The sequence below is a fragment of the Myodes glareolus genome, chromosome 6, assembly GCF_982192425.1.
Source record: "Myodes glareolus chromosome 6, mMyoGla1.1, whole genome shotgun sequence".
NCBI lineage: Eukaryota > Metazoa > Chordata > Mammalia > Rodentia > Cricetidae > Myodes > Myodes glareolus.
The window spans coordinates 57,607,627-57,750,704 of NC_142031.1; the positions used below are offsets into that span (position 1 = coordinate 57,607,627).

The 143,078-nt window shown below is 47.7% G+C and overlaps 2 protein-coding genes and 1 long non-coding RNA gene across 10 annotated transcripts; 1 reads left to right on the plus strand and 2 right to left on the minus strand.

Annotated features, from left to right (window-relative positions):
- The first annotated feature begins 14,821 nt into the window (after positions 1-14,821).
- On the plus strand, positions 14,822-52,655 carry Atp6v1c2 (ATPase H+ transporting V1 subunit C2). 8 transcript variants are annotated; one of them, XM_087907232.1, is made up of 15 exons: positions 14,822-14,901; positions 16,548-16,689; positions 18,872-18,939; positions 31,570-31,655; positions 32,457-32,486; positions 37,484-37,578; positions 40,410-40,501; positions 43,016-43,114; positions 43,641-43,709; positions 46,316-46,408; positions 46,510-46,603; positions 49,122-49,259; positions 50,056-50,153; positions 52,113-52,245; positions 52,422-52,655. In XM_087907232.1, the coding sequence occupies exons 2-15, from the start codon at positions 16,561-16,563 to the stop codon at positions 52,509-52,511; spliced, it is 1,314 nt and encodes a 437-aa protein (XP_087763358.1). In that variant the 5' UTR covers positions 14,822-14,901; positions 16,548-16,560; the 3' UTR covers positions 52,512-52,655. The 8 variants fall into 8 exon arrangements, 7 of the variants coding, with proteins under 7 accessions (XP_087763358.1, XP_085546966.2, XP_085546968.1 ...); XR_015002325.2 differs by lacking the exon at positions 14,822-14,901 and adding an exon at positions 15,311-15,456 and having other exon boundaries at positions 50,056-50,182; XM_085690840.2 differs by lacking the exon at positions 14,822-14,901 and adding an exon at positions 15,312-15,456.
- A 341-nt stretch (positions 52,656-52,996) lies between these two features.
- Positions 52,997-70,132, minus strand: Pdia6 (protein disulfide isomerase family A member 6). Its single transcript, XM_048439759.3, has 13 exons — positions 70,009-70,132; positions 66,349-66,490; positions 62,523-62,580; positions 61,967-62,093; positions 59,626-59,732; positions 58,394-58,524; positions 58,032-58,146; positions 57,256-57,396; positions 56,583-56,667; positions 56,409-56,481; positions 55,986-56,144; positions 54,197-54,293; positions 52,997-53,441 (listed from the first exon to the last, which is right to left on the minus strand). Exons 1-13 carry the CDS (start codon positions 70,040-70,042, stop codon positions 53,373-53,375), a joined length of 1,338 nt encoding a protein of 445 aa, XP_048295716.3. The 5' UTR covers positions 70,043-70,132; the 3' UTR covers positions 52,997-53,372.
- Positions 70,133-136,575: 66,443 nt separating this feature from the next.
- On the minus strand, positions 136,576-138,986 carry LOC146894264 (uncharacterized). Its single transcript, XR_015002326.2, has 3 exons — positions 138,685-138,986; positions 137,689-137,763; positions 136,576-136,639 (listed from the first exon to the last, which is right to left on the minus strand). It is a non-coding gene; the product is annotated as an uncharacterized LOC146894264 (long non-coding RNA).
- Positions 138,987-143,078: the final 4,092 nt, after the last annotated feature.

The window sequence follows — 143,078 nt, forward strand, 5'->3', positions numbered from 1 at the left end:
GAGGGAGATGAGAAGGCAAGTGGGTAGGAGAAAAAAGATATTGTTATTATTGGCCCTATGAATGGGGCTAGCCGTGGAAAGGATCATTAACTGTCAGAAAAGAATGTGACAGAGAAATGCTTTGGTTCTAAAGGTGAGGCACGGATGAATAAGTGAGACATGAGAGCAGATATGCCTTTTAAAACCAGATTTTATTTGGTTGGTGTTCTTTTGAGCCAGGAGAGTTGGTACCAATGGTAGCGTTCCAGGAGCTAGTGCCGGTGTTGGCATTGTCTGGAGGGCCCCTTATAAGTTGGTCTTGGCCCAGACAGCAGGAGTGACCAGTAAAATGTGCTTGAAAATGGGTGGGGTTAAAATAGACTCTGGAGACTTAGTTTTTTACCAGACCAGATTTCTTGATAAAGCAGTAGAACTTTTTCAGGAACCTGCAGGTATCTATCTGGAAGACAACTGGAACAGGAATATTTTAGAAGACAATTAAAGGGAATTGGGAACTCTGTTTCTTTTAAGATACGTTTGAAACCTGTTAATCCTGGACTTTGAAGCCTATGAAAGAGGCACACCTGTCTGTATTTTTAGCAGGAAAGTTAACAAATGAAGTAATGATTTACCTGTACCTTAAGTCATCAAATGCTATTAGATCTAAGAGGGATAAATGAGCAGAAATGAGACTGTGTTTTTAGCTACACAGGCCGTCCCAGTCTCTCTGTGGTCTTTGGAGAACACCAGCCTTACAAAGCAGTACTTGCCATTAGCTGCTGAGTCCAAGAAGCTCAAAGATTTTACTGTGGGGGGGAAGGATTTAGTCTACCTGTCTTGGTAGGATGAGATGATTGACCCCCCCCCCAGTGTAGTGTCCAGGAAGCTGATGAGGTGGAAGGCCACTTTTTGCTGTGTGAATGACTTTGCCATACCTAAAGGCAAGCCTCCAAGTGGAAGGTCTTTTATAACCATGTATTTTCTTGAAGGAGCTATAGGATGCTACAGGAGCTGGCATGTCTCTGTGTTAGAAGCTCTTTTGTTAAATGCCATACTCTCAGATCTGTAAAGGTACTTGAGAATTGGGTACCATTACCTGTTAGTTATATTTAAATTAGACATATATGTTAAATTTGGACATGTTATTTTACCCAATTAGTTATAGTTTACCAATGCTAATAAATGTAAGAAGATTAAAAGGAATATTTTAGTAAGTTAAAGAATTTTGGAGGTGGAATGTCTCCTTGGTAGGTCCAAAATGGATTTGTTGTAGAACATCTCAGCATGACCAGATTAATGCCAGAAATGGAGACAAACAATAAACAGCTAGAGTAGTGGGGAGGGGGAGCGCGGAAGGGGAGTGGGAGTGGGAGCACAGCATCCAGAAACCATGGGCTTATGGGGCCTTGTTTGTTTTACAGTAAGGTGTTAGATAGTCCCAATTTAAAAGGATTTTTATAAAAGGCAGCTCAAGGGCATTTGGAGATCAGGCCTTGAGTTGCAAGTGACCATTTTTACAAGTCTATGCCAAGTCTCAGGTCTCAAAGCCTCCCACAGTGTGTCCACTATGATAAGACTCTTGAGTCAAAAAACAGAGGGGTGTGAGAATTTTGTGGAGGACATCTCTGTCCACCTAAACCCCATGACGGTGGCGAGAACACCCAGCAAGTTAGGAATCTGGCATGAACAGGGCTTCAACAGACTGCTTGACAAAAGAATGGACCCAAGGCCCTATGGGCATGTACTTGAAAAAGGGGAACTCACCCAGACAAAGCCAAATCTTAGCCTGGTGGAGAGCATGGGCGAGAAGAGCGTTTTCCAACATGTAGCCCTGGGCCAGTGGAAAAAACAGCCCATCTTGGTGGAACCTCCAGATATAAAGGGTTTTTTCATCTATAAGCCTCTCCACCGATGCAGTAATCCATCAGACCAACTCAAACTGAATTAGAAAAAGCCCAGGCTTAATGGATGCCAGCACTCCCAGGAGGACCTCTGGGAAAACACAGAGGGGAAGAAGAACCAGAGAGATCACATGTTTGTTTTCTGGGGGACAGTTTAAATAGCCTGTGGGAGTGCTCTTGACCCTTTCTGGGGAGGGGGTCTCCATTTGGTGGGCTTTCTTCAAGGTGGAGTTTAGACTAAAGCAACTCCCAGGGGAGAGGGCTTGAAATGGAACTTTTCACTCAAACATTCCAAAGTGAATGTCAAGGCCTGGGGTGACGCTTCCAACCAAACAGGTGGAGATGGAGAAGAGGCATAGTGTACATGAAGAGTGGAGGGGGTATGGAAGGGTGAGAATACAATGGGCAGGAGAAATTCCGTGTAACTTATTTATGAGCTATATCAAAGACTGGACATGATTTCAAATCAAAAGCTTAAAGGAGATGAGTGAATACAGAGTTATGATCCCCTAGCCGCAGGCAGCTTGCCCGATAGCAGTGTCAACCCATGAAACAAAGCAAATTAAGGTAACATGCTTGGGAAAACCTACAAAGGAAGGGTGAACTTGGGTCCTACTTGGTCTGGGATGATTAGTGGTCCTTTGGTGGCCTCAAGGTGGAAAGGGAGGCCAACAGTGGGTAAGGGTGCTTACTCTGCACACATGAGGACTTGAACTTGAATCCCCAGCACCCATGTGGGAAACCAAGCAAGGCTATGTATACTGGTAACCCTGGGGGAATGGAGATAGGCAGATCTCAAGAACTCCCTGGCCAGCCAGCCTCACTGACACAGTGACCTTGTGGTTCAGTGAGAGACCATATCACGGTCATAATCTGAGAATGGCATAGAAAAGCGGCCAATGTCGTGCTCTGCTTTCTGCATGAGTATGTAACACTCACAGGTACTGTATACATGCATCATGCACACACAACACACAGAGAAGAGAAAAGACAAAGCTGTGGGTTGGAGAGTGGGGAACAGGATAGAAAATGGTGAGAGCCTACAAGTTCTGTACAATAAATGTACAGCTGACAGATCTAGAAGACAAATCCACGGGAATGTATACTCCATATGGAGAAACCGACTTGCAGAACTTCGGGAACACCTGCCCTTTGGATAGTCATTGTCAGTTCTGTAGAAATCTTGTGAAATCATGGCATTTCTCCCTTCCATAGTGGGATTCATCCCAGAATACCCCAACAGTGTATAAATCATTCTGTAAACTTGACGTTTCCTGTATGTCAACTGCATACCTTTTCTCACACCGTGGAGCCCTGGTGTGAAAGCATTAACTTACCCAAATCTTTGTTCTCATAGTCAAATCTACATAAAGCTAGTCTTCTGCAACTATCTTGATTGACAGGACTCATAGACAAGAAAGGAGCGCTAAGCAGGAGGCACTGAGCAGAGAGACGGTATGTCTGTTCTTAGTGATAAACAGGTCTGGGTGGCCCTGAATTCTCTAGTAGCAGACTCAGAAAGGTGTAATCTACTGTCCTTTTTTGCTCTAACCTAACAAGTTATTAATATTCTGAATTTCCCCTTAACCTTGGTTTCACTTAACATGAGCATAGCCCAGGAAATTAACTGTGTATGCCTTTACCCCTAGAGATTCAGGAAAAAGGCTTGAGTCACTAAACCAGCCCCAGAGAAAGAAATTCCTTCTCAACTGGGTTCTGGCAGACACCCAGCTAGAGCTGGAAGCAAAGTCTCCAAAGAGATTCCTTTTAATTCAGCCCGCTAGGCACTAATGCAAATCAAGCACCTTGCCTTTTTCCCCAACTAGGTTATTATGGTTACCAAGGCTGTGTTCCCTACCACAGGGAAAGGACCGGAAGTGTGCAGAAAGCGCAACAGTGCTCCTGCTTTTTTCTACAATTATTAATCATAAACTTCTAGCTTAACTAGTTACACTTTTAAAATGTCATCAGTGCATGAAAACTTAGAATTTTGTATTGATTCTTAATTAACCCTCCCGGTATCTGCTGGGGAGCTTCCCAGCCACAGCCCCTCTGAGAGGCAGCGTGCCTCCTTGCCAGGCCCACCCAGCTTCTGTGATTCTGTGAAATGCATGCTTGCTACCTGTGTGTGGGTATATAACCTGGAACCGTGTGGGATGGGAGCACAGCGAGCAACGGCGAAGGGGAAACGTCAAGAAAGCACTGGAGAGAGTATAGGAAGAATAAATGAAACATAGTAAGAAGATTTATGTGAGCTAATTTATTTACCCTCAGATATCCCTAGCCAGTTTCGCCTACTATAGTGATCCTTCTGAACCCTGAGAGGTTTAGTGGGCTTAACCCCAGCATAAACCTCGATAAGAACATAGGTAATTTCTTAGCTCTACTTGTTGAGAATAAGGAGGTGACATTTAGCTGTAACAGGAGTGCTCCAGCAGCTCCGACATGGCTTACCATTGCCCACAAAAATGGTCCTTAACCTCACTCACTTTGGTTTTCTTTCTTTTTTTAATTTTTCTTTTTTTTTCCTGATTGATGCTTTTGAGACAGGGTATGGCTTCCTCTACCTCAGAACTCAGACCTTGAAGCCAGGGACCTTTTGTCTTCACTATGGTTCTTCAGGGTCTAGTTAATCTTCCAAGTGAGCGGCTGGATTGGTGAATGACGGGCATGCATTATGTGTACACCAGGGCCTACTCAGGATCCCCAAAAGAAGAGAGGAAAGAAAGGAAGGTGCAAATGAGAACCAAGAGGAGGCAAAGGATCCAGGAGGGATGGAGCTCCTCAAGGTAGTGTGTGCTAAGAACTCGCCTTCCTCCACTGCTGAGTGTGAACACGCATTTTATTTTCCTTAGTTCCTGGGCAAATGTCGGGCACAGCTTACTGGTTACTTCTGCATTCTGTGACCGAAGTACCCAACAGAAAGAACTTAATCAGGGAGGACTTGTTTGGATTCATGGTTTCAGAGATGGAGCAGAGAAACCTGCATCCTGGCAGTTTCACTGATTCCCTGGGTGCCTTCAAGGTTCTCAGGTTGGCAATAAGATCAACCATCACTGGTCCTTTTGTCAGCCTGCATCCAAACATGACTTTTTATAGCATTCCACTGTGATCACCCCCAAGGCTGTATATCTGTCTTGTAATGCAAAACTCTATTTTCAGTTCATCTCAAACAATTCCCATAATCTTTACAGTTCCATTACTCAAAAGCCCAAGTCTGGGGCTGCCTCAGCTAAGAAAGGCACTTGCTACGCAGCCTGACAACCAGAGTTTGGTTCCCCAGAACTCATGCGGTAGAGAGGAGAGCCTCTGACGTCCATACACATGGTACACTCACCACCCAACCTGACAACCAGAGGTTGATGTACTCTCACCTCCACGTACATGGTACACTAATGCCCACATTCCTACAAACACATAAATAAAATAGAAAAACAAGCAGCAACAAAACCAACTAAATGAAGTCCAATGTCTCTTCTGAGACTCAAGGCAGCATTGACTATAAACTCCTGTACAAAAAAACAAAAAAACAAAAACACAACCCAAAATTTACATACTCCCAACATACAATAGGGCAATGTAAATGTTCCCATCCCAAACAAGAAGAATGGGGACAAAGGAAGAAATACTTTGATTAAAGAAAGACCAAAACTTGAAAAACAAATGCTAACTCCTATAGCTCCATGTCTCGCCCTACTAGGCCACATGGTGTCATGATGTGACTTCTGATTCTAGCCATGTGGTCTCGCCACTTACAGAGCATATGCCCTTCCCTTCAGGCAGGATCAACTCATTTCCTGTGGTTTTATTGTCCTGTGTCCCTGGAATTCCCAGCATTTCCAAGTCTCCATTTCAGCTTAGGCTTCACATCCACATGTCCTCTTGGGAACTGCTCTTAGGATCCTGAATGTCACATGCTGCCTGGCCTTCAGGCCTTCCTTTGAAATAGAGGTAGAATTCTCCGTGACCTCATAACTCATGAATTTTGCATGTTCGCAAAACAAGCATTATATGGATGATAGAATTGTCTGCCAGAATTTCAATGGACCTCACTAGAGTTTCCTCTGAGCCCTGAGTGGCTAACCATTGGGAAAAGCTCCCAAAGGCAGTTCAGTGTGAACAGCACCCCCAAATCTCCCAGCTCAGAATCTTCTGTTTCATACCCATGAACCTGCAGTAGGTTGGGGTCTAAAGTGGCAATTCTTAAGGTACCCTCAAAGTGTTTTTCCTTTTGTCTCAATGCAACTTCACTGATTTCATTTTGTTTCTTTCACAACCCTGCTCCCTTGTCTATAACTTCATCCTTTTTTTAGTCAAACTGCTAGGTTTTAAAAATACTTATTTGTTTAGTTTGAGTGTGTGCGTGTGCACGCGCATGTGTGTATGGGTGAGAATGTCTCACTGTGCGTGTGTGGAGCTCAGAGGCAATAAGTTCTCTCCTTCCATCATGTGGGTCCTGAGAATTGCTCAAGTTTTTAGGCTTGGCAGCGAGCGCCTTTACCCAGTGATCCATCCTGCCAGCCTCATACTGCAGTTTTAAAGACCTTTCTGTTCTTGGACTGGAGAGAGATTTTAGTAGGCATCCACCAATGTCCAGTAGCTCACAACTGCCAGTAACTCCAGCTCTAGGTGATTTGACGCCCTCTTCTGGCTTCTGGAAGCCTCAAACTCACTCCGTAGGCAAGGATGACCTTCAACTAACGACCCCTCCCCCTGTTTCCACCTTCTGAGTGCTGAGGTTATAGTCACGCACCACACCACACCCTTGTTTTATACAGTGCTACCAGTGTGCTAGGCTGAGATACATTCCCAGCGGCTGTACTTTAAAATTCAGCCCCACAAAGCCTCCAGACACAGATAAAATGTAGCTAAAATTTTTGTTAGAATGTAACGTGAGTGGGCTCTGGGCTGTTCCTAATGCAGCAATCATTTCCACATGAACCTTCACAAGCTTCCTTTATGTCTGTGCTTCTGTCTTCTGAGATACCAGCCATTTCGATGCTTACAGTATTTCAGGACTTCTCCAGTCTGCATCTCCTAACCTTTTCAAGTCCCCACTTCAAACGGTTCCAAAGGCTCAAGAACCACATGGGTAGGTTTAGTCACAGCGGCCACCGGACACTGGCTACTGATTTTCTTATGCGTGCATGACTGTCACTGGAGTGCTGAGAGCAATGTGAAGGGAGGAGGGGCCTGTTTCTGTGTTTTTGTTTTTTCCTTTGGTCAACAGTTTCAGACACTTCAGTCCATCATGGTGGGGAAGGCGTGGCAATAGAACTGCTCACATCATGGCAGCAAGATAAGAGAAAAGGGAGAGACAGGAAGGGGCCTGAGCAGGATTATCTCCCCCAAGGGAGTGCCGAGCAGGGATCTACATCCTCTAACTAGGCCCCACTTCCTACTTTTATCCCAACAATGCCATTGGATTATGAATCCATGCAAAATTAATCCATTCATTAGGCCTACTTGTCTTTAGACACTTCACCATAGATACCTAGTGTTTGGTTAAAAGCATCACTTCAGCTCCCTAACATCCCTTTATACAAAGAGTCTGGAATGTTTAGTTGGGGGCTTCACCCCAGGCCCCTGGCATTCATTTTTTGGAATGTTGGGCGGAAAACTCCATTCTAAGCTCCCTCCCCGGGGAGTTACCTCAGTCCAAACTCCACCTCCAAGAAAGCACACCAAATGGTGACCTTTCCCTAGGGAAAAGTCAAGACCACTCTCACAGGCTGTTTAAACTGCCTCCCCCCCCCCCCCCCAGTGAACATGTGGTCTCTCAGTTTTCCGTGATCTTTTGGTTCTCTGTTCCCCTTTCTGTGTTTTCCGGGGGGGGGGGGGGTCGGGCAAGAGGTGGGGAGGCACCAGGAATGTTGTCATTAAACCTGGGCATCTTCTAATTCGGTCTAATTTGGCCTGATTGGGATTATTTGCATTGGCAGAGAGATTTGTTGGCCAGGAAGAATATTTAACACCTAGCAGTGTGCTTCACTAGTGTCCTAGGCTTCCCAAATCCAATCAAGCTGACAGTTAAGAATAAAGACGAGGGGGGATGGAGAGATGACTCAGAGGTTAAGAGCACTGCCTGCTCTTCCAGAGGACCTGAGTTTAATTCCCAGCAACCACATGGTGGCTCACAACCATCTGTAATGGGGTCTGGTGCCCTCTTCTGGTCTGCAGGCATACACGCAGACAGAATATTGTATATATAATAAATAAATAAATATTTTAAAAAAAGAATAAAGACGAGGGTCTGGAGAGATGGCACAATGCTTAAAATCGCATAGTGATCCAATGTGGAAAGGTGTGTGTGTGTGTGTGTGTGTGTGTGTGTGTGTGTGTGTGGTAGCACACATGTCTTTGATCCCAGCGCTTGGGAAGCAAGAAGCAGGCAGATCTCTGAGTTTGAGGTCAGCCTGGTCTACATATTGACAGCTGAGGCTCTATAGAGAGACCCTGTCTCAAAGCATGCGCTGCTCTTGCAGATGTCCTGAGTTCAGTTTCCAGCACCCATGTTGGTTTGCTTACAACCACGTGATATTGCAGCTTCAGGAGGATCTGATGCCCTCTTTTGGCCTCCACAGGTATCTGCATTTATGTATACATATCCATACCCAGACATGTATATATACACTTAAGTAAAATAAAGTCTTTTTAAAAAGAAGTACTAGGTGCTGGAGAGAGGGGCTCAGCAGTTGAGAGCACTGGCTGCTCTTTCATAGGACCCAGGTTCAATTCCCAGCACCTACATGGTGGCTCAACCTGTCTGTAACTCCAGTTCCAGGGGATCTGACACCCTTACACAGACATACATGCAATCAAAACACTAATGAACATAAAATAATAATTAAAAAATATAAGTACTAGCCAGACAATGGTGGCACATGCCTTTAATCCCAGCACTTGTGGGGCAGAGGCAGGCGGATCTCTGTGAGTTCCAAGACAGTCAGGACTGTTACACAGAGAAACCCTATCTCGAAAAACATAACAAGAAGTACTGATAATAGGTGCTTATTATCTTCCACATTTGAGAACCCATTTCAAAAGTCCGCTAAAGTCGCTGGGTGCTGGTAGCACATGCCTTTAATTCAGTACTTGGGAGGTAGACGCAGGTGGATCTCAGTGAGTTCAAGGCCAGCCTAGTCTACAAAAGTGAGCTTCAGGCCAGCTAGGACTGTTACATAGAGAAACCTGTCTCAAAAAAACAAAGTCTAATAAAGTCAAGAGAATTAGTGAGTGTGTGTAAAAACTGGCACATAACTGCAGACAAAGTAAGTAAGTAGTTCTTTGGACAGGGCCTCAGAGGGGCGTTTTAGCTCTTTCTGTGTGTGTGTGTGTGTGAGAGAGGTGGTTTTTCAAGATGGTTTCTCTGTTTAGTCCTGGCTGTCCTGAAACTCACTTTGTAGACCAGGCTGACCTTGAACTCACAGAGATCTGCCTGCCTCTGTCTCCCAAGTGCTGGGATTAAAGGTGTGCTCCACCACCGCCCTGAATATTTTAGCTTTTGTAGAATAACAGGGACTTGGAGGTTGAAAGATGAATGCCAGGCCCCAGGTGACCCGCCATCTGTGCTCAGGCCGGAGAGAGCCCTTAATCTCCTTGAGCCTGCTTCCTCATCTGTGAAACGAGGATCACGGCATGTCTTGATTATTTATACTTCATTTGTATGCAGGTAGCACTTCTTACCTGGCGTTCAGCATTCATACCTTCGAGAGCTGGGGCTGCTCACGATTCCGTCGCCACGCCTGCGCTGCTCTGTTGTAGTTAGAAATGCTGAATTATTTTTGCACGTCTCAAACGTGAGGGAGGGAAACATGTTAGATGGGGATCTGAGGGAAGGAACCCATTGACAATTGGGGAAAAGAAGTCACAAGACTCTCCAACAAAAAGTGATGTTGAACCTGGGGATATGGCTCCGTGGTAGCGCTATGCCCAACAAAATGAGTCCCCAAGTTCAGTCCCCAGTACTGGAGGAAAAGATGAAGTGACACCAGGCATGGTGGCTCCCACCTTTAATTGTAACACCTGAGGGGCAGAGGAAGGAGGCAGCCTGGTGAATATAGTGAGTTCAAAGCCAACTGGAGCTACAAACGAAACAGCAACAACAAATGGCCTCGGTATGTAATGCCTTTCCTAAAACATAAAGAGGTTTTGGCTGAAAGAGAAGCTCTAGACCAAAGGTGAGTCCTTGTGCTTTCACACAACCAGTGTGTCACACGAAGCATGGAGGGCACTGCTGGGTTTATAAGAAGAGTGAGCAGTGAGGGGACTGTGACTCAGGTGTTCCTGTCAGAAATGTGCATCTCTCTTACAGTTCCCACGAGAGGCAGAAAATGTGGGCGTCGCCAAACTCCTTTTCCAAGTGGGAAATCTGAACCGCAGTGTGGGTAAGCAGTTTATCCGATTGTCTGATTCCAGATTTTTTTTTTTACCAGATCTGTTTCCAGATTTTTTTTTACCAGATCCACTCTTGTGGGACAGTCCCACGCCCATTTTCTCCACCAAAGAGTGGACAAGAAAAATCCTTCTGAGGTTCTCAGTAAAACCTAGAAAAGCCCACAAGCCCACCGAGACACAGTTCTGTCTCTGTGTGTTTGTAAAGAACATCCTCAGATCTCAGATGCATGCCTGTATGAGGAAATAAAGAAGTCCCCAGGCCTGCCATCTGGGAGTGGCCAGAGAACAACAGACTAAATAGGCCAGCCTTGTCCTTCTGGTTCCCAAACCTGAAGGGACTGTTTGATCTTGCGCAGACTTTAGCTGGCTCAATGCATGATCCTTGCCAACATTTCAGGAGTAGCTCACGAAATCCAAATTCATAGCAGACTGGAGATGAACAAGGTGGGCAACTCTGTGAACACATTGAAATGACTTGGGAATAGGTAGGAAGCCACCGTGTCCACAAATCCCCGTGCATCCTGAGCATGTTGTTAAAGCAGTGGCCATGAACTTTCAGTGCTTTAGTAGTAGAGATCAGATACTCTGGGGATGTATGGGGAAGGGGAGAAGAAAGGGACCATGGCAGGCACAGAAGAGAAACACTTTGCTTGTAGAGCGGAAAGCCTATGCTTTTAACCTCTTTGTGTAACAAGGAAGCGAGACCCAGGGCCCTTAGCTGGCTTCTTATTTCTCTGTTAAAGTGATAGGGAAACTAATGGATATAGATGTGGTTGCCCTTGAAAACTCCAAGTCGAGCCTCTTGGGCAACACTCACACCCTCACCACCACACACACCGATAGATATATAAGTTCTCTGACAACTCAAAGCCTCAAGATTCTCCCCCCGAAACAAACACACCCATATATATAAGTTCTCTGACAAGTCTTCCTTATTTGCTTTGAAATCTGACTCAAGTTCTGATGATAAGTGCTGCTGACACTGATTGTCCTTCACTGAGAAGATACATACGTTAATTTTTAAGTCTTTAGAAAAAAATCTATCAACAAGGCTCATGCAATAGCTCAGTCTGAGAACTGCCTGTCTTGCAAGCCTGAGGACCTGAGCTTAATTCCCAGAACATACATTTTTTTTAAAAAATGTCTATTGCAGTATCACACTTTTGTAACCTCAGCACTGGGCAGTTGGAGATGGAAGGATCCTGAGGGCTCCCTGACCCCTGAATCAGGGATGAGTCTGCTCAGAAACCAAAGGGATGGCACCCGAAGATGACATCAAAGGTTGATCTCTGGCCTCTGTAAATACCTGCATATACATGAGAACACCTGTTCTACACATACACACACACACACACACACACACACACACACAGAGAGAGAGAGAGAGAGAGAGAGAGAGAGAGAGAGAGAGAGAATAATCAATAACAGGATGCTAGACTTTATGCACAACATATAAACTTAATCATACAAAAGTCTACATTTGTATATATGAATATGTATTAAAACTAACAATTTACATGTCAACAGTGATGATTTTTAGACACAGGACTATAGAGTAGTTTTAACTTCTTTATTTTTTTAAACATTTTTGGAGACAGGGTCAGGTTACATAGCCCAGGTGTACCTGAATTTGCTATCCTGTTGCGTAAACCTTGCTATTAATGCTATTATAAGCAGGTACTACCTTGTCCAACTTCCAAATTCTTCATAATAAGCACTGAAGTGTCTTTGTAAGCAGAAGAAAGGTTACATAGAAAAAGTCAAGTTATCTTTGAAAGCAGCAGGTATTTCCACCGTAAATGTAGATGTTGAACAAGAAATTGACAATAGGGCTGGAGAGTTGGGCCCGTGGTGTGGAGCACCTGTGATGTAGAGCACTGGTCTCTTCCAGAAGACCCAGGTTCAATTCCCAGCACCTCGTGGTGGCTAACTACCATCTGTAGTACCCTAAACCCAAGGACGCTGCACGTGAGTGGTGCAGACACGGCTGCGAGTAAAACATCCATACGTGTAAAATAAAAGCAAATACATCTTAGAAAGAAATTGACTGGGTAGTGGTGGTGCACACCTTTAATACCAGCATTTGGGAGGCTGAGGCAGGTGGATCCCAGTGAATTAGAGACCAGCATGGTCTACAAAGCAAGTTCCAGGACAGCCAGGACTGTTAATCAGAGGAAACCCTATCTCAAAAAACAAAAAGCAAAAAGAGAAAAAAGAAAAAAAGAGGAAGGAGGGAGGGAATAAAGAAAGAAAAAAGAAAGAAAGAAAGAAAGAAAGAAAGAAAGAAAGGAAGGAAGGAAGGAAGAGAAAGGGAGAGCGAGAGAGAGAAACAGTAAAAGACTAGGAGTTCGGATTTTGAGTGGAAATGTGTGGAAGAACACAGAACTCAACAGTTCTTCACTGTTTTCTCCATCAGTGTTCCCAGAGTTATTTGACTTTAAATCGTATTTATACATGTATGCATAGATGTGTATCTAAGGTAGGGCCTCACTGTGAAGTCCAGGATGACCTAGATCTCAAAGTACTCCTGTCTCAGCCTCCCGAGCACTAGGGTCACAGGCGTGTACTACCACAGACAGTTTGAATGACTTACTGGTTTATTTATTTTGAAGTGCTGGGAATTAAAACCAGGGCCTCAGACATACCATGAAAATGTTCTGCCACTCCGTAACCTCCCAGTCGTGTCTTGACTCTTAAATAGCAACACAAACTTGAAGAAATCAGATTTATAGAAAGAATGGTGTCATAAGCAAAGTCAAAGACACTTCTAAGCATAGTCTTGGGAAAGCCAACACTGGAAGGGATGACATGGTCCTATGGTCTGGCTGGCAGGCAAGTGTGAGATATACTCCAGATCAGCAGCCAGAGTTCTGTTTGCAGCTCTCCCATTAACGGAGCCACTCATCGAACTCCTTTGACTGTCTCCCTTCCCTTGACTTTCAATGTGATCTGGGCCTGGGTCTATCATATTGGTTTCTCTGGAAAAATAAATGGAATGATTCAAAGTCCAAGACTGAGACCACCAGTGTTCAAGCAGGCTGCTCCTTTCCTGGTCTAGGCCCTTAGCCTCCATGTGCACACGGCGTTTCCTCATCCCTCGGTTTCAGGTGTCCTCCCTCGGGACATGTTGCAAGGACTGACTAATGCCCAGCAGTGTCTCAACACAGTGATGTGCACTGCAGGTGCTGGGAGCTCCAGGGTCACAATGCATCACAGTGAGATCAGTCACCTTGACCTTAAACCACACTTGTTGCCACCTGGACTTCCCACCACCACACGTCACAGCAAGTCTCAGACCACGTCAAGTTCTCTCCATTCACGTGAGTGGATTAATACAGCTGGTCTGATAGTGTGGAGAGAAGAGCCCTTTCTTAAGGCAGTAGCAAACACCTTCAACAACCCTCTTAGATCATCTCTCCCAGAAACCCCTGAAATCATTGCCTGCAGGACTGCTCAGCTCCCTCTTTTTGGCCCTAGAAATGAATTCTTAGGGACGTGTCTTGTTTTTGTTTTTATTTTTTTAAAGATTTATTTATTTATTATGCATACAGGCCAGAAGAGGGCACCAGATCTCATTACAGATGGTTGCAAGCCACCATGTGGTTGCTGGGAATTGAATTCAGGACCTCTGGAAGAGCAGCCAATGCTCTTAACATCTGAGCTATCTCTCCAGCCTCCTGTTTTTATTTTATTTTATTTTATTTTGAGACAGGGTTTTTACTGTATATCCCTGACTGGTCTGGAACACACTAGGTAGGTTAACCTAGCCTCAAACTCACAGAGGTCTGCTTGCCTCTTCCTCCCCAGTGCTGGGATTAAAGGTGTGCATCACTATGTCTGACTCCTGCTTTTACATTCATGGGTTAATTTTTGGGGTTTCCTTTCTAGTTTCAAATATTTTTGTAGATTTATTTATTCATTCATATTCATTCTCTCTCTCTCTCTCTCTCTCTCTCTCTCTCTCTCTCTCTCTCTGTCTCTGTCTCTGTGGTATGCACTCTCCCAAGGTATTCCTGTAGAGATCAAAGGACAACTTTTGGGAGTCAGTTCTCTCCTTCCACTATGTGGATTCTGGCGTCAAACTCAGGTCATCAGGTTTGGTGGCAAGCGTTTCCATCTGTGGAGCCATCTCATGACTCCACTTTCTGATTTCAGAGAGAATATATACTTAAGCCTTGTAGACCCCACCACCTACCTACCTACCTACCTATCTAATTTCGCTGGGAACTAAAATGAACTTTGGGCTGGGTTAGTAAGAGCTCATTAGTCACACTGAAATCCTATGCAACTTTCCCCCCATATTCTTTTTTTTTTTTTTTTTTTTTTTTCCTGTCCTAGGGATGGAACCCAGGGCCTTGCACCTGTTAGGCAAGCAGTCCACTTGAGTTCGATCCCTCAGCACAATTCCAACAGCGTTAGATCCCCCTCTGTGTGGGTGATATGAGATGGGTGTTGCCTGAGCAACTTGGAGCAGGCAGGCGCCCACGCTGACGGTAGAGGAGCCACTCCTCCCTACAGGTGTGTGTGCGTTTGTGTGTTGAAAAACATCTGTGAACCTGTTGCGCTGCTTTCCGTGGGTTAGCCTGGACTCTCGTGCATGAACCTTGAAGAAACCCTGGAGCAGGTGATTTCCGTGAATACCTAGCCAGGCTGCGGTGGGGTGGGAGTGGGGGGTGGAGGCTGCAGCCCAGGGGACCTTCTGGGAATCCCTTCCTGTTGCCGCCTCGCTAAGGTGTCGCTATTAGCGCCATCGGGTAAGGCTCTCAGCTACCCCACAACTCCAGACTGAGCCCTCGTGCGGAAGAGACGTTGGACACCTTACACACACACACACACACACACACACACACACACACACACACACACACACACACGTCGACTAGCGCTCTTCTGTACCCTGTCTGTACACATATCCTGTCCGGAGCTTGCTCTGCGGGTCGCGGGTCCCCAGCAGCGCCACAACAACAGGGACACCTAGGGAGGCGGGCAGCCCGTATGCAAATGTCCGAGGGGCCTAGGATTGCCCCTCCCGCTGGGATAAAAGGCGGGGCGGGGCGCGCACCGGACTATTGAAGCCGCTGCCTCCCGGGAGCCGGCCGTGCGCTCCGGCCGAGCCTCCCGCCCTGCGTACCCGTCCCCGCGTGTCGTCTACAGTCCAGACAATCTCCCGCTGCTCCTGGTAAGGACGCGTGGTTGAGTAGTAACAAGAGTAAGGAGTGGGGAGTGAACTGCTGAGACAACCAGGGGCGACACCGACATACCACCCTCATCGGGTCTGCACCTCCTTGCGTCCTCGCGGCCCGGGTGTGCACCTTCTTTATGGGAACGTGGGAAGCCGGCGCCCACGCCTCACTGTCCCCGGCTTAGCAGGTGGCATCTCCCCAGGAGCTGCGCATTAGACAGTTTGTCCCCAGGCGATGTACAGTCAGGTCGGAAAGAACAGCATTTGGTTTGTGCAAGGTTAGCAGGGACGCAGGGACGCGCAGGGTCTCAGGTCGGTATGAGGTGGAGGTAGAGAGAAAAGGGCTCTGCGGGGGCTCACGCTATCCCGTGGTGATTCTCCAGTTTTCTGTAGACGTCACAGGACCGGATGCACCAGGGAGGTGACAGGAGAGGAGAACCCGCCAAGGGGGAAGGTGTGGATGTACACACGTTTGAATGAGCAGAGCAAATCGAGGCCCCTGCACCCCTATGCAACGTTGAAACTGCTGGTTGTGCCGGCCCAGCAAGCTACCTGGCCCCACAGAGAGCCTTCTTTCTCTGCAGAAAAAAAAAAAAAAAAAAGACTAGTAACCCTTTGAAAAGCTCCTTTGAAGTTAGTTGTTTCTACAGCTAATTCCAATCAAAACCAGCTGAGATCTGGGGCTTGACCTGATGTTATACTGTGAAAAATCCCTTGTCTCCCATCTCCATCCACCCTTTCTGGATTCCATAAAATACAGCATGTAAAGATGGAAAGTGTCTTCATGCACCGGAGCCGGGGAGTGTAAGGAAGCAGTCTGGGATCAATCAGAGCACCTATGGTGGGTGGGCCATGAGACTTCCCTGTGGGGTGCAGACAGAATGCATAGGGGGCAGATAGGTGTCCTCAAAACTGCTGAAAATGCAAAAGAAGGTCAAAGCCCAGGCATGACAAACAGAAAGGCGGCAGGGCCCAGAGAGGATTAATTCTGAGGTAAGGAAGGGTGAAGTAGACACCTGACACATCTCCGCTCCTGTTTCTGTTTGTGTGCATTTTGTCTTGGTGCCCGCTGGTAACCGGATAACCAGAAGACTTAGAAACATGTCCGAGTTTTGGCTCATTTCGGCTCCTGGTGATAAGGAAAACTTACAAGCTCTGGAGAGGATGAACAATGTAACCTCAAAGTCCAACCTGTCCCATAACACCAAGTTCGCCATCCCCGACTTCAAGGTAAGAGCCTCAGAGGAGGGAGGGGTTATGAATTGGAGGAGGGCAGGGATTTCTGAGCAAGAAGGCAAATTCCTCAGAAACCAAGGAGAGCAGAAGTTAAGTAAGGCAAATGTAGGAATGGTAAAGATAAATAAAAATAAACTTGAGCCAGAGGATGAACAGAGGTGAGGGCAGGGGTGTCAATGGGACTTTCTGCCACAGCCCCAGATGGATTGTGGCCCCTTGGGACTTGAAGCCACAGGTAAGCATGAATAGGGCAGGCCACGGTGGATAGAGTGTGGATGGGAAGTGGAAGGGATCCTTGGGAGTGGCTCCTGCAGTGTTCCTGTATTGTCTGCGGTATCTAAACAGACCCACGGCATAGCTAAAGGTGTGGTTTGGGAGCCCTGCAGCTCTGATGGTTTTCATGATTTAGAGGGAGTTCAGGAAGTCCAGGACCTCTGATTCTGCTGGAGGGGAGAAAGAGGATGCAGTGAGGCTTCAAATGGGGGATCCTGAGAGGGCTCTTGTGGTGGATGGGGAGGTTAGGATGAAACAAATGTTAAAAGATGAACGAGACAGGAGCAATCTTTTTTAAAAAATATTTTGTTTGTATGAGTGTTTTTGTTTGCATCTGTGTTTGTTCACCATGTATGTGCCTGGTGCCTAGGAAGGACAGAAGAGGCCATTAGAGACCTTGTAACTAAGCCACGTGGGTGCTGGGAACGGAACCTGGGTCCTTGGAAGAGCAGCCAGCGCTCTTAACTACTGAGTCATCTCTCTAGCTTCCAGGAATGATCATTTTCAAAAAGTTTAGGTCAGGCCAGGCCAGGCGTGGAGGCTCACATCCATAATCCCTGCACTCTGGAGGCAAAGTAGAGGATAAATTCTAGGCCAGCCTGCTCTACAAAAGAAGTTCCAAGGCTAAATTGTCAGACCCTTTCTCAGAGAGTGGGGGCTGGGAGGAAAGGGAGGGAGGAGGCTTGGGCTACAGTCAGTAGAGTACCTGAGTTCAAGTCCCAACAGCCATGTAAAAAGCTGGGCGTGGGGCTGGAGAGATGGCTCAGAGGTTAAGAGCATTCATTGCCTGCTCTTCCAAAGGTCCTGAGTTCAATTCCCAGCAACCACATGGTGGCTCATAACCATCTGTAATGGGGTCTGGTGCCCTCTTCTGGCCTGCAGGCATACACACAGACAGAATATTGTATACATAATAAATAAAGAAATATTAAAAAAAAAAGCTGGGCGTGCCCACCTGTCATCCTGTACTGAGGAGCAGACCCTTCCTTCCCATGTCTCTGAAAAGACCCTTCAGGAGGTCTGTGGACGCCACATTCATTGTTATACTAAGAAACAGACCCTGAGTCTGAAAAGGCCTGCTACAAACTGAGCTGAGGTCGGGTCATTGGTAGTCCTTCCTGGGAGAGAGAGAGAGATGATGTCGGCTCATTCTGTTGTCATCCTGTCCCAGAAAATGCAATTTTAAAAAATAAGGAAGCAATTTTGGATCCCCAGCATCTATAACAAGTTTTACTGACATGCACTTGTCATCCAGAACTGAGCAAGCAGCGACAGGGTCCCTGTAATCTCAGCCCCAGACAAACAGAGATGGGGCACCTGTAATCCCAGCACTGGGCAAGCAGAGATGGGAGTCCCTGTAATCTCAGCCCCAGACAAGCCAAGATGAGGTCCCTGGTCACCCAGTCTAGCTGAACTGGTGAGCTCCATGTTTCAGTGACTCTGTCTCAAATAACAAGATAGAAAGAAATTGAAGAAAACACCCTATGTTGACTTCTGACCTCTGCATGTATAAGCATCTGCACACATGTGTATACATAGGACATACACACTGACATGTACATACTACATAGATAATAATTAAATTAAAAAGAGGTTTTTGTTGTTTTTTGAGACAGGGTTTCTCCATGTAACAGCTTTGACTGTCCTGGAACTCATTCTGTAGACCAGGGTGGCCTCAAACTCACAGAGATTCACCTGCTCTGCCTCCCATGTGCTAGGATTAAAGGTGTGCACCACCACCGCCCAGCTAAAGAGATAGTTCTTAATCTAAGTGTTTCCCAAAGTGTTTTCACATAGTTTAGTCTGGCTGTTGGCTAAAGATGTCCAACTCAAAGGAAACGAGTCCCTATGTGACTCCTGGCCAGAAAGAACATGAGCTTAATTCCTTTATGGTCTTTTCTAGGTGGGGACCTTGGATTCCCTTGTTGGTCTCTCTGATGAGTTGGGGAAACTTGATACCTTTGCTGAAAGGTAAAACATTTCTTATTTACTATATACAAGTAAGAATTTGACATTGTTGTCAGAGCACACAGCGCTCTTGCTTTGGCCAAACCAAAGTATGGCCTGTCTAAATCTGGTCTCAGAAGCCAGAGGAAAAAACCAGTGGTTTCACCTGGGGATGTTGTGTCAATAGTGCTGGGTCCTTTGGGTCCCTCTTTGGTAGTTTTTTTTTTGAAACAGCTCCTCCTTTCTTCCCTCTTTCCCTTCATCCCTTCCTCCCTCCCTCCCTCTTTCCTCCTCTCCTCTCCTCTCCTCTCCTCTCCTTCCTTTTGTTCTGAGTCTCAGTAAGTTGCCTAGGTTGGCTTTGAACTGTGTAGCAGCCCTGGCTGCCTTTAAACTTCTTCAGCATGCTATGTGCTAGTCAAGGCACCATGTTTGTCTTCAGTTTGTTTTTTAGTAATCTATCTACAAAAGAAAAAATTCAAAACAAAAACAAGGCTACAGAAGGAAAGTTAGCTTTTCTTTGGATCTGTTTGCCTCCTCCCTGACCCCTCATCACCTCATTTCCTCTCTCTTGAAGCTTTGTTATCATAACTTTAGCAGGTGAAGCTTCCAGAGGTAGCCTATGAAAGTACAAGTCAATATGTGTATAGCCTTGTTAGATGCAGGGACACATTGTGCCTGTTGCTTGAGTCCATGAGTTCAAAACCAGCCTACTCAACATAGCAATATCTTTTCTTGTTGGTGTTTGGTTTGGTTTTTCTAAGACAGGGTTTCTCTATAACAGCCTGGGCTGCCTGGAAACCCTTTGCAGACCAGGCTGGCCTTCAATTCACAGGCACTGGCCTGCCTCTGCTTTCCTAGTGTTGGAATTAAAGACATGGGCCACTATGCCCTACTCAACACAGTAAGATTTCTTACCTATTATTTCAGCCCTTGGGAGGCAGGGTCAAAAGGATCCAGAGCTCAGGGTCACCTTCTGCATAACAAACTTGAGATCACCCGGGCTACTTGAGGCTGTCTCACAAATAAAACCGTATATCCTTAGAATAATTTTAGGTAAATAAAATGCATTCTATATGTATGATAACATACATAGTATATCCTGCTCCCCCCCCCACACTTTGCATATTAGTATACCTCAGCGAAAGTTTCATGTTAGCTCACAACTGCCTGTTCGTTTGGTTTTTCTCTCGGTGTGTTACTTTGAGCAGATTTACTTGTCTGTTTATTGTTGGATGATTATGTTTCCAAGTCTTTAGCTTTTGCCAACAGTGCACTAGTGATTGTTTTCGGTATACATGTAGAAGTAATGAAAGTGAAGATACAGACTCAGAGAGTCTATGCACAGGTCCCGATTGCCCCTAGCAGAATTTTGTTGATCCCATTCACACTCTCACCAAAATGGCCTCCAAACTGGATTTTCGGATCCTTGATCTTTTGCTCTATGAGGGAGGTTGGCTTAATATAGCTGGAGGCAATCCTTGTCACTGTAGCTTGCAAAGCTGTGAGAAGAAATTAGTCATGAAGAGAACCACGAGGTAACAGTAGCTACTGCTCTGCTCTCATGAATGAGTGAAGGTGAGAGATGTCATGCCAGTCTTGAAACTGTGAAAGAATATCACCCAGGGAAAAGGAACAGAGTCCCCTGTGTCCACTTCCTTTTGCGGTTGCGCTTTGTGACACAGGGGCCTGGCCGGCCTTCGATAACTCCAGTCCAGCAGATGATGATCTATGCAGAAGCAGAGACCCTGAGAGCAGCCCCCTGCCCGAGACTGCCTCAGGCTTTCAGTTTCCCCACTCCAGGGAGGCTGCAGGGTGAGGTTGTGCAGCCCTGTACAGTGGTCTTGGGAGGCATGGGCTGTTTCCCGCCTGGCTGCAGAAATGGCAGCTCTTCAGCTATTCCTTTTTCTAGACCTCGACACCATTAACTACCCCTGTGCACACACCTTAGCTCCTTCCTCCCTCACTGAAGCCCAGACAGCCCTGAGAACTCTGATGCGGGATGCCTCTGGCTTTGGGGTTATCTTTGTTTGCATTGATAGGCATTCATATTTTGCCCTCTGCATTTTGATTGCTTGCGTCTCCTCGATGGTAATGCAGCATGTGCTTAAGAAACATACAAATATACATGTGCTAGCAGGATGAGGGTCATCCTTGGGAAGCACAGATGCCGCAAAACCATTTTTGAAAGCAGAGACTAGGTGTGGTAAGGCATGAAAGTTTATTCACACCATGTACTTACTGTCTCCGGTTTCCTGGTAGGCATGCATCTCCAGGTATGTTCCTACGGGGGACTAAGGAGAGTTGTGTGCTGTGATCGCCCTCGAGTACAGCCTCATTCAAGGCAGGTGTCTCGCCTTAGGAATCTGTCTGTACTAGAGCTTTGGATAAAAGGAATGGACTCTAGGCATAAATCCTCCAGTCTTTTGGAATGGCCACTCCAATTCTTTGAATAGTACTCAAGTGTTACTAGATAAATACATGCTAGCTGGGCCTGTAAGCCATGCAGCGGGAACCTGTCAGCACTGCCTCTGGCCAGGGGAACAGAGAAGGGACGGTTTTCAAGGTGTATTGTTTCCATATCCTTTTATTATTTATTTACCTGGGCACAAGAGTGTTTTTCCATGCAGCTGCCAGGCTTCTGCTTATGGGAGCTCTGTTTTTAGAAAAGTTTATTCCTTCGCACTGCCTGTGTTAATTTACTCTGTAAATCATTAAAAAAAATTTTTTTTAGAAGCCCATTTATTTTATCATCAAAAGCCTGCTTCCAAATAGTCAAGTCCTTCCCAGATCCTCAGGCTGGTCTGTAGAGCCAGTCGGTATATTGTATTTCACAGGCACGTGGTCCCACACGGCCACTCAGCTGTGCTCCTGGGCTCCTTCGGTACCTTGTTGACTGCCACTCGCCCTTGGGTGGCTTTGCCTTTCCCTTGTGGTCCCATGAAGTTGTCTAAGAGGTGACTGATCAAAGATTGCATCCATGAAGGTGGCTGTCTACACAGCAATGCTAGAGAGTTCTTATCAGGACACCATGAGTGGATGCGGGCTAGAATCCTAGAGTTCTCCAGGCTTCCCATCTCCGGTTGCATGACCTATAACCTAACCCTAACCCTAAAGCTTGCTTTTGCATATAACCCTGTTTCCTTCTTGCTTTCTTTGGGTGCTTTTCTTTGCTTTTTCCAAGAAAGCATATATAATTGCTTGCTTAGTTTAAAAATTTTATTTACTTATTTATTTTGTGTGTGTGCATACATAGGTCAAAGGACAACTGTGGGAACCAATATTTTTTTCTACCATGTGAGCCCCAGGGATGGAATTAGTTTGTCTTGTTTAGCCATCAGCCTCTGTTAATATTTTATTCTTTATTGAAATGCCAAAAGCAATGAATTTTTCCTCTGTATGTTTATGATTTCATAATTTTAATGTGTGTTGTTTTAGTTTAATTTAGGTATTCTGCAATTTTTAATCCTTATATGTTTGAAAAGTTAATTTTTAAAAATGTTATTTCTTCTTTTTTCATTTTTAATTCTTTTGCTGTATTATCAAAGAATGAATTAGGAGCTATTTCTACCTTTGAGAATTTGAAATTTTCCTTGTGATCTGACCTACTGTTGGTTATTTTTAAAAGATTTGTTTTATTATTAATTGTGTGTGTGTGCACACACACGTGCGTGTGTACGTTCGTGTGTGTGTGTGTGTGTGTGTGTGTGCAATGCTTGTGAAAACCAGAAGAGGGCATCATATTCTTAGGAGCTGGACTTATAGGCAGTTGTGAGCCATCTGCAGGGTTGCTAGGACACAAGCTTGAGTCTTCTGTGAGAACAGATAAGCACCCTTCACTGCTGAGCCATCTCTCCTGCCCCTACTCTTGTTTATGAGACAGCCTCCTTATGTAGCTCAGGCTAGCCTTGAGCTCCCCTAACTTTACTGCTGCAGCCCTCCTGAGCACTAGGATTGTATAGGTTTATACCACATATTTCTTTATTATGGTGATAGAATACACATTTCATTCTATTATAATTAGCACATTGAATAAGTGGTTATCTTTGTTCTTTTACATATTGCTTTTGTCATTAATGTAACTCTGTGTTTTTGATTATCCTAATACCCCCAGATCACAATTATTAGCTCTCCTTGGGTTTGAGTCTCAGTAACATGCATGCACACACACCCACACTTACATGGTCAAATGCCATGGCATATTTAAGCTGTTTGTACACATTGCCAAACTGTTCCTGTGGGGTAGCCAGAGGCCCTTTCTTCATCCCCATCAGAGAGAATGCCCACTTACCAGGCAGAAGGAGGAGGCCGTGTGCTTGTTTTCATGAGTGTTTCTCGGACTCACAGCCAGACTAAACATTTTCAAGTGCCTATTAACCACCTCTAGTTCCGCTTTCATGCTTCGCCTTCTCCCCGCGTTTGGTCATGCAGTCCCTGGTCACCTCCCCAGGATGCTCTTCCCCTTGTGTGTCCTGGAGCCTCATTCTGGGGGGACAGGAGCCTGTGTCAGGGCACAGTGACTTGGTGGGAAAGTGTCCAAATGTAAATGCCTGTATACTGACCCACTGCTCTCCAGATACTTGGGGGTGCTGAACTCTTGTGGGACCTCAAGGCAATTCATGACAGTCCTCTGGGACTGCGTCCAGATCTAGCACCCTGCCTTACCCATGTCTCTTCTGGGGGCAAACCATGGCTAGAGGTGCTTTGGTTTTCTGTTGTTTTTATGTTTTGAGATAGGGTTTCAGGGAGCACAGTTTGGCATCGAATTTTAGAGAAGGATGACCTCAAATGCCCGATCTTCCTGTGTCTACCTCCTAAGAGGTTGCTCTGCTGGGTTGCTCTCAAGTTATTGAATGCCAACTTGCCAGAAAGAATTCTGTTGTGCTTGGCAAAGGTGATTTTGTTGAGTGGCTCTACACTATACAGGAGGGTTTCTGTAAAGACTTATTCATTCATTCATTCATTCATTCATTCATTCATTCATTCATTTTTGTGCACCTGAATTGAACTTACAACTTTATGCTTGCTTACTATACAAATACTGAGGTCTGTCCCCAGACTTTTTAAATTTCTTTTTTTGTTGTTTGTTTGTTTGTTTGGTTGGTTGGTTGGTTTGTTGAGACAGGATTTCTCTGTAGCTATGAAACCAGCCCTGGAACTTGTTCTGTAGTTCTCGAGCTCACAGAAATCCACCTGTCTCTGCCTCCCGAGTGCTGGGATTAAAGGCATGCACCTCCACTGCCTGACTTTTTTTTTTTTCAAGACAGGATTTCTCTGTAACAACTCTGGCTGTCCTGGAATTTGCTTCATAGACCAGGCTGGCCTCAAACTCACAGAGATCTGCCTGCCTCTGCCTCCCAAGTGCTGGGATTAAGGATGTGCACCACCAGCACCCGGCACATTTTTTTGTTGTTAAACAAGATCTCAAAAAGTTTTCCAGATTGCCCTTTAACTCACTTTACCATCTAGGCAGGCTTTGAATTTTCCATCTTTTTTCCTGAGCCTCTTGAGTGGCCTGGATTACAGACACATCCCTCCAGATTTATCTTCTTTAAACTTCAGTGTCTTCAAAGCTTCCAGTGTGGAAGTTAAAGCAAGGTATATCTGGGCCCAGAGCTCCCTGGAGCAGAGAACCTCTAGAAACCTCTAGAAGCCTCATTCAATCTTTGCCTCTTTTTTTTTTTGAAGATTTATTTATTTATTATAAATATAGTGTTCTGTCTGCATGTTTGCCTGCAGGCCTGAAGAGGGCACCAGATCTCATTATAGATGGTTGTGAGCCACCGTATGGTTGCTAGGGATTGAACTCAGGACCTCTGGAACAGTCAGTGCTCTTAACCCCTGAGCCATCTCTCCATCCCCAATCTTTGTTTTTATATGAAGAAAGTTACTACGGATCTCGGCTTACCTCTTCCTGGTGACTTTGCTGTAGAATGTATGTCATTGTCCTTTGGCAGAGGCAGGAATAAAGACTGGAGTAAATCACACATCCTACCCTTTGTGGAAGCTTCTAGACTCACTTCTTGGGCCCTGTGTGGTATTTCCCATCTGGGCACATTGGGGACAGTGGGACACAGGGCAAGTTTGGGCCTTCTGGTTGTCCTTGGGGGACACTTTAGCGCCTCTAGCAGGTGAAGACCTGTGTCTGTGGTGCAGACATGGAGGCTCCCAGCAGTCTTCCTCTCTCTGCCGGCCTCAGTTTCCTCAGCACTCAGGCTTTATCCTGTTTGGTGAGGATGCAGTTGATGCTCAACAGAGTCTGTTTGGAAGACCAAGGAAGGCTTCCGAGGTGGAATTCATTTCTTCAATCCTGGAGACGTTCACTGGGCCCAGCCTTGTACTTGTAACCTGTTTTCTCTCCTCCAGGCGTACGGGCAATGTCAGACCAACTCTATTCTGGTTTGCTAAAATTTTCCAATGAGTCAGGAAAGAGGGGGAATCCTGGCTCTGTGTGTGTGTGTGTGTGTGTGTGTGTGTGTGTGTGTGTGTGTGTCTGTGTGTGTGTGTGTGTGTGTGTGTGTGTGAAGGCCAAAGCACAACCTCAGTCGTTGTTCCCCAGGAGCTAGCCACATTTTTTCTTTGGAGACGGGGTCTTTCACCGGGATCTAGATCTCATCAAGCAGCTTGTGCTGGCTAGCCAGGAAGCCTCAGAGATCTGTCTGTGCCTCCCCAGCACTGATTACAGACATATACCATCACACTGGTCTGTCTTATTTTTAGCATGGGTCTGGGTATCACGCTTAGACTTTTGGGTTCTTAAGGCAAACATTTGACCAACTGAGTCATGGCCCTAGCCCCAAAGCCTGACTTTGCAGTGCCGATTTGCCTTGGAGGAGCTTGGAACCTTGCACCTGTCATCCTGAGAGAGACAAACACTTCCTTCCAGAAGGCTGGAGGACTGGGCTGCAGCTCCTGGGGCAGGCGGGGCCCCAGATGACGACTTGTCTGGCTGGGCTGCTCAGACAATGGTACTCTGCTGTACAATAGCAGGGCGAACTCCCTTGGGGCCACTATGTCTTAAGGCCACTTAGGAAGAATCTGCTCTTTGCTTGGGCCCTGGGAGCTGTGACTCAGGTAACTGAGGAGTGAGCCTTCCCTTCCAGAGTGGATGACTGGATAGTAACTGCAGCCTCTGCCCTCCTACCTAGAGACTGGGCCTTCCAGGGCCTCAGGCCCAGCACAGCAGCCACTTCCTGGCTTGTGGTTACAGAAGCTGGGGATCCGAGGTCTTTCCCACCTGGTGTTCATCTGTACCCCAAGGGCAAGGGTGCTGCAGTTCTATGCCTGGACCCTATGGGAGAGCTACTTTTGGGGCCAAGATCTACTTTTTGCATTTCTTTCTTTCTTCCTTCCTTTCTTTCTTTCTCTTCTTTTTTTCTTTCTTTCTTTTTTTGGTTTCTAACTTATTAGTAGAATTATCATTCAACAATTAAAATAAACAAACGTCCTGCTACAAATCAGTGGATGAGTAAGATAAAGTGCAAATGAGACTATTTAAAATAAACCAGGATCTGAAGTGATGACACATACCTTTAATCTCAGAGCTTGGGGGGCAGAAGCAGCCAGATCTGAGTTCAAGGCCAACCTGGTCTACAGAGTGAGTTCTAGGGCAGCCAGGGCTATGCAGAGAAACCCTGTCTAGAAAAACAAAACAAATAAAGTAAAATAAAAAACTAGGGTCTGGAGAGATGACTCAGTGGTTAAGAGCCTTTGCTGCTCCTCCAGAGGACCTGATTTCGGTTTCACAACCCCAACTGCCTGTAATTTCACCTTCAGGGAATCTGACCCCCTCTTCTAGATTCTGTGGGCACCCATACTCTCAGGTACATACACCTAAACAGACACAGACACTCAAAAGGTAAAATAAATATCAAAAATAAAATTATAGAAATTACAATTACATTGCTATTTTATGTTTTAAAAACAATGTTAACTTTCCCTTTTTCTTTTCAACTTATTTCTATCTTTTTAAAAAAGCGTTGCAGTTTTGTGTGTTTGTGCATGTGAGGCTACCGGCCCACCTTCCTCCAGTGCTGTCCATTATTTTGGGTTTGATTTTGTTTACACAGGCTGGACAAGGTTGTTCAAGCTTGCAATCACACTTCCAGGGGTGGACCAAAGACTGAAGGACCCTGACCTTCCTGGCCAAGTATTTGAGCTCCCAGGTTCATTGAGAAACACTGTCTTAAAAGACAAGGTGTGGAGTAATTGAGGAAGACACCCAAGGCTGAGCTCTGGGTTTCACACATGTGCCCAGATGCTCATGTGGACCTGCTTACATTTGTACATGCAGACAAAGGCACACACACACCAAGACACAGGTTATATACAGTGAAATGTGTGCATTTGCAGTAATCAAATTGGTAAGTTTTGATGAGTATGTATATTTATGTGACCAAGTAAGATTATTACATATTTATTAGTATGATCTATACATCTTCCCATGTGGATTAATACACATTACATTTTAAGAAAATTAATTTTTAGTGTGTGTGTGTGTATATATGTGTGTGTACATGAGTGGGTGCCATAGTTCATGTGTGGAGGTTAGAGAACACCTTGAGGGAATTGTTTTTCTCTGGAGCTCTACCATGTGGGTCTCATAGGGATTGAACTCAATCTTTTGGTGGCAGGTGACTTTGGCCACTGAGTCATGCTCCCATCCACTCCCCCCCCCCTTTTTTCTGAGACAGGGTTTCTCTGTAGCTTTGGATTCTATCCTGGAACTAGCTCTTGTAGACCAGGCAGGCCTTGAACTCACAGAGACCGGCCTGCCTCTGCCTCCTGAGTGCTGGGATTAAAGGTGTGTACCACCACCGCCCGGCTTCCATGCTCCCATCCTTACTATTCATTTTGGTCAGATATTTTAGAGAAAGCTGCCAGAATTTTCTCTGTTGAATCTTAGAGAGCCTGCAGTTTTCCATCAGTTCTTCCTGTGACGCTTGTTCACAAAGCCATTGTTAAGATGGCGTCTCCTCACTGGACACCCTACCACCAGAACCGGGTCTCCCAGACATGGAAACTCATACAAATCAGCGAAGGAAGCAACAGAGGAAAACAAAACAAAAGAAAGGATGGTTTTGAACTTGTGATTCATAGAAGAAGGCGGCCTTCTATAGTCAGGAGACCTGAGAAGGGGTGCGCAGCCTCCCTGGAGATCACACATACGAAAATCGGGAAATCAGAACGACAGTGACGCATAGGTTTCCAGCTATCAGACTGGCAGAGACTGGTGTTGGCCAGGGTCTAGGGAAACAAGCAGGCTTCTGCATTCTGGGGGCAGTGGACATTTGCTTCTTGTAATTAGAGGGGCCTTGCCGGCCATTATAAATGACCACCCCTTTTCTTCCAGTAGCTTCTTTATACTACCCATAAAGAGGTCAAAATGTGTGGATCGCTGCAACATCAATCCAAATGGGAAGCGACCTAGTGGTATGGAGTGCCTTGTGACAGGGCAACTTGTTGGGCTGCTGCACTGTAGATTAAAGGGAAGAGGAAGCCGCTCACTTCTGACAATAAAGAGACACGTGATGTAAAGGGAGAAAGAGAAATTTAAAAATGGCGTGAGACCCTTCAGTTCCCTTTGGCGAGAAAAAATGTTCTGGATCAGTGACATGGTAATTCTCCGGTGACCACAGCCGCTGATCACAGCAGGTTGCTTTGGTTCTGTGGAACAGGTGATCTTTCTAGCCATTGAGCTTCACCGGAGCAGGCCATTCTGAGGCGTCCCAGGAAGCCATGTGTGTGCTGAGGGACCACACGTGCTGTGGTGAGACACTCTGAAGGGGCTCAGGTGGGGAGGAGTAGACCGTCGCAGAAGGATTTGTTTAGTCAGTCAGCAGACATTGCTGAGCCAGGTAATGTGGTAGCAGCTGGGGTCTCACTATCTTCATGTAAATAGGTAGTTACTGGATGGGCTACGGTGGCCACAGAGATAGGTCCAACTCGCTTGTGTTACTATGGTGATTTGAATAAAGAAAAGGAGCTTTCAACAGCACTGAAACTGCAGTTCTATGACAGAAGGGACTTTGCTTAGTCTCCAGCACTTATTAATGCTTGGTGCACAGCAGCTGCTTAGTTAGTGTGTAAAATTTGCTAACCAAATCAGCGTCCCAGCAGATGACCGGAGGCACACTCAGTTTTGGGTACCTGGAAGAGGTCTTGTGACGAAGAGGCCCACAGGTGTGTGGGAACGTAGTGGAGTTTAAGGGACAATGAGGGGCCCTGGGCTGAAACATAAGCCTGAGGCTGCAGGAGCTAAGATCTCTGCCTGAGGGAACCAGACTGGACATTTGGTCTCCCTTTGATCTGCTGAGCTCACCTGGGAGCCAGAGAGTAGAGAACCCAGAGCAATCAGCCAGATGCCTGAAGCACATCTCTCAGGGCAAAGGCCTGGGAATACATCCTTGACTCCATAAAGAAGCCTGGGAAACTGTCAGTACCACCCCAGGCTAAGGAGCAGAAAACAGCTCAGTTAGGTCTGTGGCCAGGGCTCCCCGCAGTGAGACTGTGCACTGCTAATCAAAGAGATGCAGGCACACTACAGTGGTCAGCATTTAAACACAAGGCAGGCCACAGTGTTGATCTAGAATGCAGCAGGGTAGTGGCCAAGAGCCTTGTCTCTGAAACCCACTTGCAGGCACTTGATAGGAAGCAAATTGTTTCAGTTTCCTCATCTAATAGGTGGGAGAATACTCAATTTCCCAGAATCCTGTGAGGCTAAGACAATGATTTCAGAGAAATTGATACTTATACACTCCTACAGATGAGAGTCCGTTATCAAAGGAGCCCTAAGCACACTTGACACAAGTGGAAGGTAGACTCTGGAAGAAGACCTAACTGGTGTGTTTCCTGTACTTGGACGACAATAGTTGTTCTTTTAAAAAAATTATTTACATATTTTTTAAAACTTTTTTAATGGTTTATTTTTTATTTTATGTGCATTGGTGTTTTGTGTGCATGTATGTCTGTGTGAAGGTGTTGAATTCCCTGGAGGTGGAGTTACAGACAGTTGTGAGCTGCCATGTGGATGCTAGGAACTGAACTCCAGGAGTCTGGAAGAACAGCCAGTGTTCTTAGCCACTGACAGACCTGGAACTTGCTGTGTAGACTAGACCATCCTCGAACTGAAGATTCACTTGCCTCTGCCTCCTGGATACTGGGAGTAAAGGCATGTGCCGCTATGCTTGGCCTTACTTATTTTTGGAACAGGGTTTTGCATAGCTCAGGCTGGCCTTGAACTTACTAAGTAACCAGAGATGACTTTGAACTTCTGATCCTCCTGCTTCCACTGCTGGCATTGCATATTCTTTATGGCGCTGCAGATTGAACCAGAGCTTTACCTGCCAGACAAGCCAGACAAGTATTGAGCTGTATCTCTAGCCTGGCTCCTCTCTCTCTCTCTCTCTCTCTCTCTCTCTCTCTCTCTCTCTCTCTCTCTAATCTATCATCTACCTATCTATCATCTATCTATCTGTCTATCATCTCATCATCTATATCTATATCTTTTAAACTGTTCTAGGGATCAAAACCATTGCCTCACATACTGGGCAAGTGCTGTGGTTGTTCATCTTAAACTATTTCACACTTAGATCTTTAGTTTCTGGCTGTCAGCCCTGATTACTTTGGCCAAGAAAACATGACTATCTCTTTCCCTTTCTTGCTTTCAACAAACAACAGGATCTTTCAAGGTGTCCATCTGCCTCAGTTTCTACGGCAGGCCCAAGGTACCATACTACGCTTGGTTAGTGGGACTGTGTGTACAATAATGGAGGAATTTGGAGCTAGGGACATAACTCAGTTGGTAGAATGTTTGTCTAGCATATACAAGGCCCTGTGTCCTATCCCCAGCACCACAAAATTGGGCATAGGGGTACATGGCTGTATTCTCAGCACTGGGGGTGCAAAAATAAGAGGATCAGAAGTTTAAGGTCATCATTAGGTATGTAATGAATTTGGGGACATACTGGAGTACAGGAGGCCTTGTATCAGTTGGATGGAGAGAGGGAGACGGTGGGGGAGAGAGAGAGAGAGAGAGAGAGAATGAAAATGAAAGAGAACGTATTCCAACCTCCATCTGTAATCTGGTATATGGCTTGAATTCTTTTAGTGTGTTTACTGGAGGCCCAAGGTTTGGCTTTTCTATAAAATCAATACCAGATTATACTAGAAAAATATCAAGTAGAAATATTTGCCCATAGCACAGCCAGCGATCTCTTACTGTCTAAGTTTCTGTCTTGTTTTTTTTTTTCCATCTAACATTATAATGCGTTCCTTGTTCCACGGTATTTGGAATTCTTTGTAAACCTTATTTTCAATGGTGGCTAATAATCCTCAGCCGAATAGACCATCTTCAAACAATTCTCTATTGTTGAACCCTCGGGTTGCATCCAATTTCTTATTGTCAGCGCTCTGCTGCAAAGAACATCTTTTTATTCAGAAGGCTTTTCTGGTGTTTTCTTTCCTGTTTCCTCAAGATGGTTTCCCAGAAGTGGAATGACTGGTTCAAAGGTTCTTAATGTCTTAAGTCTCTCTTTACAGATTGCCAAATTGCTGCCCCCAGTGGCTTCAAGGGCTCCTTTCTCTGCCAGTAGGATGGGTGGAGTGGTCCTGCAGGCAGCTTCTCACTCTTACTGGCTCTTTCTTTTCTACCCAAAGCCTCATAAAGAAAATGGCGCAGAGCGTGGTGGAGGTCATGGAAGACTCCAAGGGCAAAGTCCACGAGAACCTCCTGGCTAACGGAGGTAGGTCCACAGAGGCTTCTTCTCAGGAGCCATTTCCTTCATGATGGCCATAATGGGAGCTCTGAATATCCAGTTCTCTTAAGCCTTACTGTCCCATTTCTGGAAAATCTCACACATCTCCACCCACTTATCACTTTTTTTTAAAAAAGCCAAATAAGGCATGAGAAGTGACTGTATGTAGTGAGAAATGACTCCAAGCAGAGACAGCAGGGCCACATCAAAGACACTTCATGCAGAATGTCCCCATTCCAGAGTTTGACTGCCCATGCTGATGGACACATATTCAGGCACCCCAGGACTGCTTGGCTGTTAAATATGAAGATGCCATTTGGGCTGTATTTTTAAATGTGTAGCAAAAACATAAAGACTTTGAAACCCAGGCATGGTGGCACACATCTGTAATCCTACACTAGGGAAGTAGAGGAGGGAAGGACATCCTGAGATACTGAGTAACTTCAGGGCCAGCCTGGGCTATCTAAGACTGTCTCAAAATATATACAAAAGCAAAACACGGACATGAAACAAAACTTGGATATTTTGAAAACTCTAAAATTAAACATTGACATATCTGTAGAGAGAATTAACCTTGACTCTCTACATGTCTATTGAAAACGAGAGCATACATATTTACACTTAGATCATTTGGGATAAGTAGCACATATATGAATACACACATGCTACCTGGAAGTGTTAAAAGTCTTCTACTGGTTTAAATTGGCAAATGGAATAGTCACTCTCCCCGTTTGAACCGGAACTGCATGTCTTTGTGGTTTAATAACCCTGTCTTACATTATGTTTCAGGTCTGAAGGAAAAGATGAAGTGTTTAAAGAGTAGGTTGTGTCTTGTTTGCCGTGCACATGCTCAGTGTGCTGCTGCGTGTCCCTGGGAGGGCGGGGCCTCAGGCTGGTCATAGGGTACAGTGATCAGGCCTCAACGGTTTCTCGAGCTTGGTCACCGTACCCAGATGATGCAGTCCACAGTTATCTCATTCCTGTCTCCCTCCTTTCCTCTCTGCTTATCACCTGGAAACAGGAATGCGTCAACTCTGGGGGCTTGGGATGAACTTCAGCATCTTTTCGCTTGCTGTCTGCACGATCTTGAAGCCTGTCTGGTGTCCCACCTGCTCCCTAAGGATGTCCGCTCAGCCAGATCTTGTTTCATGTGGTTCATGGGGATCATGGGTCTTCTAGAACAGGTCACTCCTGGAGTGGGTGTTAGAAGCGCTGGCTTAGCATTTTCTCTCATCTACTGTAACAGGCAGAATGAAAAACAAGTAATATGATTTCATTTTATTTTTTGAGATGATGTCATGTGGTCAAGGCTCACTGTGTATCTCAAGGTGACTTTGAACTTCTGACCATCTTGCTTTCAGTTCCCAAGTGCTGGGATGGCAGATGTGTATTACCACACCTGGTTTATGGTTTATTTAAGCATACACTAAAATGCTGATTAAAATGCTCACCGCGTTCCAAGATTGGGGATACGGCTCATTGGCAGTGTTTGCCCAGCAAAGTTCCGGACCCTGGATTCCACCCTAACGCTGCACCAAACCAAACAAACCACGATAAGCAAACAAACCTGTCCACTTAGCTTTCAGCTCAAAGTTGATGCCACTTAAATGTATGTGCCATTCGCTGTGGGATCCACGCCTGTCGGGTGCACCATCTCTAGGAGAGAGCACACTAAGGGACGAGGAAACTTGGTCTTTGTTGCTTGTTTAGCATGTGCCGTCATCTCCTGGCTTCCTGCAAGGCCTCTGCAGGTTAGTCCCAGTTACTTCCAGGGCTATTTCTGAGCATGCTCTGTGAACCAACCCTTCCAAAGGCCTAGCAGCATGGTGAGGCAGTGCCTACAGTAGCTGCCCAACCTTAAGCCCACACCTTTGCATTGCCGCCTCCCAGGAAGCCCAGTGACTTTAACTTACTTTCCCAGATTTTCTTCTGCAGCATACTCTCAGACTAGGGATAGAATTTCCTAAAGCTCTTTTGTTCTGTGCGTGGGATTTTAATCCCATTCCCTTCAAGAGAATTTAGGGCATTGACATCATGAAGACTTGAAGGGGTCAGACCTGGTTATGCCATGCACTGTCCACCTTGACCCTGTCCGGTCTACTCTCTGGGCCTTGCTTTTCTCACTTGCAAATAGACTTAGTAACAGTCTCAGTCAAGGTTCTTCGGTCTGCTGGGTGCCTTTTGCTTTTGTTTGTCTTTGCCACCAGCTGTGATGCTAAGACCCTTGTGAGTCCAGCAGAAGCAGAGCAGACACACACGTGTCTGGCTCGGGCTGTGGAAGACCTGTCTGGCTAGCCAGGCATTGGGCTACCCGCCTGTGCAGTTATAATCTTGTATGCTGGCAAGGCCTTGGCTTGGTTTTTCAGATGAAGTCATTGTTGCCCAAGAGACAGCCGCCTGTGGGGAGTGTGTTTTGAGAGGGCAGGAAGGCTGGGGTGGCAGAGGCCACTCTGGAGTAATATTCTACCTACAGTATAGACAGGAAGGACTTTCAGGTTGTGATCTGAAGCAAAGGTTAGTGTCCAGAACCAGCACTGAAGTGGGAGACAGGAGGGAGGAACAAGGGGGAAGAGGGCATAGCTACCAATCCAGAGGCCTATTGAGCTCCTGCAGGAGACCATTGTCAGCCTCCTGGTGCCTCTGGGAGCTCAGGACTGGTGGGAGAGAGACCCATGGTGCTCTGCACCCTGCAGCAGAACCTTCCCTCCTAATAGTGAAATCCATGGGGGCCTTGGTTTTGGTGGCAAGGCATATAGAGCAGAGCTTGCTCTGAAGTGTGTCTCTGCTAAACAACCTATAGAATGTACATTGTCCTGGCTGTATTCGCTGTGCTGAGTGTGGTTGTCAGTGTCCTGAGCCTTCTGTGGAATGCTTGGTTCTGTAAGGTCCTGTGGTGGGCTCTGGAGACATGGGCGTTGGGGAAGGTCAACTAGAGCAGCCTCGACTGATCAGAGAGGCTGGGAGAGCAGTTGAGCACTCCATGGGCTGGGTGGGAGGGCTCCAGGATGCTGCAGGTGATGCGGAGGGTGGAGAGGGAGTGCCCTTGACAACACATCACCCTGACATCTGTCCTGGTGGGCGGCTAGTTCCTCACTTTCAGGAAAGACTTGAGGTCATCAGTGGGCGTTCTTCCTCTTGCCAGTGCTCTCCTAACAGTTAGCATTGCTGTCTCTTGAAAGGCCTCATGTGACCTTTGTTTAGTTTTTGGGTCATGGGAATGACAAAGCTTTTCCTAATGCCAAAACCTACACTAATATCTGTCAGTCCGATTGGACAAGGAGGCTTCCACAACACTGTCTCACTTTATGTATGGCCCAGGCTGGCCTAGACCCCACCATGTAGTTCAGGCTAGGCTCAAATTCAAGGCGAGCTTTCTGCTTTGACCTCCCGAGCGTTGAGATTACGGTTGTGCACCACCACACCTGGCCAGGTGTTTCAGGTTGTAATGAGGACTCTGCCCGGTTATGGGCAGCCAAAGTTTGTGTCATCTTTCCTTGGCTGCTTATGGGGTGGCAGTGAGCGTGGGCAGAGTGCTCTGATGTCCCATTTTTAAGAGCCCAGGTCTCACCAGGTGTCCTGCCCCCAGCATTTTAGAGATTCTCTTGTCACAGGCCGAGGCGCTGTGGCCAATGTTCAACAGAGGTTCTTTTGCAAGCCTCTGCCAAGTCCACCCACTCTGGAATAAAATCAAGAGGGTAGATTTTATGAAGGGGCTGGTGAAGATGCAAGCCTCCTTCCTCCTACAACATAGCTGGATCCTGACAGCTGAGCACAATGGGGACAAGGACCAAGGACCTTCCTTTGTGATGGGCAGGGCGTTGGGTGCTCTGTGTCATTTCTTCCTGCCATAATGGAGCTTACATAACTTACTCTGTGCTGGAGCTTCCTCCTGGAGATATTGACATCCCTTAATAGGGCTGAAGAGTAAATCAGATGGGATGACTCACATCTCCCATCCCAAGTTAAGCCGCGAGGTAGTCCACTGTTATTTTAAGGCATTCCTGCCTGCTAAGTAGTAGGGCCGCTTCCCTCTTGAATCCCCTTTGGTTTCCATCTTTTTCTTTGGGGATTAGTGCATCGACCCATCAAAGTTGCTCTTGCCTCATACTGAGTTCATCCTCTCTGCCCTGTCCCTTCCTCTGCTCCATGGCCCCCAGGTTAATGACAGTCCTTCCCTCCACTTAGCTACCCAGCCTAGGAATTTGGGTGTCACTTTACTTCATGCCTTGTGTGTCACTGTCCCTGCATCCTGCTGAGTGGGTCCCCTCCTTTCTGCTCCCAGAGCTTCTTGTCTTTCCTCTCTCCCTTACCCTCACTGGCTTCTGTCCACTCCCAACATGGACTCTTGCACTGTTTCTCCATGACCAGTTCCAAGCACGGAGGTACAGATGTGACCTCACCAAGTCTCCTAGGTCCTGGACTGCCTAGCTCCTGCCCACCTCTCTGCTCCATCAGCTTCATCTAGATGCCTAACACCCTCCCCCAATGTAGCCACCAGTCCTTCTGACACTCGACACAGGGAGGATGGCTTGACTTTAGGAGTTCAAGGCCAGCCTGGACCACACAAAGAGATCCCCATCTTAAAAGGGATAAAAGCTGGGTGGTGGTGGCCCATGTCTTTAATCCCAGCACTTGGGAGACAGAGGTCTACAAAGTGAGTTCCAGGACAGCTAGGGCTGTTACACAGAGAAACCCTGTCTTGAGAAAAAAAAAAAGTGGGATGAATGAACGAGAAATAACACGCTCCTATGGTGCCCTCTGGAAATATAGGGTATAAGAGTAATTAAGCCTTTAACCTCACCGTTTGAGAGGCAGAGGCAGATGGATCTCTGTGAGTTTGAATATAGCCTAGTCTACATAGCGAGTCCCAGGCTAACTAACACAGTCTCAAAACAAAACAAGCAAGCCCTCGAGGTGAGAGGCCTGACCACTCTCAGGTAGGAACGCTGACTCAGTTCCTCTCTTATGTGGTACCCGGGACTTAAGCCAGTGTCCTGGTTTCCTTTGAGATAATTTTAAACAACAGCAGCAACAACAACAACAAAACACCCTAAATGTCCCAATTAGCCAGGCTCTTTGGACTAAAATGTGTCAGTGCAATTGAACCACCTTCAATTCCTCCTGCTCTTCTACTGCACGGCTGGCTAGGGTAAGCAGGAACACCCTTCTTTGCCGTGGAATTTATTTGGTTTTGATGAAAACACCGGTGTATTTTGCTCACTCTAGACTTCAATGGGTACACACTGAATGATGCCTATGGCTCCAGGTGGGAAAGCCCGTGACAAGCAGGTTCCATGGTGTGGCTGAGCTGTACCATGTCCTCCCTAACGTGGATGACGTGGGTTAACATCACCTGGCTCTTGTTGGGGACTCAAGAAGCAGGTGGCACCTGTGACAGATCATGGCTCAGTGGTTGGGAGCCTGGTTTGATGCTTTCTGCTGTGCCTTCTGGGTGCCTCGAAACAGACTGGTGAACTAGCTGGGGAGGGTAGGCCAAGCAACCGTGGAAGGTGATGAAGTTACCAGTGGCCACAGAATGTCACCTTCTTGGTTTCAACCTCCAGGAAGAGCCAGGCTTCGTAGTAAACTCTAGGTGGAAGCTGCCGAAGGAGAACTTGGTGCTCGGGCTTTGAAGTGTACGAGGGCAAGCTGAGGCCTCCCGCTGGCTCTGAACTGCTCCCACTTGGAGCCTATACACTTCCAGAACCCATGCCTATTCTTCAGCTGCTCTCTGACTGCTTCTTTGGTGTGAGTGCCAAGCTCAGATTGTCTCCCTTGGCTTGGTTCTGGATTCAAGTTCGCCTTTGCTCTTCCAGTTGACTTGCCATCCTTTGTGACGCACTTCGAGTGGGACATGGCCAAATATCCTGCCAAGCAGCCCCTGATGAGTGTGGTGGACACACTGGCCAAGGTGAGGAGAGTCTGCTTGGAAACATCTGACCGTCTGAGAGGACATACATGGGGCTGGGACGCCGACAAGGTAGAAGATCAAAGGCTGGGATGTTAGCCCTGTGGGTGACCCAGGGAAGGTCCCTCTTACCATGTCCTGGGTAAGGTTAGAACTTGGGAAAGACGTGTGTGCACTTGTCTCCTGTCTCTGTCACCCGGAGAACTGGCTGTAATCTCACAGGAGAGTCTCCTGAATGGGCCTGAGGCACTTGTGTTCTGACCCCAGGCCCCAATTCATTTCACTCCCCTACTGTGATTCAAAGCCTGTGATGGAACGGCTTAGTCTTGCCTCCCTCACCATGCACTTGGGGACCCAGTGCCCTTTGGATGATTGATGGTTGGTTGATTGACTTTGTGGTACTGGATGTGGAACCAGGAGCCTTTCACATAAGTATTCTACCACAGTGCTGTTTTAATTTTTATTTTGAGGTAGCGTCTCATGAAGTTGCCCAGACTGGCCTTGAGTCAATTCTGTAACTCAAGCTGGACTTAAACTTTTCATCCTTCTGCCTCAGCCTCCTTAGTAGCTGAAATTACAGGGCTTGGGCACCAGGCCCGTCTCTCTTGGTAAATGGTTTGCGAAACATCATTGTTTAGAAGACAGTGTGGCGTAGAAGCTCCACCCCTTGGTCATATTGTGCCAGCTCATCCCCTAAGTGTCTTGTGACAACAAATTAGTACCATGACAGGGTGCCATTTACTAAGCCATGTTCTTCAGCTCACACTGGGTACAAGCCCCATAGCACAGGGATCTGCAGGGACAATGTGGCATCCCATAGCCAAGGTGACTTCTATGTGCTTTCACCATAGGTGAGATTTGACTATCCTGCCCTATTGCTGGTGCATACAGAACCCTTTATATGTCATGGCTGGTCCAATGGCTGGGGAGATCCCAGCTCTGTGCTCAACAAAGCCGCCCTGTTCTCTTAAGTGGCTGAGCTTCCCTGAGGGCGGTAGGCAGGTCAGGACAGGAAGGGTGACTTTGAGACCTTTTCTCCTTCAGGTTTCTTGGGAATCTGGGTGTGGCTCCTTGGGCTTACATCCCCTCCCAAGAGGTTCTCAGTCCAGGTGCTTCTAGCGGGGGGGGGGGCAGCCCAGGATATTGTGCCAGGTATGGCTTTCTGGAGAACATCATCACATCCACCACTGAGGCAGAGAACACAGATTTTTGTGGGGTTGGGCATGCCACCTTGGGATTCTGAGTCCCAGGGACACTGGACTTGCCTTGGGGGAGTTGGAGAGCAGTAGAGTCAGGATTGGCTCCCCTCTGTCCAGGGCGCCCAAATGCACAGCTATTAAAGTAACAGACTAAGGGGAGGTGGATCAGAGCGAATCCCACAAGGTGTGCAGTGTGCAGGCTCCACACTCCATCACAGGGCTGTAGGCTAGCGGGACAGAGGTTGGGGGAGACTGGATCTTCAGCCTGTGCTGCCCCAGGAGCATAGGAGCAGCCTCACCTTGTTCTTCCGAGGTGGCTTAGGGCTTTGTACAGTTTGTGTAGCGCATTGCCCTATGGTCACATGATGCAGCTGCACCTTGAGTGCTGTGTGCAGTGTGGTCCATGTGTACAGCATAGCTGTGCAGTCTAGTTATGCGGTAGGACGTCATCAGTGATGGAACCCCTCAAGGCACATGGATCTCTATGGAGCCTTTTTGCAATGTCCTGGGAGCGTACTCCTCTTTGGATGTCTATTCTGAGTATTTAAACTCAGAACTTCCACAGTACACCGGGTTTCAGCTCATGATTTTCAACAGCTCCCCCACCAGAAGTGTGCATGGCCCTACATCCTGGATGCACATTGTTGGGCATACACACGCTCATCATACCCCACTGCCAAACTGGACGCAAAGGGGTGACCTGATGGCTTGTGTTTTGGGGTACCCGCCACCCGCCTTTCAGCTGACATGCATCCAAGCATGCTCAAATACACAGCCACCTATTTGTCATTATGGCTGCAGGGCGCTGCTCACTGTCCTGCTGTGTCTTTGCAGGGCCAGGTCTGCCATGAGCCCTTGGAGGACAGAACTGTCTTTAAATTACCACAGACTCAGCCCTTGGGAGGGACTCACTGTGGCTCTGAATCGCTCGCTGCCTTCTGGCCTCAGAGAGCTTATTTACCATCATTCTCTTGAACTGTTTTTCACTGGGGTCAGCTGTCTTTGGGGCCTCTCTAAAGATGGCGTTCCTCCCATGTTGAGTAGATGGGGAGCCTGAGGCAGGGAGCAGAGGCGCTCAGTCACTGTGCTACTGCTGGTTGGGAGGAGCTGCAGTCAAGCCTGGAGAGGTGGATGATTGGGAGGATGAGCAGGGAAGACAGGATAGGTACCTAGCAGAGGTACCCGGGGCTGGGAAGTTCGGCATCACTTGCTGGGAAGGAGCACAAGCTAGTGTGTGACACTGGGCAAGCTGTAAAGTTGTCTCCACCCACTTCCCCATGTGGGGACTGACGGCGGCGAGGGCCAGGTGCTGGGGGCTGGAAGAGTCAGGAGGGAGACTGACTGGGCCACCCTGATGAGCAGGCAGGTTGCTGTTTTTCTTTTGTTTCCTTGTTTCTTTCTTTATCCTGAGACAGGGTTTCACTTAGGCTAAGCTGCAAACTGGCTGTGGAGCTGAGGACGATCTTGATCTGAGCTTCTTGCCTCTGCCTCCCAAGTGCTGCAATTACAGAAATGAGCCGCAGTGGCTGGCTTGGTCACTGTTGTTAAGTGTCCCATGGATGCTTGGCCAGATTTTGAAGAGTTTTACTGACTCCTCAAGGTCACCAGGAGCGTCTCTCCCCCCCTCCCTCCCAGCAACTGGCACAAATTGAGACAGACCTGAAGTCCCGCACAGCCGCGTACAGCGTTCTGAAGGCCAACCTGGAGAACTTGGAGAAGAAATCCACGTGCGTACCACACCCATTGCATTCTCTGTGTGTGCACCCAGTGGGGGGGCGGGGATAGCCTTCACTCTTACCTTCCCCGTGGCTGTGGCCCTTGAACAGGTGCACAGCTGGAGCTACGTGCTAGGAACCTGAGGCAGATTAAAAGGACAGAGCCAGGCAGGGTGGCCTCTCCTGCCTGTGAACACAGAGGAACACGGTATTGCTTGTTCCTCCTTTCCCCCTTTCCCCACTCCTTACCCTGTAGGAGGCTCTGGGGAGCCTGCTCAGGACTTTCTCTGCATCTCATCTTCAAGGAGGGCAGGCAGGATGGGATGTCAGAGCCCAGACCTCTTCAAGGGGCAGATAGGATCATGGGCAGCAGTCCAGGGCAGACCAGGACGGCTCATGGGCAGCAGCTCAGAATTGACAGCCCTGACAGAATAGGTGCCCTGGCTGTTTGCTAGAGAATGGGTTGTTCAGGTCCCCAACAGAACAGGCTCCATAGTGGTGGAATCAGTAGAAGAGCAAGTTCAGGACCATCATGAGGGACTATTCGGGGATGGCAATGAGCACCCTGGGAGGAACAGGCAATAAGGAGCCAGGCAAGGTCCCAAGTGAGAGGGGAGGGTGGGTAGGGCCGAGCAAGCATGAAGTGGTCCCCAGCACTCACCTCTATACCCTGAGTCTGAGTCCAGAAATGCAGAGTGGCCCAGGAGCTCAGAGCCAGCTGCCCTCCCTCTGTTTGGTGTCTCTTATTTAAGCTTCCCTCTTAAACCTTCCCTAGGCTAGCTTTTCCAGTCATAAAAGAGAACAGAGATTGACCATTCCTGATCTGAAAATCCAAAATGAAAAATACTCCAAACCCAGTCAAGTTTTAAGCATCAACATAATTCCTTAAATGGAAAGTCCTGTACCTGACCTTAGCATGACTCTGGCCACGGGCACGCTACAAACACTCAAATTGCCATGTAAGCTTCTCTGCCAGCTGTTGTATGAGTCCTGTATGAAGCCGATGGGTTTCAGCTTTGACTTGTGTCCCACCTCCAAGAAAGTTCATTATTCCAATAAAACATTCAAATGAACCAAACCACCCGAAATCCAAACAGAGAAGGAATGCAGAAACTGCCACCCGTCGGTGGGGGTGGAGACCACAGATGCACCGAGCTTAGAAAGCCAGTTCCAGCTGTCTGATTCCATCTCTGGGTACCTGGACCTGAGTGGTGGTGGATGCCAGTCAGGCGGTCATGTTTTGCCTTGAGTTCAGGATAGCTTAGTCTCTTTAGTCTGGATAGCCAGACCATGGCGGGCCACCCACTCACTTCACCACCAAGTCATAGACAGTTTGATGACTTCCAAGATGGATCCATGGGCAATCTGAGTTCAGTCCCTGGGTCTCGCCTGGCAGCAGGAGAGAACTGACTTCTGCTGACCTCCACCAATGTGCCATAGCACATGGATTCCTGTGTGTGTGTGTGTGTGCACGCATACACACACACAACACACACACACACACACACACACACACACCACAAAGTAAATAAATAAAAAGTGCAATTAGAGAATTGGAACTTTAGCAGGGGACTGGTCCAATCGCTTCTCCCCTATAGTCTCTAATACTTCCTCCTTCACCAATCAGATGCTGACTCTGCCTTCCGTTTGTTCTCTCAATGCACATGTCCTCAGGCCCTGTGGACATAAAGCAAAAAGTCACAGCCACTCACTCAGCAAACCTGTGGGTTTGCTATGTATGTGGGTTACCTATATCTCCTAGCAGGGTAATGTGCTGGCTGCGGTGACAGGGTGGCCAGGAGGGGATCCACCTGCTTTGTCTGTGACCACATAGTTGTGTGCGGGAGCAGATACCCTTGGAAGCTAGGGTTTCTCTCTTGCCTCTGAGACTTTGCTCTCGGCTCTGTGCTTGGGAGGTGGGAAGCCTTGGGCTCACATTGCAGCCTCAGTGCTCTGGGGGCTGTCTCGTTAGGACTCTGCAGTGTGGGGAACTACCATGTCTTGGTAGCCGCGTCTGTCCATGCAGCAGCTTGGTAATAATACCACGCTTCTCATCTGAGCCAGGGCTGGTGGTGTAGACAAAGCTGATATTTCAGGTGAGTGTCCCCAGCTGCTGGGCTGAACAGCCTGTAAAGTGACACAGAGCTAGCTCTATCTGGGCCTATCTGTCCCATGCAACTTGGAGACCTTGCTGTTTTGATACTTGAATAACTTTAGCCGCCTGACACCTGAGGTCCCCTCCTAGTGCCTGGGTTGGCTTTTGAGGGCAGTGCAGGTCACTGAGGTGTTAGATTCAGCAGCCCCTTGAGTGGCAGGTGATAGTTGCAGAGGCTCTGCCAGTTTCCCTGCCCCCAGAGGGAAGAGGAGGTAGCTCACTTACCATTTGGCTGTACCTGGCCCTGGCAGACAGCTCAGAGACTCCCCTGGGCCTGCTCTATTTCCTGCTGTTTGTCTGGACTCCTGAGGCAGGTGGGGTCAGTGAGCCTCTCTCTGCTGGACTTTACCTGTTATCCCTCTGCCCTCCAGGGGAAACCTCTTCACTCGGACATTGAGCGATATTGTCAGCAAAGAAGACTTCGTACTTGATTCGGAATATCTCACAACCCTTCTGGTCATCGTTCCCAAGTATGTGGGAAGGAAGATAATGGGTGTGTGCTGCTCAGGGAAAAATGAGGTGGGCCCCTTGTGCCCTGCTGGGTCAGGTCAGCAGACATGGCTGCTCGGGGCCCGTGGAGGGGTCACTATCTCCACAGGCACAGAGCCAGGTGGATGGTAGCGGTGACAGAGCCTTAATTGATGATCTGTGCTGTGCCCACAAGGAGCCGGAGAGCTCTGCTGTTCCCTTGGTCCTGGCACTAGAAAGACTATTCCCCTGGTCCCAGGTCACCTGGGCCAGGATCAGATCATTATTAGTAAGCTTCAAATATTCCAATACCTGAGCTCTCTACATTGGGACCTTCTGGGATGACCTGGAGCCCTTGCAATCAGACTGGGCTCAGTGCAGCCCTGGGCAATAGCAGGAGCTTTGGGGATGTTAGGGGCACTCCCTGGTTATACCTCTTGACTTTCCATCTTCAGGAGAAGGTGCAGTTTCCTGAGACGACAGAAGCCCTTCATTCCCAAAGTACTCAACAGGTCTGTGTCCTCACAGGTCAAGCTATGCACAGTGGCAGAAGACATATGAGTCCCTGTCGGACATGGTGGTCCCTCGGTCAACCAAGTAAGTGAGACCTCAGCTTAGTCTACATCCCCAGAGGGGAAATGTATGGATGTTCTTGGAGCACCAGACATGTGCCAAGGGTGGGGCACCTCACAGCACCATACCTGCGCAGTAAGTCCCTGTGGCCTGGAATTCCTGCTTGCCATTGTCCTTCAAAGCTCCAGTTCCCTGTCCCTCCTCTGGGAAGGCTGCTGAAGATGGAAAGAGCTCCCTCGGAGAACGAGCAGACATTAGCTGTGGGCAGGTGTCTTAAGCACACTTCCATTGCTGTGAGGAGACACCATGACCAAGGCAACTCTTAGAAAAGAAAGCATTTAATTAGGGGCTTGCTCGCTGTTTCATACGCTTAGTCCATTTTCATAATGCCAGGGATCGTGCTGGCATGCACGATGCTGGAGCAATAGCTCAGAGCTGTAGCCTCAGAGACAGAGAGACAGAGAGAGAGAGAGAGAGAGAGAGAGAGAGAGAGAGAGAGAGAGAGAGAGAGAGCACACCTAGGCCTGATGTGAGCTTTTGAAACCTCAAAACCCTCTCCCAGAGACACACTTCCTTCAACAAGGCCACCCCTCCTAATTCTTCTCAAATAGTGCCTCTTCCTGGTGACTAAGCATTCAAAAAATATGAGCCTATGGTAGCCATTCTTATTACCACAGCAGGTACACAGAGGACCATGCCATTTATCTTAAATTAAAAAAAAAAGAAAACCCAAAAACAAAACAACAAAAAACACGTGACAGGAAGGTCTCGGTGCCTGGGCCATAATACAGTTCATGGCAGAGTCACAGGGGTCACGGAAATGAGGAAAATCACCTGCAGGGTCAGCGTGATAAGGAGTTAATGTCTAGTTCAGTGAGGCAGGGCCTAAGGAACTCTTAACTATGTGGGACCTGTTTGTGATCCTAAGTCATACATCTTTCTGTATGCCATAAAGGAAACTTGAGAATGAGCCACAAGTAACATGGGCTCAATTATCTGCTCTACCACACTGCACCCAGAGCCGCCCACCTCACTCCAGCCCACCCAACCTCATCCTACCCACCCCATCTCATCTCATCTCATCCAAGCCCACTCCACCCCATCCAGTCCTACCTTACCTACTTCATCTGCCTCCTTCCATCCCATCCCACCTCCCTCACCCCTACCCATTCATCCCATTGTACTCCCACTCCACCCCAACCAATCTCACTTTCATCCCAGCCCTTCCCACCCCATCCCATTACACACCAGTCCCATCACACCCTACCCATCCTGCTCTGTCCCCACCCCATCCTCATCTGCCTCATCTCATCCCATCCTAGCCCCCTTCCTATCTCGACCCATTCATTCTTGAGGTCTTGGCACCGAGGAACATACCACCAACTGCCAGGAGACAGCCACCAGGAGCTAAAATGAGGAATAGGTTAGTCACAGTCTAAGGACTAAGGAAGAACTTGAATAGGAGGTCCATCTTACAGGTAGCACCAGTCAGGAGCTGCCTGAAAAGCAGGCTTCTTTTGTTCTTAAGGATTGCCCCTGGGATCCTTTTAGGAGGGCCAGTGTCTCAGTTAGGGTTCTATCGCTGTGAAGAGACACCATGATCACTCAACTCTGATAAAGGATGGAATTTAAATGGGGCTGGATTATAGTTCAGAGGGGTAGTCCATTATTGCCATGGCAGGAAACATGGTGGCATGCAGGCAAACATGGTGCTGGAGAGATAGTGAGAATTCTACATCTTGATCCACAGGCAACAGGAGACTGCCACACTAGGTCTAGCATATGAGACCTCAAAGCCTGCCTCCACAGCGACACACTTCCTCCAACAAGGCCACACCTCCTAATAGTGCCACTCTCTATGGACCAAATATTCAAACACATGAGTCTGTGGAATCTATTCCTTTTCAAACCATTGCATTCAGCTTGGCAGGATGTTGGGCACCAGAGCAGAGACCTCAGGCCCTCCGTGATTCAGAGAGTTCGAGAGCCTGCACCAACAATCCTGGAAAGATCTGGGGCTTAGGAGCAGTTCCTGTGGGTGTGGGCTCTGAGACACCGGGGAGGTGATCTTCCAACCAGGCATGCCTAGAGCCCCAAGACTTCTTATTTAGATCGCTATCTCCATGTTGCTGGTGACATTGACTCCAGCAGCCTGTGCTACATGCTGACAATGGCATGTCCAGTTAGGGCTTCATGTTATGAAAGTGGAGTGGCCCTTGTGGAGTGGCTTCTGTCACTGACTTCAGTGGAACCTGCATAGCCACCAGCGGTGTTGGGCCGGCCCTGTGGGGGACTGGATCACTCAGTCATCTGAGGAGCATGAAGCAAAACAGACGCCGCACTCTCTGTCATTCCCAACCAGAGGCTCTGCTGAGCTCCCAAGGCTGAGCCTGGAGGGGTGGGTGGTGGGGGTGGACCTAGGAAGCTGTCAGACTCAGGCCACCTTTGGTTCCCAGCCCCTGGTGACTGCCAACGACACAAGCATAGGCCACCAGGCTCAGGGCGCCTGACGCTGTCAGTGGGGATGACCTCCTGAGGTGGAAGAAGAGTTTCTCCTAACTTAGCTTCAGCTCAGAGCCTGGAGTGGAGTAGCCCTAGGTTATTCAGCCAACAAATGTTTCTCCCTTTAGACTGATCGCCGAGGACAATGAGGCTGGCCTATTCACAGTGACTCTCTTCCGCAAAGTGACTGAAGACTTCAAAGTTAAAGCCAAAGAAAACAAGTAAGGATGCGGGCCACTGGCTGCTCGGGTTTGGTGCGAGTCCCTGGGGAGAGTCTGCCTTGACCGTGTTCTCAGTGACAGCTATATCTGCTCTTTTGAAGGTTCATTGTCCGGGAATTTTACTATGATGAAAAAGAAATTAAAAGAGAAAGGGAGGAGATGACCAGGTTGCTGTCTGATAAGAAACACCAGTATGTGAGTACCAGGGTGTGGGGGGGGCTCTCTAGACCGCTGAAACACACCCCTGACATTCCGGGGGGCCAGAGTCCACTCCTCAGTCTCACTGTCCCCATCTCCTGGGCTCGTGCTGTCGAGGCACATGTGAGTTCAGATGTCACATGTGCTGAGCTCCACCCCCGTCACGCAGCTCATAGCCACCCGGATCACTGCCCTCTGGCAGGGCTTGTCCGCTGCACAGTAGTTGAGATGCTGAAGTGAGCCCTGGCCAGGGGGATCACCCTGGGCGTTGCCACAGGTCAGCCAGAGCAGGGGCACCAGGATGCATCTGTGCCCAGAGTGGACAGTGTCACCGCCTCAAAGATTGCACAGCCACCGGTTTCCTATCGTCTGTGATTGTAGATTTCAGGGTGTCACCAGCACCTGTGTTTACCTCTCCAGTGCTCTTAGCGGAGTGGCTGCTTCTCTGAGATTCTGGCCACAGACACTTAGGAACTTTGTGGAGAGGTCAGCCTCCATCCCTGGAGCAAAGCTGAGAGCGTGGTGTTGAACAGGAAACATCACCTCTGGGCTCTGCCTGTGTGTTCCTGGAACAGCGGCCCCGGTTCTGCCCTGCCTCCTCGAGGCACTGGTTGGGTGTGTGTTTTCTGGCCCTTTCTTCCCCAGCCGCAGAGTACCTTCTAGTGTCACTTCAGTGATGGGTGGGACACGTAGAGTGTCATTGAGTCCTCAGGGGGAAGCCTGTGTACTCAGAGCTGTAAGTATGTGCCTGGGAGAACAGGGCCGCTGGCCTGGTCCAGTGCTCCCTCCACACGTGTGTGCCAACATCTGCACCAGGCCGCCTCCCACACTGGGCAGAGCCTGCGCACACCCAATCTGATCTTGCTGAATGAGTGGCTCTTCTCACCAACCCTTTTAGGAGTAAGCACAAGCCACCGAGATCCCCAAAGTAGTTCTTGGAGCCTCACCTGCCTGCTGTTTCCTTTTCAGAAGGGAAGCCCGACTGGTGATGGTTCGTGGCGTTGGATTTTTTGTGTTGTTTGATTTTGAGAAAGGGTCTCATGTATCACAGGCTGGCCTCTAATTTGATATGTAATTGAGGCTGGTACCTACAGAGTGCTGAGATTACAGGTGTATGATCCGACACTCAGCCCCATGTTGGAGAGGTGTGGTTTTTTTTTTTTTTTTGTTTTTTTTTTTTAAGACGTGGTTTCTCTGTCACTAGCTCTGTAGACCAGGCTGGCCTTGAACTCACAAAGATTCACCTGCCTCTGCCTCCCTAGTGCTGGGATTAAAGGTATGTGCCACCACCACCCAGCCCATATTGGAGAGTTTTAACCCTCTTCCTTTGAGCATAGACTCATGAACACACATACACTTGCACACACACACACACACACACACTTGCATACACACACATGCCATGTGTAGGCACTGAGCCAGTACCCACACTGCCCAGACCCCAAATCAATTGGATTCTAGCCAGGGCTCCTGAAGATGAAAGGACTGGCTAGAGGCCTGGGCCCCGAGTCCCTAAAGGTGCTCTGAGCTCCTTAGAGCAATGGCATAGACATGGCACATTCTGGCAGGAGTGGCTGTCACTAACAAGATCAAATGCCCAGCTCACTGTCTGACCTCGACTTTGGGGCCCTGTCCGTCACAATGCCAGCCTTCCCCTTAGGTGGGGCTTTTCCTCCCCTTACCGAGTCCCTGCAGTACCCCTGGATGGAGTCAGATTGTGAGGGCCCTGTCTATAGGTGAAGTAGGACATTTGGCATCCACCCTGTGTATCAGGGTATCACAAGTAAGCCTGCCGCCTTCTCCTTGGGGCTCAGATTCCCAGCAGTGGTGTCTTTACATGGCATAGACTTCTGCAGCCCCAACTGCCCCAGACAACCTGCTAGAGTCTCCTTGTGTGTGGGAAACAGAGCTCCCAGGAGACACTCAGAACCCATGCTGATGAATGGAGCCTCAGAGAGGCTCAGTGAGGACCCCCTCCACCCCAGGACCCTGGAATCTCTCGTTTGGTATGGTTGGGAGCAGATACAGCCAAGCATCCCGTATCCTTTATTTACCGAGTCACTGGAATCGAGGGACCGGGTTACTCTGGGGACACACAGTTGAGTTGCCCTGTGTTTTCTACCCATTTGCAGACAGGGTGATAAAGGGTGAAACAGCCTGGCTGCATGCCTGACTAATGCCCTGTATGTGACACGCTGAAGTGTCCCATGAACACCACGGAGGAAGCTGTTCCTGAGGCTCAGGGCCCAGATTGATGAGCTCCCTAGGTCAGGATAGTTCAGTAATACTTCCGGGAGCAGTTTTTGTCTGCTGCTGCTGGGGTCCTGACCCAAGCAGGCACATAGGTTCAGCTCTGTCCCTAGTGTCTGAAATCACAGGCCTTGAACCTCAGCCACACCCTTATCTCGGCCCGGACTCCAGAGCTTGCTTGCACATGCTCTCCAGGCCATGAGAATTATTTGTGTTCACGATGCATGCTTGCTGAAAGATTAATAAATAATTTCTGTACCTTTAGCAAACTTCCTGTGTTGCTCTTAAAAAGGGATCAGCCACCTACCGGGACCACAAGGTTAAGGTAACCCCGCTAGGGAACCCTGCTAGGCCCGCTGCGGGGCAGACCGACAGAGACAGAGAGAGTGAGGGCGAGGGCGAGGTAAGCACCCCCTGGGAACCCTGGGGGGTCCCTGACTCAACTCTTTCCCCAGCTGAGGAACAAATCTTTGCATTTTCTCTTGTTTCCTATGGCTTGTGAGGTCTGAAGTTGGAGGATCCCAGAACCCTGCTGTCCTAGCCTTCATGGTCTTCCTGGAGCTGGCTCTCTAGGCAGGGAATGGCGCTTGTCGGCTGGCTGGTGGCTGTGCCCTGGCTGATGGTGGCTGGAGCTGGTGTCTGGTGATGGGCAGGGCTCTGACTGGAGGGAGGCGGTTCGGTCGCTCAGCATTCCTCCCTGACTGCCTTGGCTGGACCACCTCTGGCCTTGTCGAGCAGTTAGAAGTGTCAGAGGCGGACTGCCACTAAGGAACAACCACATCAGGCTCGGCAGCAATAGCTACGGCCTAGATGAGGCTTGAAGAGCCCCGGGCAGGTGCAGCTGGTAGATGGGTGGGCTGGACCCTGAGGGTAGTGCCTTCCAACGAGGTGGGCTTCTTGGCTGTGCAGTGCCAGATAAGAACCTATTAGTTCATGTGACAGTCTTGAGGTCAAGAGCTGCCTAGCTTCCCACCCCTGGTCCGAGGTGGCCTCTCGCATGTGCTGGTGCCTGCCCCGGAGCTTCCCCAGTGCCAGGCACCTGCATGCTGTGGTCCTGAGCCTCCCCAGGCTCTTTTCTGCTTCTGCTGGCTCCTGGCCCTTTCCTCTGGTTGCAGGACTTGCTCTGTATACAGCGAGCCCTTGCTTGGCCGTTATCAGGAGAGTGTGCGGAGGCTCATGCCGTTCTCCCGTCTCTGCAGGGACCTCTGCTGCGCTGGCTCAAGGTGAACTTCAGCGAGGCCTTTATTGCCTGGATCCACATAAAGGCCCTGAGAGTGTTTGTGGAGTCTGTGCTCAGGTGTGTGCTGGGTATCCTGGGCTGGAGAGGTGAGCGGCAGGGCCTGGAGGGGAAGCTCGGAAACTCCTCCGCTCCCTGTTCTCCTCCAGCCCTCCTGCCTTTTGCTTTCTGTGACCGTGTCTTGGCAATCTTCTCCATTCTGTCAAAGGAATCCCCGTTGGCCATGTGTGTCCCGTTCTCCAGAGCTCGCTGTCTTCTGCCAGACTTGTTTGTGTGCTCTGCTTTCCCCACCTGTGTACCCTATACAGGCCCTATGTGCTATTGCAGGGCCCCAGGACCTCCTGGAAGACGTCCCCAGACTGTCTTATTTCTCCACCCCCCAAGGGAAGATCACCAGGTAGCTCCCCACTGAAAGAGGAAAGCTACACATGCAAACATTATTTTATCTCATCTTCTGTCATTTTAAAATTAATAGAGCCACTGTGGAAAATTTGGAAACCATATAGGCAAGCACAGGTGTGAATCCAATCACTTGTTGGGGATGGGGTGGGGCTCAGTGAGAGAGCATCTCCCTGGCACCCCTGAAGCCCCCAGTTTAGTCCTGAGCATCACAGAATAAACCACAAGCAAACACATCCTGGTGTGTGCTCATTTAGGTTTTTATGGTTCTGTTTTGCCCCCCAGTCCGAGTATTTAATGTTCAGATAACCTATCATTCTGTGTATTCATGGAAAAAGAATCAAACAGCAAATGCTTTCCAAAGGGAGGCAATGGTTAGAGAATAAATGACACAGGACACTGGGTGTGCAGATTTGGCTGTCAGGGGACAGTGATCAAACTTGTTCATGTTAAATTGCAGGCAGCTTCTCTCCTGAGAAGTCTAGAAGGGTGGGCATCCTGGATGTCACCTTGAGGATGGGCAGTTGAACTCACGTCCTGGCAGAGTGTTTCTCTGAACTGTCACAGGATGGTTAGCAGGGTTGGTGTCCCTGACAGAAAAGCTAAAAGATCAGTAGGACTTAGGATGAGATGGCCCTGAAGTGTGGTGGCTCAAGCCTATGATCCTTGCACTTGGGACCGGGGGTGGGGGGCGGCGCTGAGTGAGGTACTTAGTCTCTGGTCAGCGTGGGATAGAAGGGCAAACACTGACTCTGACAATCAACTGAGCCATCGCTCACCAGGGGCTTGCCTGCATGTTATGAGCATCCCACTGGCCCATATGGCACTTGTCTTGTGGAAGGGCAGGCAGTACAGGGGCCTCTCTGGCCAACAAAAACAGAGCCACCAGAGGCCCCCGCAGACAGACTGGGAAGGACAGTGCCACATTCCAGGGCTGCTTTGCTCACAGTGAGTGAGGACTGGGAAAGTTCGGGAGTCATTCCTAACATGATGGTGGTAGCCACAGGTCCCAGCTGACTCATTTCCAAAGCAGACTCTAGGTAGGTAATCCTGTTGCTAGACGAGAGCAAGACACCCGAGGATACTCGCCTGGGGCGCAGTTTGGATGCACTGGCCAGGCATGACTCAGTGATACACCTCAACAGTGTTCTGGAGTAATGGACATCCCAGGCAGTGATTCTGAAGGAAATGTTTGGGCAGATTTAAAATCTTTTCCATACACCCCAAAACCAAACAAGAGGCATGACTATACCTTGACATGGCTAATGCTGTTCTCCTTTAGTAGGCACATAGAACAGCTGGCACATAGAACACTTACGACCACCTCAGCATGCAAGGTGGCCAGGCAGAGACGGCTGGCACTGCGCTGAGACTTAGTATCTTACCCCTAGTCTCTGGTCACCATTTTCTAGTTCTGCTTTCCTCAGTTGTGTCAGTGAGCCATTCGTTCACTTTTTAATCCCACGTGTGCAACACATGTACACAGGTGTCCAGAGGCTGGAGGGGCCTCTGGAGCTGGAGTTATAGGCAGTTGTGAACCCCCTGACAGGGGCACTGGGCCTTTGGCTGTCATAGATGGCCTTTACCCTAAACACCCACATGGTCATCTTGTTGGAGCAGGTACGGACTCCCAGTGAACTTCCAGGCTGTGCTCCTGCAGCCCCAGAAAAAGTCAGCCACCAAGCGCCTGAGAGAAGTGCTCAATTCTGTCTTCCGGCATCTAGATGAGGTTGCTGCAGCAAGCTTACTGGATGTAGGTATTATGGGGACTCAAGGGCCCTGCCACCATAGGGCTGTATGATGTCACATACTTTTAAGCAAGGGGGTGGAGGATGGTGGTGGGGCAACTGCACAGGATAGGGCGTGTGGCCAGAACCCAAGAAAGCGCCCTTAAAAACAAGAATCATCTTTGCATTGCTCCCTTCACAGGCCTCTGTGGAAATCCCTGGACTGCAGCTCAGCAACCAGGATTATTTCCCCTACGTGTACTTCCACATTGACCTCAGCCTCCTGGACTAGGCGGCCGGCCTGGTTCACTGCAGCCTCAGACCTTGCTCTAAGCCAGATAACCAAGCCCTGCAGGATCCTGACTCACGAGATACTCACAGACATTAGTTAGAGTGTATTTATTTTTTTAAGTTACAATAAAATGCTCAGTTCTGAGTTTCTTCTTGTGTTCTAACATAACTCCAAACTTTCTCCTGAGTGCTTTACATAGAGCGAAATGCCTGTAAACAGGGTAACCCACTAACTCGGCTCTTGTCTTCGTGGGACTTTTAATGGGAGATTAGTGAGAATGTTGAAAACCTGAGCCTAATTGTCACCGGTGAAGCCCCGAGACAAGACTTTGGGGCTTGGTACCAAGTTTCCCAAAAGGTCTTGTCTTCATTTTAAAAACACTGTTTCAGGGAAGTGGTGGTGTCGTCAGCTCATAGGGTTGGTTTTCAGGCTAAACATCAGACTCCAATTGTATGATGTGCCACTAATTTCATACATTATCAGCATTGTCCAAAATATCATTTTATTCTTTAATGGAAAAAGCCATTAATATTCAAACAAAGGAATCACATTTAAAAACCCTATACATAAGAAACAGCCTCCAAGAACAGTCAAGCAGCAGTCAGGAGGAGGGGAAAATGTTTCAACAGCCCAGTTTTCTTCAAAATATGCCAAAGAATACAATCCAATTCATGGCTACAATTCATAGAATTCTTCAGTGTTTTCTTGAGACGCTGAGGTTCACTGTTGCAGTGTTTCCAGGGCTGGCAAGTGCTGCTCGGAAAGGCCAACAGCAGACGCCGAGCAGAGCCATCTCTGCTGGAAAGCTGCCTGCTCCCAAGCAAGGAGTCTGCAGGCTGCTGCGGCTCGCTGGGCTGCGGCTCACAGCTCGTCCTTCTCCAGGTCGTCCAGCTCCACGTCGCTCAGGTCAATGTCATCCTCCACAGGAAGCTGGGGCAGAAAGTGATGTTAGAGCCTCAAATGACCAACGGTTTCATCAGAAAAGCAAATTCTAGGGTTCCAGATTCCAGCCCGGCTCTTGTACCAATTATAACATGGATGGGAAACCAGAGAACCTGGACAAGGCGGTGGGGGTGGGGGCAGGTGCAGGACAAAGACTGACAAATGCAGCCTAGGCTGGCTTTGAAATCCTCCCACCTCAGGGTCTCACAGCCGATTCTACACATGCGCCTCACTTGAGTTTTCTATCTGAGTTTTTGAAACACGGCCCTATTCTTTAGCTCAAGTCTGACCTCATTCATGGCAATCCTCCTGCCACAGCCTTTCAAGTGTTGCAGTGTGGAAATTACAGGCATGAAACCAAGCTCCCCTGACCTTTAAATTGTGGTTTCCTAAACTCCTAAACATGTTATGTAGGTGTATGAGTATTTGCCTACATGTACGTCTGTGCACCATGTGCACAAAATGCCCAGGGAGGCCAGAAAAGGCCATTGGATGCCCCAGGTCTGAAGTCGCACATGGCTGTAGGCCATCGTGTGGGTGCTGGGAATTGAATTCGGGTCCTCGGAAAGAGCAGCCAGTCCTCTTAACGGCTGAGCCACCTCTCCAGCCCCAATCAAGATTTTAGTACAACTGTCTTTCTCTAAAACCGAAGCCAGCCAGGCATGGTGCATGCTGGTTATGGTGGACGCGGTTTCCAGACTCAGAGACACAAGCTGGGAGAAGAGCCCCTCACTGCCACTTACCTCACCATCTTTCCCATCCCAGGGCTCTCTGGCAGTGATGGTAGGAAAGGAACCACCTCCCACAGGTGCTGTGGAGCCACGTCCGAAAGACAGTTCCCTTGGGGAAAAATACCCAACACATTTAGATGTTATTTCCAATGAGTAAACTGTCGAAATGCAATGTGTTGTGTACCCATAAAGTCAAGCACTACTTCTAAGGTTTTCTTTTTCTTTTTTTAAAAATAATAAAACACAAGAGGGTGTTTTAAAAATAAGTTCACTCAGCAAAAGCTGCCCACGACCCTTGCCTGCTAAGCCTATGAGCTCGAAAAGCACATTACTAGTGAGGTGATGCTTTCAGCTAGCCAGCTTGGTGCTGGAGAGGGCAGACACACCAAGTGTTTGCCAGTAAGGCGTGAACATCTATACTGAAAATACTACTAGCGAGAATTCTTGATCCTCTGGCCTCTACCAGCTCTAACTGGACTTTTGAATGCTGTCTTGTGGAGTGTTTCTGTTGGTGACATTTTGAGACTACTGTAGCCCAAGCTGGTCTTGTACTTCTGGTCCTGCTGTTTCCACCTCCTGAGTGTACAGACAACAGCATGCACCACCGTGTCAGGCTAAAACCTGTCTTTCACATTGGGTTCTTTAGTTTTATGCTATTTATTTTTTGTAGAATACTTTTAAGAAAACCATTACACAAAGAAACAAATTCATTACTAAACCAGGCACTGGTGGCACACACTTTTAATCCCAGCACTCGGGAGGCAGAGGCAGGTGGATCTCTGTGAGTTTGAGACCAGCCTGGTCTACAGAGTGAGTTCCAGGACAGCCAGGGCCACAAAACAATTCATTCTACTTATTACCAGCTTGAAGAATTGTACAGTTTCACTTCATGTCTTACTGACATTATAGGACTTATAGGAAGGTTTTCAATGCAACATTCCCCACTGTTATTAAGCACGGCACAACTTGTAGTCTACGTGGCTTAAGAACAACAGCCTGAGTGTGGCCCCTGGCCCAGGCACACTTACAGGGCAGTCTCAGCACAGTGCCAGCCACCAACTTTTGTTATTAAGCAGAAAGTTAAAAACCCTCACTTCACACGGCAGCTGAGAAATGAACAAGGAAGAAAGCAGGAAGAGGAACAATCGACCTCTCTAGGTCAATGCGTGTGTTTGCCCAAGAACTGATGGAATGGGTTTTAGGAAGAGGTGAACAGCGGGGCAGGATGGAGAGCTCTGCAAACTGGCTTAGGAATTAAGAACCCATCATGTTTGCCTACAACAGGAGGACCCTCATTTTCACATACATTCCAAAGCCAAGGGTTCTGACCCGAGGTCAGCAATACGAAGTACAAACTAAGGGTGGGAACGGTGAGACGTGCACAAAACCTTGGAAGACCTTGCAGTTAGAGTGAGGCCTGAACATGTGTGCAACATGACAAGCAAGGCAGGGAGAGTGGGACGCCTGCCACAGGAAAGAAGAGTGATTTAAAAGCTCAACTTTATAAACATCCAATTACTCTTATGTTGTTTGTTTGTTTGTTTGTTTGAAACAGGGTTTCTCTGTAGCTTTGGTGCCTGCCCTGGAACTAACTGTTGTAGACCAGGCTGACCTCGAACTCAGAGATCTGCCTGTTTCTGCCTCCCAAGTGCTGGGATTAAAGGTGTGTGTCACTGCCACCCAGCCAATTACGCTTATGTTTTAAATGCAAACTAGTTCCGCTTACTGCCTGGTTGACACATAACAACATAAATCAACAAAACCCAACAAATGAGAAAATAAACAACTAAGAAAATATTACCTGAGAAATTCATTAATGCCTTGTTCACTGAAAGACCCTTTGAGAAGAGCAAACTTCATTTTGCGTGCGTTGATGGCTGCCATAGCAGGGTACCCAAACCCTCCGATCCCCAGTGCGTTCTCTAGTTCATACTGAGCTCCAGCTTCTGTCCACAGCCACCTGGGAAAGCAGACTGGCTTTAGGGTAAGGACGCTTTTTGGATTAGAATCTAAGTTACATCCAAATCTTAGAAAGGAGCGTGGGATGGGCGTGCGCTCAGATCCTACAAGGCTGTCGTCCACTGAGTCACAGATTTGCTGTGTCACCTAAACTTAGGTTATCACGCGTATCTCAGGACTGGTAAGTAACAAAGCACAAGCAGACAAACAGGCAGGAAAGTCTGCACCCCGTTCACAGAGTCAGACTCTGAGCTTCAGGACTCACCCCCACATTTTCTTCTTGTATTTGTCAGCCAGTTTCAGAAGAACTTCCAAGTAAGAGTTTCTGCCCGCAGCCCCTGATTTACAGACAAGAACATGGAAGGTGAAATAAAATCAGTTTACTTAGGAAGTACTCTGAGCAGGGCAGCGGCAGCCATGAGACCCAGCCTGTGCTCACCGGTGTCCAGGATGTGGGGCAGCACGGCCACGACACAGAGCTGATGCTCCTCACATGTCTTCTTGGCAACGTCTTCGTTGATTATCTGCACGAAGACAGGGCAGTTGTGCAACGCAACACTCAGAGATCTCTACATGATGTCTCATTACCCAGACATACCATCTAGAACCCTCTAGAAATGCATGCCATCATTCATTCCTAGGCCACCTAAGCAGTCTCTAAAACTGCAATGCCCTGTTACAGCCTGGCCTGCCACAGCTGAATAAATAGGTCACATGTCTTTGCACAAGGCAGTCACACAGTGCGAGGCTCTTGTGTCTGTTTTCTCAACAGCGCATGAAGGCGGGAGTGATCTTCCCTCTAGGTGCTGCTATGAGAACTGGAGGCGTCTGCACTGCAGGCCAGAGCCGGGCAGAGCCAGGCAGGGCTCCAACAGCCCAGGTGACGGACTCTACTTAGGTGAGGTTCTTTAATACCCAAAAGTAGTAAATTAAAGAAAGGGAGTAAATCACTGGGGCACATGCCTATAATCTCAGTATTTGTGGGGCAGAAACAGGAAGACTGCTGTGAATTCAAGGCTAGTTTGGGCCACACGGTCAAAAGCAAAGAGCTCACCCAGATAAAGGGTTCACAGCAGACAGGAGCTTCCTTACCACCAGGGGGAGTACTTTACCTCGAGCAGCTCTGGAGGCGGGGCATTATCCGAGAACAAATCGAGGGCCCTTGACACTATGTCTGATCTTGTCCGCCCACCATCATAGTCTGCAGGAGACTCGCCTTTCTGAAATATCTTGATTGTAGGGAATCCTCTAATCTGTTAAAGTACAGTAACAACCACAGTATTTTCAAATGGAAAACTGAATAATAATAACAATAAACCCACAATCTTTATGGTTTCTAAAACCACTTCACAGACACTTCACTATCACAAAACTATGCTCCAGTCAAGTATGGGCACATACCTGTAATTCAAGTTATTTGGGAGGCTGAAGCAAAGATCATAAGTTGGGACCACTCTGGGCCACTTAATAAGACACCGCCTCAAAAATAAATACGTAAGTGCTGGGAACGTGGCACAGTGGTGGAGCACTTGCCTAGTATACACCACGGCTTAAATCATCAAAACTGGGGTAGGGGGAGTTCCCAGCTGGAAACACGGTCAGAGTTTCATTACTTGAGGAGTTCAGTCAAACCCTGTCCAAGCTCTGGTATTTAATACTCCAGAACAAGGAGATCGATTTTCAAAAGTCAAATGAGAACACCTGTAAAACCCAGAGCAAGCAGAGGCCAAGTGGAGTGATCAGTAGTAACCTACCAGTCCCGAGTTCCATCTCTTCATCTACAAGTGCTTAAACACTTCCCTGCCTGCTTCGAAGGCAAGTCAGGGGTCAAACAGCTGTTGAAAATCTTGAGTATTTCTCCAAGTAAATGAGTCGTAAACACACTCACCCCGTATCGGCCGGCTAGAACCTGATTCACGGTGGCATCCACAGCTGCCAGCTTCACCTTCCCCTTCGTTTGCTCCTTCACTTCTGTGGCTGCGGCCGCCCACTCTGGCTCCAGGCTACAGAAAGCCATTTTAGAAGCACAGTGAGCCCACAGCACAGGTCCTCACACCGACTGAGCTCTACATTCTGGCCTTCATATTTCAAACACATCTTGGTGGCTTCCCCAAAGGGATGATGCACCTGTCCCCCAATCTGGACACTAGCCAGGCCTTGGCTGAATCTGGGAATAGCACAGCTCGTAGCCGGATGACTATTACCGGAAGCACCATGACTGAATACACCTATTTGATCAAAGGCACTTACTTTTTGCAATGTCCGCACCATGGAGCATAAAACTCAACCATCCAAACATCTTCACTGTCAAGGACATTCTTATCAAAGGTGTCATCCGTCAGCTCTATCACGTCTTTCTTACTTGAACTGTCGCCCCTGCCCTGTCACAGCAACAGGAAATATTAAATGAAAACCACTACTGCAAGTCAGACCAAACAATCATTTTACAAGGCAATCAAGTTTTCGATTTGCTCATTAGCAAATAAATGAAAACCGCTACCCAATGATTGAATGGGAAGCATTCCTTACTATGATTTTTGCTTGGTAGCAGTCTTACTTTTCAACACTTCTTGCTACATTCAGAACAACGTATGATCTGCCTTGAATTTTTTCACCTGCTGTGTTTATGAAGCGCTCAATGCCCACAACACGGCTGAAGCTGAACGCAGGCTCCAGCAGAGCGCTTTGTGCAGACACAACTGTTTCTTCATGTTCATATTAGCAGTCCAGATCCTCCAAATAGCTCACACCAGTGTTTCATCTTTCCAGGACTTGATGACAGCAAGGACTTGGCCACGAATCTACACCCTTAGACCTGAATTTTCTCCAGCAGACCTACGGTGCTGATCAATCTGCCATGCTACTGCCTGTCGCCAGGTTAATTGCCATGGCAGAGGCAAGGCAACGATGTCACCTACGAGTAGGGCTAAGGCTGTCTAAGTTGGTCTGCCCTTAGGGCAGAGAGCCGTTTTATAAACAGCTTCATCTCTGAGGGCGCATCACAGTCAAGCTTTGCATTTATACAGAAGCACGCCAGGCGCAAATCCTAGAACAGGAACTCGTCTTCCTCTTCCTATTTACCCTGCAGGACACTCCACACACTCACGACTCTCACAAAAAGAGTCTAGAAAGTGAGTCAGGACTCTATTCTCCTCTTGGAACTGTGAAGGTCATGAGATCCCCCCCGCACGGAGCTTCTTCACTGTGTAGTTCCAACTCCCCATTTGAGGCTAGGGTCATTCTCAGACTGTGACTAAGTAGGTCTTGCTATGTAACTCTAAGGATGGCAAAGAACAGCTGGGTAGAGAGTGTACACTCCTGTAATCCCAGAACTCGGGAGGTAGAAATAGAAGAATTTAAGGTCATCCTTGGCCACAAAGAGAATCCAAGGCTAGCCTAGGCTACATGGCACCCTCTGTAAGGAACACACACATTCAGGCAGAAAACCAAGACACACTAAGTCAGGCACCACACAGCCTTACCTGTTTTCCAGAACTGTACCCACCGCTCCGCCCACCAAGGCGATCCTTCACGAGCTGGCGCAAAGCACTGAGGGCAGCGTCCACGATGGCTTCCCCAGTTCTGCCACCTGTGAGTCAGCAAGGGACAGGCAGTCTCAGGCTGGCCTTCTGCACAAGGGGCGCGTAACTCCCCATCTGTCAGCAACTGTGGCCCTCTGCCCTAGACTCCCCACTCAAAATGCAAGTTTCTTCAGTCCCCTGTCCACTGTCTGGAAAAATCACATCTTCTAATGAGAAAACCTCATGCTACTGAATGGACAATATGAACATGGAAGACACGCTTACAGCTGGTCAGGAAGACGGGAAAACTTCCCAAGTACTGGGGAGAAAGTCAACACACCTCTTCTACAACATGGAGAATAGACAGGAGAGTATGGGAAGAGAGTAACACAGGACACAGAGAGTAGACAGAGTGTGTGGGAAGAGAGGACACAGGACACGGAATACATGCCTTGAAGCCACTCTCCAAGTTGATAGGCCAAGCTCTACAGAGCTCCAACATCACAGAAGGGAAACACGAGAGGAACCACCTGACCTGTGGCTCCTATCGTCTATGGTCCACTCAGCCACAGTCCAAGAATACGGTTTGTCTTAGCTCTCTGAAGCGAGACCGCAGTCACTAACTTCTATAGTTCTACTTTACCGTTAGTTACTGTTGGTCTCTGACTGCCTGGTTTATAAAGGACACATGGATAGGGAAAGAAAGCTGCTTTATGGTCACGCACCTACTAAACTGTAAGGAGAGAACACTTAGGAAGCGCTCAGTTAACCGAAGTGCCAGACTCAACATGAGAGCAACCTTCCATCCCTACCACAGACAGTGCTATATCCCAGGCAGTGTCCTTGTCCCACCCCATGGAACAGAATATACCCAAGGAGCACCCATCTAGGGAAAGAGGGTTGACCCACTCTTCCCACAATAGGCCACTCGCATACAAGTACTATTTATCTCCGGGGTCAATCTGCCTCTTGTAACCACTTGATTCTGCTGTTGTGGTGCAAAAGCAGCCTTGCCAATCCATGAAGTCCCAGGTAAGGCTGTGTCCCAAACACCTTATTTAGGGCAGGTGAGATGGCTCAGTAGGTAAAAGTGCTTGGCACCAAGCCGGGCAACGTGAATTCAGTTTCTGAGATCCACGTGGTAGAAGTTGAGAGAACTCCTGAAAATGGTTCTGACTTCATATGAGCACTGAAGTCCATTCATGCCACCAATAAATAAGTATAATAACAACCTTACTTACAAATAACCACAGCCATAGCAGAATGCTCTAAGTACTCTGTCTCCGTCAAGCAGCAAAGCTATAACCAATTATCACTTTGAAGCAAAGACAGACATGCTTACTCGGGAAAACAAAACTCATCATCAAGAAGAAACCGAGCATCCAAGGCTTTGTCTCCAAGGATTCTGACCCCCAAGTCTAGAGATTTACCAAGCAGACTATTACCAAGTATGCACCCCCTACCCTTGGCATGTACTATTTCAATTACATTTTGGTAGCCCCTTTACAGAAAAGCAGCAAGGCCAGAGCAGGTAAGTGCTGTGTGGACCAGAGGCCCAAGCATGGAGAGGCGGGGCAGTTATAGCAGGCTGTGCCTTGAGTTTACTCTTTAGATTCCATAGCCCTGGGACTTCCCCAGGCCGAGTCTGACTGGGATTCAGCCCATAAGCACTTCTGTTCACATACGCAATAATCAGTTACTTTGTCATATTTAGCAAATCTTTAACCTTGCATGTACAAACACAGCTCACCAACAGACATGCCAGTCCTATCCCCAGTGGTGCTCTAAGAGCAGTGTGACTAAGATAACATTTAATCCTGGGAATTCAGGGCCAGAATTCTCTAGCTGCCTCAGTGACTCCTAATAGACACACACAATTCTCTTATCTCTAGAACTGGGAGAATGTGGAGTACCTATTATCAATAGTTTATGACACCAATAATAGTTTTCTAGTCAATGGCGCATGCGTTAAGGCATAAAGACTATAGACAAATACTATGTATGTTTTGCCAGTCTCTAGTCTTACAATAAAGGGAGGAAAACAGATCTTCATCAAATATGGAACAGCTGTAATGGGAAAGGCATGGAGCTAAGTGGGCCCTAAAACCACCCCAAAGAACTGACATTCACGCACACATGTGCCTGGACACACCTCCTTACCTACAAGCTTATACTCAAAACCTGGAGGAGGTACTAAGTGCTGCCCATCAGCACAGATAGCAAGGTCAAGTCCCTGCGGGAGCCAGGCTGACTGGTTACAGACAATGTTGCCTACAGGGGAATGGAGTAGAAGAGTCCTTACCTTGATAATCTTCTGGTTTGTTTTTGTTCGCTCCAAATATCTTGATGGTAGGAAATCCCTGGACACCGTACTGACCGCCCAGGGACTGATGCTTATCTGCGTCCACTGCACCAACTTTGACAACATCCTGAGGAAATACAGACAGGTCACCCCTTCCCTACCCTACAGCCCTGTCAGACTCAAGTACACAAGGTAAAAAGAGCTCAGTGAAGTTACAAGGACCACTGAGGTCTTTCAAGGTTAGCCTTGAAAGAAGAGCATTTGTTGCACCATGAGTGAAGGGCAAGCCCAGCCAATGCGGAGTGTCTCTGGGGGACAACTGGACACCAAAGCCTTCAGAACCAGCATGGCTAAGATAATTACATAATTTAGCTTGGAATCAGATGGAATAAAACCAGATGACAATGAGAAAGTATCTGTCCCACACCCTTCCCCCACATGGTATTTGGCAGCACAACCAGCACTCAGGACTTCACCATGCAAATTATCTTCCCAGCATACACTAACCCATCTTCAAATTTAAACACACAGTGAATGGGCCGCCTCAGATACTCACTTTCAATGCGGTGGCTGCTTTTTTCCATTCTGGTGTTAACCTCTGGCAATGACCACACCTACAAGAGTCAAAACACAAATAAGGTTGACAGTTAAATCCTTTGACCTTCAGTTCATAAAGCAGCCACCAGTGGGGGACCCCACAGGGCCGGGAGCTTGCAAGGTGGACAAGGACCAACAGGCCCAGTGACTGTACTTAGGGTACTCAGCGTTTTATAAATCTAAGAACTCCAGCAAACCATAACCGCTTAACAAACAATCACACAGGCAAATCTTTTGCAGGCACTAATTCCGTAAAACCAACCAAAACCTTCTGTAAGTCAGGCAGGGCAGGAAAAACCTGCCAGGACAATACCTGGGTGGCAGAGGCAGGACCACAAGTTCAAGGCTAGCCTGATCTACGCGGTAAATTTCAGCACAGCTAAGACAAGCACAGCGAGATCCTCTCTCAAAGGCCAAACAAACACAATGTTCTGTGAACTATAACAACACAGCATACTGTGTGACAGGAACAGATCCACTTCTACTATCCAGTAAGGTCAATCTCACGGCCGTGCAATGCCCACTGTGTGCAGACTGCGTAGTTTACTAACAGGCAGTATGGTAAATATTTTAACAAGATTTTCCTCGTCTCTTCTACCTGGGTCTCTAAGGACACCACTGGGTCTGTGTAGAGCTGAGGACAGAACACTACTATCTTCACTCTAGAAACAGAGGCCAGCGAATGACTCGATTCCAGTGCTGGCCTGCCTGGGCCACTACCTTTCTGAAGGAGCCCCTGCCCCACCATGCTCCCATGAAGACACCACGTAATTAATACTCTAGAGGAACCTGAACTCAGTCCCAACATTTTAAGCAAGGTTATTCTGCAGCAGTGCCTTGAATTGGTGCTTTAACATATTAATACACACATTTATGTATGCTTCGCTGCTTAGGTGAGACACTTAAAATCCAGAAGTCAAATATTTACAAGGCTTAGGTTTCGGTTTCTCTAAGACAGGAGGATTCAAATTAAATGGTTAGAGCACACACTGCTTCAATCTGACGTGAGGCCCTATGCACAGACCAAAGTACCACATAAAAATTAATCCATTTTTGCTAACTTATAACAGAAACCTAGAAGTTCTATTATAAATGTAAACATCTACAGTTATAGCGATATTTCACTTATATTTTAATAAATAAATCTTGACTGAAGTTCAGAGAGTAAAACAGCCCCACTGGTCATCCTTAGACCAGGCAGAGGTGACACACACCTTTAATCCCAGTAGCCACGCTAGTTTGTCATAGAAACCGGGCAGTGCACGCCTTTAATCCCAGCCCTAGAGAGGAATATAAGACGGGAGGAGGCAGCTCTCATTCAGTCTCATTATGAGATTCCAGGAGACAGATTTGCCATTTCAGACTGAGGTAGGGGTAAGAGCCAGTGGCTGTCTGTTTTGCTTTTCTGACCTTCAGGCTGAACCCCAATTTCTGTCTCTGGGTTTTTATTCATGGTGTTAAACAAAATTGGTGAGATTACTACTACTGAATGGCTTCCATAAATAAAAACCACAGCTATTTTCTTATCATTACAATTGTTGAAGACATTGTAACATCATTTATGTGCACAACACCTTTAGAATTACATAGCTGTTAGACTTGCTGATGCTTCTTGGTATTTATTAGTTTAGAAAAGAAAAGCAAGATAAGTATCCATAATCCTGAAATTTTAAATCCAGAGTTGGAGATGCAGTTCAGGGCCCAGTGTGAGCATAGTCCTGGTTCAACTCCCAGCACTGCAAAAAGTATAAAACAAGCAAAACCACCCAGACAGGAAACCCTTGAAGCACTACATGACACCCAGTTCTGCGTTTTTGAGTTTTAGAGATGTTCAGTGGGTAAAATCTGTGTAAATACTTCAAAATCTGAAAAACTCTAAATACTTCTGGCCCCAAGCATTGTAGACAGATCCTCAATTTGTACTCTGCCCCTTCATTTCTTTTTGAGTCTCATGTAGTCCAAAGGTTGACATTGAACTTAAGATCCTCCCAAGTGTTTTAAAGAAAAGTTTTTGCTATGTAGACCTGGAACTCCTCACAATCCTCCTGCCTCAGCTTCTGGAGCGCTAGAACTAACAGAATGTGCCATTATGCCCCACTCTTCTCTGTTCAACATCTAAAGTCTTTACTTTGTGAGGTTGTCTCTGGGATGTTAGAAACCAAGTATAAAAAGGCTGAAAGCAATTGTTCTAATTAGACATTTTCTCAGAACACTACACATAAAACTGCCGGCATACTCGCTGCCTACCAGATCCAGAACCTGCCTTCGAGATCACACCATCTGCTAGGTTTCCTGGGGATGTTTCCTTGTGCTGCAGCTCTCAAAAACAAATGAACTACCCATGACATAAGAAACCCACATGAGTGTGCAAAATCGCCCCCCACAGCCATTTAATAACTTATTAGCCTGTATGAGTACTATTTGCCAGGCTAATTCAGATGGGCTAATGATAGAAACCAGCAAATAAATTCTAAAATCTTTAGAAGATAGTCAAAGAATTGTGTTGGCATGAACGTTAAGACTGACCCTTAGGTAATTTCCCAAGAAGCAGTGCTAAGTTTCGAGAACAGTCTCAGCATCCACAACAGAACTTTCAGCAGGCACATCCTAAAATGCACCCACTCAGGACTTCAGGATCCGATAGTAAGAATGCCATGAGCCCAGGTCTGGCAGTACAGGTCCGTGATCCCGGCTATTTGGGAAGACCAAGGCAAAGGAACAAGTTCAAGGCCAGCCTGGGCAACTTGATAAGAACCTGCCTTGTGTCCTATCCTGTGATGCTCCCTGTAGTCCTGGTTATTGTGCTACTCCGTGCCCGGCTGGGGGTGCTGTCTGGGTGGGCTGAGAAGGTGCAGCCTTGCCTGAGGATGTATCACCGTGGTGGGCCTTGAGGGTTTCAGCTCATGCCACTTCTAGTCAGCTGTCTCTGTTGCTCCAGCACCATGCCTTTGGTCGGCCACCTCGGCTCCACCACTACGGACTCTCTTTTTTGAACCATAAGCCCAAATAAACTCTTTTGAAAGTTGCCTTGGTTGTGACTAAGAATATCCCTTCCGAAGCTGACAAGATGCTGCTCACTTCTGAGCTTAGCTCATCTTCAGAGGAGCTGGCAGTCAGCTGCTCTCAGGGGTCTCATGTTCTGCCGCTTTACGGACACCACAGCCCTGCACACATCACAGTTCCCACTGCTGCGCCTTTGCTTTCCTTTCCAGCACAGGCTTTACCCAGTGCGCAGTGCAGCACTGCCTTCTGTGCACGTAGGAAAAGCCCAGGCCTCGCTCCACCGTGGGTCCCGAGGCTGAACTCGGGTCATCATGCTTGGCTGTAAGTACCTTTTCCCACTGAGACGCCTTGCCAGACCACCCCACAACTGACACAATCTCTAAGGCTTTCAAGAGACTGACATGTGCAGTCCAGTCTCCTAGTCTACAACTATTTGGAGATGGTGGCGTAGATCTGTAATCTCAGTTCTCAGGATGCTGAGGCAAGAACATATACGTTCAAGGTCAGCCTGAGCTACACAACTCCAGGGTTCCAGACCAATCTAGACCACACAGGACACCTGTACTTATGTGCACATAAACACAATTAAAAATAGCTGGGCATGATGGTATACAACTTTAATCCTGGCACTGGGGAGGCAGAGGCAGGTGGATCTCAGCAAGTTCAAGGCCAGCCTGGACTATATAATTACAGGTCAGTTGGAGCAAGTGATGCTATGGCAAAATAAAGGCAAAAATCAACCGGTCAATCTTTAACAAGCGTAACTATTTTATAATACGTACCATGGAGCATAAAACTCTACAAGCCACAGGCTATTGCTCTGAATGACTTCTCTGTTGAAATTTGATGGTGTTAACTCGATGACATCATCACTAGAGGAATACAGACCACTGACTGCCAGAAAGAAGGCACAGCTCACCAGACCTGGACAGACGACAAAACACAGCAGTGACAGCTCGCTCCACAGTACAGGATCCTCCCCAACCCAAGGACCCTGTGGAAGAGGACAGCCTGGGCCTGGCCCTGCCCTTGGGTCCTTCCTCTTGCAGTGCTGGGCATGAAGGGCATGGATCACTCAAAATCATGTCAGTCGTTGCTTCCAATGTCAAATGAAATGCCTGATTCTTCACAGCTAGAATCTAGGAATTATCCTCATTTTGTAAATAAGCAAACACAGGAAGAAAAGACCCACGTATGGTCAATGCAAACACATCAAGTGGCAGAGTGGCTCTCTAACTTCTGTTTCCAAGCCGTTGGTTATGTATGCCTTGGCATGAATAAACGGATACATTATTCAAGAACACTGCATCTGATGGAATCCAATTTGTTTTTTAAAGATGCAAAAGTAGGGGAGATGGCTCAGTGAATTAAGAACACTTGCTATGCAAGCATGACAATCCAAGTTTGCTCCCTTACTGTCCACATAAAGGGGTGAGCACGGCTTTACATGCCTGTAATGCCACCATGGGGGGACAGGAGGGGAGGGGCAGAAGGATCCTGGAAGCTTGCTGGCCAGCCTAGCTGAAAGGTGAGTCTTTGACTTAGTGACCCTCTCTCACGGGAATGAGGTAGAGAGTGATAGAGGAAGACACTCAACATGCCCTTTTGGCCTCTGCATATGCAAGCACAGGCATATACATTTCTACACACAAGAGAATGCATCACACACTCCCACACCACAAACACACAACAGAAGGGAACTATAGAGAAAGGAATGGGACCAGAGGGACAGGAAATAGGAAAGGGTAATGGGGTGTGTGTGTGTGTGTGTGTGTGAATATGACCAAAGTACATTATGTACATGCATGAAAATGTCACAAGGACACCCACTATTCTGTATAGCTAATATATCCAAATATAAATGTCTAAGAAATATATTGCATTTGAATTATAGATGGGGCCAATATTGTAGAAACTTATTGAAATAAAAGTGGCCTTTACTAAGAGTGATGTCACACAAATAAGAAGTATGGACTGAGAGACAATCAACAAACTACCAGGGGACAGCAAGATAGGCTGAAGCTCGCTACTGCATTTAATGACAAAGTTGTCTGTGAGCACCTGGGCACCTGTCAGTAAAAATAACCAGCAGCTAGTGGGCAGAGGATTGGAGAGAGGAGGCAGTAAGTCCAGACAGCTCTTACAGTGAGTTTCACTGGAGGAACTGGGGTGAGCAAGTGCTGTGTAGAATAGAGGGGAGCTTTGGTGTGGAGATGGGACCGATCTGTGTGGACCTATGTGCACAGCAGGAGGGGCGAAGGACACTGAAAATCTCAACAAAATGCCCCAAGTCAGGACGGGAATCCAGAGTCGGTGACAGCGGGGCTCTGGAAGGCCTCCATCTAATTCACAGAGCAGGACAGGATGAGTACATTTCTAAATGCCGGCTCAGTCACTGGGGCTGGTCCCTCAAGCTACTATCCACTGTGGAAGCCATCAGCCACATCAGCCATGTGTCATTACCCCAAACTGAAAGGTTCTCCAAGGGTAAAAACAACAAACATACTGGATTCCAAAGAGCTGGAGAGAAAATAGAAACAAATTTTATTAATATTTTCATACTGAGCATGTGCTGAAATCATGATGGATAAGTACAGATGAGTGGGGCTCACTGACAGGATGTGTCCTGTAAAGCATGCATGTAGACGATCTCACACTGCGACAAAGCCACAAACAGGAAGAGCTAGGACATCATTAGGGCGTATAATCCAATGGGGTTACCACCATAAATGAGGTCATTACATAAAATTAACTCAAAGTGTCGTTACCTCTTCTACTTTAGTGTGGTACCTAGGAAATTTAGGATTACATTACACAGAGCATTTGCATCGTTGTATTTCTATTGGCTGGTGCTGTTCGGCCAAGGGACAAGTAGAGTTTGTCTCAAGAGTGCTGGGATTAAAGACATGGCCAGTGAGTTCTACTGCTTTACAAGTTTATCTTGTTTATGAAATTGTTATGAATTCATACTCGCTCTATACACTAATGTCTTATGAAAATTTCAGAGCTGGAGAAAAAAATCAGAAGTTATGGAAACTCTGTACACAAAGTCATATGGACAATGACCTCCAACACACTAGAACCTTGTTGCAATCTACTTCTGACTGGTGGTCACTCTTAAGTTTTTTAAGGTGTTCAGGCCTTAGATCTTTGATAAGTTGTTTCAATTGGGTAGCCATCTGTTAAGGGAAGCTCTTTGGAGAACTAGGCAAAAGTGTACAGACAAAAGACTTAACCACAACGTCTAGGAAAAACAAATTGCCCATGCAAAAGAAATGCCTCCCTCTCTGAGGCATGGAATCACCATCCATTCCTGTGGATGCCTGGCCAAGTGGCCAAGAGAAGCAGAACCTCTCAATCCTGCCTCAGTCTACCAACTGATGGCTCCAGGGTCAGGAAGGATCAAACACACTGTCCCCTTGTATCTGCTCTCCCAGCATCACCCCCTCCTGGAGTGGGGATGGTGGGGAGCTGATTTCCTATGGTAGAGTAGGTCAGTGTTGACCCATCAAGTTCCGCTGGGCCACTCTACAGTGACGATGAGCACCACCGGGAAACAGAACTCCCGGGGTCCACGCTCCATGCGTGCAGATGGTTTGACCATCTGTGGCTTCCTATTCAATCTCTGCAGCCGTTAAGGGTGTTATAAATTCACGCCTGTAATATTTCTGCCTGGCACCCGCCTGCAGCAGGGTGTCCAAAAGAGGGCTGACTACCTGATTAAAATAATGAGCTAATTGATAGGCTCACTTCCACAGCCACTCACGGGGAAAACTAGAGATTAAATCTTTTCCCTCTCATCTGCTCTCTACGGTAACCCAGCAAGTACTTCTTAAACATGTACTACGGCTCATTGGGTGAGCACGGTTGAAAGAAAAAAAAAAAATAAAAAGAACAGTGGTAGAGAGGTGAGAAAACACGCTGCCGGTCACAAACAGCGAATGAAACAGGAGGGAGTGCAGGGACCTATCTATCTTCCCTTCTTTCCAGTCATGAACTAGGCTGCGTTAAGTACTGTCTAAAGACTCTAGGGCCGTGAACAAAGCCAGCAGGGGAAGGAGGAAACCCCAAAATTCATCCACTGTGTCGCTAACCATCACTCCGGGGCACCTAGGCGGACGTTCAAAGGCATTAAGGTGAGGCCTCCCTCGGAAGGCACTCCTACCTTCAGTCCGCATCTCAGGTCAGACCTCTGCTACCCGCGTCTGAAAGTAAAGGCTGAGGTGGACCGGTGGTGGCCGGCGCTCGGGGTGAGCAGAAGCAGTGAGTCCCGACTACCCTGGGCCTCCTGCAGAGGGCCCGGCTGGGCCTTCCCCCTCCCCGCCGGCCAAGAAGTCCCCAAGCCAGGCTGGCACCTCGTTCCCTCCACTCGGGCCTGCTCCGCGGCTCGGGACTTCCCCGGCCAACCCCAGCCCGGCCTCCGATGGCAGGCCCGCGCTTACCGAGCTCCAGGCGAGCCATGCCGAGAAGTCGCATTCAGTCCGCGCCGCCGCCGCTACAGCTCTGCCGCGCCCACGTCCCGCCCTCGGCTTCTAGCGGGCGGTGCGCCGGCGCGCGGGGGCGGGCCGGAAAGGCTCGCCGCGCCGTGGCCGCCGCTCATTGGCCTCTGTGGACTTCGCTCGCGTGCATGGCCAATGGGAAGCGGCCGGGTAGAGGTTACCGGTTTGGGTCCCCACCCCAACCCCCCGTGGGGCCAGGGACCAGCCGGGGAGCAGAGCGTGATGGGGCGGGGTGGGGATGGGCGGGGAATGAAGGGGCGGGATCAGTGGATGTCGGGCTCTGTCCTTGCGGGTACCCCTTATCTCCATAAGTTTTCCTGGGCTAATTGAAGACTCCAAGGCTGAGGTCTTCATTTCTCCCAGTCCCTCATTCTTTTTCCTCTTTGCCCCTCTCGTGGCCTCTTCCAGTTCTCACTCTTTGATCTGTCTCTTTCTGTTGGGAGAATAGCCCCGGGTCTTCAAGTGCGTTTACGACCTTATTAAATGTCATACTTATTTCTTTGTACGCGGACTGAGTATCCAGTGAAAGCCATTTGCCGAGCTTACTCGGTATATAGCATCATTGCACACTTCTTTATTTTGTTAAAGTGACTTCAAAGCCTTGTTCACTCACGTGACCCCCGTGACCCTCAGAGCTTAAAGAGCAGGGTTCCTCGGTCTTGGCGGTGGGGGATGGAAACTAAAATGTATCACCTGGCCAATAGAGTGCTCTACAATATTTGCAAAGGTGTTTTAAAGCTAACAGAGTAAGACACAATTAAAAATAATGCCTGGGGATGCCGCTCTGCTGGTAGAGCGCTTGCCTAGTATACACGAAGCCCTGGGGTGGACCTGGGCCACTACAGAAGCACTTCCTTTCTCTACTTATATGCAGAATTTATATTTATATATAGGATTCCCTGCATAGGGATGGTGCCACCCACAGTGGGCATGTCTTCCTACATCAGAGAGCACAATCAAGGTAATCCTCCAGATAGGTCCACAGACCGCCTTGATCCAGACAATACCTCACGGTGACTCCCTTCTCAGGTGTTTTTAGATTGTGTCACTTTGATAATTTGCCCGTCACAGAAGGAGACAAGGAATTCATGGGTGAGGGTTTCTTTTGTATCTGCAGTCAAAGTCTCTTTTATACTTCAGCTTTTAGATTCAAAGACTCCGTTTAAGAAGAGCCAGAGTAGAAACTTTTGATTTCTTTTGTTTCCAGTAGCATCTAGATCAGTGATTCTCAACCTTCCTCATGCTGTGACCCTTTAACACAGTTCCGTATGTTGTGGTGACCCCCAATCATAAAAGTATTTTCATTGCTACTTCTTAACTGTATTGCAGTACTGTTATGCATCATAATGTAAATATCTGATATGCAGGATATCTGATCTACTACCCCTGTGAAAGGGTTGGTTAACCCCGAAGGGGTCACGACCCACAGGTTGACAGTCACTGACTTGACCTACAACTGGTGCAGAACAGCCAATATGTCCCATTCAGCCACTTCTGTCATAATTTAATGCGAGCCCTCTGCCTGGATAGCCACTTGTCAATGGCCCCAGGCTGGGGATTTGCACGTGTTTTCCTTCACTGCCTACGGTTGTGAGGTGTTGCCAGCACTTTGCATTAAGCTGGAATGCAAATAGTCTGTCACGCATGAGGTGTCTCCTTGCCAATGGCGCATGAGGTGTCTCCTTGCCAATGGCCTGTGGCTGGGCAGGAAGATGAGACCGTGTGGGCCTTTGGCCACTGTGCTCCGCCAGCCTGCTGATGAGCCAGGGAAGCCACCCAAGTGCCCGTCAACAGCGATCATAGAAAGTGTGAAGCCTTGAGTTGCTGAGTTTGCTGACCAAGTTTGGTGGTTTGAATAAGGATGCCACCCCCATCCTATCTTTGACTGCTTGGCCACTAGGGAGTGGTACTCTTTGAAGAGGGCACCAGATCTCATTACAGACAGGTGTGAGCCACCCTGTGGTAGCTAGGAGTTGAGCCCAGGTCCTTTGGAAGAGCAGCCAGTGCCTTTAACCGCTGAGCCATCTCTCCAGCCTGGCGCTACTTGAAAGTATTAGGAAGTGTGGCCTTGTTGGAGGAAACAAGTCACTAAGGATGGGCTTTGAGGTTTCAAAAAGCCCATTCCAAGCCCAGAGTCTCTCTCTGCCTGCTGCCCGCAGATCCAGATGTAGAGCGCTTAGCTCCTTCTCCAGCACCCTGTCTGCTTGTGTGCTGCTGTATTCCCACCATGATGGGAATGGGCTAAACCTCTGAACTGTTAGCCAGCCCTGGTTAAATGCTTTGTTTCTTAAGAGTTGCTGAGGTCATGGTGTCTCTTTACAGCAATCAAACACTGACGAGGACACCAAGCTAAGGTCTTACACCATGGAGAGCCCTCGAAGGGGACTGAAGTGTGGGACAGGCTACCACCTTAAGACTCTTTTCCTTTGTCCAGGGCCTCCATTCAGTCCGGCCCTATAGAAAGCACAGGGTTTGTTGGCCCTGAACTTCTTGTTCTTACTGGGCCATGGACTCTGAGGCTGATGGGCAAGAGTACCTTCTATGTTGGCTGGGGAAGCAGGAGACAGACCAGACATTCTTCCTCTCCGGGGGCCTGACAGAAAAAGAGCTTAGCTAGGTCCTTCGATTATACGTTTCTGGTGCTGACTTCCTTCCTTGTCTTAGTATCCCCAGTGGCTACAGATTTTCTAGGTCTCAGTTTCCTTAGATGCCAAATATGTATTGTAATAATTGTACCCATCTGTGAGGGTATTAAAAAACTTGAAATTGTTCATGGACTAAATCTCTTTGTAGTAACCTCTGGAGTAATAGCAGGTTCTGAGGCAAAAGAAAATTAATATCTGTAACGCTCTGTTTAAGTTGTACAGGTGTGTGTACCCGTGTATCCATGCCCACGGGAATATAGCTGTCGAGTATCTTTTTCTACTTCTCTCTATATTATCTCCTTGAGATAGACTCTCTCCTAAACCTGGAGCCCGCAGCTTTGCCAGCTATACTGGCTGGCCGGAGAGTGGTAGCGGTCCTGTTGCGCTCTGGCCACTTCCCTTCCCCATCACCCAACCCTGCTCTGCTTTTTACCAGAGTGCCAGGGATCAGAACCCAGGTCCGCAGGTTTTGCAGGGAATGGATGCTCTTACCCACCGAACCCTCTTCCCAGTCCCTCAACCTTGATTTTTATGAAAAACAAATCTGCTTTAAAATAAAGATTTTGCTTATAATTTAATTATCACATTTTCTCCCTCCGTCCTTCGTTCTTCCTTTCAGTATTTTGTGACAGGGTCTTGCTAAGAAGCCTAGGCTAGCCCCAAACTGGCGATTTCTCTGACTCACCCCCTCTAGTGCTAGGATTACAAATGTAAGCCACTAGGCCTCGCTTGGTTTTTTTTTAGGTTGTATTTACATATAATTTCTCTTTTAAAAAAAAACTCTGTGTGTGTGTGTGTGTGTGTGCGTGCGTGCATGTGTACGTACAAATCAATACTGTCAGTTGACAGGATCTAGAATCAACTAGGATTGATTGTGAGGGAGTGTCTCGATTGGGTTAGATGAGAGGGGATCACCCACCTTCCATGTGGGCAGCACCGCGCTGTGGGCTTGGGATAAACTTGAGAAATCAAGCTGAGCACTGCATCCTTCTCTCCCTGACTGCGGATGCAGTAGGACCAGCTGCCCCACACTCCCGCCCTGATGCCTTCCCTGCCGTGGACTGTGCCCTCAAACTGTGAGCCAAAACAAACCCTTCCTTCAGCCAGCGGCTGTTGTCACAGCACCAAATAAAATAACTATCACACCCTCTTCTGGAGGGGCACCAAGGACAGTGGTTCTTCCGTGGTGCTTCACAGCCAGTCCCCCTTGGCTAGGCAGGTGGTTACTGTTCCCGTCCCCCAAGCTCTCAGACACACACATACCTGCTTTCTCTGGTGTGGCCTGTGTCTTTGCCAAAAGTCACAAGGATGTTGACTTTGGGCTTTGCAAACAAAAGATCCTGGCTTATCAGGGTCTGCTCTTGTCAGAGGCACAGGTTTATTACATATAGTTTTCTTCCTCATTCACAGGTCTGAACCATTAGCAGAAATTCTCTCTTCCATGCATGCAGATCCTGCTCCGGTTGCCAGAGTGCTTGCCTAGCATGCAGGAAGGCCTGGCTTGCACCTTCAGTACCACACCTCCAGTTACAACATGGTGACCCATTCCTGTAACCCTAGCATTCAGGAGGTATAGGCAGGAGGATCAGTAATCCAAGGTTATCCTTGGCTATATAGCATGTTGGAGGCTAGTTTGGCCACATGCAGTCCTGTCAAAACAAAAACAAAAACACAAAATCTGGGTCTGGCATACTTGTGTACACCTTTAATCCCAGCCCTTGGTAGACAGAGGCCAGCCTGGTCTATATGTCGAGTAACTGTACAACCAGGGCTGCATTGATAGTCCTTGTCTCAAAAAAAAAACAAAAACAGGGCCAACAGGACTTCTCAATGGATAAAAGCCTTTGCCGAAGGCTGGTGACCTGAGTTCAGTTCCTGGAACTTCAGGAAGGAAGGAGAGAACCAACTCTTGAAAGTTACCTTCAGGCTTGCATGTTCTCTCTCTCTCTCTCTCTCTCTCTCTCTCTCTCACACACACACACACACACACACACGTACATACACATGCACACGTAATTAAAAAAAAACTTCAACAAAAACCCTAAATACTGCACCAGACTCCAACATTTCTGGCCTTGACAGTGTAGCCCCTTTTTTCTCCTCCTCCTTCTCTTCCTCTTCCTCTTTCTCTTTTTCTTCCTCTTCCTCTTCCTCTTTCTCTTCTTCCTCCTTCTCTTCTTTATCTTCTTCTTTTTTTTTCAAAGCATACCAATAAATAAAGCTGTGCCGAAGTGGGTAAAGTTCTGATTGTTTTATTTTGTGGTCTGGGGATTAAACCCAAGGCCTTGTATATTCGGGGCCAGAGCTGTTGAGCCCAGCCCTGTGATAGATGTGTTTATTTACAGAACAATCAGCTCTTTAAGTGAAAAATTTTTTAATCTAGATATCTGGTCACTAGACAGTTGCAGAGCACAAACCAGGTGACCTGGAACAGGACACCAACAAAGGAGCAGACAGAGTCAACTGGCCTCCTTATTCTGCCCACTTGTCCTTGTGTCCCTGTGCTGATTCTCACTTGGAACAGTGAACCTTGGAGTCTTTGGAGGATGAGAACCCTGGCTAAGTGGGCCTTCTGGTCATCTGTAAGGGCATACATCACTTTCTGTGGCTTGATGGCTTCACCGTGGGGAGGCTACCAGCCTCAGGCAAAGGTCTTACAGGAAGGTCTCCCTCCCTGACCACACCTAGCTCCCTGGCCCCTCCTTGCCATGGTTGACCCCATTATTCCTTTAAGTCCAAGCCTCAATGTTAACCTGTCACCTCTTTTAGAAGTGTCCTTTCTCCCATCCCATCCTTCCCCATCTTCCTAATGACTTCTTACACTTTGTAGAAGGGCCCCGTCTACCTCCTGCTGTGCTCAACACACAAGACAAAGACAATAGCCATAACTTTATGTTACTTCGTCAGAGGAGCTATATCCTCCCCCCTCCCTCCCCGCTTCCAGCACCAAGCAGAGGAACGAATGGCAATGACTGGAGAATAAATGTACAAATGACAAAATGACAGATATCAGTGTCCCTCTTTCACTCGTTTGGGCTGGATTATTTGAGCCAGTGAACTTGTAAGACTGCAATTATTAAATTCCGGTTGAAGGGGCAGAGTCTTCTCCGTTGACCGTTCTTGGGGGTCAGGGGGGTGGGGCAGTACTTACCACACTGGTGTTATAATCACGAAGACCACCAGGTGGCGCCAAGTGCCCTTTGCTGGAAAGTGTCACCCTGTTCTTTCTGCAGAGCCCTGGGAGCATCTTCCAGAAGAGCCGTAAATTTTCCTTTCCTTTAAAATAAAATAGTATTTATTCATCTATTTGCATGTGTGTATGTGGGTGCACACGTGCCAGGGAATGTGTATGGAGGTTGAAGCACAACTTTTGTGAGTTGGTTCTCTCCTTCCACTGCGTGGGTCTTGGGGATTGAACTCAGGTCCACAGGTTTGCTCGCCAACACCTTTACCCACTGGGCCATCTCATTGTCTCCACCTCCCTCTTCTAAATGAAGGCCCATGTGTATCTGTGTGTGTGGATGTGGCGTCCAGAGAACCCCCAGTGCCCTCAGAAATGCTGTCCTTTTGAGGCAAGGCCTCCCATGGGCCTGGAGCTCCTCAGTCTAGACTGGCTGGTGAGCAAACCCTAGGGGGATCCACCTGTCCCTGTCTCCCCAGAGCTGATCTTGAGAGTGTGTAGAACCGTGTGGAGCGGTTTTATGTGGTCTCTGGGGACGGAATTCAGGTCCTTAAGCTTGCAGAGTGAGCACTGTCCTGATTGAACTACCTCATCAGCCTCTCCAAGTGATTTTTCTAGACTGTTTTCTGGGGTTTTACCTAAGAACCCTAACCCCAGTCCAGCCTGTGGGAGCATGGTGGTTTCTGAGAGTCGTCTTGGTTCATGGAGTGGGGAAAATTGAGCGACTTTCTGGAAGGCTGCCCTGGAAAGAAACCACTGCTTTTACAAGGTCTCTAGCACCCCTGCTGTGTCCAGTACCTGAGAGGGCAGGCCCATGCACCTGGCCACAGGCACCCCTGCACCAGATAGATTAGGACGAGGCCTCTACCTTGTGTATCCTTGACTGACTGGATGTGCAAGGGCAGATAGGAAATTGTGATCTCCTTTGGCCCTGGAGTCACTCAGAGGGGCATATCTTCCCTGCCCTATATAGCCTCTCCCCTCCCATGAGAGGACTTCTTCCTACCCAGGCACCTTCTCCAGGAGACTTGGGTGTGGGGGTGTTCTGGTTAATCTGAGAATGATGTACAATTGCCACACTTCCAGATTTGAATGAGTAAGTTTATTCAGTGTATAACAAGCCCCAGGTAAAGAAATAACTAGCAAGTAGCAGATAGACAGACAGCGGAAATATAATCAAATCATGTGTTTCAAACATCCGACATAGGCTGACACACACCTTTAATCCCAACACTTGGGGCAGAGGAAGGCGGGTCTCTGTGAATTTGAGGCCAGCCTGGTCTATAGAGTGAGTTCCAGGACAACCTGGGCTACACAGAAAAACCCTGCGTTGAAAAACAAAACAAAACAAACAAAAATCATTCAGCAGAAATGGACTAGGAAATTGAAGTAGTATCTTGATGAAAGTAATGACAAGGAGAGACCACTAGGGGGCACCTCTGCTCACTGTTAATCATCCTTAGCTGCTTCTGGAATCTGAACACGTTTGCCTATGATTGGTGCACGTTTTTTTTTTCTTTGCGTGCTAGGCTTCAATAAAATGTTCACATCTTAAAAATAGATGCTGTGGTAGAGATTTCAAACCATCTATGCTAGACAGGTGGTCTCAACCCCAGGGTCCTGGCCTGGCTGAATTCCCTTGTCAGCATTTTCCTGGTATAGCAGGGTTTGGAAGCTCGGTCTGGGGCAGATGAGGCATTTTCTGGGAAGGAGAGGGTGGCTGGGAAGGTCAGGTTGTACCAAGAGACAGGAATAGGGAAAGGAGCTATGCAGAGAAACTGGGGTGTCTGTAGCCATCTTGGAATCTCAGGAAAGGTAAGGTAGACCCTCTCTAGCCTCAGAAACCCAGAGACGTTGGAGTGGGAATCTTGGGGGCGCCCAGAATATCAGTCCTCTGGGTCACTTTTAGTGCAGGACTGTGGGGGTGACAGGAGGGAGAGAGTGTGAGTGACATCAGTGTGGAAGGAAGCCAGGAGGTTCTCACTCTCCTGGGGCAGAGAACCCCCAAGCACCCCCTCACTCTCGTGGGGGTAAGGTTGGATGCAGACCATGGCTATGTGTTGAGAACAGTAGAGGCTCCCTCTACATGCCCACCCCCTGATCAGGCCAGCTTCACAGAGGGACGGATGGCAACATGGTTGTCAGGCCCCCTGGCCCAGACCAGAAGCATTTTTCTCCTCCTACATCTGCTCCTGCTTGCCACAGTCACCTCCCCCTGGAACTAAGCCAGGTTTGTCTTTTGTTGTGGGATATTATTTTAACTAGGCAAAGATGTGTTACGTTTATTCTGCAGAATATTACTTTAACTATGTGAAGGTGTGTTACATTTGTTTCTGCTGCGTTTGTTTAACGATGTAAGGATGTGTGTTTAATTATGTAAAGATGTGTTGCATTTGTTTCACCTTGCCTGCCTAAGGTTTAATAAAGAGCTGAGCAGCCAATCACTAGGCAGAGAAAGGATAGGCAGGGCTGGCGGGCAGAGAGAATAAGTAGGAGGAAAAATTTCGGCGAAAGAGAATGAGAGAAGAAGAGAATGAGGGAGAAAGCGAGGTAAACACCCAGGGCAAGAAGCCAGGCAGCTGCCAGACAGACACAAGAAGCAGTGAAAGTAAGATATACAGAAAGAAAAGTAAAAAGTCTCAAGGCAAAAGATAGATAAAGAGAAACAGGCTAATTTAAGTTAAAAGAGCTAGCCAGAAACAAGCCACAGCTAGGCCGAGCATTCATAACTAATAACTCTCCGTGTCATGATTTGGGAGCAGGTTGGTGGTCCAGAGGAAAAAGCCTGGTAAAGTCTTTGTAATCTTTAGTTGTCTCTTCTGTGAGCTTGTCCCCATCCACACTGGGGCTTCAGTAGGAACTTCGAGAGCCCTCAGAGGGCTTGCTCCTCCAATTCTGCCAGGTAGAAAGGGCAAAATCAGCCTCCCACACATGCTCGAGTCTCAAGAATGCCAGGGCACCTGTATCCCATGCATGTTGACACGCTCTTCTCACATAGCTGGGTGGGCCAGAGCTCAGGAGAGTAGACTGAACACTCAGGCCCGTGTGTGACCCTAGGCAGAGGTCACCTGCCTATGGCACCCAGCATAGTCCAGGAGACACACAGAATACATAATGTGGGGATCAAAGCTGGACGCCAACAAATGTCTGGAAGTGGAACTCGGGCTCCAGGACCTGGTTAGCACATCTGGGTCTCCATGCTTGTAGAAATGCCTCTCTTTCAAGTCCTCACGAGAGTGTCCTTCTGTTTCATTACCTTGTGATGCTGCTGCAGGGAAACCAGATCCTAAAAAAATTCCTTCCCTCTCCCGCCCCCACAAGCTTCTGAGGACGGAAGACACTGGACATTCGGAGTTTTCTACTCATTGTCCCCAAATCTCAACAGCTCATATAGTGATTACAGTGCAGATACATGAGAAAATTCCCAGCAAATTAGCTTTTTTTTTTTTTTTTTTTTTTTTTTTTTTTTTTTTTTTTTTTTTTTTTTTGGCAGCCTCAGGCAGCAGGATTTCAAAGCAAGGCAGCTCTTCTGATTCTTTTCCGGCTTCTCTTCTGAGCAGTCATTTAAAAGTGCTAGTGATCTCTGCGCTAGATCAAAGGCAAACGCTCTGTGTGGGTCAGGGGCGGGCGCTGCCCACAGCACTGTGTCAGAGAGAAAGATACTCGTGGTAGACAGGGAGCATTCTGGAACCGCCTAGATTTGTGTGCCCCTTCCTCTGAGCAGCTTTCCCTCCTCTGCGCCCCTGCCCTTCTGCTCAGACAGCTGATAGACATCCACCCTTTAGCCTCTCCGCTCGTGTCTTCTTTGAGAGGTGAAGTCTTCCTCAGTTCCCAAATGCTGGTCCTGGGTCTCTGCAGATAGCTCCCCGCTGGATGACAGACGGTGCTGTCATGGCCTAGGGCTATCTTTTTTACAAACACACACAGGAGGTGGGTCTCTTGCCGCCAGACTTTGGACGTAGCATGCAAAAGCAGACCCTGGAAACGCTGAGGAGATTAAATCTATATTGGTTTTGGTACAGTGTGAACGTGTGTTGCAGGAAGACAGCAGGAGCAGTGGCAATCTAATGCATTCTGCGAGGCCCCACCGGTCTGCAGGTAGCCTCCCTAGACCCTGTAGAATGTGTGAGCTTTATGAAGCCTGGATGGTGAATTACCTCAGGTCCTAGAAAGCAGATGGGAGCAGACAGTTCCCCATGTCAGGCAAACTCTAGAGTCTGCATTCAAGACCAGGTTACCCTGAATTCTGTCGTTTAGTATCAGAAAGTCCCTGGCCACCTTTCTAACTCTCCTGATCCTAGACCTTGTGGCCTGTCATATGGCGATAGCAATTGTCCCCATCTGCAGGGTTGCCGGGATGGAGTGATTTTTTTCCAGAACACGAGGGAGCTAACGCTACAGCCTCATTCTGCTAGCAGCTGTGCTGGAGGAGAAACTGCGACTCTCTCTACCGGGCAGGATGAACTGCAGGCTACTCAGTCCCAGTACTTGTCCCTTGGCGATTTGTCTCCTCCACCTCCGCCCAACCCCACATGTCATCCATGACACCCAGGTGAGTGAAGAGAGTCATGGTCACATTGGGCGGTGTTCTTAAAGTCATGCTGTTCCTAAGCAGCGTCTCTCTGCCTCGGAGGTTTTATCCCTTCTGTTGCATCCAGCTGTCACTGTCACGGTGGGCCCTTGGGCCTGGTACTTCATCTTGGGAACTTCCCATGGCCTTCACTTTGTCCTTCTTTCTGATGCCATGTCCCCTCTGCTGCCCATATGGGTCCTAGCTACTGCGGACATTGACTTCCCACCCCCAGACTCAGGAGATTCAATAGCTGAACAAGCTTCCAGGACTGCCAATGCCTACCTCCCGACCCGACCCCCAGTGCTAGAGCAGAGCCTGCCCCAGCTGTGAGAGCTCAGGCATGGGCACCCAGGGCGTGGGCAGGTTGGGGGACACAACACACATCTAGGTGGGTCCAATTTGGTTCCCATGATTACTACTAAGAAGGGCATTCACCTCTTAATAATGGAAGGGTGTCTCCTCAGAGCGGAGTTGGAGTTACCCCCAGTACCCTGTCCTGGAGATCGCCATCTGGTTGGCTCCTTGTCAGCAGGCTAGGGAAAGGCCTGAAAGGTTCAGGGAAGAGCTTGTTCTAAGGACAGAAGATCCAACTGAGAGCCTTGGGTCAGATAAACCATTCCTGGGTAGGAATTAAGGTGATCATTCTGGAGGGATCCAGTGCTCTGTGGAGAAAACCTATGAGATTTGTGTGAGATTTGACTGCTTCAGGGGACAAAGTCACAGCTGGACCCGTCGAGGTCACTTCTACTGTTGCCTGAACCCTGAGTTCGGTGGAGCCTGCTTTGTCTAGGGTATCTTTAAGAATTCGCCCACCTCTGCAGCCATAGCTGTGTTTGCAGACGCTCACTGTGGCTGCTAGGGGCTGGGTTTCATCAGGTATTTAATCACAACAGTTCCATGCTACAGGCAGGCCTGGTGTCCCCATTTCAACGTGAGGAAACGAAGGAAGTTGAATTAGTAAGCAGCCCGGCATAACTGTGTGTACCTATGAGATAGGAGGGGCAGAGGCAGGAGGATTGCTTTACTCAGCCTGGGTAACAGAGTGAGACATCACAAAACGAAAATGAAAAAAAAAAAAAAGAAAATGAAAAAAGGCAATCTCCCAACACACACACACACACACACACACACACACACACACACACACCACTCCGGAACCACTGAAAGGGGAAAGGTTTTCTCAGTTACCACTACCCCTCTCTCGACTCCACAATCTTGGAGGACTCGCCTGGTGTTTGCTTGCTTCTGTTTCTGCCCTGTCTCACCCAAAGCATTTGAGATAACACAGTGTCTTGGTGAGGGTTTCTATTGCTGTGAAGAAACACCACGACCACAGCAGCTCTTAGAAAAAGAAAGCATTAAATTGTGGTGGTTCATTTATAGTTCAGAGGTTCAGTCCATTTTCATCATGGCGGGAAACATGGCGGCAGGCAGGCAGATATGGTGCTGAAGTATTAGCTAAGAGTCTACATCCTGCAGGCAACAGGAAGTTGACTGAGACGCAGGGTAGTATCCTGAGCATAAGAAACCTCAAAGCCCGCCCTCACAGTGACACACTTCCTCCAACAAGGCCAGACCCACTCCAACAAAGCCACACCTCCTGATAGTGCCACGCCCTGCAGGAGCCCTTTTCTTCCAAACCACCACGCATTGAAGAAAGAAGAAAAGCGGACATACGTGAAAGTCAGGGAGAAGGAAAAAACAGCAAGTGAGCTAAGGATGCCTGCAGGAAGGGTGCGATGTAGACTAACAGTAACCAAGTCTGGATGGGAGTCCCCCAGAGAGAAAACAGCCAGACTCCTGGCCAGTCACACCTGTTACTTTTCACTAAGTAAACCAAGCACTCCTGTGCCTGCACATTCATAGGCCCAAACAATAACCTACAACAGCAGTAATTGTTTAAAATTAGCGTTGCAGTGTAGCGGCCTGTATTGTCAACCCAACAGGACCTAGGCTCATGTAGGAAGGTGTCTGTGGGCACACCTATGAGGGGTTTTCTAAATTAGGTTCATTGAGGTGGGAAGAGCCACCCTAAATGTGGGTGACATCATTCTGTGGCCTGCAGTCCTAGACTGAAGATGAGACAGGCAAGCCAAGCATTCATTGCGGTCTGCTTCCTGGCTGCAGATGCCCCGTGACCCGCTGCCTCTGGCTCCTGCCGCTGTCAGGACTTTTCTGTCACAATGAACTGTATCCTTCAGCTATGAACCCAACTGACCCACCTGTCCTTCCTTAAGTTGCCTATGGCAGGGTGTCTTTATCACAGTGGCAGAAAAACAAGCAAGACTGGCAGAAAGGACAAATCGGAGAGATTAAGGAACTGGCTTTTCAAGGAGAGTCAGGGGCAGGTCCAGGACCTAAAGCCTGTGCCCTGACCTCCGGGTGACCTCTAATCCATTGCTCATCATTTTCTTCCATTTCTGGCAGATAGTTCAAGACAGCCAGAGAGGAGATGGGCCTCTGTGGGAGGTGTGCTGGCTGTGAGGGCTGCGGGTAGGTTTCTGAACAGGTCAGGTATAGGTGCCGCGACCATGGCTGTGGTGTTCTGAGCTCAGGCTGGGTGGGTGTGCCAGGTGTTCCTCGAGGAGCGTATGGAGTGAGCAAAGGCTGAAGAGCCCAAATTAGCTGTGTGTCGGCCAGCTCCTAGGTTAATGTGCCTGCCATTGTTAGAACTGGGCAGGGCCTGGATAGTGTGAGTGTGTGTGTGTGTGTGTGTGTGTGTGTGTGTGTGTGTGTGTGTGGAATATGAAGAAAGCTACGTTCATGATGAGGTGGGTGGATTTTATCCATAGGGTCACCAGGGAGTGGAAGTGTAATTTATTGTCCTCACCAGGATACTTTTTGAAAATTAAAAGGTGCAAAAAATAATTAACAGGTATTAATTGCTCTGGCAGCCGTATAAACTGTGGCCCTCCTGAGACATCCTTAGGCAGAGCCCCTGGGGAGTTCAGAGGGAGACATGAGGACATTACTTTCTAGCAAGGTTGCTGCTTGTATCAGCAAGATGGTGGAATGCATATTTGCAGGGTCCCTCTGTAGACCTCCTGAATGGCCCTGGCTGAGGAGGGGAAGTGCACGCTGGCCACCCAGCCCCTGGGTTCAGAGACAATCAGACACAGCGGGAAGTCGAGTCAAGCAGAAACTCGTCTATTTCCTTACAGCATCAATTTATAAAGCAAAAACCCAAGAATTCCAGAAACGGAAGGTGAATTAGCCAATCACATCAGCAGTCACGTCCACATGGGCGGCTCCCTTAGCCCCAATGGGGATCACGCGGGCAGCACGTCATCTTACCCCATCCCTAACTCCAATCATCTTTTTGTAAATAAGTCAGATCTCCTCCCCGCTTGCCCCCCTTCAGCGCCACCATTGCTGGGTGTATTCTTCACAGGCTTTGTGACGTGACTGTTTTTGAATTTTGTGCCCTTTTCTAACTGTTACGTTTTTGGCGCCAACTGTCCTTTTTCTGTCACTTTTTTTTTTGCGCTAACTTGGCCACTCCAGCCTCCTATATGCTTGATTCAGTCCACACATATTATGTTTATATTTGTTTATTCTTTCTCTCTCATGTGTGTGGGTGTGTACACACATGTGTGTACATGCATGTGTGTGCTGTGCATGGCACATGCGTGGAGGTCAGAAGACAACATGCCAAAGTCAGTTTCCCCCTTCCATCATGTGCATGCTGGGAGTCCAGCTCAGGTCAGGTTTGGAGGAAAATGCCTTTACCTGCTAGGCCTTCTTTTCTTTTTTGCCAGCCCTGTGCTGGACAGTTTATTGTTAACTTGACAGAAGCAAGTAATCTGGGAGGAGGAAGCCTCAATTAAGAAAATACCTCTGTAAGATCAGAGTGTGGGTATGTCTGCAGAGCATTATCTTAAATAGGGATTGATAGGGGAGGGCCCAGGTCATTGTGGGTGGAGTCACCCCTGGGCTGGTGGTCCTGGGTTCTATAAAAAAGCAGGCAGAGCAAGCCAGTAAGCAGCTCCCCTCCATGGTCTCTGCACCAGCTCCTGCCTCCAGGATCCTGCCCTGCTGAGTTCCTGTCCTCACTTCCTTCAGCCATGAGCAGTGATGTGGAAGTGTGAACGCCTTCACCCCCAGCTTCTCTTTCTGGCCATGGCGTCTCACCGCAGCAATAGAAACCCTGACTAAGACAAGCCCTTTGTCTGAATTTTTATCTGAAAGGATAGTGCAGCTCCACAGAGAACTGAGTTGTTACAAATGCACACACAGGTCAGTCAATTCCCCTGTCTTCTGATGGAGGAAGCCAAGGTCCCCTTCTTGGAAACAATCATGATCCCCAGTTTTAATCCAGAAACAGTCTGAACACAAGAGCTCTCAGATATCTGCTCTCTAATTCTGTATCTCCTTCTCTGTGCCTCGCTCTTTATCTGTGGCCCATCAGTCATCTTGTATTGCTAAGTTTTAGAGTTGCCTCAATCTTTTTAGTGTTCATAAAATGTTCCATGGAGCTGGGCAGTGGTGGTGCACACCTTTAATCCCAGAACTTGGGAGGCAGAGGCAGGTGGATCTCTGTGAGTTTGAGGCCAGTCTGGTCTATAGAATGAGTTCCAGGATAGAGAAACCCTGTCTTGAAAAAAAAACAGAAGAGAAAAAAAATGTTTCATGGATCCAACACATTGCATCACCTCCACTACTTATAGTCATTGAGGTTTTTTTTTGTTTGTTTGTTTGTTTTGACCCTGCTTGTCCTAGAACTTGCTTTGTAGATCAGGTTGGCCTTGAACTCACAAAGATATGTCTGTCTCTGCCTCTTGAGTGCTGGGATTAAAGGTGAACATAATTGCACTTGGCATTGAGGTTGTTTTTAATATCTCCCCATGACAGTAATGGCCAGCGTTGATACCTGTTTACATAGGGATGCATGCATGGAATGGACCCCCTGAGATGGCATGGCTGAGTAGAAGGGCCTCTAAATTTGTTTTGAGACAGGGTCTCACATCGCCCAGGCTGGCCTCAATCTTACTATATAGTTGAGGATGGTCTTGAACTCCTAATTCTCCCCCACCCACCTTCCCAGGTGCTGGGATACAGTGTGTGCAGCCATGTTTGACTACACCTTGGGTTTCAGTAATATTGTCAACTCACTTTCCACAGTGAGGGAGTTCATTCTGCTTGCTCTGTCATGTCCTAGGCATATACAGCGGATGACGGGAGACTAATAGAGATTATGGGACGTTGGGCAGAGTACTGAGAAATACATGGGGATAAGGAGGGCTTGGGAGAGTAGAGTAGGATGTGGGTAGTGTTGAAGAGGTGACAGGGTGGCTTAGGTGAACCAGGTGGAGACATCCAAAAGCTGGGGAGCATGGGACTGGCATGGGGAAGCTGTTGTGGCCTGGAGAAACAAGCCAATGAAGTCTTGTAGAGGTATGTGTGGGTGTGGGTGCAGCCTTAAGTTCTGTGGGGTAGCCCAGGAAAAATAGTTGGAAGGGGGCAGGCCCTGGATTGGGCTGGGACAAGCCAGGAGCCTTGGGGTGTGGGACATGAAGAGGCCACACACTCAGGTGCTGTCCCTGCGCTTGAATACTTAGCCTGAGGCCTCACTCTATCCCTGCTTTGGACGTGAGGGATGCTGGGGGTTCAGACCTGACTCTGGTAAGCAGGTTGAGGGGATGATCTCAGAAAGAAGGAAGAAATGGATAAAGGAGTGCCTGGGGGTGGAGGGAATCCTGTGGTCAGTGCACACCAAGAGCTTCTTGCTGAAGGAACTCGTGACCGTTACCTGGCACCTGGAGGGCCCCTGGTGTAATAAAGCCCCAAGGCTCAGATGGTCTACAAGTCGGGGAAACAATAATAGAAAGTCGGGGTGTTTGCTCATTGGCTGTCTCCTAGCAGCACTGTGCTCACAACGGGGTAAGTGTTCTAGATGTGGCACCAAATTATACAGGAACACGCTATTCTAGAATGCCCGTGTGAGTCGATGGGCATCTCTTAGAAGATTAAGCGAAATTACTCCCTCTTCCATGTCCAGGTAGCTGGTGGCAGGCATCCATTGCGTAACAGATTTTGAGGGCTTTGCTGCGGTCACTTCTCATTGTCAAAGTCAAGTCCGGTGGGTGGGCTGAGACACAAGGTGCCTAGCTCCGTGTCACCACCTTTTATACGAAGTGTCACCCACTGTCCCTCGGAATCTCAGAGGGGTGTGTGCTCTCTGGAGAACATTGACCATGCCTGCCTTGCTCTCCTTCTGAGTCCTCCCCACCTGTGAAAACTCAAGTTCATTTTCTGATGCACGCACACACACACAAAACCCAGAGGGGCTCTAATTTGCGCTCTTTCTCCCAGGCTGTTCTTCTGCTTACCTGAGCCTTTCTTTCCACACACCTCACTTCCTGGCCTCTTGGGTGTCACAGAAAGCACCTGCCCTGCCAGTGCCTGGGGTCTGTTCAGTTCCCCGGAAGGGCTCAGGCTCCTTTGACCCACACCCAAGTGCTATGGCTGAAACCCGAGGCCTCTTAGGCCAGCAGTTGTCAACTTGTGGGCCACAGCCCCTTTGGGGGTTGCGTATTAGATATCTTGTGTATCAGATGCTTAGATTACAACTGATAGCAGTAGCAAAATTGCAGTTATGAAGTAGTAATGAAATAATTTGATGGTTGGGGGTCACCATAACATGAGGAACTATATTAAAGGGTCATAGCATTAGGGAGGTTGAGAACCACTGCTCTAGGCAGTGCTGGCTGACCCCTAAGTGGATTGAAATCCTGCTTTAAGAGCTTGGTGCATCATCTGTGTCTTCCTAGCTAGACCCTCGACCCCACCGAAGGCAGCTCCCGTGTTCCTGCTGACTCTAAACTACCTGGGGTCTTCTTCCCACTGATTCCTTGTGGGACACTCCACTTTTTCTCTAGCACAGCTTCTGCCTAGTCCCAGAGAATGATACCCTCGGGATGGTCTTAGAACCATGAACATGCCTTGATCCTCACCCGCTTGTCTGGGTGGGCATTCCAGTCTGCACATCCAAGCAATTTACAGAAACCCTGGGTCTTCTTCAGTTTCCCAGCAGAGGGCACTCTTTAGCACAAGGTCTGGATTGTGTGCGTGCATGTTTATGTGTGTGTGTGTGTGTGTGTGTGTGTGGTGTTGTGGTGAGGCTAAGCTGAGCATACACGTAGTAGGCACAAAGAAAAGACTGTTTAAGTTCTGTGAAGGCGTCGGGCTTTCTGGGAGTCCACTCTCTGAAACCTCACTGGGAGAGCAAGCTAGCCTGCCGCTGCTTTCTTCCTTGAACACTAACTCTCCACACAAGAGGCTTGCGGCACAGGGTCCTAGGAAAGTGTTCCTTAGGCCTTTGGCTGGCTTTTTCTGTGTGAGCCTTCTCAGAAATGTAGATGCTGGACAAGTCCTACAAACCAGGCTGAGGGAATGTGTCTGCTGGGCTGTTTCCTTCCCACGGAACCAGCAGGTGAACAAAGTTAGACATAACCATGGTAACTAAGGGGCAATTAACGCCATTCAGGGCTGCTAATCACAGGGTTAGGATTTCCTTACGCGGAAGTTTGTTTTTTGTTTTGCCTTTTTTCTGGAGGGTGGTGAACCTCATGAGAAGAGGAGGCAAGGAAAGAAGGAGAAGCAAAGAGGTTTTGTTTGTTTTGTTTAGTTCTTATTTTTTTGTTTACTTGCTTGCTCTGTTTTGTTTCGATTTGGTTTTTTAAAATTTTCTTTTGGGGGGTGCTGCAGGGATGAGGGGAGAACATGAGGGGACTGGGAGATGAGTAGAATTAGGGTGCATGACGTACAATTCCCAAAGAATCAATAAAAATATGCACTGTCCTTATTTAGTCCCAAAGGGACTTCCTAGGGAGAGAATGAGGGAATTGAATAATAATTTTGGGCTTAAAAACTTTATTAGGATAGGACTGGAGAGATGGCTCAGAGATTAAAAGTACACAGACGTACACATAGACAAAACACCAATGTACATAAAATAAAAACAAATTATTAAAAAGTTTAATGGGATAATTTTTAGATGCAAACACATGGAGGCAGAGTTGAGTTATAATTATCCATGGACATGTCAACCAGTATCAGTGATTAATATTCAATCAGTTTTGCTTTGCTGGTTCACCTTTGGATACACAACTTCATTCGACAGCTATAATTTATGTATATACAATGTATCTGTCTTAGGGTTTTAATGCTGTGAAGAGAAACCATGACGGTGACAACTCTTATAAAGGAAGGAAAGAAAGCATTTAACTGGGACTGGCTTACAGTTACAGAGGAATAGTTCATTATCATGGCACTGGGCATGCAGCCATGGTGCTGGAGAAGGAGCTGAGAGTTCGTCAAGCATTCAAACACACACGTCTGTGGGGGCCAGTCCTACTCAGACCATCACAGTATCCAGATGAGAGGTGCTTTTTTTTTAGATAGGGCTCTCACTCTGTAGACCAGGCTGGCTTCGAACTCAGAGTGCAACCAGCTTTGCTTCCTGAGTACTGGGAGTAAAGGCATGTGCTACCTACTATACCCAATTCAAAAAAGCTTTTTGATGAGTATCTGCTTGTTAAAACAGGTAGGAAGCTGATACTGGTGGTATACTCCTTTAGTCTCAGCAACAGGATGGTAAAGACTGGCAGATATCTGTGAGTTTAAGACCAATTAGGGCTACATTGTCAGACCCTGACTCAAACAAACATACATCCTGGAAGGATTTATTGAAGAATTGCAATAGAGGTCAAGTTCAGTAGGGGAGAGAGACTGGACTTAAGTCCTAAAACATAGACAATGTGTGTATGCGTGTGTGTGTGTGTGTGTGTGTGTGTGTGTGTGTGTGTGTATGCTGGAGGTTTTGTTCCTGCTAGGATTCAATGTGAATCAAGAGAAGATTAAGGACAACCACTTATCTCTGAGCCTTCTAAAGTGCAGACACAAAGAGAAGGCAGAGATGGGTAGCCTTCATCCCACTTTAATTACCTTGTGGGTTCAAGAGAGGAATCAAGGCTTTTTGCAAAAGTGCCTTTTAAGAGCATGTCTAAACCTCAGTGAGTGTCTGAACAGAATCAAATGGTGGCACACCCAGCTGGTGTCTAGAGGGCTGGAGAGTTGGCTGTTGATGTGGAAGGACCCCCCACCCCCCGCCGCCACATTTTTGATGTCAGGAGTAATTTTGTTTGTGCTCACCACATTGTGTTTCTGGGTCCAGCTACTGCTGGACCCAGGTCGTTTCTACATTGGTCACTGGGAATAATGCTGATGTGAGCCGAAGATGCATAAATAGCTGCTTAAATCCTGGCTTCCATTTCTTTTGGTTGCCTGCTCACACATGGGATTACTGGATCGCATGGTAATTTTATATTAAACCTCTTTCTGGAACTGGAAGACTGTTTTCCACAGTGGTATTATTGTTATAGCTCCAACAAAGGACAAAGGTTTCTAATTTCTCCACAGTCTCATCAACACTTGCTGTTTTGATTTTTTCAAAATAATAACCAACTGACTAGTTATGAAATGACATCCAGTTTTTAAAAAAATCTGTCATGTGCATGGTTCTACAACATGTATATGTACCACAGGTATGCCCAGTGCCTCCAAAGGCCACAAGAGGGGTCAGATTCTTTGGAACCGATATTATAGGCATCTCCGAGTCACCACGTGGGTGCCAAGACCCAAACTCAGGTCCTCTGCAAGAGCAGTCAGTAGTCTTAACTGCTGAGCCGTCTCTTTTGCCTTTCCCCCGTGACAACAGATGGTCAGCGTCTTTTCTTGTGTTTGCTGGCCATTGTCATGTACCTGCTTTGGAGAAATGTCAGTTCAAATCCTTAGCCCTTTACTTATTTAAGTTAGAAATGTTTATTTTTTGTTAATTTTAAATATGTATTTTATTTACTTTTGGTTATTGTGTCCATTGGCATGAGATGGGAATGTGGGCATGCATGTTGGAGATCAGAGGACAAATTTGTGGAACTGTTTCTCTCCTTCCACCTTTATGGGAACCCTGGGAACTGAATTCTGGTCATCAGGCTTGCATGGCAAGTGCTTAACATGTGAGCTCTCTTGATGTCCCCTCTCCCCATTCAAGCAAAACAAAACAAACAAACATGAACTGGTGAGATGGCTCAGTAGTAAAAGCTGGTCAAGGCTGAAGGGCTGGGTTTCATCCCTGGACCCCATGGTGAAAGGAAAGAACTGAATACCAAAAATTGTTCTCTGACATCCAAATGCACACCCGGGAATGTGTGAATGTGTACACACACACACACACACACCCCCCCCCATCATCATCATCATCATCATCATCGTCATACTCTTACAAATAATTATTGCTAGTTCTTCCTTGATTTAATTCATTGTTATTATTGCTGCTTTTAGTTTTTTCTATATTTTGAATTTGATTTTATAATTAATGATTAGTTGTCTGATATTTAATAATGAACTATAATAATAATCATATTATTATTATATTAATAATATGATTACAACATTTCTTCCTCCCCATTCCTTTCTCCAAATCCTCCCTTATAACCTTCCCTGTGTTCCATCAAACTCATGGTCTCTTTTTTCATTGTCTTTTGTATGCATATACATATATATATGTATATAATATAAACAAGTATGTATGTGTACATACATACATGTTCCTAAATAGAGCCTATTCAGCCTATGTAATGTTATTTGGATGTGTGTTTTCAGAGCTGACTACTTGGCATTGATCTACCTGTTTTCAGTTTTGAGACAGAGCCTCACACTGTAACCCCAGGTCAGATTGCCACTTAACTGTCCTCCTGCCTCAGACTCCTAGGGTGGGGCTAACAGCTGAATGACCCCACACCTGGCTTTATGTTCTTGGTTACATTCAGTATTATGCTCCTTTAAATATGTCCTCTCCTTCCAATACACTTGCTTGGGCAGCGAGTAATGTCCAGTGAGGCCGTCCTGGACTCAGAGGCTCGCCTGTGTGTCATCTTCCTGCATGGCCCCTATTCTGAGAAGGGCTGTACCTCTGACCCCCCAGGGAAGAGCAGTCTTGGGACAACCATCGTCAGATGCTAAGGTGTGTGGGTGCACCTGGGAGCACTTGCCGATGGGGGCTCTGTCCCCACCTGTTTTTGTCACGTCCCAGTAGGGCCCCTGCTTTTATTTGATAATCCCTTCAGGTTCTAGAAGCATCAGCCTCCCAAGGACAGGGCCTGACTGAATGAAGACTCAAAGAAGCAAGGGCCAGATCAGAATTGAGACCCTGCTCCTCCCCTGGGCTGGAGAGGTGACTCTGGTTAGAAACGCTTGTTGGTTTACTAGAGGGCCCAGGTTTGGCTCCCAGCACCTTAACAGCAGCTACCAAATATCCTTAACTGCAGTTTTACAGGATCCAATGTGGCCACGTCATATACACAGGGCTCAGCCATACACACAGGCGAGCTCTCACACACGTAAAATAAGAGGAAATAAGCCTCTAAAAAAGAACTGCTCTTCTGCCCGCTCTCCACTGTTTCTCACTGGTTATGACTTAGGCTGCAGCATCCTAGGCCACCATCCCAACATAGGAGTTGAAACCACAACCAGCACCCGTGGTAACACACCTCGGTGCAGGTCTCCGGTCACACACATAGTTTTATTTTCCAGACTCTCCAGCAAGGCTTGATGGTTCTCCTAAGACTTCCAGAAAGATCCATCGACGGTTCAATGGAAAATACCAGCAGATTGTATTTTAATTCTCAGCTCTCAGAAGCCCTGTTTCCCCGTTTCTATCAGCCTTGGCTGTTGTTTGTGGCTGTTATTTAATGTTGATTGGGTTTCCCATATGTGAAACATCCATCTTAAATCAGCTTCAATTTTCTGTGTGTGTGTATGCATGTATACCTGTGTGTGTATGGGTGTACATGCACACATGATCATGTGCATGCATGTGTGGGTGCATGTGCACCTGTGTGCATGTGTGTCCAGAGATCCTCATGACATCATAGTCTCACGTTGGTGGGGGCTCACCAATTAAGTTAGGCTGTTTGGCAAGCAAACCCTAGGGATCTACCTGTCTCTACATCCCCAGGGCTCTGGTGTTATAAGTGTGTGCCACCACACCAGTCCGTCCGTCCGTCCTTCCTTCCTTCCTTCCTTCCTTCCTTCCTTCCTTCCTTCCTTCCTTCCTTCCTTCCTCCTCCTTCTGTGTGCCACCACACCATTCTCCTGCCAGCTTGCCTTCCCTCCCTCCCTTCCTCCTTCCCTCCCTCCCTCCCTCCCTTTCTTGATGTGGGTTCTGGGATTAATCAAGTCCTCAGGCTTGTATAGCAAGCAGTTTACGAACCTAATCACACTCCTAGCTCAATCCCCCCCCTCCCCCCCCCCCCCGCCCTGGCCCTGCCTCTGTCTCTGAGGCTACCCAGTGTTGGGAGTAAAATTCTCCTCCTTGGAAAATATTGTGGCTTTGTCTTCTCGGCTGACTTGAGAGTCAGCTTCAACTTGGCTTTTGCTGTTTCTTTGTTCTTGTCCTAGAGTTTTTCTTTCTTCACCTCTGCCTCCTTCTTGGGGAGGCTGCACCTGGTGGCCACTACCAGCATCCCTCAATGTGCTTTCCCTTGGAACTCCCACAGCCACCGTGCGGATGGTCCAGGACAGGGTTTTCCTATTGCCGGTCGCTGAGGCTGTTCAATCAAAAATTCTACTTCCGTTTACCCTTTCCCGTGACCGACCCTAAGACCCAGCTACTCTTGATGGGCATTTCAGCTTCAATCAAGAAGGGAATTTGTTAATTGTGGGACTGAGACACAATGCTGCTCTAATGTAGGAGTGGTTGTGCTAGCTTAATTATTCATGCTCCTTGTGACTATTTTTAAAAGTATAGTCTGTAGGCAGTGAGTAATTATACACCGGTAGATGTTTCAAGCCTTTAAAAATGTCTTATTTTCTAATTCTAGGTATCTGGTTAGGGTAATGGGCATTTTTATTCATATGCAATGAAAAAAGCCCAAGTCTTTGCAAAAAATTAAATATGGTGTTGAAGTCATAGCAGTCCCAGCCTGTAATTACTGGCTATGATAGCACCAGCAATAGCCCTTCTGCTAAAGCCTGAGTCACTGCAGCCGACCTGACCCTGGGGTAGAGCCAGCAGGGGGCGAGAGCAGTGAGGGTTTGTGGCTAAAGAGCTCGGATCATGTCCCGGCCATGTTCATTACCCCAGGTCTTGCCAACCAAGGCGCGTGACTTCCTGGTGCCTACTTTCCTCCGATATAAATCTGAGTAAACCTTCCTCTCCATCCCACCTCTTCCCTTCCTCTCCGCCCTTCCCCTCCCTTTCCATCTGTGGTAGGAGAAAGGCATCAAGAAGAACATATGGAATAGAAGCTAGAGTCTGACCATGGGTTCCATGGACTCAAACAGCGCAAGGAGAGGGTTCCCTCCCATTAAAGCTTGTGCTCTTGGAACTGACAGACAGGGTCGAGACTCAGGGCCTGGGTCTGTGAGTCTCAGGCCTTTCCCAGCCCTCTGGCCCATGTCCACTGTCCGTGGTGTTTCTCTTTGTCTCTTAAAAATATTTTATCTATTTGTATGTGTGTGGGGGCACATGTGCATACATGTTATTTATACACACGTATGTGCAGTATTTCTCTTTATTAATTAACTTATAGTTTCCCATCATTATCCATGCATCCCTAATCTAGTGTTTTGTTCTAGGACCCAAGAACTTGTCCATATAGACATGACTATATGGACTCTGATCCATGCCTATAATTGTTCATTCATTCATTCCTCCCTCCTTCCTTCATCCCTTTCTTTTAAATGTTTATTTTTATTTATTTATGTTTGTATGTGTGTGTGTCTATATATGCTGTGTGTGTTATGTGTGTGTCTGCATATGCTGTGTATGTTATGTGTATGTCTGTATATGCTGTGTATGTCTTTACATGCTGTGTGTGTTCTATAATGTTGTATGTGCATCTATATATACTGTGTGTGTATATGGTGTATATGTATATGTGTGTCTGTATATACTGTGTGTGTGTATATGGTGTATATGTATGTGTGTGTGTCTGTATATACTGTGTGTGTATATGGTGTATATGTATGTGTGTGTGTCTGTATATACTGTGTGTGTGTGTATATGGTGTATATGTATGTATGTGTGTGTCTGTATATACTGTGTGTGTATATGGTGTATATGTATGTGTGTATGTCTGTATGTGCTGTGTGTGTGTGTGAATGCCCAGAGAAGCCTGATGTGGTTTCTCTGAATCAAACTGTGGTCCTCTGGAAGAGCAGTAAATTCTTTTAACCACCAAGCCATGTTTTAAACCCTGCCTTTTTAAGATTTGGTTTCACTCTATAGCCCAGGCTGGCCTGGTATTCGCTATGTAGTCCAGCCTGGCCTCCACCTTATAATACTCTCCCACCTCAGTCCCTCACGCACTGGGATTCTGTCTTGTAGGATAACCAAAATGATGTGTGTTGCTCACGTTTGCTTGATGAAGTCAGTATCATTTTAGGTCAGCAAAGTCACCTGTGCTAAATTTAACACCATCAATAACTTGGGATGTCTTTTTCTCACCTAGTTTATCCCGTAATATACAATACAGAATAATCTTTCAAAATAGAAGCAGGGATATACACAGATTACCACACGGAGACAGGTTGAGACAGGACGACAGGAGAAATTGGTGAAACTCGGCTGTCCCTAAACAGAGAGCATATGGGGCTCGCGCATCAGGAAGGAGACCCCTGACTGTGAGCCTTTACAAGGGAAACATTTGTGTGGCTCTGGTTAAAGAGAGGAAGGGCAGCAAAGCTTCAGACTGCATGCCTAGGAGGCCTGGACTGAGGGACAGTGCTCTGGCCGTGGTTTTCCTCAGCGGTATGTAGAGATAGACCGGGCAATTGGTCCTCAGCGTTGCCTCTTCTCCATCCTGGGCTCCAAGTTCACTCAGCCTGCCTCCTATCCTTCCGTCTGGAGAGTGAGTGCTCCCTGTAGGACAAAAGGGGCTTGCGGTGCAGTATCAGGATGTGCCTCCTGAGTGGGTGTGCACCAGATGACTCACTGGAGACAAATAATAGAACTGCCATTTGGGCCCGAGTCTGTCTGTCCGTCCCTCTCCTATCTCTTCTGGGGACAGGGTCTTCCCCAAGCTGGTCTTAAATTTGCAAACCTTGTCTCATCCTTCTGAGTGCTGGGATTTCAGGCCTGTGCCACCGCACCTGGCACCTGGCTACGTCTGTCGCATGTCTCTGTTGTAAAGGCAAGTGAGAGATTATACCCTGTCACCCCAGAACAAGGAGGAGACAGATTGCTTTTAAAGAAATAATTCAAACAAAGATTCTTCCTCCCTTCTCCCTTCACACACACACACAGAGAGAGAGCTTACATACATATAAATGGAAATAAATATTTAAAAGGAAGGGATGGAAGAAAGGAGAGAGGAGAGGAGGAAGGAATAAAGGAATGGGTGAAGGAAGGAGAGAGGAAAAGGGATAAAAAGGAAGGAAAGATTCTAGCTATAGATCAGAGTTCATAGGCACCTCCTGAAATGTCCAGGTTCTTGTGTCCCAGAACAAAACACTAGACTAGGGACACATGGCTAATGAGGGAAATTAAAAGTTAATTAAGAAAGAGAGAGGGTACATACACAGCTGTGCACAGCCCCCACAAATATGGGTGTTTTCATTTCTTTTTAAGCTTAGAATTGTAAGCACATCTACCCCATGAGCTGCAGATAGTGACTTGGGTGTCTGTCCTTCTGCTTTTTGTTCTTCTGCAGAAAGAGCTCCAGTCCCACGCCCCTCTAGCGTGCAGCCCTCTGACTACCACACTGACCAGGGCTTGATGCAATGCCAGCCAGAAGTTGGCCTTGCCGAAACTGCCTTTCTCTGTCTCAGTCTCTCTCTCTCTTCTCTTCCTTCCCTCCCTTCCTCCCTCTCTCCCCTCCCTCCTTTCCTCCCTCCCTCCTCTCTCCCCCCTCTTCTTTCCTTCCTTCCTTTTTCCCCCCTTTTCCGTTCTTATTGTTTTGAAAAAAATCTCTTCCCCCCCCCCATGAGTCCCGGGCCCTCTACTGTGGCCCAGGAGCTGCACAGTGAGAACCAGGCCACTGTCAGCAGGGTGTGTAGTCAATGAGCGCGATGTCGTTCCTCACTGAGAGTTTGTTGCAGAGCAGCTCAGTGCTGGATTCTCTGTAGACAGCACCAGTGCTCCTTGTCTTGTGCATGCCACACTCAGAGCCCTCATGTCTCTGACATGACATTCCCCTCATGTCTCAGGCATGGTGCTTTAAATCACCTCCTCGGCTGTGGGTATGTGGCAGGAGACAGCCACAGTGCAGGCAGCAGGCATCTCAGCTCATATGTCCAATTCTTGAGGTTTCCTCTGGCTCCTGGTCTTGCCTCACTTGGCTCCAGTTGTTCCAGGAGAAGCCCAGCCCTCCATGCCGACTGGCAAGAGAATATGTACATTTTCATGTGTCACATTAAATAAATGACAAGCAATTGAATTAAAAAAGCAGGAAAGTGGGTCTATACATTTCCATTTACATAAAGCTTAAAATTGCAATATAAAGTTGATCTTCAGGGACACAGCCATGGTAAGCTACAAAATGCAGCAAGGGACTGAAGGACGTTATTCATGACTGTGGCACCCAGGAAGCTGTGTGGGTGTGGACCCTTTTCCGGCCCATAAGCTGGTTGCGAGTTTTGGATATTGGTACAGTGATATCTTCATATCCCACACTTGACATACCCTGCTATGTGCATCTATTAATATCACTTCCATCTACTCAATACACATGGCAAATCAAGCACTTGAATTTGGGAGAGGACATTGCCGTCGGGGGTTTGTGGGCAGACCTGGCCATGACTTGTAACTGTTGTCCTACTTGGGGACCTATGACATCCGACCCTTATGTCCACATATGGTATTTATACCATTACTATCAGGGCCAACCCAAGCAGGGGAGCAGAAAGCACATCTCTGGGAGGCTTTCTTGGGCTTCTAATATTGACCTAGAGATGGGAAAGCTCAGCCAATCACATTCTGTTTAGGGTGTGTCCCCCTGGGGCCAAAGAAAGCAAATAAAAGATCCAGGTCCGCTTGCCTCTCCCACTTTGTTCCCTGCGCTTCTGGATCGCTGGAACCCTAGTTTTTGTAAGTTTCCTTTCTTCTGTTTATTAAAGCTGAATGTTATTTTAAGTTGGTCTGGTTAATTACAACTTCCGATCGACCACGCCCATCAACCTAGGATGGAGGAGCTGTATTCCTCTAGAGCCCACCTGGACCCTTGGGCCAGGGGCAGGTTAGCCAGGCTAATTCCCTGCTGGGGGGCATCTTTGCTCATAAACCAATCACCAGACATCAAGTTCTGTGAAGAGACAAGGATAGAATACAGAAAGCTGGTGCACCGTGCTTCCATCTTACCCATGGTTGCCAAGGCAACTGGAGCCTACTGTTTCTTAGTAACCACGCCTCCCAAAATAGCCTCCATTGGTGCCAGCCAGGGAGCTGCATCCATTGCACAATCATTTTTTACATGTTTTGAGAAGACGGAAGAAGGTGGGGGTGCTCTGTGTCTCTTAAGGTTATACAATATGGACACTACCCTTTCTCACCTGAGTTTGAGCATAGCATGTGAAGGGTTACAGTCTCCACCTCACAGTGGGAAACATACTCTCAGAGAGAGAAGGGGCTTGCTCAGGTGATTGGCAGTTCTCAGAACTGAGAAAACAAGACAAAACAAAACCAAAACCCACCAGATCCTCTGTGATTGGCTAGAATGCTGCCTTCTCCCAAATTTTACTGTATTTTCTAAAACAATGCTCTAGCACAAGAGGAAGTACTGAGCCTAGTCAGCCCCAGGGCTGGAGTGGGTTGTCAGGAGGTTTTCCTAGTCAACGGATGCCAACCCATCCTCCAGACTCTTCTCATCAGTGAATGCTTCCCTGTCCCCAGACTCTTGTCATGGATGCCACCCTGTCCCCCAGACTCTTGTCATGATGCCGCCCTGTCCCCAGACTCTTGGTCATGATGCCATCCTGTCCCCCAGACTCTTGTCATGATGTCATCCTGTCCCCCAGACTCTTGTCATGATGTCATCCTGTCCCCCAGACTCTTGTCATAGATGCCACCCTGTCCCCCAGACTCTTGTCATGATGTCATCCTGTCCCCCAGACTCTTGTCATAGATGTCATCCTGTCCCCCAGACTCTTGTCATGATGTCATCCTGTCCCCCAGACTCTTGTCATGGATGCCATCCTGTCCCCCAGACTCTTGTCATAGATGTCATCCTGTCCCCCAGACTCTTGTCATAGATGTCATCCTGTCCCCCAGACTCTTGTCATGATGTCATCCTGTTCCCCAGACTCTTGTCATGGATGTCACCCTGTCCCCAGACCTTGTCAACAAAGCTGAGATTTTTACAGGTGTATCAGGACAGACGTTTCTCCAGACCTTCCACAGCTTGGGTGAAGGTGAATTAGCTATGACAATTCTAGTCTTTTACTAGCACACATGTCACAGTCCCCAGTCAAGGAGGTGGGAGCCAGCCTTCAGGGGAACTGATGTTTCTCCCTAAAAAGGCATTGTCAAGAACAAATCTGTCATGGATGCCATCCAATCCCCCTGCTAGGGTTCTTCTGTGGTGATGTCACCTGTTTGGTGGCCATGAGGAGGAACACTGCTGGTGGTGCTAAGTCAAGGTGGAGATGGCTTTGAAGCCAGGTTCCTTCCACTAGCAGCATCATGTTGGGTCCCTAGTGCTGCAGTGGGGCCTCCTTCAGGACCCCAGAGTTCTATTCAACCATGTCCTTCCCTTCCATTGGGCCATGATCCCCTTGGCCTGTGTCCCTAATGCTCTTCCCCTAGTCTAGCCTTTTCATAGCAGGGGTCTGTAAAGGTCACTGAGATTTGAGTTGGTTCTCCAGACCCTCAGTGGAGATCTGCACCCCATTCACGGGGGACTCTTGATGACTTTGGTTGGGAGTTTCCCAGCAATCTGTTTTGCAGCAGTGTGACAGCGTCCTTCATGCCACGTCTTCAGGGGTGGACTTGTTCCGGGAGCTCTTCCCTATGAAAACCCTTTGCAGTGTGGAAGCAATCCCAGCAATAGCTTGGAGGAGTTTTGCTACTGTGAGGAGAATTCTCGCCTTCTACAGGAGTCTGACTTCTCATCTGACATTCATACATGGGCTAGTTAGGCTTTGGGATCTAAAGGGAAGTCCAGGGAAATAATTGTGATGTGGCTCCCAGCACTCTAAGCCAAACAGTGTGGTATGTGACACAGAGGGACCCTAAGTGACAGAAACTCCTGTGGCAGGAGGGTTCCAGAACTGTGCTCTGTGTGTGTGTGTGTGTGTGTGTGTGTGTGTATGTGTGTGTGTGTGTGTGTGAGGGGGGAATGGGCAGCTAGCAGGGGCCCATGCTGGTGGATGTTCTGAGACTGGAGGAGGTAGGCAGCAGGTGGGCAGAAGCATCACCAGGAGTTACCAAGAGGTGTTTGGATGAGAACTGTAGGAAGGGAAGGGTGTAGCATGGAGGCTGGCTTGTTGGGGTATCTGCCCTGCCCGGTACCCCACAACCGGCATGCCCCAAAGAGAAATCAATCACACAGAGATCTCTATAAGTTATAAACTGATTGGCCCATTAGGTCAGGCTTCTTATTAGTCCTTGTAACGTATATTAATCCATTATCATGATCTATGTTAGCCACACGGCTCAGTACCTTTCTCAGTGTGACAGCTCACATGTTGCCTCTTCGGTGATCTGGGCAGGAATGGCGGAGGGACTTCCTCCTTCCTGGAATACTCCTGTTCTCATCGCCCACCTCTACTTCCTGTCTGGTTGACCTGCCTATACTTCCTGCCTGGCCAATCAGCGTTTTATTAAAATACATGATTGACAGAATACAGATAATTCTCCCACACCAGAAGGGTGAGTCTGCACCCTAAGGGCCCGACTATTAGGAGAGGGTTCGGGCTCCTGTTTGACCTGGAGTGATGACGAAGATGTTGAGTGTAGGTGGGGCAGAGGGATGTCAGGAGCCCTTAGGAAGGAAGTAGTTTGAGAAAGGTTGCTGGAACTGGGGTGTGCTGGTGGGGTGGTACATCCTTGCAATCCCAGCACTTGGGAGGTAGAGGCAGGAGAGTCAGGCAGTCAAGGCCAGAATTAGTTGCATATAGCAAGGTTGGGATCAGCCTATATGAGAACTTGTCTCCAAACCAGCCCAGAGTGTAGGAGTCAAGTTGTAACTAGCGAACATCCTCTGCCGGGCTAACCAGGGACTAAAAGTCTTACCTCCTGGCTCCTTTCTTCCTACTTCCCAAGTGACTCCTAGGTAAGCTGGGTATCCCTTACTGCCATTCATCTTTCTGAGGAAGCAATTCCAGCTTCGGGGAGCAGAGAAGCTGGGGAGCACCCTGTGTGATCTCCCTGCCAAAGCCCCAACTTGTTCTTCATAGAACAACCTTCCTGCTGTCCCGCTCTTAGGAGTTTGAGACTCTCAGAAGCGTATGTCTACAGTTGCTTGGTTTTCTAGCTGGTTTTGAATTTCTTTGCCCGATTCCCAAGCACATATCAGAGTTAATGAAGCAATTCTATTATTAAACCACTTAGAAATTTAGAAGACAATGTACTGGGGTTTGAATGGGATAATTAGATATTGGGGAAAGAAACGTTCATAAACGGGTCTCATGTAAATCTCAATGCCGTCCCCCAAACCTGAGACTCCCTCAGAGTTCAGCAGGAGGCTGTTTGTGCATTTTGGGGAGTGGCGAGGGTGTTTCTGTTTCCATCAGACTACCTTTGGAGGCACCCTGCATTTTGCAACTCTATGACTGCTTTTCCAGCCACGGAGGGGTTAAAAGCATTTTTTGATCCGGAAGTGCTGTTGGGAACTGGGAGGGCCTGGCTTGGTAGAATTGACATCGGCAAAGGTGGCACCACTCTGTTCTCTGCACAAAAGTGTCGAATAAGTTATAGCTATGCTGAGAAAGAACCAGAGGCTGTGTGGTACGGTGGAGCCACAGAACGGATGGGGTGGGGACTCGGTGGGATAGCATCTAGAGAGACCGTCCCCACCCCAGGCCTAGCTCCCTGACTCTCCTCACAGATTTCCTGCTGGTCAGTGGGCACAGAGTGAACTTGCCCTTGGCACTGGCCTGCATTTGCCTGGCTCAGCAGATTGCAGGGTCCGTCTCGGGCATTTGCCAGCTTCAGATGGCCTGCAGTGACAGGTGCAGAGAGTCTCCTCCAAAGGACACAAATTGCTCACAGTTCCGGGGCGACTGTGAATGGAATCCAGATCCAAATTTGCCCAGATGATGTGCCAAGCCGGACATATGTATATGTGGATAGATGAAGTTTCTGGCAGGAAACTCAGGAGCCACTTGGAAAGAGCACAAGGCTTGGAAGTCAGAAAGATGAGAATTCAGACTTTTGCTGGGTAACTTACCAGCTATGTGACTTTGGACAAGTGCCTTGATATGTGGGAGACATATTGTCCCTGTTCACTAGCTCTTAATCACAGTGACCAAAGATGCTTGATAGAAATGACTGAAAGGAGAAAGAACTAATTTGCTCATCTTGCTTAGAAGGTTTGGATCATCCTGGCAGGGACAGCATGGTGGATGGAGCAGGGCAGCCCACATCATGGTAGCAAGGATGCAGAGTGTGGACGACCGGCCATCGGATAATGTCACCTGCATTCAACGTATTTACAGCTCAGCTAATCTTGTCTAGAAACTGACACACCCAGAGGTGTGCCTCAGCCATCTCTTGGGGTGATTGTATACCGATTCAAGTAGACAGTGAAGAACAGCCATCATGGTGCCCCTCCGTACAGCAGAACTCGTCACTGTGTGTCTTAGTTCCTTTTCCCATGCTGTGATAGAATGATGGAGAAAGGGTTTATTTCAGCTCACGGTTGCCGGTTACAGTCCAGCCTATTAGGGAGGCCACAGTAGCAGGAGCTCAAGGAAGCAGGTCACACCGTATCCTCAGTCAGAAGCAGAGGGCAATGATGAATGCAATTGTTCTTATCTCCTTTCTCTACGTCTATAGCCCAGGTCCTACCCATGATTAAGATGAGAGTGACCCCACAACAATCGAAGTGGTTTGCCTGCCCATGACCCCATCTCCCAAGAGCTTCTAGGTTCTGTGATGAGGGATGTGGAAACCCTTGGTAAGTGACGGAGCAGGGGGCGCACACTCCTGGGATTCCTCATGTGCTTCGAAGCCATTAGGATGGAAATATTGGGGGGCTCCGTATTCAGGTCACAAGCTAGTAGTGACGGAGTCATTGCCCCCCAACTGCACCTTCCTGGATAGATAGCCAACTTAGTGGAGTTGCCACAAAGTTCAGGGAGTCCCAAGGGGACTTTGGCTGAGTCGCTTCTGGGGCTCAGCAGTAGCCCAGTGCATGTCTGTTGGTCCTCTGCTAATGACTGCAAACAGAATAGAATTGATTGACAGCCATGTGAACAGGGGAGAAGAACAGAAGCTCTTCCCCCCACCTTACTTCCCTCCTCTTGCTTCCTCTCCCCCTTCCTCCTTATTTTAGTGTTATTTATGTTTCTGGCTGTTATTCAAATGCTTTAATTATTTAGTTGTCATTTTGCATTTAATTGTTTGCCCATAATTGGATTCACTTATTGAATACAATGTATTCAAATGAACATGTTTACGTTGTGCAAGGATGCTTTCTGTTGGATTGATATGGCACCTGGAGGTAGGGATGGAAGTCAAAGACAGCTGTAGATCAGCCAGTTGGGTGACGCCCCCCCCACCAGCTTCCTCACTATGAGAAAGGGGAAGATGACACCCACCTCAGTGTGATGGCGTAGACCACAGTGTGACACACTGCAGTATATGGAAATCTTTTCAGAGCAAATGTGCCTAGAGCAGACATGACAGTAGCGTTTGGGACAAGGCTGACGAGGGCCTAGGTATTAGTAAGTTGTCATCAGACTGGGAAGAATGCCTTAAGGGTTTCTCACAGCTCCTGGGAGCACTAGTACCCCATTAATTCTTTATGAGGCAGTTAAACCAATGGGTCCCAGTTCCCAGTTCCTCTATAAAACTCTATGATGTCCTTGGGAGATATTAAAGCTATTTTTTTTTGTTCTATCAGACTGAGCAATGGGGAAAGGAGTCCCCCTTTGAGTGGAAAGCTTCATGCAAATTGGAGCTATTTGCTGTTTGAAAATCTTGGTAGGAGGCAACCTGGGCTGCCATGATGATGTGGGAGGCTTCAATGGTAAACATTTACTTTCTTCCGGCTCTGGAGGTTGAAGGTCTGAGGCCAGAGTATCTGAGTTGTGATGAGGGCTCTTCCTGGCCCCCAGATGCTGCCTTCTTAACATGTGCTCATGCTACAAACAGAGAAAGCTACACTGGTGTGTGTGTGTGTGTGTGTGTGTGTGTGTGTGTGTGTGTGTGTGTGTACATGTACACCTGCATGTATATAGAAGCTAGCAGTCAATTGAGTGTCTCACCCTATGGATTCTCCATTTTACTTTCTGAGTCAGGGCTTCTCCCTGAATCTATAGTTTGCTGATTGTCTAGACTGACCAACAAGCCCTAGGGATCCTCTAGGGTCCTCTAGTCTCTGCTGGATTACAGGTCCCTAGCACCATACCTGGCTTTTTATGTGGGTGGCCAGAATTCAAACTGAGTTCCTTGTGCATGCAGGACAGACACTTCATCTGCTCAGCTGTCTCCCCAGCCCTCAGCACCATGTTTTAGGAGAGCATGTTTTAGGGGCTCCACCTTATGACCACTTGAGCATGAATCTCCTCCTCAAGGGCTCCATATCCACTAGAGTCTGGAGGTGGAAGACACTCCAGCTTCGGAATAAGAATTTGGGTATGCTGTCCCTCCCAGAGCAGACATGGTGTCAGGTCTACAAAGGTGGATGGAGTGACAGTCTAGAATCCAAGTGCCGTAGGTTCAATGCCTCCCCTGCTGCCTGTCGTTGAGGGCATGCTTGCAACATGCTCATTTTTCTGATCCTAAGAGGATCACCGTTTAGTGTATAAGAATAACAGCAGGCAATGAAGGACCAGGTCCTACACCTAGTGACCGACAGGGGGCAGTACTGTTCTCTTCACTGCTGAACAGCTTCCTGTTTGTGGTTGTCTTTGAGCGGCTGAAAGTGGCACAGTCTCAGGTCCTGAGTCTCCTCCTCTAGGTTGGGACTCAGAATTTGTAAGCTTGCATCATAATGGTCCCTGTCCCTAGTGAGGATAAGTGTCCCTAGTTTTAAAGCTCATTAAGACTGAGAAGAACACCTGAAGGACCCCAACTCGTTTTAGCCACAGTTATACCGTTTTGCAAAAGTTCACAAATAACAAGCTCAGTTCAGGGCCTCCGGAATGCTGAACAAATAACAAGCTCAGGGCCTCCGGAATGCTGAACAAATAACAAGCTCAGGGCCTCCAGAATGCTGAACAAATAACAAGCTCAGTTCAGGGCCTCCGGAATGCTGAGCAAAGATACCTGGACAGCCTTATCTGGCTGCAGGACAGGGGATTTATGGACTAGCCTGAGTAGGAACAAAGACTTCAAGGGATGAAGAGAGGATTGCCAGGCCTGAGTCACGTATAAAGCGGGGCTCGTCATGAGTCAGGGCCTGTGCAATCAGACATCTGGTCACCAGCTAGGGAAGGGGGACAGGATAAGGGGAACAGTAAATCGCTGAGTAGTCCCCTCATTGTTATTTAGGTTAAGAATTTATCACCCCGCATCTTGCTTCTGTAAACCTCGCTTTTGCTCTCCTATAAAAACCCCTCGCTCCAGCCAGACGGCGCGCAAGTCCTCCGAGAGACTTTGTCGCCCCAGGTACCTGCGTATCCAATAAACCTCTTGCTGTTTGCATCCGGCTGCGTGGTTTCGACTGATCTTTGGGCACAGGGTCTCTCCCTAAGGAAGACGCCCACGGGAGTCTTTCACACCCTCTGTGGAAGAGCTGATTCCCTTCTGAGATGTGGTACTCACTCAGCCCATGCTCTTGTACTATGACCCCAGCTACAGAGGAGGAAACAGACTTGGGAAGTTGTGGGTCAGCTAAGAGTCGCTGAATCCCTGCTGTGTGGGGGACATTGAGGTTATAACAGAGGACTAGACAGACATGCTTTAATAAAAAGATTTTATTTTATGTGTATGAATGTTTATCTGCATATAGGAATGTGTATCACATGCATGCATGGCGCTCACAGAGGCCAGAATTGAGCACTGAATTACCTGGAACTAGAGTTATATATGTTTGGAGGAGCCATGTGGGTGCTCAGAATTGACCCCAGGTCCCTTGTAAGAGCAATAGTTGTTCTTAACCCTTAGCCATCTCTCTAATCCCAGTCTCTAGTTTTAAGAGACTGTGAGTCACTGGGAAGAAAGGAGACATTAAGAGTAATTATGAAAAACTGTGAGTGAGGGGTTTTAAATAATACAAAACTGCATGAAGAATCAGAAAACATACACAGCAGGGCCTGAGTCACGGTCTCACCAGAGAAAAGGGGGTTTCCCAGCCTCACAGGCATGGAAAAGACTATTTTCCAGGTTGTCTATTTTGCCCTTGATCTAGGAAATGCCTTACTTCAGGAAACCAAAAGTTGTGTGATGCTGGGCAGTCAAGACCTGTTGTGGGTCTGTCTTTGATTTTTCCTTGGCTAGCCTTGGGAGCTGTAGTCGTGGATGGACCTAGTTAAGTGCCTTTGCGGGGGGCGGGGGGCTGCTGTGTGCTTGAAGGCCCTGAAGTAGCCAGCTGTGCCATCATCCTCTTTGGGATTTTATGTTTGATTCCATTTCGTTCACCTCCATAAATCTGGGCAGGAGCCTTGACTGCCGTCGATAGGATAAATATTCTCAGTCATGCAAGCTGGCAGGTGCTTGGGGGCTCCAGGGCCTCAGATGGCCCCCAGAGACCCTGACCTCTGGGACCTGTGGGACTGAGGAAGGAGGCTTGCCCTAGGACACTGGGCTCACATCTGACTAGGGCCCCTGTAGCTTTGCTGGTGCCCAGAAGTATCCGTCATTGGGCCTTGCTGGCGCCTGCCAGTCCATCCCTCTGGGAGAGGTGCCCCAGCTTGAGGGTGTAGGAATTCCTGCCTAAGTCCCTGGCATCTCATCAAATGCCAGCTCAACTTCTAGCTATGCATCTCCCAGAGCATCTCCTGTTTTGGTGTCCTCCAGGCAGCCTGTCTAGGTCTCCATGAGTCACAGAGCCACTTCTAAGCCTCAGCCCCAACCACAACATTCCGTTTATAACAAACATGTGCACAGGAATTAAGGAGCCTCCTCTGCCGATATACATCTTGCGTCGTGGCTGAAGGTGCTCTGTACTGGGGGTTGGGAGAGGTATCTTTTGGTCCTTTGCTGGGTACATGTTAGGTGGCATAGGCAAGTGACTGACCACTTTTGGCACCGTTAAAAGTTGGACAGCCTACAACATGTACCTATATTCACACACAGTGTGTGTGGGTGCATGTTTGTGAGACAGAGAGACAGACAGAGAAGGCTCACATCATACCTGTTGGTATGGTACAGTAACCGCACAACTAGAAATACGGCCATATATTACCAAGTATTGTGTACATTAATATTGTCTCACTGTGTTATAATCTCCACTGTTTCTGATATGTAGTCACACAGAGATCCCGCCTGAGGTTCCCTCCATCCTGCTGCTGACTTTAATGTTGTCTTCTTGTCTCCAGCCTGTCTTCTATGCCAGTGTGCCTTTGTGGACCTTTTGTTAATGTTTTCATCAAGTTTGAGGAATCTAGAGATGCTATTTCTTTAACATGTTTTTTACATTTGAGAGAGAGAGAGAGAGAGAGAGAGAGAGAGAGAGAGAGAGAGAGAGAGAGAGAAAGAGGAGAGAGGAGAGGCATATTTGTACCACATTACGTGTGAAGGTCAAAGAACAACTTGGGTAGTCAGTTCTCTCTGGGTCTCAGAGATGGAACTAAGCCGTCGGGATTGATGGTGGATGCCTTTATTCCCTTTTATTCCCTGAGCCATCATTCCAGCCTGGCATTATTTCTTGAAGTATTCTTTTCTCCTCCTTTCCTCTTGGTAATTCCTTTATGTGTTGGCTGGTATAATGAATGGGACACTCTTTTCAAGGGGGAGACAATTCATATTTACTTCATTCTCTCTCTTCACTTGCATAATCTCTAGCAAGCAGAATCTCAATGTGATTTTTGCTTGCTTGTGTTGCAATGCTGGGGGACCTGAACTCAGGGCCTTGACCTGCAAGCTAATCCTCTATCACCACAGTCCCCAAGTCTGGCAATTCTTTTGCTAAGTGACATCTCCTGTCGAGCTACGCTTCCCAACCCAGATGTAGTTGGAATAGTTTTGAAATGTCTGTCTCTTCGTGAACAGTCCTCTTTTGGCAATTTGCACAGCACCTTATGGCATTGCCAAAGTTTGTCCTCAGGGAGAAGGCTTTCAGGTCAGATCTGGGAACCAGATGATATAGCAAGTCTGGGTATTGAACCCCAGGGGAGGGATCCTCGATGATGTGTTGATGTAGAACCTGGCTGTACTGTTAAGGTAGGTCTCCCCACAACCATTCAACTTGCTTTGTTGCTCAGCACAAGGATTGTGCACGTGGGGTGCCCTGGGACAGCTGCAGATTTGGCAGATCCCTTATCTATCTCTTTCCTCAACCTACACGTTAAACTCTGCAAATCACTGGCTGGCTTTTCCTTTGGTTTTTCCGCCACACCCGGAGCAGAAATTAGTCTAGTGATAGATTTCATTAAGTGCTTTGGGGGATGGTTTCTGAGGCCCATGCTTAAGATTTGTTTGGACTCCTTACTTCTGCATTGCCCTGGCTCTCTCAGGAATTTTACCAGCCTAGAGTTATTAATATTTCCCAATTATGCCAGTCTTCTCTGAATCACATTGTATTGTAGCACCCGTTGTTTTCAAGAACACCTTTTGTACTCTTGAAGGGAGCCCCGCCTCTCCGCAGTACTTATTTCCGCCACAGGGGTCTGAGGCAACACGAGAAGCCTTTCTGCACCTTCTAGGCAGGCAGAAAGAAGCCATAGCCTGAGCCTGTCCACTGAAGGAGAGAGAGAGAGAGAGACAGAGAGAGAGATAGAGACAGAGACGGAGAGACAGAAACAGACAGAGAGACAGAGACAGACAGAGGGAGAGACAGAAAGAAGGCAGAGAGACACAGAGATAGACAGACAGACTGACTGACACACGTGGGGGGTGGGCACAGTGTTGAGTCTTTGTCTCCATTTGTAGTAGAGTCATAGTGACCTTGAGCTGAGATGGGTTGAGGACATAGAATTTGCCCAGCTCATGGCTAGCTTTACTTGAAATAATTACATGAAAACTGTATTCATTTAAACAATGCCTAGCCCTTTTTCTCCAGCCTCTTACTGGCTAACTCACATTTTTATTAACCCATATCTAGTAATCTGTGTATCACCATGGGGTTGTGGCTTACCGGGATGAGTCTAACCTATGTCCATCTCGGGCCGGAGCTTCATGGCATCTGCCTGACTCTGCTTTCTTTTTCCCAGCATTTAGTTCTGTCTACCCTGCCTACCTATGTTCTGACCTATCAGGCCAAGCAGTTTCTTTATTAATTGACCAATGAAAGCAACACATAGAAAGAAGACCTTCCTACACCAGGCTTCAAATGTCACAGATTCTCACTCCTCTTGCTGAGATCTGTGGATTTTTTTTAAATGCCTCTTTATTTGCTCTGTGCCTTTAGGATCATTTCCAGAGAATCTAAACTAACTGTTTTTTTTTTTTGTTGTTGTTGTTTTTTTTTGAGATGGTCTCTCATTCGTTACATAGCCCAAGCTGGCATCAAATTATCTATTCTCCTGCCTGAGTGCTGGGATAAACGTTCTTTTTTAAAAACTAATTTTCACCAGTGCCATGGGGAAGCAGGTCCCCACTCTCCTTGCACGGCCACACTCAGAGTAGAACATTCTTTTAGAAATTCTTATTTAAGGCTTTGATTGTCTCTGTATCCTTCAGCTACAGAACTTGAAGATGTGATGGCGTATGCCAATAGCTTAAGTATTCTAGATCTAGATGTGATATGAGTCATATATATGCATATATATAGGATACACAGATGATATATATATATATGCATATATATAGGATACACAGATATATATGCAAGTAGTTTTTCAATAACTTTTTGGTGTTTAGGGAGTTGAGGATTCATGTAGATTTCCAGGAAGTATCAGGATGTTGGACTTGTATGACATTAAAAATATTTCATTTTGTGTGTGTGCATGCGTGTGGGCACGTGCCCACACATGTCACAGTGTGTGTGTGTAGGTTAGAGGACAGCTTTCAGAACTCACATCACATGAGTCATGGAACTGAACTCAGGTTGTCAGGCTTGGTGAGAGGTGCTGTTATCCACTGAGCCATCTTAATCACCCTCGTGTGGCATTTTAAAGGAAGCAACATTCTCCTCGCTGTGAGACTTCCTGTTGTTCTAAAGATGAGCTCTCAGGGGCCTGAACTTTGGCTCATTACACAGGTGTACCCCAGTGTACCAGCCCAGTTTACTGACCCTCCTTTGGTTAAATGTTGGTAGCTCTTGCTTAGCTTTTTTCTGAGGAGAAAAATGACTACATCAGCCATGACACAAGGCTGGAAGTGCTTCCTGTCCCCCAAGAGGGTGACCTGGGTGATCTGGGAGTGAGGAGCATAAGCAGCCCTTTTCTCCTATACAAGGCTCAGAGGTTACCAGAAGGCTGTGGCCCAACCAAGCCATAAAGGTTTTACTTGTGAGTCTGACTGTCCCTTGGCTTGCAGAATCTGAAGAGTCATTTGATGTGCCCCCTCTCCCCTTCCTAGAATAGCAAACATTTATGCACACCTCTGTCCCTTGGTGAGCTCTCCCCACCCTGTTGCTGTTGCTAGTCAGTGGATAGGGTGGCTTAGTCTTGACTGTTTCCGCGAAGGGGGAGGAGGAAAAGTACACACAGTTACCAGGACCCTCTCCTGCACGACAACAGCCTGAGATGAAACACCAGAACATCCTTCCTTGACTTACTAGTCCTCCAAGAGACCTCACCAATCCCCACCTCTTTCCAGCTCTCTGTCTTGCTTCCTCGGCAACATGTTCTTTCCCCTCAGAACAGGAGAGCTATGGATTTGTATGATTCTTGGGTTAATATCAGTTAATGGTTAGTTTTAATTGTCAACTGGACGTAATTTAGACTCATCTGAGAGTAGAATCTCAATGAGGGACGGTTTAGATTGGGTTGGCTTGGGAGCATGTCCGTGGGGGATCATCTTGGTAACTAGTGTTAGTTGATATAATAAGACCCAGTCCACTGTGGGCGGCACTATTCTCTAGGCAGGGGATCTTGGACTGTATAAGTGCGGAGAAGAGGCTCAGCATGACTAAGTGTGCATGCATTCATCTGCTTCTGCTCTGAATATGGTTATAGCCAGCTGTGTCACATTCCTGTCTTGACTTATCTGAGATGACAGATTGTAATTTGGAATTTTAAGCCAAATAACCTCTCCTTTATCTCTTAGTTTTATTTTATTTATATTATGTGTTTCTTTCTCTGTGTAGGTGCCTGTGGAGGCTAAGGTGTCCTGGAGCCCTGGAGTCTAGAGTTCCAGGTGGTTGTGAGCTACCAGACCAGGGAGCTGGAAACCAAATTCACGTCCTCTGCAAGGGCCGTTTCTTCAGCCCTAACAATCTCCCCACCTTTAAAGATATTTTATTTCATGTGTGAGTGTTTCACCTGCATGTATGTACTTGTACCACATGTGTACATTGCCTAAATAGGTCAGAAGAGGTTGCTGGATGTGGGGTACCAGGGGACCAGCCTCGACAAAAATACAACTTGCCAGGGTAGGGGTGTGGAGATTAGAAGAATAAGTAAAGAGTAAGAAGACACAAATAAAATCATAAAACAGAAACATAGGATAGTACTGGGAGGGAGTTCCAGTGAATACTGAAATCACAGTGGTTAATTTTTATACTCTTTTATACCCCAATGCAAGAGGGGGAAGAAGGCAACAAAAGAGTTCTCTAACATGATCAAACAGTTAATTGCTTCAACACTTTGAGACATCATGTCATTAGCATTCTGTTGTTTAGGCAATGAAGTCACCCTAGACCAAGTATCCTGCAGGCAGCCACTCCCCAGGTAACCGATTAGAAAAGAAGGAGCAGAAGTACGCTTGCACATCCTGACCATCTGTCAGGGGGAGTGGATCTTCCCATATGTGCCATCTTAATGTCAAAAGAACCAAGTAACTGCATCTTGAGTCAGATTGTGTAGCCGTGATTGTTGTCATCAAATTTGAGCAACCTTCAAACTCTCTGTCATCAGGCAAGGAGGAAGTAGGTTCACATTTTTGGGCCTCCACAGCTGGATCCTTTGAAACTGAGTTACAGTTAGTCATGAGTGACCATGTGGGTGCTGAGAACTGAATTCAGTCTCTGCATGAGTAATAGGTGCTCTTAACCGCTGAGTCATCCTCCATTCCTCCAACCTTTTCTTTCTGGAAGTTGCTTTTGTCAGAGTTTTCTTGTCTTGTTTTGTTTTTAATCATAGGAACAGAAATGAAGCTAGGATAATGTCTGCCCCCTTCTCTCAAATGTAAATGATACAAAGTGTTTTCTATGTCAGTAAGAATTTTTCTTTTCTTTTCCTTCTTTTTTCTTTCCTTTTTTTCCTTCTTCCTTCTTTTCTTTTTTTCTCACTGTGGTTCAATATTTATTCAGGTAGAGAGGGTGTTCTGGAAGTGTTCATTGGATGACTGAATGATTTGGAATAAAACATCTTGAAGAAATGATAACTCATTCAGAATAAGACCCAACCCAACTGGGCCTCATTGGTGTTCTGTCTGTCACATGTAGGATGGGAGTTTACAAGACGGATGGATCATCACTGTGTCAACTTGGTGAATTGTTGAAGTTGGTCCTGAACTTGGGAGAGAGCCTAAGCAAGTAGAAACTGAACACCCTCCCTGGGGAGTTTACTGAAGACTTTTATGTTTTGGTTTTTCCCTCTTCATGATCAACAGTTAGCAACACATAGAATTCTTTTAAAGTTTCATTTTTGAACTTATATGTTTATATGTTTATGTGTGTGCCATGTGTGTGTGGTTATCCAAGATTCTCAGGGTCCTCTGTAGATGGAGTTTTAGGTGACTGTGAGCTGTCTGATGTGGGTGCTGGGGACTGATCTCGGTCACTTTGTAGTCCTGGTTTTCATACTCATCTCATTTCTCTTATAATAGAGAGTGAGGTCTTCAGGTACAGGCCATGCCCAGTTCAAGGAATTTTCCCCGATACCCTGCAGCCCATATGGTCATGTGACTAAGAGTTGCCAATGGGATGAGACAGTACACAGTGCACAACCTCCAGGCCCCTCTGTTTAGGAGATAACCATGTGTCTTCTCCCAGATTTCTCATGGGCTTGAAGTGGAGGCAATAACAGAAGTGAAGAATGACCAAGGTGTGAAAAAGTAAACCACTAAGACAGGAAGACGGAGGGCTGACGCAGGCGCAGTGCCTTGATCTAGTTAGACACGGTGAAGGAGAGAAAGGAACTGAAGGAAGAAGGAAAGAAAGGAAGGAAGGAAGATGGGAGGAAGGAAGAAAAAGAAGGGAGGAAACAAGGAAGGATGCAAAAGAGAGAGAATAAAATAAAAAACAGAGGGAGGAAGGAAAGGTAGGTGGATGATGGATGGATGGATGGATGGATGGATGGATGGACAGACAGATGTCCTGAACTAACCTGTGAAGGTTTTGCAGATTACTTGTATGTAATAATGAGTATATACTGTAAAAGAAGCAGCAGACTTCCCTGAATGACTTTGTGGAACGTATCTTTTTATTTAATTTTCCAAGACAGGGTTTCTCTGTGTAGCTTTGGAGCCTGTCATGGAACTTGCTCTGTAGACCAGTCTGGCTTTGAACTCACAGAGATCTGTCTGCCTCTACCTCCCGAGTGCTAGGATTAAAGGTGTGTGCCACCACTGCCTGGCTGTACTTAAGTTTATTTCTTAACTAAAAGGCCTTTCGGGGTGGTGGTGGATTGGGTTCCCTGGAGACAGCGTCTCATTCTAACTAACCACGCTGACCTCTTAGGGGCCTTCCCACTTCAGTCTTCCATGTACTGGGATTACAGGTGTCTGCCACCATGCTTGGCTCTGTAGGAGCTTTCTGTTTTTATTTCTGTCTCAACCCTCTGAAGAGTCAGCGGTCACGAAGCTGCGCAGCATCTGTTCAGCGCGCATGCGTATTTCCATGGGCGGCTTTTAGCAGTCCTTTAGGTCAGCCGGCACAGGTGGATTTGGAAACTAAAGCAGTTCTGGCACACCAAGGGAAGAACCTTTTCCCCCCAGCAGCAAGCAACCTGGAGCGATCAGTGCAGCTTTTCAACACACTGGACTCCCAGGTACTTCTCAGTGGGGTCTGGTTCTAGGTCATCCGATTTGTTTCAGCAGATGATAACACTCGAAACGGGAAGTGCTCTCTGTCCTAACACAGAACTCTGTAGGAACACCTCCCAGGACTCAGCATCTTGGGTCCCTCAGCTTGCAGGCTGTGAGAGACAATGACGATCCAGGGGGATGGCATGGAGGCCCAGCAGAGCGTTGTCAGAGTGGTGAAGTAGGAAGTTCCCTGGAGCCACCAGGAAGGGCTGACCACCTACCCTGCAGCATGCTGGGCCTCAAGGGGACCCACTGGGAATGATAAAGATGGAGTCAGCCACAGGACGACAGGTGGTCACAGGAGAATCCTCAGGGGTTAAGGATGACCCAGGGAAGGCAGCGTCTTCACAGGATGCTGGCTTCTGTAGTCTGTAGAAAAAGGTATGCTTGCCTGCCCAGAGATGAAGCTTCTGCCCGAGGGTCTGTCTCTTCCCAGGGTCCTGCTGATGGAAGCAGTGGGGGAATGGGGCTGGATTTGTGTTCTGTGCTTGTGACTTCAAAGGGCTCCGTCCACCTCACGGGCACATGGAGGTCACGTCCTGGTTCGGTCACATCTGAACACCCATCCCACCCCCACTCAAGCCCCAGTACCAAGGCATAGACAGCCCTTTCAGATTTATTTTCAGACCCCTTTGAAGTTTCTAGAAAACACTAAAAAAGAAAAATGATCACAGGTCTGAAAACAAGTTTTCCTCCTGCCCATCTGTTTTCTCAGTTGGACTTTTCGTGTGTGTGTGTGTGTGTGTGTGTGTGTGTGTGTGTGTGATGGTCCAGGTATGGAAGCCAGAGGACAATTTAGTTATTTCCCTCCTTCTGCCACATAGATTGAACTTGAGTTTAATCTTGGGGATTGAATTCAAGTTGTCAGGCTTGGCTGCAGGTACCCAGGCTTGCTGAGCTGTCTCACTAGTGCCTGTAACATATTTTCTTCCTTTTTCTTTAAAATTACTTTTTTAATGATTTATTTATTTTGTATCTATGAGTGTCTGTCTGCATGTATGTGAGGGCCCTGTGTGTGTGTATGTGTGTGTGTGTGTGTGTGTGTGTGTGCAGTGCTCATGGAGGCCAGGTGGGAGTGCTAGGCCCCCTGGAAATGGAATTATGGTTGGTCATGAGCAGCCACGTGGGCACTGGGAACAGAACCTGGGTCCTCTGAAAGAACATCCAGTGCTCTTAACCGCTGAGCCACGTCCAGCTCCTGTAGCGTGCTCTTCAGCCTCATGTATATGGAATCAGAAGAAGAGATGATCCTGGCCCTGCCCGCCTCCTGTGCAGGGGTTAGAGATGCATGTGAGGATCAGAATAATAACCGTAACTGGCACTTTTCTCACCTCTGTTCTGCCCCAGGGATTATTATAGAAGCGGAGATTCTAAAAGCTCTTGTCAGGTACAGCGTGTACTGTGCTCTAGGTGGCTGTGAGAGGCTCAGTATTTATAGCTCCCGCTATACAAAATATGGTATTTAGCCACGTATTAATCAGAGGAGAGTGGAATAAATAATCGCCCCCACCCCTTTCTTTCCATCCAACAATAAAGTTCCGCTAGAGAAAAGAAGCAGCAGCAACTGACGAGTAAGAGGACGGTAATAGAAAGTTTTAAATTAGCATTATCGAAGGGCAGTTCACATACGGCAGACTCAGGCCTATTTATTGAGATCGGCCACACAGAATATCCTCTCTCCGTTCCCACCCAGCTCCCAGCCACCATCAGTTGGAGATCTGTCCTCAGTGGTTTTGTCTTTTCTGCTTGCTCCCTTTTGTTGTTGCATAGTATTCGGGGACATAAACGCGTGTGTTTATTCATTCTCTCGCTGAAGGACATGTGGCTTGTTTCCAGTTTGGAGCTATTATAAATGCAGCTTTATGGCTTCACGCACGACTTTTAGTATGGGCGTATGTTGTCACTGCTCTGAGAATGAAATGGCCAAATCATGTGGTAGTACTTTGGATGTGTGCATGTGTGTGTGTGTGTGTGTGTGTGTGTGTGTGTGTGTGTGTTTGTGTGTGTGTGTGTGTGTGTGTGTGTGCATCTGAGTGTCTGTGCATGTTCAGGGCTGTGTGCGTTCATGTGTGTGCATGTATGCTGCATGGGAACCCCTGGTGGCTCTCAGGCTCCCATTTACCTTGTTTTTTGAGACAGGGTCTCTGACCAGGACCTAAAGCTTCATTAGGCTGGCTGGCTGGCCAGTTAGCTCCAGGTGTTGCCTGACTCCAGTCTCCCAGCGCTGGGCTTATTAGAGCGCCATCAGCAAAGCAGGCTTTTTGTGAGGAGGCCAGAATCAAACTCAGGCCTTGACTAGTGCCTCTGCTCTCTCCGTACTTTTTAACAGACTGATCAGTTGTTCTCCAAGATGGCTGCTGGCCAGTTACATAAGAGCTCCAGCTCTTCTGAATCATCCTGAGCACTTCTTCTCCATCACTTTGTTTTAGATTTGGCCCTCCTCCCAGGGCATAGTCAGCTCTGACTGTGGTTCCAGCCTCTGTTTTCCAGTGTCGAGCAATGCTGAGCGTCTTCCACATGTTGCTCTGTGGAGGGCCGTGCTGGAAGAAGCACATTAAATGAAACGTCACTGTCTGCAGAGGGTTCATGTCTAGAAACGGAGGAGGCTTGTGTAGGGGTGCAGTGCACACTCAGCTGGAAGAGCCCCAGGACAAAGCATTGTGTGCTTGGAGATTTCACACACACCTTCCTTTTTACTTTGATTCACCTGACTCAGGAGTGGGATGGAGAGGCAGCCAAGGCCATTGCTGGTCCAGGGGACATGGGAACCTGGGTCTGTCTCTTGTGATAGTGGATGGAACCAGTAGGCTGCTACACACTCTCACCAGGCCATCCTTGGGGGTTCTGCAGTTTACTGCCCTGTGCATATACGCGGATACAGGAGAATGGGGCTCGATGGTGGGAACCTTGTCAGATGGACTCAGATTGCAGTAGCTATTTCAGACAAACCATATCCTGGTGTGTGGGAACCTGCTGCCCAGGGGCAGAGGTGCCAAAAGACCAAAACGTCAGATGGCTCCAGCATTGTGCAAATCCAAGACTGGCTTACAGCAGCAAAGACAGGTGCATCTCTGCACCCAAAGCATGAAGAGGTGTACATGCTAACCTTAAGACTGACCGGAGCCAACCAGAGGCCAGCAGCCTTTCTCGATGACCACTGACAGATACCCACCATACCCACCACCATCTAGGAAACACTGCGGTCATGATCTGCTCAGAGGACTCTTAGCAGGGTTGAGGATGTATTCCTGGTCACCTGCGAGCAGAGGGATAGTGGTGACCACGATGACTGTATCCGTGTCAAGCCGTATACCTTCAGTAGCATCAGGCATGTGTGCTTGGCAGGGGTGGGGGAGATCCGATGCCTGGTGAGTGATGGAGGAGGGGTGGGTGGGTGAATGAGAGAACAAGCAATGGATGATCCTCAGATGAGATCTTGCCAACAGCCTGCTCTAATGGCTCCAGTACATCTTGGGAGTCCCCAGATGGGTACCAGTGTTCTCAGCACCTCAGTTCTCACTTCATGTATGGAGAGGAGGAGGACAGAGGGGCAGTGTGATGTTTTCTTGGGTGACTCTCCTCTCATGTGGTCAGAAACCACCCTGGGGGCCTGCTCTCCCAGGATTCTGCTCACCTGGGGCCCTGCTCCCATGAGCTATCCTTGCTTGTTGGTTTTGAAAAACTCAGACCTATGTACTGGGAGTCACAAAAAGTCTCTCTCAGATGGTGACAGGGCCTGGGCAGGAGGAGGAGCACATTTCAGTACCTGTCCTAGTTCAGGATATAGCTCTGTCCACTTAAAAGGCAATTTACCCCAGGAGACGGGGGCAGAGTACTTGAGAGTCCAAATGGCACGGCTTTTTGCAGAAGTCAAACGTCTAGTGAAATCAGTCCGCTCCCATTTTAAAGTCATCAAAATCAAAGTCTCTTTGTTCGGCTGTTTATTTGGTGCAGGCAGCCGCCACAGACTCCAAATGAGCCGAAGCCTGAGCTTAGTTGGCCGTGTGTTCCAGCAAGTTGTTTTGAGGGGCCAGTCTCTCCTCTGTGGCTTTGCCTCCTCTGCCCTGTATAGCACAGCCTTTGCCGAAGTCTCCAGGGAGCTATGGTGAGCCCCCCCCCCCCCACAGGCTTGGGGTGGGGGAGAACTCTTGCAGATGAAGCTGCCTCTGAGAGAACCTCTTGCAGTGGCCTTGCTAGGATGCGGCTCACCTTGTCAAGTCATTTCTTCTGTTTCTAAAAGATCCCCCTGCTATCAGGACTGTCCTGTGTGGGGACAGGGATCATGACTTAGGGTTTCACAAGTCCTCCACTCAGTGTCTTGCACACCAAATTCAAGATGTCCTTGGTCTTAGGGTGCCTTGTAAACATTCATAGCCACATATGTACAATGTAATAGGCAGCGGAAGAGCTAAGGAATGAACCCCAGGCAGGCAGGAAGGCAGCAGACAGTTTGGAAGCCCAGCTGCTCGGGGGGCGGTGGGGGTGGCTGATAACAGGACAAAGTCAGCAATTATCCTTGAAAGGACTTTGTGCGATGGGGAATCTTTCAGGGGATTGGCTCAGATGGCATTTTCTTCTCACCCCCAAATTCCAGATTCTTCCTGTGGCTGCCCTAAGGGACGCAGGTGCCTCACTGCGTGGGAGGAGGGTTATTCCTGTACGGACTCAAGGACAGAAAATGACAGGGCTGTTACAAAGATCAACCTGTGGTTTAGCAGAGAGAAAAGTTTCTGAGGCCAGCAATGTGGGATGCAAACTCAGGCTCACTGTTCAATTCAGTCTCCCCTCTATGCCACGGCATCCACGTCCCCATTCCTTTCTATCACTGTTGAGTTTGCTGAAAACCTATTTCTTAATTTCAGAGAGATCCAGGGGCTCATGGCCCAGGGTTCAGGCTGATGCACAATGGGAGGTACCCTCTGTGTCTCTGCCCGTGCCTACTTTCCTCCCCATCCTTGCTTTCCTCTCCAACCGGTTGGGAGGGCAGCTCCCATACCTGACAGCATATGTTGACCCTGGTCCAACCATCATTTAATTCAAGTGCCTAGCTTCTTTTCTAAACGTGTGTGTGCACATGTGTGCACACATGCATGCACTTACAACTGTACATGTGGAGGTCAGAGGTCAACTTCAGCTGTCATTCCTTAGGACCTGCCCGCCTTGTTTCTCTTACCGGGGCTCATGCATTAGGCTGGTCTGACTGACCAGTGAGCTGAGGCGATCCATCTGTCTCTGCCTCCCCAGAACTGAGATGGCAAAGCCCGTGCCACCATGCTTGGCCTTTTATGTGGGTTCTAAGGGATCAAACCCAGGTCCCCACAGTCGCACAGATGCTTTCCAGACTGAGCTGTCTCCCAGCACCGACTTTCCTGGGGCTTTTAATTTTATTTTCCTCAACCCAGCTAGTATAGATTCTTTTTACCCTTCGCCCCCTTTGAAAGTAGATCTCACTGTGTGGCCTCGGCTGGCCTGGGACTCATTAGATAAACTAGATGAACCTCAGACCTGCAGCAAACCTCGTGCCGCAGACTCTGAAGTGTCGGCATCACAGGTTTGTACCACTGTGTCTGGCCTAGATTAGTTCTTTATATTGGAAATGCAATTGCCGATTTTCTTGGCTGTGTTTCAACTGACTTCTCTCTAGTTTTGTGTTATTGTCTCTCTTAGAAAGGAAACATAATAGTCTAAGACGCTGTAAGAAAATAGGATATTCTGGGTTGCCCCTGGTCATGTGATCCAGTCTAACAAATCCCCCTTAATAACTACACATACACACACAGACACTACCTGCAGATGTTTGAGTGCCCCCCCCCCACCCCACGTGTGCATGAGCAGACACACACCTCTGTTGGTTCCTTTTTCTTGGCAGCCTTACTAAAGGGTAGAAGCACATGGCCAGTGTTTAGAGGCATCAGAAAAACTCTTAGACTGATCTGCTGTTGGCTGGGAGCTGTTCATATGGGTTTGTATGGGGACAGCCAAAGACAGGGCCACTCAAGGCCAAGTGCATTTTGGAGGCACAACTTCCACCAGTCAAAGAAAAAGTAACCAATCTGAGTTCTATATAACACACAGCAGTTCCAGGTCCTGGCCACACCCTATAAAAGGAAGCTGTCTTGCGAGAAAGCCAAGCACGTTCACACAACAGCAGGGAAAGGTCAGGCCAGTGCCCTCCACAAACCTAAGGACAGACTTCTCTCTTCAGTGAGTCTTAACAGCCTGCATCCTAACCACCCAACAAACTGTTGTTTGGGAGATCCTGCATCCCAACAGCACAGCAAGCATAGCTGTTTGGAAGAAGGAGGATCCTGCATCTCAATAACCCAGCAAACATAGCTGTTTGGGAGAAGGAGGAGTCTGTATCCCAACAATCTAGCAATCATAGCTGTTTGGGAGGAGAATGTCCTAGTTATTTTCCTGTTGCTGGGAGGAAACACCGTGCCAAGGCAAATTAGAGAAGGGTTTATTTGGGCTTAGGTCCCAGAAGAAGTGCCCACGATGGCGGAAAAGCAGAAGGCATGGTGACTGGGGCAGAAGCTGAGGGCTCACCTCTCAAACCACAAACGGAAAGCAGAGGGTGACCTGGGAATGCCATGTGGCTCTGAAACCTCAAAGCTCACCTACCATGGTGTATTTTCTCCAGTAAAGCCACATCTTTTAGACATCCCCAAACAAGGCCGCCAATGGGGGACCAAGTATTCAAACAGTCGCACCTCTGGGGGAAATTCTCATTCAAGGCACCATAGAGGGAAAATCTATTGCTGAGAAGAGGAAATGGCCCAGTGTGAGAGTCACCTGTCGCGAAGCCCTGCTGCTTGTCAAGGTAGGGGTCACTATGAGCGTTCTCCCTCCTCCTGCCCCATGTGTGGCCCCATAAGATCTCAGGGGTCTCCTGTCCTCAACCATCATCCACTGAGCTGTAAACTGCCTGTCTGCCAAGATGAAGAGTACAGATGTTGGTCTGTGATCAAGACAACAATTAGCAGCCACCGCATAGATGGCTAGGACAGAAACAGGGTCCCTCTCTCCTGCCAAAGCCTCAAAAAGTCTTCAGTGTGGAGGAAGGGAAGGGTTTATTCCAGCTTAGAGGTTGTAGTCTATTGTTGAGGGAAGTCAGAACAGGGTTTAGCAGGCCCTTGAAGCCAGGCCTGCTTGCTATTCCATGCAGCATTGACTCTGGCCAAGGAACTCACTCGACCACAGAAATGCAACAGAAACCTCTGAGGATGCTGCTTGCTTGCTGACTTGCAAGCAGGTTCATGCTCAGCTTGTTCTCTTAGACGGTCAGGAGCATCACCCTAGGGGTGGGACCACACAGTGGGCAATCCTTCACAGACTGGCCACTGGCCACGGACTTCCTCACCTGTGAGTCCTTCTCAGGTGACTTTAGGCTGTGTCAAGTTGACAGTTAAAGGACATTCCCTTTCTGCCGGGGAAGGGGGATTGGTTGCTCACAGCCACTCTTGTCTCTGGCTAGTTCATACGAAGTAAAATAAGGACAAAAGCTTTCACAGCCTGTCAGTGACAGGTGGTCTTTGGGCACTCTGCCGTCAGTTAAATATCCAGGGCAAAAGACTTGCTGGAGAAACTGGTCTTATTTTTGTGGGGGATGCGCACATATTGGGAATTGAGCCTATGGCATCTGTGCATGCTAGGAAAATGCTTTACCGCCCAGTCACCTCCCCAGCTAGTGATTTCTGCTTGGGATTTTGGTAGCATGAGACAGGGTCTCAGACAATCTAGGCTGATCTTGTATATTTTTTCTCTCTTTCTCTCTCTCTCTCTCTCTCTCCTTTCCTCCCTCCCTCCCTCCCTCCCTCCCTCCCTCCCTCCCTCCCTCTCTTCTTTCCATTCTGGAAGACGGCAGTGTTTCCCATCTACACAGGTTGACTGGCTGCAGCAGTTACAGAGACAACAGCAAAGCCATGCATCTTAGATTTTGAAGAATTTTCACATCACCATCTCCACATCACAGCATGGTTATGATTATACTTATGATTCAGTTTCTATCCCCATTACACATCCAATCTGTGGGTTTCAATAAATACTCAACAGTAGGGGGACAACTTGGATAAGAGGGATCATCATTAGAAGCCACCCACTTTCCAAGGGATGAGTCTCAATTCTTCTAACTTAGAAGGTTTGGTTAGGAACATAAGACTTATTTGGCCACGGGTCAATTGGGTCTACTGTGGTTCATAAGTCATCTTAGCATGCTAATACCTGCTGGGGTGGTTGGTTTAACTGTCAACTTGGTGTAGCCTAGGGCCACCTAGGAAGAGAGTCGCAGTGAACTATCATCATTGGGTTGGCCTCTGGACTTGTCTGTAGGGAAGTCTCGCTCTGTGTTTTATAAGATTTTTATTGAAATGTGCCTTGGTGCTTTACTTACGTGTATACAAATGTGTGCAGTGCCTGAAGAGACCAGAAGGGGGCGTTGGATACAGAGCTACAGATGTTTGTGAGCTGCAAAGTGGGTGCTGGGAGCTAACTCCAGGTTCTCTGGAAGAGCAGTGAATTACTCTTCACCATTGAGTCACCTCTCTAACCCTGTGAACGGTCTTTAAGTTAATTGATCTGGGAAGACCCAGCTCCCTGTGGGTGGCACCAATCCCAATCCCTTGGCAGAGGGTCCTAAACTCTGTAGAGGTGGAGAAATGGAGCAAGTGAGCATGCTCACTTTAATTCCTCTCTGGTCTTGACTGCATATGATGTGGCTAGCCGTCTGAAGTTCCTGCTTGGACTTTCCTATAATGATGGGCTGTGGCTGGAACTGTAATGAAATAAAGTCCTTTTTTCCACAATTTTTTTGGGGGGGGGGTGGGTTTCCAGGGTATTTTATCAGAAGAACAGAAAGGAAACTAGAATATGGAGCCTCTGTCAAAATAGGGTAAGACTTCAACGTGCTTTCTGAGTTGGGAACCCTATGATGAAACCCCTCTAACACTTGAATAACAAGTTAGGTGATGCCACCATGGTCCTGGAGGCTGTCAAGCTGTCGGGCATAAATACTGCCATCACTAGCTTACAGCCCAACCTGAGGACGCAGATGCCTGTGCTGTCTCAGACTGTATCGTAAAAGACAGGATGTTGTAAAGATGTCATTGGCGACTGGGCTTCGTGTTTGGGCTCTGGGTGCTTAGGAGTCAAGTGTGGAAACTTTCTCTGGGACCAGCTCTGCCTTGGCTTATACTCTAGAAAACTGAGCCCAGGGAACTATTGGGGAAGGATGGGGGAGTTGAAATTCCAGAGAAGCGAGGGTAAAGCCCAAACGCAGCAGGGCAGGACGAGACGAGAAGGGAATAGAGACAGATTCATGTGTAGGTAGGTCACTGCAACCTAAGAACACTGCAGCTGGTTTCAGTCACATCTACTTGGAGGGATGTTTGGGAAAGGGAAAGAGTTCATCAGCCTTCCCTTCTGATCTCCAGTCTCTAGCTTAAAGCTTGTGGTTGGGAACTCCTCCATCGGTTTGGGTTGTGTCATTGAGACCCTCTGGGCAGCCCCTAGGAGACCCACGCATGCACTACAACCCATCATAGCCCACAGTTAGGAAGAGTCAGCCATATTTGGCAGCAAAGGTGGTCTATAGCTCCCACTGTGGACTCAGGCAGCTGCTGAGTTAGAGTCCATCAGAAGAGCAGGGATCAGACCAGCAGTGTGTGAGAGCCACCCAGATGTAGGCTTGGCAAACTAAGCATTGCAGGTGGCCATCTGGGTTGCTGCTCTGCGGGGCAGGGCCTTGGGGTCGGGACCCCAGAGCAGGTTCATATTCTGGCTGGAGCTCTACCGATAGCTAGAACTGAGGCAGGCAAGCCTGACGGTGCTAACTGGGATTGACTGCCTTTGACACGGTTCCACCATTACCCAGATGACCACCACCTCCCTGCTGTTGACCTGTAGATGGATGATGTTGATCCCGGGTGTATGAAACAGCTGAGCTGCCAGGTACACTCTCAGACCAGGGGTACCTTCTGCCTAGCACCCAGGAAAAGCAACTCAGAGGTTGGGAGCTGGTCCCGAGGCCTGCTTCCTGTTTAGCATTGGCGATGTCTGCCAAATCTGCATAAGTCTTTGCCAGAGCATGGACCTGGCATGGCTCAAACCCCAGAGGAAAGTGTTGGGGCTGTCCTGACTTGGCCCCAAAGAAGTTGCATCCTTCTACTGGGCGTGATTTTCTTCCCCTGACCTTTGCTAACCCGACTTCCACACACTCTCCTTGTCCACTCCATCTGCACCTTCCCCACTTCCCACCTGCGTTTCCCATCCATGCTTCCCACTTCTTCCCCTCTTTCCCAGCTGGCACTCAACCTCCACCCAGTTCTGCACCGCTCAGTTGAGTTCTCCTTCCTGTACATGCAGGGGTGCAGGTACATGACTTCCGGGTACAGGCCTGGAAGGATCAAGCCATAGGGCACACCCTGGAGGCCCTCCCTAGGGCTAAGGTTCCTGTGTGCACAGTCAGAACACAGATTGCCTCCCTGTGAGAAAGGACCATAGGTTAGAAGATAGCCCAGGCATTGTGAGGCAAAGGGGTCAAGGCCATTCCATTCCCCGTTCTGGATTTCAGTGCTTTGGAGCCTTTTCACAGCCCCCTGTTCTTCAGGTGGGCTTTCTCTTTCTGTTTTCTTTCTTTTCCCAAACCCCAGCTCACTCCCATCCAGCCCTCCCTATCCTCCTTCACTTCTGGCTACACTCTCCATAGGCAGCCATGAAAAGAACCAAGAGCATGTCCAGGAGACACAGAAGGTACCTCTCTGATCCAAACGCCTAGTGGCCATATCCAGACACTTCCTTTGTCCTTGGCTACTGTCCGTGCATCCAAGAAAAACAACAAAAGCCTCCTCTGGGCACCTGCTAAGCATCCTGGCCCTGCTTCCACTCCCAGTGCCTGCCCAGAAAGAGGGCATGGCTCAGGAAAGCATGGCCTCCTGGGCTCTGGGCTAAGTCTAATTTTGCTAGGAGCAGAGGCATTTGTCCGTCACGCCTTCTTTCTTGTTTTCTCCTTTTGCTCCAGCCTTGCTTTGCAGGACCACTCCAGAGACTGCAACCAGCCCGTTCCAATTCTCCGATGTTCTCTAATGTTCAAGTATGCTTGTTCTCCTAAGGAACCGCAGGTGGCAATGACACACCTGCTTTATGACTGCAGAGTAACTGTGGGCACACCAACCTGGCACCTTGGCTACTTACCCCTTAACCAATCCCAAGTTTTAAGCTCCAGTTCCATGCATGCTCCTGTCTCCTTGGACAAAGTTTAAAGTGGGGGATGCTGACGGCTGTGACCCGAAGGGATGTAAGCTCCAGTTGGGTGGATTGGTTCTTTCAATTAGAAAGCTCAGATAATGGCTTAAGTTTCAGCACTGACTTGTCCCAGTGTTTCAGCCAAAGCAGGACAGTATCTGGGTGGGTCCCTCCACACCGCCTCTTGGCGCGCATCCTTCATTTGGAAGCTTCTTTGCTCTTGGTCATAAGATGAATGCTAACTACTTTCGGGGACACATGTCTCTTGGTACACAGGCAGAGAGCAGTTCTCTCCATCACAAAAACTTTTGCTATGTTTGTGGCTGAAACAGCTTGAGTTCTGTCCGTTCCTCATCACCATGGCCAATGGAATACTCTGGGTGGTTTGGGAGTGCTCCCCGCTGCTGCTTACCTTTCTATAAAATGATAATGGAGATGTGTGTGTCAGTAGAATAATGGGAGTGACTCAGGCTGATCAGGAACTGTTCTGAAACTGAAGTAGGAATGGGGATAAAGCCTATTCAGACTCCATGCTTTTTTGCTTTTTTTTTTTTTTCAAGACACGGTTCTCTCTGTAGCTTTGGAGCCTGTCCTGGAACTAGCTCTTGTAGACCAGGCTGGCCTTGAATTCACAGAGGCCTGCCTCTGCCTCCTGCGTGCTGGGATTAAAAGCGTGTGCCACCACTGCCCGGTCTGCTTACTACTTCCTGAGGTTGGGGAGGTCAATGCAGTGAGCCAAGCTGTGTTAGTATATGTCCTATTCTGTGATAAAATACAGACATTGGTCTCTCCAGACCTAACCTTGTTTAGTTTTTTTTTCTGTCCATTGGCATAATTTTATAGACAAGAATGTCAAAAATTCATGTAATTTTTGTTGACCATAATACAAAAAAGTTTGTTTCTGACTTTTTAGGTCCTTTCCCATCCCAATGTTATGACAGATAGGTGTGGGGATGGATCTTCCCATCATCACTCTCAGTGCACCTTTTCAGTCACTCAAGGGGCCCATGCAGTACAGGTCTAGTGACAATTATCTATATTCTGCAGGAAGGCATCCTCGCCAGCTTTAACTGTTACCTTGAAATAGATTAGAACCACCGGACAGGGGGAGTCTCCATAAGGAATTTCCTGGATCAGGTTGGCCTGTGGGCATCTGTGAGGGATTGTCTTGATTGGCCATTGATGTAGGAGGGCTCATCCCATTGTGGGTGGCGCCATTCCCTGGGCAGGTGGTCCTGGGCTCTCTAAGCAATCCAGATGAGTGTTTGTGTGAGCAGGCCAGCAAGCCGTACACCTCCACAGTGTTCCTGTAAGCTCCTCCTGAAGTCCTGCCTGGCTTTCTTCACCGATGAACTATAGCTTTCCAGGTGAAACCCTTTCCTCCCCTAAGTTCGCCTTTGGTTGGTGTTTTATTACAACCATAGAAACCAAACCGGAACAGAAAGTAACGGAGACTCAGAGAGACCAGCTGGCTTGTTTGAGGTCAGGCAGCTGGCATGCAGCAGAGGCCCGCCTCCACAGTGTGTCCTTGTTAGATACCTGCCTGGCATGACGCAACCTAAAGGGGCCTGGGTTGGAACCGCTGGGCCACCAGGAAGTAGAAGGAGAGCTTTCTTCCTCCCAGACCTTTGCCTCTCCTGCTGCAGTCAGGGATTTTTGTGACCAGAGACATCCAAGCTGAGACTGAGGTCTGCTGGCAGGGACTGCTTTGAATGGAAGGTCGACTTCTGTGATCCAGACTCCCTGGGAACCAGGCTCCCCACAGGCCCACCCGTTTGATTCTTGTCCCCACACAGGGTGTCTTCTTTCTGCTCCCCGGAGGGCTCTGTCATGAGGTCTGAGCTGTGACTAAGGCCAACCACTGCCTCTGATGACTACATGCTGGCTTGGGGGACTGCACTAGGAGGCTCGTGACATCATAATTATTTGTTTCTTGTGGACTGAAACATCCCACAGATGACAGTAATTAACAATTCCTGCCCGATGTGACATTTTCTTCCAGAGGCTGTAAGATGTTTCAGAGTTCCCTGTCTCCACTCCGCTCTGCTTTCCTGCCCAGCTCTCTCACCTCCCTCTCCGATCTTGGTTCCCACCTACCCTGTCTCTCCCTCCCTGTACCATGCCTTCCCTCTTTTCTTTTGACCCACTCTCCTCTGCTGTCACCATCTGGGGACAGACATGGACCTGGGGACCTTTGGTCGGGTGCTTCCCAGGGTGGGGTTCCCAAGAACTACTTTCATCGTCAGGAACCAAGCCTCATCCCAGACCCTCCCCAAATTCTGTGGATTCCATTGCAGTCTCTAGGTCTCAGGTTCCCCATCTGCACTGCCTGCTGGGGACCTAGGTGCCTACCTAATAGGCAGCTATTGTTCATGTAAATGCTGGACCTGTCTAGTCCCGCACAGCCAGGTTTCTCACCCAAATCTTTAGTTGTATAATAAAAAAAAAATCATAACTGGGCTAGAGAGATGGCGCAGGGGTTAGGAACACGGTTTCTAATTGTTCAAAAGACCCAGGTTCCATTCTTGGCACCCACATGTGGTCACAGCCCTCTGTGACTCAAGTTCCAAGGGACCCAAACACATATGGTGTGTAGACATACATGCGGGCAGAATACCCACACACATTAAAAACAAAACTTAAAATGAGTAAATTAATAAAATGTAATATAAATGAATTAAATTTAAAAAATGAAATGCAGCAACTCAACCAACCTTTAAAACAGCAGCAAACATTCTAACAACCATAGGAGCAGAAGATAAACTAGCTGGACACACACCGAGGACTGATGCCAGAAAAATATCATAACCGAAGTGCTCACTGACTGGTAAGTGGATGTGTACACTATAGTATACACACACAATGTGGTAGCTGTCAGTTCCCAAGAAACCTAAGTCTCACTCTGTACCCATGGCCCCTCCCAGCACTTCCCGTCCAACCCTCTCCCTAAACCTCTTCCTCCCAGGGACTGGGCTTCCCTTCCTCTGGCTTCTCTTCGCTAAATAACTCAGCCATTTTGGCAGCAGACTGTCCTGGTCCATGCACCCTCTTACCCTCTCTTGGCCCCCTCTCTGTTCCCTTCCTTTCTGCTCCCCACCCCGCCTCCTCCAGCTCAGTCTGGACTCTCAGGTGCCTCTGACTGTATTCTCCCTCATGTCTGCAGTAAAACCTTCCTCCTCCACCACACCTAGGAGTGGTCATGTCCTCATATTCCTTCAGTCGCCAGTCTTAGACAGGCAGGAAATTCTGTCATTCACAATAACATGCTTGGTCAAACTAGGGGACTTCATGCTAAGAGAAGTAAGCTATGTGTAAAGACATACACTTCCCATGACCTTCACTTCCCCGTGGAGTCCTAAAAGACAGACTCGTTCAGTAGAAAGCACAGTGGAGTGCCTTGGGGCCTTGGCGAGTGGGCAGTTTCAGTGGTGTCCTGTTGCCTAGCACTGTGACCTGGGTTAGTAAATACCATCACGTGCCTTTCAGAAAGACAGGAGGAGGTAGTGACAGAGCAACCTTTTATTCCTGAGATAAAACACTGGTCAGAAACCTTAGGGGAGGCGAGGCTTCATTTGAGTTAGCTCTCAGGTCAGTCATCCTCGGCAGAAGTCCGGGGCAAAGAACTCCAGCAAGACTGTGAAACAGAAGCCACGGAGGAGCTCTGCTTGCTGGCTCACTCATGCATGGGCGTACGCTGACTTTCTTCTATAGCCCAGGCCACGTGCCTCTGACATGTCCCAGACAGGCCCGCTGGCCAGTCTGATCTGGGCAGTTCCTAAAGGTTACTCTGGGCTGTGTTGACACGTAAAGCTAAGTAGGACAGTGGGTTTTTAATGCTCCCACCACAAGAAAATGATAAATAATTTAAATAATTAAGATATGAATATGTTAATTAGCCTAATTTGATCATTTCATAAGCGCATAAAGGGATCGAAACAACACTTTGTAGCCAATAAGTATGTCTGATTCTTTGCCAATTTGAACAAAAATCAAACAAAACATAATAAAGTGTTTTTATCACATTTTTAGTTCCACAGACACATTGCACAGAAGGTACGCCCACGTACACCCTGCCTCCTCCCACTTCCCCTCTCTATACAGCATCCCATGGTACCAGCACCCTCGTTACAACTGATAAAACTCACTGTCACACCGTCACCCAGATGGCTTCACGCTCTGTGCGCGTATTAAACTTCTGACAGATATGTAATGTACCCACACGTATAGTAACAGTCACAGAAGCTTTACTGTATGGGGCTGGGGAGATGGTTCATTGGGTCAGAGATCCAGGCACATCTGCCTGACAATCTGGTTTGGTCCTCAGAACCCACTTTCTCTCCTAAAGCCAGACATAGAGGTGAACATCTGTAATCCCTGCGCTCCTTCAGAGAGATGGGAAGAGAAGCTAGGAGAACCGGCCAGAAGCTGAGGGCCAGCTAACCTGGAGTCAGCCAGAAACTGCCTTAAAGTAAGGTGGAAGGAAAAAATTAACCAATGAAAATCTTTCTTCTCATTTCCATGAGAATGCCATGGTACAAACATACCTACACACACCTTCACCCCCTCCCACACCTGTGCACACATACATACATACATACATACCTAACACCCCCCACACCTGCACACACATCTGCACACACATCTTCACACACTTGCACACACACCTGAACACATACCCCCACTCCTGCACACACACCCATACACACACCCCACAAACACATCCGCACACACACCTGCACACACACACCAATAGTTTTATCAGCCTGCAAACCTTTCGTGTCCCGCTCCTCCACCCTAAGCTCAGTAGTCACGCATCCTTTTGTACTCTCCAGGTGGAATCACAGAGAGCGTACCTCTTGCAGGCAGACTTCTTTTGCTTGGCAGCACCCACTTCAGTTTTCTCCATCTCTTTCCACGACTTGAAAGCTCCTGTCTTTTGGACCTGCACCAATTCCATTGTCCAGACATACTGAATTTTATCCACTCACCCACTGAAAGACATCTTGGATGACTTTGAATTTTTACAGCTACAAGTGGCTGTTGCTGGGCGGTGGTGGCGCACACTTTTAATCCCAGCACTAGGGAAGCAGAGGCAGGCAGATATCTATGAGTTCAAGTCTGGTCTACAGAGGGAGTTCCAGGACAGCTAGGGCTACACAGAGAAACCTAGTCTGAAAAAAAACAAAAAACCAAAAAGAACAAGCAACTGCATCTGCATTCTTGCATTCTATGGGCAGATGTCACTCAGCTGATGAGATTACAAAGAGCTTGATTATGGGTCACATGACCAGAGGACGTTTGGTTTGGTGAAGAACCACCAAACCACCTCCAGCAGCAAGGGAGAGTCCTGTTGCTCCAAGTTCTTGCCAGTGCTTGGTGTTGTCATTGTTTTGAATTTTGGAATACTCTGATAGGTGGTAGGTAGTAGTACCCAATGTTGTTTTAATTTGCATGTCTCTGTTGCCGCATAAAGTTGAACATCTTCTCACAGGCTTACCTGTCACCTGGACAAAGACTTTAATGAGATGTCTAACCAGGTGCATTCCCCACCTTTAACTGTTGTTTGTTCCATCATTGCTGGGCTTAGTGTATTTTGATAAATATCAAATGTATCTTCTTTAAACATTTTGTATACTTTATGGCTTATTTTCCCAAGACAATGTGATTGTATCTTTAGTTCTGTGTATATGTGCTTGTATCTTTAGTTCTGTGTATATGTGCCTGTGTGGGGTGCATGTGAGTTCAGGTGTGTGAGGAGGCCAGAGGAGGGAGCTGGATACTCAGAAGCTGGAGTTACAGTGGCTGTGAGCCGCCTGATGTGGGTGCTGGGAACCAAGCTCAGGCCCTTTGGAAGAGAAGCAAGTGCTCTTAACTGCTGAGCCGTTGACATTGTCCTCTGAACAAAAATTTAAGATGAACTGATACATTTTCCTTTGTGGGTTGTACCTCTGGTGTCAGCCAAGGTCACCTAAATTCTCTGCTGTAGCATCTTCAAGGTGCTTTATAGGTTCATAGTCATGTCCATGACCCCCTTCTCTCTCCCTCCCTTCCTCCCTCCCGCCTTCCCTTCCTCCCTCCCTCCCTCTCTCTTTCTCTCCCCTCCCCCTCCCCCCTCCTTTCTGAGACAGGGCCTCACTCTGTAGCTCAGGCTGGCCTCAGACTCAAGATCCTCCTGCCTCAGCCTCCTGAGTGCTAGGACCACAGGCCTGCACTGCTCACCCACCTTTATGATCCAGTCCGAGAGCTTGTGCTGTGTGTACACTCCTCCTCGATTCAGCTCTTTCACATGTGGATGCCGGGCTCTTGCAACACCATTTGTTGAGAGGTGATCTTTGATCTACTGTGCTGCCTTTGAGTCCCCGTCAAAGATCAGCGGACTGCGTTTTGGTAAGTCTATTTCTGGGCTCTCTCCTCTGCCGCCTCGACCTACTTGTCCTTATGTTCCCTGGCTGCATCCTGGCCTGGCTGGTGCCGCTTTGCAGTAAGGTCTTGAAGTCAGATGGTAACCGTCCTCTGACAGGTCAGCTGTCCCCAGTGACTCTGTCCTCGTGTTCTCTAAATCCATGGAAGAATTGCCAAGACAAAAGAGGACACCGAGCTGCTTTCCCTTGTGTTTTCTTTTAGGATGTTTAGAGTTGCATGGTCTCACACAAATCTTGAATCCCTTTGGAGACATTTCTCCTGTCCCTAATTGTAGAAAGAGGTCTGATGTTCTTCTTTTGCATCTGAATATGACTTTGTTTCTCTTAATGGCTGAATAATATTCCATTGTAATGACCATAAGTCACAAGTGGTTTGATGGGGATGTACCGAGGAAAGCTTTGTTAGACAAACGTTTTTGGCTACTGAAATATTGTGGAGTGATCGCACACACCCAGGGGTATTGTCAGTCTCTCCATAAGACCTCTTGTTGCAACCAAAAGACGCAATAAGCGTAAGATTCATGAGGCTAGTGCAGCAAATAGATTGTACAATAAACTTTGGTGGCCCTAATTTATAATAATTTCATTTAGGATTTTTTAAATTTAAAATGATAAAGCAATATACATATTTTAAGTTTTCTTCCTGAAATATTTTAATAAAAACTGGCCTTTTCCAAGAAACACCCACTGCATGTCCATTAGTAAAAGAGAACCGTAACAAAATAGAAAATTTACCATATGGCTATGATTTAAAGAAAAAAACTATGCAGACCCTGGAGCACGATAGCCAAGTCCTCCTGCCGGGCCGTGAGGAACCCGGAGAGACAGCAGAGCAGAAGGTGGCCCACCAGCCGCTGAGGTCAGAGGCCTCGCAGCAGCACCTTCCTCAAAAGCCGTCCAGTCTGAGGCGTGATTTAGGATAAGGCAGAACAATGTTAACACGACACATACATGTGATCAAAAAAATCATACGGTTCCCCCACATAGTCTGAATCTGAAAATAAATCTAGAATATTTATTACTTTTCTTTAAACAATTGCCAGGACCAGAATCAAAGATGAATAAAAGGCACAGTTTTGCTTGGCTTTGTTATCAGATTTGGGGTTTGTTTTCTTGTGGGGATTTTTTTGTCCTTTTTTCCTTTTCTTTTTCTTTTTTTTTCCTTTTCTTTTCTTTTCTTTTTTTTACAAATACAAATAAATCATGAAAAACTCTACTTCAAAATAATCTAACAGTTCAACAAAAATCCTTAGCTGTGGTCTAGACGTTGACATTTGTAGTGGTTATTCACTCCACCCATGACCTTGGGTTATCCGACCCAACAGAGGCGGAGCTTCTGGTCTGTCTGTGACCCCTTTAAAGGAAAGAGAGGGGGCAGTTGTGCTCTCTTGTGTGGTGGTCGGAGATTTGACTGCTGGTTCCATTTACCCCCAGGGCAGAATGGAAGGACCGCAGCGGTGTATCCATGAGCATTTCATAATAAATCCTTGATTCGCCTACATAATTCTGTAGAAACAATCCAGACTTCGACTTTTTCATTCTTTTCATGAACTGCCTCTCTTCATTATTCGTTCCAATGGCTTCGTAGTCTCTGTGGTGTAGAGATCAGATGGCTTTGTTCCTGGGTGCTCATTCTGCTTCACTGGCCCGTGTGTCTCTCCTGTGCCGGTGTCGCAGGTCTGGATGCTGCAGGCCTGCACGGAGGGCGCCCTGAGGACATGCTAGCAGTTTTGCTCAGGTTTTGTGGCCCTGATGGCTGGAGATACCAGTCTAGCTTTCTTGTACTGTGTTCTGGTCTGAGGGCAACGTGGCATTATGGCATTGAGAGTGTTCTTCTGTTTTTGATTTTTTTTTTAACCAAAATTTGTATTATGTCTTCTTTAAACATTGGGAGAATTCCTCAGAGAAGTACCTGGTCCAGGAGTTCTCTTGTGGGAAGGGCCATAGTGACAACTCCATTTTAATTGGTAGACAAAGGACTGTTTATGAGGTCTGTGTTATTTTTGAGTGATGTTTGGTGGTTTATGTCTTTGAAGGCATTTAAGAATTGCCAGTATTTACCTGTAAACTTGATTGGTATACAATGAAACATAACCATATATAACCCCATTTCCTCCCACCCCCTACCTCGCATCCTCTCAACAGTTCTCCTAACTTAATCTTTTTTTTTTTTTAAATAGCCCACTAAGTTCAGTTAGTGCTGCCCATATATGCATGTGGGGTATCCACTGGAGCATGGGGATCCCATCAGTGTCCATCCTTCCCCTCCAAAGGAGTCCTTTTCCCTCAGAAACTATCAATAGCCCCATCTTCTCAGTAACGGGCAGGACCAGAAATCTGCCCCATCTATGCTGGAGCTTTGGCTGACTTGATCTTATGTAATCAGCCACTGTTGTTCTGGGCTCCTATGTGTCAAAAGCAGAAGAGAGCACTTCAGGGAGCCCCTCCACACCTCTGAGCTCCTGTGTGTCAAATGCAGGAGAAAGCATTTGAGGGAGCCCCTCCATACCTCCGGCTCCTGCATTCTTTCTGCCTCTTCTACCACAATGTCCCCTGAGCGTTGGCGGTGGTGGCAGGGTTGATCTAGCTGTCCCGTTTAGGGTAACTTATGTGGCTTAAACTAGGCTTTGCTAGACATATAAAGCCCTTTGGAGTGGACAATCTTGGTGGCAAGAACAATGCCATTGTCATACTGTTTCCCATGTCTGGCCCAGGGCTCAGCAGGTACGGGGAATGAGCGACAACACGGTGTGTCTGAAAGAGGGGGTGCACACAGTCAGAATGCTGGTCAGAGTCTCCGTGAAAGCATCTTGGGTGAATGACTAATTCGATGGCCAAGGAAAGTGACGATAAAACAAAACATTAAATGAAGAGATTTTCATTGGTAGTCAAATGACAAATTACATATGTAAATGAAAGCGAGATATCATTTTCACCCTGCTGGAAACCAAGTTTTACAGCCAAATTTAGATCTTACTCAGAAATCATGACGTCTTGAGGAAGTAGGGACTGTCACCGAGGGTCTTTGTTTTCGAGGTGTTTGAGTCATTTTGCCAAAATTGAAAATGCCTGCTTTTGGGCACAGCACGTTCTCAGCATCCACCCTGCAGAGGTCCAAGAGCACATGGAGCAAACGAGTCACTTTCTTACATCATCGTTTTCATGAGGATTGGAAATAAACTTAATACCCAGACACAGAGGGGTAGATAAAAATAATTCATGAATGCTAATGTGGAATGTTTGTGAAATATTACTAAGTAAAATATTGGCCATCCCATCTATTATCTATTTTCTTTCTATCAAAAAGACCTAGAACTACAAGAAAATTTATGAAGTAAATAGAATTCCAAGATGGCCCTGTGACTCTTGTATCCTTGAGTGTGTCATCAGGCCAGTGAACAAGACAGGTAAGATGTCAGACTTGTACCTGGCTTACCTGGCAAAAGTGAAGCCATCTTGAGGACACAATTATGATCTTTTAGCATATGAGCAAACTCTCGTATGGGCCTGGTATTCTTAATAGAAAGCTTGAACCTTCCCCACCATCAGAGATGCTGTTGCTGGCCTAAAAGAGTCAGTAAGTTTGGTAGCTGTAAGGAAGTGGACTCTGCCTCAGATGAGACTCAGTCACGACTTAACGGTTGGTGAAACCAGAGAACAGGAAGTGGGATGAGCCATACCTGTACTTCTGAGCCCGGAAACCCTGACAAGACTCATGTGGGATGTTTAAGTCCAGTTCCACCAATGACCCATTTATACCCAAGAGCTTACTGCAAAATCCCAGGAATAGAGATATGTACAAATAGATGTGCAGGTTAAATATTTACTGGTATCATAAGGAATTTTATTTTGAAACAATTCCTTGGCATATATACAATTTTACCATTTACTAAAGATTAAAGCAAATTTGCATATTATTGAAGTGGATGTGCTTGTTTGGATTTACATGAAGAATTAAGTCTTAGCTACATATTTGATGCTGTAGGATGCTGAGTACCTTCAATGTTTTTCTGTGTTGATCAATATTTTCATTTTATAACTGTCAATTCTAAGAACACCACTTCACATAAATACAGTGTTGTCTGAGGTTTCTGTCTTGCCTGGTTCGGCAGCTGTTAAGTTCCAAAGAATCACACAGAGGTCTACATTAGTTATAAACCAATTGGCCCATTAGCTCAGGCTTCTTATTTACTAATTCTTATAACTTACATTAGCCCATAATTCTTGTCTGAGTTGTTGGTACCTTTTTTGGTGAGGCAGTCACATCTTGCATCTTCTGAGGCTGGGTCATTACTGCACACTGCAGAATCCTCTTCTCAGAATTCTGTTCTCATTGCCCTGCCTGGCTACCGGCCAATCAGCATTTCATTAAACAAATATAAGAAACAAATGTTTACAGGGTAAAACCATTGTCCCACAGCCAATACAGAGTAAAAATGGGCAGAAGTATGTTTAGACCATAACAAGAATTGCTGGAAATCCTGTCCTAATCCCAAGCCAAAATTCATTTAGTAATTTTCTTTAAAAATAAAATTTATCTCAATTACTCAAACAGCACTTTTTAAAATCAAGCACCCTAACATACTATAGCCCAAAGATATACCAGCTTGATTCATGCTGAGAAATGATGCTAGGGAAACATTTTGTCTTTGTTTTCTGTAATTAAGCCCTTCTGTGTCTGGAAGCATAGAAAGTTTTGTATGGATGGTGGAAACACTGCATTGCATAGCTTGCAACAGTCTGGCAGCCGAGACGAGGTGTCTCAGGCTTGTTCAGGTGCGGCTTCACGGCACACATAGTGCACAGTGTGCATACCCGATGTGTGGAATCACAGTAGCAGGGAGGTCACGTGATAGATAAGGGGACCTGCTGCCAGGAACATCACTGATTCTTCACACCTGTGATTTTTGAATGTTTGGTAACTGCATGTTTGGAAACCTTTCTCTTGTGGGGGGAGGGCCTCTGACATTCAGTCCTTCCGTCTCTGGTAGAGCCACTGCCCACAGTTTAAGGAGCTGGGGCTGGGGAGAAGGCTCAGTGAATAAAGTACTTGCCTTACAAGGTCCCGCATACACTGTGGATGAGTGTGGTAGCCTCTCTGTAATCCCAGCACTTCTGAGGGAGAGACCGGTAATAAGTTTTCTTCTGGCCCGACAAACCTCTCCACTCACACAATAATCCAAATTAGACAAAATCAAACTGAATTAGAAAAAAAGCCCAGGTTTAATGAATGCCAACTTTCCCAGGTGGCCCTCCAGGGAAACACGGAGAGGGGAAAAAGAGAGCTGGGGAGACCACATGTTGGTTCTCTGGGGGGCAATTTATATAGTCAATGGGAGTGGTCTTGATCCTCCCTGGGGAGGGGTCCCTGTTTGGCGGGCTTTCTTGGAGGTGGAGTCTGGACAGTGGCAGCTCCCAGGGGAGGGGGCTTGGAACTTTCTGTCAAACAACCAGGATCACTGGAACGATCTGACTGGGTGGACCCGTCCAGTGTGGCAAACTCTGAACTCAGCGAGACGCTGAACCACAATAAGTAAAGTAGAGCGGAATTGATAAAGACAACCTGCGATGAGTTGAGTATTAATTGTCAATCAACTTGACAGAATCACCTAGAATCACCACTGAAGGGATCCTCAACGAGGGGTTGTTTAAATTAGCCTGATCTGTGCACATGTCTGTGGGAGATCACCTTGATTTTTATTAATCAAGATGGGAGACCTGCGTACTGTGGGTGGCACCCGTCTCCACACATGGGGTTATGACTATACGTGAAGCAATAGCGCCTGCATTCATTGCTCTCGTCTGATGATTGGATGGATGTGCTGTGGCCCGATGCTTCATGATCCTGGCACTTTGATTCCCTTGCCATGATGATCTGTACCTTGGAGCTGTGAGCTGCAGTAAACCCTTTCTGACTCATAATATCTTCTCATGACTACAGAAGAGTCTGAGGCATCCCCACTGTCAACCTCAGGTTCACAGACATGTCTGCACATATCTGTACCCAGGTGCACCCACACAGGTCTAAACATGTACAGATACACCATATTCACACCACACACACACACACACATGCAGGAAAGAGAAAGGTATGAATTAAGTGACCACTTTGCCAGTTTATTACAGAGTCACAGCAAAAGAACATATTAACATTTAGTTCTGACCTTCAGGCCGGAGTGGGTGAGGAACACAAATACAGGAGACTCTCATTTTTCAGTTAAAAGTACTGAATGGAGATGCTAAGGATTTTTAAGAAAGTTTTTATTAGCACATATTAATTTACATAACAGTGGGTTTTATGACATTTTCATACATGCATACAACATGTTTTGGTTATATTAATCACCCACTCATGTCCTCTTCCTGTTCCTTCCCGTTTAATTAGTCACCTACAAGAACGTGGGTGAAGGGTTATTTACATGGGCACCTTACTAATGACTACACCTTTGAAGAAAATGTCTCTCCTTCCCCAACCACCATTAGCTGCCTATAGACACTCAGGGAGGGCTGTGGCAGGACTGTGGCTATAAAAGACTTCTTTTTCTTTCAAAGTTTTCTTTTGGGCTGGGAAGGCAGCCCAGTGGGTTAGTATGGTAGGACCCAGCCATCACAAGCTCAATAGAGGACCGAGTCTCAGTAATTTACCCTAAGGCAATACCAGGTTCCAAGAAAGACCACAAACTGAGACCACCCAGGAACAGACCATCCAAAGGAAATTCCTAATGTTCCAACCATTGTCGATAGGATCACCTGCCAGCACATACCCATTGCTTTTCACTGTGACACCCCAAGACAATTGTCAGTCCATCGGGGGTCCTGAACCTTAGAAATCCCTCACCCCCACTTTTGCTACTATAAAATCCCAGTCCCAACTGAGTTTGGGGTTCTCTGATCATTTCAATCCATTTGTCACACGGAGAGTCCGAGTTTGCAAACTTGTGTAAGAGAAAAGGCTCTTTGCTTTTATGTAGTATGAGGGGCGGCTTGTTGGGGTTTCTGTCCTGCCCGGTACCCCACAACCAGCAAACCCCAAAGAAAATCACTCACAAGACTCTATAAGGTTATAAACTGATTGGCCCATTAGGTCAGGCTACTTATTAGCTCTTATAACTTATGTTACCCCATTATCCTTATCTACGTTAGCCACATGGGCTCAGTACCTTTCTCAGTGTGACAGCTTACATGTTGCCTCTTCGGTGGTCTGTGCAGGAGTGGTGAGAGAGTTTCTGCTTCCAGAATACTCCCAGTCTCTTTGCTCCACCCCTACTTCCTGTCTGGCTTTCCCGCCTATACTGCCTGCCTGGCCAATCAGCATTTTATTAAAATATGATTGACAGAATACAGACATTTCTCCCACATCACTTTTACACACAGGACTCAGTCTCCTAGTTGGTTTTGGGGGGACTCTGTGATCTGGGCACAACAGTTAGAGCACTTGTTGTGAAAGCAAGAAAAGCAAACTTCAAACCCCAACCACCCTAAGTGAAGCTGAGCATGATCACTCATGCCTGTTACTCAGTATTGGGGGCCTGAGGCAGACCAATCCCCAGAGCAAGCTGGACAGCCAGCCTAACCAAAATGGTGGACTTCAGCTTCAGTGGGAAACCCTGACTCAAAACTAAGAGAACAGTAGAGGAAGGAACCTTGCACTCTAGTCTGGCCTCTGTGTGTGCGGACAGGGTTCTTCAACCTTTGTCCCAGAAATTACCTGGCGCAAGTGAGAAGGAAACACAGAACATGTAACAAACCCATTTTGGAGTTTATTAGTACAGGCCTGGTGAGATCGGTGTGCAGAGAGAGCTTGAAGATGGCACATCCAGCTTTTAAGGGCTGCCTAGCACATTTGCACAGGGGAATGACGTGATAATGTCATACGCAGATGACGGAGCTCACGCATGCGTGCAAGGGCTCACACAGTTATGTCAGATGTAGGTGATGCAACCATGCGGTACATGGGTCATGCAGGGTCCTTTAAGATCCCTGGGGCCATTAGGCACTTCTGCCTGAGGGCTTGTCTGTATGTGTGTGTGGCCCTAGAACTAGGAAGTGTCAGCCATGTTGGTTTGGCTAAAATCGTAACAGTCCCCATCCCAGAATGAGAGTAAACAGACTCCAGAAGTCTTGGCTCAACTCACAGCCCCTCCCACTTCAGGTCCTCCTCACTCCACAGCCCCTCCCACTCCAGGTCCTCCTCACTTCACAGCCCCTCCCACTCCAGGTCCTCCTCACTCCACAGCCCCTCCCACTCCAGGTCCTCCTCACTCCACAGCCCCTCCCACTCCAGGTCCTCCTCACTCCACAGCCCCTCCCACTCCAGGTCCTCCTCACTCCACAGCCCCTCCCACTCCTGGTCCATTCTGCTCCAGAGCTCTCTGCTCCATGCTAGCAACTGGTAGCCAGAGGCTTTGCTTCTAATTTCTAACTTCATTCCTCTTTGGGCCCAGGGTGCCTTCCCTCGGCCCTAGTGCACCTACAACACAGTACAAAGACTCAAATTCTTTTCTCTGAATCTCTGGCACCATCATCAGCATAGCCATGAGTCATCTCTGAGGCTAAACAGAGGCAGGAGCAGGGAGGGGTTGTGGAACTTCTGTGGACCTCGTCTGGCCGCTGAGTGGGAACCAGGAGGCCCTTTTGATTGCTGCCCTCCTTCTGTTCCATCTGCCCCTGTATATCAAGCATGTGACCATAGACAGAACCCACAGTGTAACTTAGTTATTTCTGCAAAATCTTGCAGTCAAGAAGAAAAGGGCCACTGGTTCCATTTCACCGATGGAAAAATTGAGACATTAAAGGAGACATCAACTTGGGTATTTTCAGTAAAAACTGGAGCTTTCTTATGATCATGGCTTGCCTCTTTCTCCCTACCCACTTTCCATCCGGCATCGGCTCCCATCCAGCCTGCCTCCTGCACTTGACCTCTGGAAATCAATCGATGGCCGAGCCTTCTGCTGCGAGTTCTGGGCTCGGAAGCGTAGACTTGGTCAGCTCATGCCAGTGCTGAGGGTGCCCAGCAAATAATGAAATGTTAAACTTTCAGTTGCCCGGAAGGTACTGTTTTAGATTCAGCGAGGCACAAAGCGGTCTTAACCCAGCAGAGCTGCTTAGCTGGCTCATAAAAGGGGAGCAGAGAAGCGCGCACATCGTTCCCCATCTAGACAATCACCGGAGCATACCTGTGCTGGTTTTAATTAATGTCCCAACGACGGAGCACTCTGTAGCTCCAAATGCTATTGTTCAGTAACTTTTTAAAAAAGACACATTTGACAGAGAAAAATGTGGCTCAAAACAATTGCTTCCCAGAACCCGCAGACAGTGGCGGGTTTTTCTCATACCCATTTAAATGGAAAGCCAGGAGTCAAAACTGCTGCAGAAGATTTGGGCTGTTTCATCACTTCCTCCAACCCCCTGCATGGTGCCATGAAATGTACAATTGCCATAGAAGTCAAATATAGGACCAAACACACCACAGTAAGGGACTTTCTGTTTTTAGCCATCTGCTCGGACATTTCTGTCTTACTTAACCCTTCAAGAAATTCTAAGTGGATCTAGATGCTCTGGATTTTCTCTACAACAGTGACCTGCAACGAGATCTCAGCATGTGAGCATTTTTGAAATTTATGGAAGCACATCCAAGCTTCCTCAAATCCTGGCCAACTTGACTGATGGTCGGAAGAGAAGGACTTGACCCAAGGGTTTAGGGAGGGAGACTCAGAGAAGGAGGAAGACAAGGCCACGCACCAGAACCCCAGTAGCCATCCATGGTCTTGTAGTTCTGGGGTTTCATGCCCAAGATCACGGTGCATGCAGGCTTGGTTTCTTGCTGGCCTCTTGTAGGGTGGAAGGAAAATGCCTGTGTCCTGTTTGTAGAAAGAAAGCCATCCTCCACCAACTGTGTCCCACAGCAACCCTTCCACCAGATGTGGCCCATAGCAACCCCTCCTCCAGCTGTGACCCCACAGCAACCTCTCCGCTGGCTGTGGCCCCGCTCCCAGATGCCTCTCTTCTCTCAGTAAGGCTTACCATGGTGTTAATAGCATGTTCAGAGGACTATATACAGAACCATATACCAGCCTTTCTTGTCAACATGCCTCAGAAACTGCTGATGTCAATTCTGAGGGGCAGCAGAGCAAATGACAGCCCATCATAGGCATGGACATCCTCGTGATCTTCCAGACTGCAGAATCTGATTATACTAAAGTGACCTCTCCTGTCTCCCTCACTGTGCCTACCAAGGCCCTGGGTATCCAGGCCTGTGCTATGGGACAGCAGGGGGCTCTATGAGTGTGTGAGGGGAGGGGCTTATATCCCTGGGGACCACAGGGAAACAGCATAGTCCTAGGAGACATCTTGTCAGAGGCCTGCATCCTGAGGGCTGGGCTTTGAAAGATGGGGAATAATAAGTCCAGGTCTAGGTGGGCAGTCCTGTATGTTGTACAAAGACTCGGGTGTGTAAAGCCCTTGTCTGGCTCAGTACCTAGGCTGAGATCCCTCCTGTCTGGGCCTCTGTCAGTTTGTTTCCTAGTCCCATACCCTTCATACCCAGTCTTACTTGGCCTGCTTTAATACAGTGGCCATTTCCCACGAAGGGCTAGAAACAAGGGGCGATTTATCAGTACAACGATCACAACTCAGCCATAAAAAGGAATGGAAAACTGATGTATGCCACAGTACGGATGAGCCTTAAAGGATCCTAAGTGGAAAAAAAAAAAACCAAAAACAACCCGTCACAAAAGGCTGTATTTTATGAGATTCCATTTATACAAAATAGCCACACAGGTAAGCTGACAGACAGACAGCAGGCCAGTGGTTTCCGAAGGCCGGAAAGGCCTAAGGCTCATGGCTACAAGGTACAAGGCTGTTTCTTGGAATAACAAAAATGAGTGGAACTGGGAAGCAATGGCGCATGCCTTTAATCCTAGCACTCGGAGGCAGAGCCAGGTGGATCTCTAGGAGTCTGAGGGCAGCCTGGTTTACGCAGTAAGTTTCAGGACACTCAGGGTTACATAATGAGCTCGTTACAAAAACAAAACAAAAAGTGAGCTGAAACTCACTGGTGGGAATGGTGTACAAATTGGTGAATATACTAAACCTCACCGTCTGCTTCATAGGAGGAGGCTGGGGCTGGGGAGACGGTGCAGTCAGTAGACTACTGCTGTACAGTCATGAGGCTACGGTGACGCACGCCTGTTAATCTCAGCTCCAGGGAGGCAGAGACAGGCAGATCCCCAGGACTCACCAGCCAGCTGAACCAGTAAGTTCAAGACAGTGAGAGACAGGGTTGCAAAAATGAGGTAGGCAGGGTTCCTAGAGCAATACTGAAGGCTGGCCTAAGGCTTCTCCATGCACGGGCACATAGGTACATGCCCGCATACATCCTCCCACATTCCTGTACTGGGACATACACATTTGCACGCACATACACATGGGAACAGTTGTATGCATTGTGAGTCATGTCTTAATAAAGTTGCTAAGATCAAACAATGCTGAAGCACTCAGCTCCTCCTTGGCACTAGGCACACTGCAAACGCTCAGAAGCCAGGTGGCCAATGGC

Coding starts and splice junctions, on each gene's coding strand:
- Atp6v1c2 (XM_087907232.1), top strand. CDS start 16,561: ATGTCCGAGTTTTGGCTCATTTCGGCTCCTGGTGATAAGGAAAACTTA. Junction 31,656..32,456: donor GAACCTCCTGGCTAACGGAG/GTAGGTCCACAG, acceptor ATTATGTTTCAG/GTCTGAAGGAAAAGATGAAG. Junction 46,604..49,121: donor CTGATAAGAAACACCAGTAT/GTGAGTACCAGG, acceptor CTGTACCTTTAG/CAAACTTCCTGTGTTGCTCT.
- Pdia6 (XM_048439759.3), bottom strand. CDS start 70,042: ATGCGACTTCTCGGCATGGCTCGCCTGGAGCTCG. Junction 56,482..56,582: donor GCCCCACATCCTGGACACCG/GTGAGCACAGGC, acceptor TCTGTAAATCAG/GGGCTGCGGGCAGAAACTCT. Junction 53,442..54,196: donor GGGATGGGAAAGATGGTGAG/GTAAGTGGCAGT, acceptor TTTCTGCCCCAG/CTTCCTGTGGAGGATGACAT.